Below are 144,179 nucleotides of genomic sequence, written 5' to 3'. Positions count from 1 at the left end.
CATAAGGGAACCTTCTGGGGAGACAGAAATGTTCTATATTTTGTCTGGGTTGGTGGTTGCAAGAGTGTATACATTTGTCAAAACTCATTCAATTGTGCATAGCTCAGTTAAAAACACATGAAAAAAAATGACAGGGCAAATCTCCTCCTTATTTCATTGCTATTTCCGAAAATTGCTTTTCTATGCTCTTATAATTATTCTTCCAGGTGAATTTTAGAATACCTATAAAAAATTAAAACTTTTTTCACTGGGATCTTGATAGGAATTTTGTTAAATGTAGTTATTAATTTGGGGTAGAACGGACATCCACAAAGACTTTCCATCCACAAAAAGGATACATCGCTTCACTTATTCAAGTCTTCTTTGGTAATTTTTTGCCATTTTGGTAAAAGTTTTTTTGGTCAGGTTTTGGTATCGGGGCTGCCTCAGGGGTTATGACTCCATATTCATTCCTAATTCTGCAGGCTTTTTCTTTGTAAAACTTGCCCACAAGTTTCATCATGTCAAGGAATGAGCCTCTTTTCCCCTTTATTAGGTATTGACACCATATGCAACCTGAAGTCTATTTTGAAAAAAACGAATCTATTGGAACAGTCTCTTTTTTTAACCATTTCACACTGTTTTAATTATTGTAGCTCTATGAAGTATTTTAGTATCTCTTACCAAGAGATTCTGGTAAATCCGTTGAGCATTCTAAAACTTCTCTTTTCTCCCTACCTTCTCTGCTCCCTCCGGGCATCTGGTGGAACGTCAGGAGATAATGACATCATTTCGGAAAGGTTTCTCTGTGTGCCGCTCAGTTGGTTGGCAGCTGTTTGCTGTGTAGGTATGAGGGCCTCCAGTCTGTCAGGCCTGAAACACATTTACCTTAATAAATGTCTTTACCACATGCTGAGGTATCCTGAAGAGGAGGCTGGGACTCTGGGACCAACGCAGCCAAGAACACTCTGTTCCATCTTCCATCTTAATAATGAAACGCTGACTGCCTGCTAATAGACGCACATTTATTTTAAATATATGAATAGGATGATTGTTTAAAGAGACCTCCAGCTGGTTAAATTTTGGTTCCTGCAATAAAACTCTCCTCCAGCACATTCTCTGGCTTTGGGCCCTGGAGGGCTGCAGGTTCTCTCGACTGCACTGCTGACTGTGGTCTCGAGTGTTCAGGTTTTCCGGTGGTGGTTTTCATGCTCTGAGGCAGGGCGTCAGGAGCTGCACTGGCCTCAAGATCCGAATGCTCCACTTTTAGAGCACTCTTGCCAGTTAGGAAAATTTTTATTCGGTAAAATATTTTCAATGAAACATTGGGCTATTTTCCTTTGCCATGATCAGGCAGTTCCTCTCTCCCCCTCTCCTTTGAATGCGTTGACTTCTTGATGCCCACCTGCCAGTGAAAGAAAGGCCTTCAAGAGCTCTAAGCCACCACCAGGTGTCACGGCAGGGCTTTCCCAGGCGTCCTCCAGCAGGCTCTCAGGTTCAGTTAGCAGGCATGGCCTGGCATCCAGGTTGGTCTGTCAAAGCCCCCAGACACTGGGCCTCTTCCCTTTGTCTTGGTCGTCCCTTTGAGGGCTTTTCCCCTTGGCTTCCAACATCCTCTCCTCCATACCAGGAGTCATCTGGGTCCTGTTAACATGAGGATGGACCAGAGAGAGTGCCTAGTGGTGGCATGGGGGCGATGCAGGGCAGCCAGGACTGTGCAACAGAGGAATCTGAATAAGGAGCAGGTAGGGCTGTGCCAGACACTGCTTCTAACATAGAAGGACGGAGGACCCAGGACGGGGAGGCAGGGTGCGGGAGAGTGTGAGAGCGTGGAAGCATCGCTGAGCAACCTGCTCTCTGGTGACCCGAGTTCAGAGGAAGGAGGGATGAATGGGACTAGGTTGGCTGTCTTCATGAGGTCTGGGACTTAACTAGGTGGAGTAGAGGGGCTCAGGCAGGAATGTGCAGGTGGTTCAGATGTGGCTGGAAAGGAAGGTTGGCAGAGAAAAGAAGAGGGAGATGAGGTTGAAGAACTGGCTTTAGTTCAAGTGAGAGGAGCCTTCCCTCCAGAGCCAAGGAGAGTGGACTTCACTACACAGACTCACTCCTGCTGAGTCCTGCTGGGTAACAAACACACTCAGAAATCTCAGTGGCTTAGAACAGCAGCCATCTAGTTCACATTCACAGGTTTGCAAGTTGGTTGCAGCAGCTCTACTTCAAGCTCTGGATTGTGTTTAGTTCTCCTCCATGTCTCTCATTCTGGGAGTGGCCACCTGGGGTATGTTCTTTCCATGATAAATAGCAGAAAGTGCAAGAGGGGTGGGTGGCAACACATATGCTCTTTGGAACTGACTTCTGCCCATATTCCAATGGTCAAAGCAAGTCACATGGCCAAACCCAACAGCCATAGAGCAGAGAATCACACTTTGCCTACTCTAGTTGGGGGCAACTCAGCATCTCCCTGCAAAGAGCATGGGTCAGAGACTGGAAACAAAGCTCTCGTTACTGCCACCACCAACCTACCTTCTTCAACAACTTTAGCTCCTGGTTCATGAGTGGCCATGTGGCATAATAAAAGGAGTGCCTAGGGAGGTCTGGGGTCCTGGATTCTAACTCCAGCTCAGCAAGTCATTTCGTCTTCAGGACCCTCCATTTCCCTTCTCCTCCGCATAAGATGGTTGTTTTGGTTGGTTCCCAAGATTTCCTCCAGCTCTAGCCATCATGAGTCTGCAATACTCAGATAGTTCCATCTGCCACAAGCCTGATGGCTTTGGATCAGATAGAGACCAGAGGCAGGAGACCTGTGAGATGAACGTGCAGGAATGCAGGCATGGAATGGAAAGAGAGGAGTGAGTTTGCAAAGTGTCAGGAGGAAGAATAAAGCTGGGTGTTAAGGAGATTCTAACTTTTTAAAAAAAATTTATTTATTTTATTTATTTATTTTTGGCTGCGTTGGGTCTTTGTTACTGTGCGCGGGCTTTCTCTAGTTGCGGTGAGCAGGGGCTACTCTTTGTCATGGTGCGCAGGCTTCTCACTGCGGTGTCTTCTCTTGTTGCAGAGCTCAGGCTTCAGTAGTTGTGGTGCACAGGCTTAGTTGCTCCTCGGCATGTGGGATCTTCCCGGACCAAGGATCAAACCCATGTCCCCTGCATCAGCAGGTGGATTCTTAACCACTGCACCACCAGGGAAGCCCTAAGATTCTTATACTTATCTTATTCTTATACTTATCCCCCTCTTACAGATGAGAAAAACAAGGCATGTACCCTAGTTCACTAGGCTGATGAGAATTAGAATGGGGATTCAAACCCAGACAGCCTTGGTCGAAATCATTTAATATTTCCATGAACAGTCCTTCTTCCAAAGAGGTTGCCACGGGAACTTAGGATAAATACTCAGGGGTCTGAATCAAGGGAAACTGGGACTATTTCGCAGGTGCCTGGAACAGGAAGTAACCATGAGACCAAAGGAAGAGAAAGAGATTGGGAGAAAACAGTTTTTAAAATTCAGAAAATAAAACAAAAGGGTGGAAAGCTTTAAAAACCCTTGAGGATTTCTCTGAAGTGTGGAACTATGGAGAGTTGAGAGAGCTGCTAATATCATTTCATTCCCACTTCAGCTCCTACCTGGCGAGGGACTCGCGTTTCCTGTGGGTTCCCGGGATGGTTTGTATTCTTTTCCTGACTCTTCTCTCACACGGACAGGCCCGTGTGTGGAGCCAGGTGTGGAGCCTGAGCACAGCTGGCTCTAATTTGAGGGGCCTTCTGCCATTTTAAGATGACCTCACCCCATTCCCTTGACTTTTCAATATGCAATTCACGACACTTTTCCAAAATTCGGGCAATGATTTATTGGTGTTTTTTCTTGCAGTGTGAGGTTTTTTGTTTGTTTAGGGGTTTGGTAACTGTTCTTGATAGGGGCATTGTAAACGTATCTACTAAAGGAGGGAATCAAAAATATCACTTTCTTATTTCTACCTTTCTGGCTGTACTTCAGTCTTGGCCGAAGAATTCCTCTCCACCCTCCTGCATCTCCCACATCTACCTTTGGAAGGCCAGTGTAGAATGAGGGGCCGATGGCTTACGTTGTTTTGGAGAGAGCATGCGAGGATTTGCCACTTGCCTCTGACACTTAATACCTATATGAATAGGAGAGTGTACTACACAGTCAATCCCAGGGGCAGCAGGGAACTGTTCTAAGGGGAATACCCACTCCCTCGGTCCTTTCTGAAAGAAGCAGTTCCTAGTAAGGGTGGCCGCGTGCTGTGCTACCCTGGCCACAGCTGATTGGCCAGGGTGGGCATCTGACCCATGAGTGCCGGGCATGAAAGGAGAGTGGAAATTCATTAAGCCAATCAGATTTCCTTTCAGAAATCTTAACTGGAGGACTTCTCTAGCGGCACAGGGCTTAAGAATCTGCCTGCCAATGCAGGGGACACAGGTTCAAGCCCTGGTCTGGGAAGATCCCACATGCTGCGGAGCAACTAAGCCCGTGAGCCACAACTACTGAAGCCCGCACGCCTAGAGCCTGTGCTCTGCAACAAGAGAAGCCACCGCAGTGAGAAGCCCGCGCACTGCAATGAAGGGTAGCCTTCACTTGCCACAACTAGAGAAAGCCCGCACGCAGAAACCAAGACCCAATGCAGCCAAAAATAAATAAATAAAAACCTTGAGGATATTTTAAAAAGAAAAAAAAAAGTGGGATTCTTTAAAAAAAAAAGAAAGAAAGAAAGAAAGAAATCTTAACTGGTAAAATAAGGAGCAAATCATGCAGTTAGCTGGTCGAGAGATGGGCCGGGGACCAGGCACTGGTGCGCAGCGAGGAAGCCTGGCCAGGAAGCCGCAGCTCCTCTTTCGAACAGACGACAGCATGCCTGGTGCTGGAGCTGCCTTAAATCCACAACAACTCATCTCCAAGTGGGGGTACACGGGGGCCCCGTGCTCGGACACTTCTCTGGCCCGTTGACAAGCCACTTTCGCCTGGGGTGGGGGAGGGGTGAAGGAGGCAGCCCGCTTGCCCGACGGGAGAAAGAAGAACGGGAAGGGTGATGCCTCTGGCAGTTCCTCGGTGCCTCTGAAATGTGGGCTAGGGCAGCCCTCTGTTTAGCTGAGAATATTATTGGGTTTGGGGTGCCCAGGGAGGCCCAGTACCCAGCGTGGCGGGAGTTAACTTGCGCAGCATAATGAGGTGGCCGAGTTTTAAGGAAGCAAATGGGGACCCCCAAAATAGAGTCAGGATAGGTTGGAGGTACCTCCTCAGGCGCTCGGGAGGCTGCAGGCTGTCAAGGGAGGAATACGGGGAAGTTCCTGGTGGCGGAACCTAGAGGATTTTTTTTTTTTTTTTTGCAATAAGTAGTTTCCATTTTATTTTTTCTCTTCATACTTAGCTTTATGGGCTAAGGTGTACGTCTCCTTTGTGTCTATAGCAGGTCCCCCAAAGTCATATAGACAGGGTAGCTTAATAAGTATTGCTGAAGACTGGACAGATTTTATTAAAGAAATCTATATTAACTACCCTGACAACATTTTTACATGTGGCTCCAGGTAATTTCAGTTGAAACCTAGAGGATTTTTAAAACTACAAAAATATTCACAGTGAAACAGTTTGTGCCACCGTGAGTTAAACCCCTTTCACCATCCAACACCTTCAGTAAAATAGTGCAAAATAGCCATTTAAAAGATGCCCCAGAAGACAGAGCACCTGAGAGTTTCTGGATCACTCAACGAACATCCACTGCCCAAAGCAGCTGGAGCAAGCCTCCTGCTCCTGGCACTCAAAGAGTCTGTGGCAGAACCTTGCCCACCGTGGGCTGCAAGGACCAGGGAAACAGTGTCTGCCGAGTGGCCAGCACAGTGCCTGCACACGCATCACACGGAAGTTATCCAGGACTAGTTCCAGAGTATCCCCTGGCGGAACACGCGACGATCACAAAAGCAAAGACGGGACTTCTTACTGGGATGAGCAACGGCCTTGCTGACCCAAGGGCTGAGAGGGCACGTGCATTTGTCAGGAGAAAATTAAATGGCCCTGAAGCATCTTCATCAGGTGCTAAATGCCTCAAAGTGACCACGGTGCCACCTGAAAGACTAACATGCTCTGGATTTTGCGTGGCCCAAGTTTCCCCAGCCCATGTCACACGACGGGAGTAACCCATATCCCCATGGGAATAACGCCCATCTACTCCCAAGGACCCTCCCCTTTGCAAAGTTCCCTTCAGGCATTCTCCAGCCAACCCCGGAGGTTACCACACATGAGCTCCTGGATAATTCCAGGTGGCTCCTGCAGGGTGTGTGACAGCCACCCCACCTGTACCAGGTAGGCCCTGACGTCTCCCCTCAGCAGGGCCCTTGATGCCCTGGATGCCTCAGAGGGCCAGAGCTGCATGAGTGTCCACTGCGCCGATGACACTCGTGGGGCTGTGAAACATCCTCAGAACGATGGTTCAGACGTGAGCGTTAAAGAATGTGTCCTTCTCCTCCTTGACCCCAAAATGACAGAATCCCCAATTGAAAAGGTGGTCAAGGCAGAGGATGGGAGCAAGCTTCAGCACTGCTAGCGAGTTTGGCCCAAAGAAAACAATCACAGACTCGTTCCCCTACAGGAGAAACGTACGCCTCCTTTACTCCTTCATCCAACACACGTGCTTCCAGAGCTCTGACATTTTTACACTGAACTTGGCACTTCCAATCCAGATTTTGTGACGGGTGCTCTCGGTGTCTTGTGACAATCAGTGTGCTGTCTGGGACACAAACTGTGACCTGTTCACCAATCGATGTCCCCTTCCTCCCAGGCATCGCTGGTTTTCACCGCCCAGGCTCCCTGCAGTCAGGTGCGGCCCTATGACTGAGTTCTGGTCTATGGGATGTGGGCAGAATTGACACGTGCTGCTCCCAGGCCTGGCCCACGGAAAGCCCCCGTGTGTGGTCCTCCACACTCCTCGCCCCTCAGTCAGCTCGATGTGGACAAGCACGGTGACCCTAGAAGCGACGTGCTGAAGAGAGCAGAATCTTGGGTCCAAGAACCAGTGCTTGGAAGAGAACCAGCATGCCAAGCACAACACCCACCTTGCACTTTCTAGAGGTTTGAGCCCGATGTATTTTGAGGTTTATTTGTTACAGCCACTAGCATTGTCTTAATTAAACCAGCTGGAAGATAAGAAAAGAGAAAAGGTCGTTCTGTTCTAAAACTTTGAAACTTAGATGTGTTTGTGGTAAACATCTGTTTCCTTTCCAAAATCTGCCCAAACTAACTTGATTTTGCAAAATACTGAAAATTAGTCTGTGGTACTAAGTGCATGGAGAGGAACAGAACGATTCGCTTCACCAGCTCAGCATACAAAAGGGAGTCACATCTCTCTGAATTTCTAATTACACGTCCGCAAGCTTCTATTAGCAGGAAGTTCAGTACTTCTACCTTGAGACCCCCCTAACAGATAACCGCACACCAGACAAGGACAGTCAGCTCCCATCTTTGCCACTGAGGCTGCCACCCAGTGTCACTGCTGAAAACTGGTAGCAAAGTCTGCAGGATGCTGTGGGCCACTGAAGTGATGCCGCTGCTGGTCCTGACCCAAGGGTACCCCTCTTTTGGTCTCCAAGGCGTCAGTTTCCTTAGGCCATCTTCACCAGCTTGGGATTCTCCCCAAACCTCCACACGAGCAGGGTGATGGACTTCCAGCCTCAGCCCACACTATGCCGGGAACCACACAGTCCTGTCAACCAGGCCGCCTTGGCCAGAGCACACTAGATGACCCTACAGGCCTCCCTAACTTCAAATCTCAGGGAGAAGGGGCTGGGGTCTCAGGAGGCCCTTGGTTTGCTTGTGCCAGAACTCTGCACACCAGGGAGACCAGCACCTCTTAAGCCTGTTCTCCACCGACCCCCACCTGGAAAATGAAAGCCCACCTTCTTTCCATCGTAAAACAAAGGGGCCACCCAGTGACTCTCTGCAGACCCAGGTCTACTCCAAGATGTCCTTCTGTCTCAGCTTGTTCCAAAAAGCAGCTGGGAGCTTTTTCTTCTCCATTAAAAAAATTGCTGCACATTACACTGAGCTGAGGGAATGGATGATGAACCCCTGGGAAGATATTTATTTCCATTTTGCTGCAAAAACAGGCAAGCAGACTGCTGAGAATCTGATCCCCTCATTTTGTTTGTAAAACATGTTTTGTATTAGTTCATTCCTTTTTCCAGAGTATATTAATTTGCATTTGGTCCTTTTTAGAATTTGGCTAATGACATTAATTTTTGTAAGGCTGACTGTAAGGGAACTTTCCCTGCATATAACCATAATGTTAAATCCTCTAAAGAACCAGCCCCAAAAGAACTTGTGAGCCCAGCATAGCCAATCTCCCCCTCTCTGTGCCCCAACTATACCCAGCCCAGGGTACCTGATCCCCAAATGCTCTGGCCTGGGAGCAGGCAAAGCCTGTTCTCCATCAGGGTGAAATTTTTTTAATTGTTACCGGAAACAAGCGAGACAGAGGGAAAGTAAGACGCAACAAGCAGTGTAAGGCTAGATGGGTTTATAAAGTACAGGCGTGAGCCCCATGCTAGGGTGCACTCACTGCTCACCGCAAGATTTGCACCTCCCTCTCCCTGGATACAGGGTCGGCTGGGTGCTTTCCTGATTTTGAGCACTCTCTACCCCACCCCAAGTACTTCCGGGGACTGGACGGGGCAAGAACTCCAGTCAGGAGTCCGTGTCCAGTGGGTGGCCAAGAGCTCAGCAGAACCCCCAGGCATGTGATGTGGGACCTGAGCCCCTTCCTCCATCCTGTCCCAGTTTGCCCCACTCGGCAGAAGTACCATTTCCTCCCACATGCCATTGATTAAGTTTATCAATTCTCTCTCTTCTTTCTCCATTTTGTTTAAATTTATTACTTCCTTTTTCTCCTTTCTCTTGGTTCCTAACTTAAAGGGAACAAAGTTCATCAGGTATAGACTTGATTTATTATTTCTCTTTTTTTTCCCTCCCTAATATAAGCACTGGGAACAATAAATCTCCTCTAAGTACTGCATTGGCAGCATCCCAGAAATCTAGAAATGTCACTTGCATGCTTTGGTTCTTTAAATATTCTGTGGCGCCCTAAATGTCTTCCCTAACGAAAGGCTTATTCAAGAAAGGATCTGCTCTGCCAAATGCAATAAGAAACAGCTGAAAAAGAGGTTCAGCTAGAGGAAGGAAAAGGAAGGAGATAGAATAGTCATTTGCTGATAATGTGAATTTATTCCTAAGATAATCAAACGAAAAATTCTTAGGATTGATAAGGGTTTAGTTAAAGTGAATGTATACAAAATAAACATTCAATTCCTTTCCTCTATACCAACAGTTAGAAAATAAAAGAGTGGGGGGAAGACACCTCCACGATAACAACTGTGTAAGTAAAATGCCCTCAAGGCGAGTTTAACAATAAATATGCAGAAACTATAGGAAAACTGAGAGTCATAAAAGAAGACAAGGAAATACAGAGACATGTCATGTTCCTAGGAAGACTCAACGTTGTAACGATGTCATTTCTTTTCAAATTGATGTACATATTTAAAGCAATGTTAATCAGAACCTCAGTGGAAGCACTTGGGAACCGTGCCCAAATGATTCTGAAGCTCATCTGGAAAACTAAAGAGACCAAGAGACATACCTTTCCCCACCTCTCCTGCTGGGCTGGGTGAGGCAGGCCTAGATGGCAGGGGTGGGAGGTGGGCAGGGGTTGGGGGGGCACAAGCCGGGACAGAGGACTGGCCACCACTTGAGACCTTGCCGTGCCTGAGCTTTCAAAGCTCAGAGGAGACTTGGGTGTTTCCCACTGAGAAACACGCCAGTTTATTTTAGTCGTTCCACAAATATTCACTGAGCTTCAGGCACGATTGTAGGAACCAGGGCTGGAGCTCTGAACAAGACAAAGCCCCTGCTCTGAGGAGCTTCAGGGTGTTCGGTGGGGAGGCGACAACAGACAATGAACTTGGGTTAGCACATCAAGGTGCTGTGAGGACTTCCAGCCAGAGGAGGGGAGTAGGCAGGGGAGCCACTTGTGGGAGAGGGGATGGCTGCTGTGGGGTCGTGCAGGGTGAGGGCATCTCCAGAACTGGACCCATGAGAAGAACGGGCAGCAGCCCGGTAGCGGAGGGGCTGGGCTGGACCCCAGATGCCATCCCCTCCTCCTGACTGCACTCTCTGTTTACAGAGGCCTTGCTGCCCTGGAAGGCGTGGCCATGCCCACTTACGGAGCCGCCTGACCTGCGGCAGCCAGGCAGTCTCTCTCTCCAGGAATTTGCAATCAGACGCACTGACTGAGCGGAGTCCTTGAGGAAAGGGGCACCGAGTGGTGGGAGTGGGGGGATGGGGGGCTGGAGTGAGGGTCAGAGGAGTGGGGAGCTGAAGGCAGGAGCTGGGGTTCAGGGGAAAAGCAGAAGCTTGACTGTCCCCAGGAGAGAGACAGACAAAGCCACAAACAGAGAGACAGAGAGGGACAGAGACAGAGAGATAGAGCAGGACAGAGACAGGGAGATAGAGAGGGACAGAGACAGACAGGGAGATAGAGAGGGACAGAGACAGACAGGGAGATGGAGAAGGACAGAGGCAGAAAGACAGAGAGATGGAGACAGAGACAGGGACAAGAGAGAGACAGAAACAGAGAGACTGAGAGATCACACATGACTTTCCAGGGGCCCTGACATTCAGCTCTGTGGGTCTCACAATAGATTCCATGAGAATCCATCTTTTAGGGGGACCAATTGACCAAACGTAGCTAGTACACTGATTTTCCAAGCACTGTTTTAGGTAATACGCTTTTTAAATAAATGTTTAATATTCTTCTTTAATATCTTACCAGAATTTTAAGAAATGTTCAAATTGTTGAAAACTAGGCCAATTTAGTCTTTTTGACTTCACTCTTTTTATTAAGATATTTCAAATTTATAACATTTCATATAAGAATTTTCAGTTTACACTGCTTTCTCTTGAATTCTTTTAAAAGTTATTTTCTGTTTTGCCAATATTTAGCACCTTTAGGATTCTTGGGCCAGTTTCTCTGAATGACAATTTGATGAATTTAGCAAATGTACGGATGTACCAGACCCATTGCTTCTCACTGTTTATAAAGCTGACAAGCAATTTGTAGCTCATGGAACAAAACAATTTGTACTTTATGTATTTCAAAAATATTTGAAAGCAGTTTTGATTTTGTCTTCAGATGGCATTTTAAGGAACGTTCGGTTTGCCTCTGCCTCAGAGCAACGGAGAGACACTAGAAAGGAGATCAGGGAGGCTGGGACAGAAGGAGGGGAGGAGAATCGTGAGCAATGGAGGAAGGGGCGATGGATATTAGGTGCACATGAAGGCTGTCAGGAGCAAGTGGGGGTTACAGCAGACACACGAGGAAAGCGGAGCCGCCTGCAGGAAGCGCCGGAGGAAGGGCGAGAGGTCTGTCCAGGCCCCCGCCGCCTTGCAACAAACCCCATATGAGTCTTTCTTCCTTGCAGCTGGAAAAACCAAAGCAGAGCACAAGCAAATGAAATATTTACCTAACCCCACGCACGTGTATAATTAGGTTGTTTCTGCTTTTTCTTTCTATTATAATAATGATACATTAGATATAATTGGGCATTGAGCTTTCACCATGTTTAGAATTATTTTCTTAGCATAGAATGCCTAGAAATTAGTGGGTCAGAAAGTTAAAACACCAAGGTTCATGCCAGAGGACTTCCCCGCTTGGGGAAAAGGGATTTTACCAGTTTACACCAGCAATGTCTGGCAGAGCCTGTTGGCCTGTACCCTCAACGCCCAGTGAGTAGTTGCTCCTTAAAATACCCTATGGTTCAGTGATCTACAGCTGCTAACGATGGGAGGGCAGCTGCGATTTTGCTCTTGAAACATATCAAGCCGTATGGCCAGCACCTAGTCTCTCCTGTCACGCACGTCACAGATTCTAAAGGAATGAAGGAGCTGTGTCTTCTGGCAGTGTTACTGCATTTGAGGCGTCTCCTTCAAATCCAGTCTTTAAACTCTAAACCTGGAGATGTGCATTCCCAAAACAAAGGCAGTGACTGTTGAAATCGCGTGCCGTTAATATTCACAAGAAGCAGGCTGACTCCTGTCGTGGAGGGAAAAGAAGTGGTGGGAGAAGCCCGTACAGCTTCAAAAGTGGAGAGTCTGGCAGGAACAACAAAATCTCATGCAGGTTTATTCTGAGAGTGAACAGAGTGGATGGAAGACCTTCAAGTCACCTGCCCTCAGTGTTCTCTCTCCTGCAGATAAAGGGGCTGGTGTTGGCCGAGTCGGGTCAAAAGGGTGGGCAGGGCTTCCCTGGTGGCGCAGTGGTTGAGAGTCCGCCTGCCGATGCAGGGGACACGGGTTTGTGCCCTGGTCAGGGAAGATCCCACATGCCGCGGAGCGGCTGGGCCCGTGAGCCATGGCCGCTGAGCCTGCACGTCCGGAGCCTGTGCTCCACAACGGGAGAGGCCACAACAGTGAGAGGCCCGCGTACGGCAAAAAAAAAAAAAAAAAAAAAAAAAAGGTGGGCAGCACGGGGGCCTCCACGTGGACCCTGATGTCTTAGTACAAGTGACTGTCCTCAGCAAATAATGACAAGTGCAGAAACCATGTTACGTCTTAATTTAAAAATCCACATTGGTTTCTGCTTCGAAATGCTCTCAGTTTAGTGATCTGATATGAAGATGCAAATTCTTTCAGAAAACAGTTTTTGTCTGAGAAAAGTATTAAAATGGTAGGTTTTTAATAGTTTCTAGGAGAACTGCTACCTCCATTGCCCCCTCTCAATGGAAGAAAACGCTCAAGGAACAGCTTTTGACTTCATACTGGTCCAAAGTGAGAAACCGCTGTCAACATCTGGGTGGAGATTCCCCACATCCTCCAGTTCCAAGCTGGTCCCTGTTGGAATCCTCGGGCTGGGGGACATGGGCTTTGTTCCTGGGTCTGGCCGGGCTGCCCGCACGCTGACAGTCAGCTGTTTGGAAATCCTTAGGCATCCCCCCGAGAGACTCTGTGTGACCAGAAGCCAAGATCTTGAGGAAGGGGCAACAAGTTCTCTTTGCTGGGCCCGGACCTGAGCCTCCAGATTCCACCAGGCCCCCAGACCACTGCAGAGGCTTCGCCCACCCAACACAGACTCCCCCTCCCAGAAGTTCTGTCACTCCTGGTCTCACCTGCCTTCTGAGTCCTGGAGGAAAAGCCAGGAACAGTAGGTGGGGAGACAAGAGCTTGGGGGCCAGGGGATCACATTCCCCTAGAGAAGCGCAACACCGGCAGCCAGAGCCAGGACTTTGTTGCTTGAACCTGGACAGCTCGGGGCAAGTCTTGCTCTCCAGCAGGAAGGGACGCATCATGCGTTCGTTCATTCATCAAGCGTCTACCGTGTGCCACATACTCCGCTAGGTGCTTCTACAATATGAGGGTAAATACAAATCTAATTTAAAAATTAGATCTAATTTACAAAGGGAAAGAGAACTTCCATCCTCTTTAGCATTCCCTTTAGAAAACGTGAAATTGGAATGCTTTCTCTGTCTCTGAGATGCATGTAAATCTTTTTAAAGGCCAAATGAGCCTGTTGCTAGTTTTGCAGTTGCAGGGGGTCTTGAAGCCATCCCTGAATATGAACATCAAGAAGGGTGGCCCCCTTCTATTGGTCTCTGTGGGAGTATTAGCCTAGGTGCTTGGCTCCAGATGTAACTTCCTGCTGGTTGAAAAGATCTGAGCTGTTTTATCTTTCCTTCAGCTAAAGACAGCTAACCTATGTAATAGGTTGTATCTGCTTGGCTGCATGAAATGGTGAGACTTCTTTCTGTCTTTGCAATCTCTTTGGTGGATGCCTGTAATGTGCATGCAGCCTGGTTCAATATTTATTCAATAGTAAAACTGTTTTCTTTCTCTTCTACCTTTGTGGAGTTTTTCTGGGTTGGCAGGTATCTTAGTCAATTTGGGCTGCAATAGCAAAATAACATAAATTTATTTCTCACAGTTCTGGAGGCTGGAAATCCAAGACCAGGGTACAGCATGGTCAGGTTCTGGTAAGAACCCTCTTCCAGGTTGCAGACTGCCAACTTCTCACTGCGTCCTCACATGGTGAAAGGGACAAGCTAGCTCTCTGCGGTCTCTTTCATAAGTACACTTATTCCAATCCTGAAGGCTCCACCTTTATGACATATTTACCTCCCAAAGGCCTCCTGTCCTATTACCATTACCTTGGGGGTTAGGTGTCAACATATGAATTTGCAGGGGGACACAAACATTCAGACCATAGCAGCAGGAGAGTTTATTTTTAATTACTTGCCCAACAATTGGGATGTAGCAGTGAACAAGGCAAAAATGGTCCATGCTTTTAGAAGGTTCCAATCTATTGGTTTGAGGCAAGATGCAGACAACCTTTAAACACTGAGTAAGTGAACATAGAGTTAAGTATGGGGACAACCCTGAACAATAAGAAGGTCCCTCTTCCCAGGGCCATCCAGGCCCTTTTTCCTGGGGGAGAAGGGCAGGGAGGCCTGTTACCAAGAGAGCTTCTCCTGGGTTATTAGCAGATCAGCACTGCAAGTGTTACCCAGAATACAGGTAGAATGAAGACAAAAAGACCAAAAGAAAACTTGATTGACTGTAAACTCTGCTGGCAGAAGGAATATACTGTGCTAAGATGCAAAGGAAGAAATCACAACAGGAAACATGAACAGATGTGATTATATAGGGATGCACAACTTCTGTAGATTTATCCAAGTATGGAAAATATTTACAGCAAGATTATATAAAGGGTTCATAAATGCTGATAAAAACACTAAGCCCGGGACTTCCCTGGTGGCACAGTGGTTAAGAATCCGCCTGCCAGTGCAGGGGACACGGGTTCGAGCCCTGGTCCGGGAAGATCCCACATGCCATGGAGCAACTAAACCCGCGCGCCACAGCTACTGAGCCTGCGCTCTAGAGCCTGCGAACCACAACTACCAAAGCCCGCCTAGAGCCCGTGCTCCGCAACAAGAGAAGCCACCGCAGTGAGAAGCCCTCGCACCGCAACAAAGAGTAGCCCCCGCTCGCCGCAACTAGACAAAGCCTGTGCGCAGCAACGAAGACCCAACACAGCCAAAAATAAATAAATAAATTTATTTTTAAAAAAAAACAACACTAAACCCTTAAAAATAAATGGGCAAGGGATAAAAACAGACCCTTCTCAAAAGAGAAAACACAGTATAGGAAATATATTCCACCCAGAAAATAAAAACATCTGCAACTTAATCCAGCAATGAGAGACTATTTCTCACCTCTTATCAAATAGAGCACCTGTGAAGGGCAGGTGCTGGAGGTAATACAGAGAGGAATGGAATCTAGTGAGTCTCTACGAGCCTATCATCCAGAGGGCGGTGAATAAGGGATCAGACAAGTGCCGTCTAGGAATTTAGGTAAGCGCCTTAAGAGGCCCCATGGTGGGGTACAGAAGGAGAGATGCCCTGGTGGAGGTTCAGCTTTGGGGAGAAGTTTTCAGGGAGGACTTGGCCTTGAAGGAAGGTGATTCATGGACAGGGAAGACTAGCAGAGGAGGAAGAGCCAGATGACAGGAATATATTCACTTGGGCTGAAGTGTTGTGAGAGATAAAGCTGGAGAGAGAGGGCCTGCCATACTGCAGGGCGTACATTCACTCTGGGGGTGGGGCCGAGTGTAAGGCGGGGTCAAGCTCACACCCTGGCCCCAGTTCCCAAAGAAACAACCCTTCCCTGTCCTGCAAAGGAACCTCCAGACCTCAGACAAGCCACAAGCCCACTGCCCAAAAGTAAGTCCTGCCCTGCCTAGGCCTCTACTTGGGGGCCTGAACACCAGACCCCAGGGGACAGGTGAAAAGAAGAATCATCGTTGTGGAAGCATATTATTTGTAAGGGAATTTAGCTACAAAGGGAGCACATTCTTTTTTTTTTTTTTTTTGCGGTGTGGCCTCTCCCGTTGCGGAGCACAGGCTCAGCGGCCATGGCTCACGGGCCCAGCCGCTCCGCGGCATGTGGGATCTTCCCGGACCGGGGCACGAACCCGTGTCCCCTGCATCGGCAGGTGGACTCTCAACCACTGCTCCATCAGGGAAGCCCAAAGGGAGCATATTCTTGGTGAAAGTTAGGCTGGTTTGTTTTGTAGCACTCTGACTCTCCTGTTTGCACTACAGGGCCACACATCTTCAAAGCTATGAAAGGAAAGCTTCGGTGCCAGATAACAGACTTTCAGGGTGCCATTTAGTGACAAAGATAATGAAGTTTTTCAATGACAGGGTTCAAGTGTAAGTGGGGTATTGTATGCCCATATAAATTATGGCTGAGGCCAGGTTAATTTTTTTCTAGGGTTACATATGGATGAGAAAAAGGGTGTTAGCATTTTTATGAGGTCACAGAATGTCAGGGAAGATGAATGTCTCTGGTGAACTATATCATGGATGGAATTTAATCTCCCAGATGCCTCTGAGAGGAAAGCTCTCTGAGAGGACAGCCACCCACTGTCTGCCATTCTTGTGTTAGAGAACTTGCTAAAAAACTTACCTTCCGATGTGGACGCCCATGGACTCACTCCTCATGGCAGAAAAGGACTGGTAATCACACTCCTGTCCCTTTGGGATGCTGGACCAAACAATGAGAAGTGCACATGCCTGTGACCATACTCACTGTCTTCGTGGGGTTAGAGTCACATTTCAGGTCCCATACCCAGAGGCCCTGCGATAGTGCTAGATTAGTCACAGATTAGTGTTTCACAGCATTCCTCGGGGCTTACAATAAGGCTTTTCCCAATTCCCCAATAATGTGGAAGACAGGGGGGAAAAGATTGTCCTCTAAGTGGTATCAAACAGAGCCTGGAAAGAATACCTAATCAGGACTCTGTCTGATCCGTCCCTGACCACCACCAACCTCAACAGAGAGAATGGCTAACATTTGTGTACAGATTTCTGTGCGAACATATGTTTTCTATTTTCTTGGGAATATACCTAAGAGTGGAATTGCTGGGTCAGATGAGAACTCTGTGTTGAACTTCTTGAGGATTGCCATATTGTTTTCCAAAGTGGCTGCACCAGCAGTGTATGAGTGTTCCGATATCTCCACATTCTCACCAACGCTTGTTATTATCTGTCTTTTTGATTATAGCCATTCTAGTGGGTGTGGCGTGGTACCTAATTGTGGTTTTCATTTGCATGTCCCCAATAAAAGATGTTGGGCATCCTTTCACGTGCTTATTGGCCATTTATATATCTTCTTGAAGAAATGTCTATTTGGATCCTTTGCCCATTTTTCGTGAGTGGTTTTTTCCTGACACAAAACACATGGTGTCTTTTCCAACTTTCCAACACCAGCTGGGTGTCCTACAATTTAATCCTATGCTGGCACTAACTACCTGGAGTGAGCATCAGATTCCACAGGTTTAAGAACTCAGTCCTCTAAGACTGGCCCACTTCAGACACCAGCCACAAGTATCAAGTCCCCAGGTCACCTATAATTCTGTCCAACTTGGCTACAAAGTTGGAGGCTCCCACCTGCCCCAGGTTCAATGGTTTGATAGAATGACTCATAGAACTCAGGAGAATGCCAATGGGTCCTGAGCACAGGGGCCTCTGTCCCTGTGGAGATGGGGGTGTGCCACCCTCCTAGCATGTGGATGTGTTCACCTAACTCAGCAGCTCTCCAAATGCCATCATTTAGGGATACTTATGGAGAACTGTGCCCATTGGTGATTAACTCAGTCTCCAGCCCTTCTCTCCTCCCTGAGGGTTCCGCGTGAAGCTGAAAGTTCCAAGTTTCTAATCAAGGCTTGGTCTTTCTGGGAACCAGCTCCCATCCTGAGCTGCGTAGAGGTGTGCCGAAAGTCACCTAATTAGTAACAAAAGATGTTCCTGTTACCCTTATCACTCGGGAAATTTCAAGGGTTTTAGGAGCTCTGTGCCAGAAATTGGATTGGATTATTTGCCTTTTTATTATTGAGTTGTAAGAGTTCTTATATAGTCCCTTATCAGGTATAAAATTTGCCCATTCAGTGGGTTGTCTTTTTCTTGTTGGTATCTTTTGAAGCACAAAAGCTTTTAATTTTGAAGAAGTCCAATTTACCCATCTTTTTTCTTGGTTTCTTATGCTTTTGGTGTCACATCTAAAAAGCCATTACCAAATAAAGGTGATGAAAATTTATCCCTATGGGTTTTTTGCCTAGAAATTTTATAGTTTTAGCTAATATTTAGGTCTGTGATTCATTTGGGGCTAATTTTGTATTTGGTGTGATGTGGGTATACAACTTTAATTCTTTTGCATGTGAGTTTCCAGTTGTCCCAGCACCATTTGTTAAAGACACTGATTTGTCTTGGCACCCTTGTGAAAAATCAATTTGACTGCAATGTAAGGTTTATTTATAGACTCTAAATTCTATTCCATTGATCTATATTTCTGTCCTTATGCCACTACCACACTTTCTTAATCACTGTTCTTTTTAATACATTTTGAAATTGGGAAGTCCTCCAACTTTCTTCTTTTTCAAGATTGTTTTGGTGTTCTTGAGTTTTCATATGAATTTTTAAGATCAGTTTGTCAACTCCTGCAAAGAAGCCAGCTGGGATTCTGACACGGATTACACTGAGGCTGCAGATCAACTTGCGGAGTATTGGCATTTTAATATTAAATCTTTTGATCCATGAACATAGAATGTCTTTCCATTTATTTGGAATTTTAAATTTTCTTTCAATAATATTTGAGAGTGTAAGTTTTACACTTCTGTTGTCAAAGTTATTCCTAAATTCCTAATAATTTGGTGTTATTGTAAATGAAATTGTTTTTTGTTTGTTTTAATTTAATTTTATTTATCTTTGGCTGTGTTGGGTCTTGGTTGCTGCGCACGGGCTTTCTCTAGCTGCGGCGAGCGGGGGCCACTGTTCGCTGCAGTGCGCGGGCTTCTGATTGCGGTGGCCTCTCCCGCTGTGGAGCACGGGCCCCAGGCTCGCAGGCTTCAGCAGCTGCAGCACCGCGGGCTCAGCAGCCATGGCTCGCGGACTCCAGAGCGAAGGCTCAGCAGTTGTGGTGCACAGGCCCAGTCGCTCCGCGGCACGTGGGATCTTCCCAGAACAGGGATTGAACCCGTGTCCCCTGCATTGGCAGGCGGACTCCCAACCACTGGGCCACCAGGGAAGCCCCCGAAACTGTTTTCTTAATTTCATTTTCATATTGTTCACTGCAAGTGTATAGAAATACAATTGATTTTTGTGTATTGATATTGTATCTTGCAGCCGTGCTGGATTTATTTATTAGTTCTAATGGTTTGCCATACTTTTTTTTTTTAACACTGTATGATAACAACAGGAGAAGTTAGGAAAGCTTCCTCAACCCACCTCATTCCAAAAGCTCCAAAGAACTAATTTCACATAAAAAACGAGGAATACAAAGTATCAATGTCAAATATCATCCAAAGTGTCTGTAAGGAAAAAAAAAAGAGAATAAGGAGCAGAATAACATCAATACAATGAGCGAAACTACACCAACTACACCAACTACACCAACTATACCCACTATACTACACCCACTATACCCACTATACCCACTATACCCACTACACCAACTCTACCCACTATACCCACTCTACCCACTATACCCACTATACCCACTATACCCACTACGGCAACTATACCCACTATACCCACTATACCCACTATACCCACTATACCCACTACACCAACTATACCCACTATACCCACTATACCCACTATACCCACTACACCAACTATACCCACTATACCCACTATACCCACTACACCCACTATACCCACTACACCCACTATACCCACTACACCAACTATACCCACTATACCCACTATACCCACTACACCAACTATACCCACTATACCCACTATACCCACTATACCCACTACACCAACTATACCCACTATACCCACTATACCCACTATACCCACTACACCAACTATACCCACTATACCCACTATACCCACTATACCCACTATACCCACTATACCCACTATACGCACTATACCCACTACACCCACTATACCCACTATACCCACTATACCCACTACACCCACTAAACCCACTATACCCACTATACCCACTATACCCACTATACCCACTACACCAACTATACCCACTATACCCACTATACCCACTATACCCACTATACCCACTACACCCACTATACCCACTATACCCACTACACCCACTATACCCACTATACCCACTATACCCACTACGCCCACTATACCACTATACCCACTATACCCACTACACCCACTATACCCACTATACCCACTATACCCACTATACCCACTACACCAACTATACCCACTATACCCACTATACCCACTATACCCACTATACCCACTATACCCACTATACGCACTATACCCACTACACCCACTATACCCACTATACCCACTACACCAACTATACCCACTATACCCACTATACCCACTATACCCACTATACCCACTACACCCACTATACCCACTATACCCACTATACCCACTATACCCACTACACCAACTATACCCACTATACCCACTATACCCACTATACCCACTACACCCACTATACCCACTATACCCACTATACCCACTATACCCACTATACCCACTACACCCACTATACCCACTATACCCACTATACCCACTATACCCACTACACCAACTATACCCACTATACCCACTATACCCACTACACCAACTATACCCACTATACCCACTATACCCACTATACCCACTATACCCACTACACCAACTACACCCACTATACCCACTATACCCACTATACCCACTATACCCACTACACCAACTATACCCACTATACCCACTATACCCACTATACCCACTACAACAACTATACCCACTATACCCACTATACCCACTATACCCACTATACCCACTACACCCACTATACCCACTATACCCACTATACCCACTATACCCACTATACCCACTACACCAACTATACCCACTATACCCACTATACCCACTATACCCACTATACCCACTACACCCACTATACCCACAATACCCACTATATCCACTATACCCACTACACCAACTATACCCACTATACCCACTACACCAACTATACCCACTATACCCACTATACCCACTATACCCACTACACGAACTATACCCACTATACCCACTATACCCACTATACCCACTATACCCACTACACCAACTATACCCACTATGCCCACTATACCCACTATACCCACTATCCCCACTACACCAACTATACCCACTATACCCACTATACCCACTATACCCACTATACCCACTACACCCACTATACCCACTATACCCACTATACCCACTATACCCACTACACCAACTATACCCACTACACCCACTATACCCACTATACCCACTATACCCACTACACCAACTATACCCACTATACCCACTATACCCACTATACCCACTATACCCACTACACCCACTATACCCACTATACCCACTATACCCACTATACCCACTATATCCACTACACCAACTATACCCACTATACCCACTATACCCACTACACCAACTATACCCACTATACCCACTATACCCACTACACCCACTACACCCACTATACCCACTATACCCACTATACCCACTATACCCACTACACCAACTATACCACTATACCCACAATACCCACTATACCCACTACACCAACTATACCCACTATACCCACTACACCCACTATACCCACTACACACACTATACCCACTATACCCACTATACCCACTACACCCACTACACCCACTATACCCACTATACCCACTACACCAACTATACCAACTATACCCACTATACCCACTATACCCACTACACCAACTATACCCACTATACCAACTATACCCACTATACCCACTATACCCACTATACCCACTATACCCACTATACCCACTACACCAACTATACCCACTATACCCACTATACCCACTACACCAACTATACCCACTATACCCACTATACCCACTATACCCACTATACCCACTACACCAACTATACCCACTATACCCACTACACCAACTATACCCACTATACCCACTATACCCACTATACCCACTACACCAACTATACCCACTATACCCACTATACCCACTATACCCACTATGCCCACTATACCCACTATACCCACTATACCCACTACACCCACTATACCCACTATGCCCACTATACCCACTATACCCACTACACCAACTATACCCACTATACCCACTATACCCACTATACCCACTATACCCACTACACCCACTATACCCACTATACCCACTATATCCACTATACCCACTACACCAACTATACCCACTATACCCACTACACCAACTATACCCACTATACCCACTATACCCACTATACCCACTATGCCCACTATACCCACTATGCCCACTATACCCACTACACCAACTATACCCACTATACCCACTACACCCACTATACCCACTATACCCACTATACCCACTACACCAACTATACCCACTACATCCACTATACCCACTATACCCACTATACCCACTACACCAACTATACCCACTATACCCACTATACCCACTATACCCACTATACCCACTACACCCACTATACCCACTATACCCACTACACCCACTATACCCACTATATCCACTACACCAACTATACCCACTATACCCACTATACCCACTACACCAACTATACCCACTATACCCACTATACCCACTACACCCACTACACCCACTATACCCACTATACCCACTATACCCACTATACCCACTACACCAACTATACCACTATACCCACTATACCCACTATACCCACTACACCAACTATACCCACTATACCCACTACACCCACTATACCCACTATACCCACTATACCCACTATACCCACTATACCCACTACACCCACTACACCCACTATACCCACTATACCCACTATACCCACTATACCCACTACACCAACTATACCCACTATACCCACTATACCCACTACACCAACTATACCCACTACACCCACTATACCCACTATATCCACTACACCCACTACACCCACTACATCCACTATACCCACTATACCCACTATACCCACTCAAGAAAAGAGACGTTATAAAATTTACAATTAGAAAAACTCAGAAGTGAGACGACAAACTTAGGACAAACTCAGAAATAAAGAATCAGAAGAAACCAAAGAGTGAATCAAACGATGCCTCATGAGAAATAGAATGTGAAAAGTAGAAAATATTTTAAATCCAAAAGAACACAGAAAGGGATTTAAGAGAAAATGATAAATATTGGAAATAGGCAGAGGAGTTCTGAAAATGAAATTCCTAGCAAGGAAACCAAACAAATACTAAAAACTAAAATTCTAGGAAACTTTCCTGATATTAAAGAAAAAAAAAAAGGAAAAAGGAAAAAAACCCATTTGATACCTACATTGTACTAGTCAGGATCCGTTTAGGAGAGAGAAACCACGGAGGAATTTGAATACGGAAAGTTTCACATGAAGAATTACTAACTATAACAGCAGACTGGAATAACGGGGGAATGGCTAGTAAGGAGTAAAAGGAACTCTAAAGAATACAAAATAGCAGATAAAGGCAGAAGCCTCTACACCTAGGTCTGAGACAGAGGAACCAAGAAGAGGTCCCTCATCCCAGGGCTGAGACTAAGACCTTGGGAGAGGACACAGCTGTGGCTCACTGAATGGTGAAGTCAGCTGAGGCTCTGAAGCCACCCAAGGGGATGCCAAGGGAAGCTCCCCAGGGGGAGGTGCTCTGTGCTGCTGATCACCAGGCACAGCTGGAGCTAAGAGCTGCATGCGCTGCATTAATCTGGTGCATGAGGCACGCTAGAGTGAAGAAGGGAAGCCCCTTCCTCCTCCATTGCTCCTAGAGCGCCCTCTACTGACAAAGTTTAACATTGGGCCAGCCCTCAAAAGGAAAAACAGGTACAGGGTCCACCTCCATGACTGCACAGAGTAAAGGATGGCTTTGGGAGCTGAGACACAATAGATTAATAACCTGCACATATTAATGTACATATCATGTATTAAAAGAGTACGTGATATACCAGAGAAAACTGACTCAGAATGAGCAACACCAAGACATATTTTAGTAAATATACTGGATATTAAAGGGGAAAAATCCTTTAAACATCGATGGGGAAAGGAACAAGTGACTTATGAGAGGACAAAATTAGATCATCATCAGACTTTTCAACAACAATGCTTGGTACCAGAGGAAAATGGTGTGACCCATCCAAGAGGGCAAAAGTGTGAGCCAAAGAAAACTGACTTTATATCCAGGAAAACTATCGAGTATAAAAGGTACAAACTGTTATCAGTGTACAAGAACTCAGGGAATATTGTTCCTATGAAATCTTCCTGAAGAATTTACCAGAAAACAAGCCTCAGACTGACAAAATTACTTGACACTTCAGCATAAGAACTAGTGGACAGCATTATATACATAATTACTTGGAGAACCAAAACTATATGAGGCTTAAAAGGAAGAGAATATAAATGTGGAATCTAAAAAAACAAAACAAATAGACAAAACAAAACAAAAACACACTGTTGGGCACAGAGAACAAACAGGTGGTTGCCAGAAGGGAGGCGGGTGGGGGGAAAAGAGACAACAGGGATTAAGTGGTACAAACCTCCAGTTAAACAATAAGTAAGTCACAGAGATGTCACATATAGCATAAGGAATATGGTCAATAATATTGTAATAACTTTATGGGGAAAGATGGTTACTAGACTTACCATGGTGATCATTTCATAACGTACGCAAATGTCAAATCATTATGTAGTACACCTGATCTAACATAATATTGTATATCAACTATATTTCAATAAAAAACATAAAATAAAATGGAAGAGAATATGGTATAAGAGGGCTATAAGCTCGACTGATGTAAATATAGAATAGCTATAAAAAAGGGGGTGAGGGGGCTTCCCTGGTGGCGCAGTGGTTGAGAGTCCGCTTGCCGATGCAGGGGACAGGGGTTCGTGCCCCAGTCCGGGAAGATCCCACATGCCGCGAAGCGGCTGGGCCCGTGAGCCATGGCCGCTAAGCCTGCACGTCTGGAGCCTGTGCTCCGCAACGGGAGAGGCCGCAACAGTGAGAGGCCCGTGTACAGCAAGAAAAAAAAAAAAAAAAAATGGGGGTGAGAACTTTAAAACTATCTTCGCTTATCATTCTGGTGGTGGCAGCATTAGTATTCCCTGTCGTGTGTGTAATGTTGCCTGAAACAAATGAATAATTGTGGGATATTTTAACTACCATCCCCTGTGTCCTAAAAATCAGGATTCTCAGTGTGGAAGAAAGGAGATGCAGCTGTAATTTTTTTAAAGATTAAATATAAAATCTATAGTCCTGAAATTTAATTGGAAATAACAGTATGACCTTACGAGGGATTTCATCCACCATTCTATCTATACCTATTAGCTCTGACCACTGAAACGACCTAGAAACCATGACCAAGCCAGTAGCAGTGAGCATCCCTGGAGTACACATTGTGGTCAGGAAATGCCATTTCCCACTAAAAGTCAGGGCTGTGTGGAAAATGACTGACTACTGGTCTGAGGAGAAAGCGTACAGAAGGAGCCTGGAACATCTTGACATAAAGGACAGCACACAAGCCATCCCAGGAAGGTTATGTGTAGACTAGGGTAGTCTCAAAAGAACACAGGAGCCCACCCACAGATGCTCCCACTGGTCAGAGACAGGCCAATTTGAGCTTTGAACATAGTAATAATTACAACAAACTACAACTCACCAAATTTAGTTAAATCCATGAGTTCACAATGATATTGAAAAACTGAACTGGTCACCTCCAGAGGATAATAAGGAGCCAGTCTATTATTTTGCAAACTGGCAAACATAGCGAAAGAGGAAAGCATTTATCCTGCCTCTCCTATGTGAGCTATACCATGGGGTAACCTCATGATAGGTGAAAGAAAGCATCTGTTTATAAAGAATTCCAGCAAGTAAATGAAAAAGAAATGATGGAATTAGAATATCATGATCATTTTGTAGCAGTGGCAGCTGTGGTTCTTTTCATTACCTTATGTAAAACACAGGAACAGTCTCATCAATGTTGCCATCATCTGTTTAACTCAGTATATTTCCTCAAAGCCTGTTTACTCATAAATTGTGTGGAGTGACAAAATTAATAGGCAATAAAATGTGAATCACAGCACAGTGAAAACAATGTATGTCACCATTTTGGACCCCCAGGGAAGTAATGGATCTAGGGGCTGAAACTCCAAGGCTAAGAACACCCAGAAAAAGAGGCAGTTGATGAAGGAACACATCACACTAGAGTCTCGTCCAAAGGATAGAAGCTGGGTCTGGTAGAGCCTCTAGATCCAGCTGACAATGGGCAGCAAACACAGCAGGCAGCAAGGCATGCTGAGAGGCCCCATGAGTGGGCAGCCTGCAAAATCCAGACTGTGGGAAACACTGCAGTCAAATGGCCTGGATTCCTCAACCAATAAAATGAAAGGAAAAGAAAGGGATGAAGGAAGAACCTGTGGATTAAAAGAGGTAAAATATGTGGGTTTTTTTAAGGGGGCAAGACTGAACCATAGTCTAGGGATGCACACTTGGATGAGGAAACTGTAAAGAAACAAAAGGAAGTGACTGCAGTAAAAGCCAGGTAGTGGTTACTCTGCAGTGGCAGAGAGGGGCTGGGACTGGGACAGGGAATGTGGAGGAGCTGCTGGGGGCAGGGGGGCTGCAACGTTCTACCTCTCGGATTACAAGAGCATTTGCGGTGTTTGCCTTATTATACTTCATTAAGCTCTACGTTTGTCTTGTAGAGTTTTCTGTATCTATTTCATTTCACAATAAAAAGATTTTTAAAACAAGGAGTGTTTAAGAATTGATGCGTATCTATTAAAATACATCGCATACCACAATGGTATGAACAGCATGCTTGGAGAAATGCTGACCTTTTCCATAAACCTGAGTATCTTGGGGTGCTAGAAGCCACCCTGCCCCAGGAGAGCCTCTCTCTGAAGACCTCTGTGTCCACTTGGAATGGATGGACTTCATGGCGGTGAGTAGGGAGGAGTACAGCAGGAAACTGTTGTCCGTACTGGACAGCAGGAGGGTACAAGGGGCAGCCAGTGGGCATGGTGTGATAGGGTCGGGGGGGTCCTATCGAAATATATCCCCAGCCCTACCAAACATATGCAGCTGAAACCCAGGATCCTGCTTCAACCATAGCATCTCCTCTGCCGCCCACTGGGCCCCTGCAGACCTACACCAGGCCAGTGGGAGTGACTAAAGATGCCATAACCAGGTTAACATCCTGAGGCGTGTGGAGATCTGCAGCAGAACGGTGTTTTAGAGACATAAACTGCTACTGTGGTAGAGACCTCCTATCCAGCAATCACTCCCCCTGATGCAAAAACTGCACACCCATCCCAGTAGTCATGTCTCTACTATATGGTCCTGTCCTCCTGGTCATAGCTGATTTGACCAGGGAGGGACTCAAGACTCCATGCCAAAGATGGAAGACGTCTGTGGTTTACTGTCCAGAATCTATTTCCCCTCTCTCTGGTAACATCACCTCAAATTCCTTTTCAGACACTTCCCCTGTCCCATGTGGTCAGGGTGGACACTTCCCATCTGAGATTAGATTAAACCAATAAATTATCCCAATCACGAAGTGTTCATGGAGGGGTTAGGAGTCCAGGCATGAGCCAACCAATGTATCTTATTCTCTTGGCCCTGCGATTGGTTGAGACATGGGCACTTGACCCAGGCTGGTCTAATCAGAATGAATCTTACAACTTCTGTAGGGAATGATGAGATCGCCCCACTCCCTCTCTTACTCTGGGGTGAGGATGAAAGGTCTGGAATCGCCCCTGCCACTGTTGGGATCTTGAGGGAGGGTGCCTGAGAAAAAAGCCAGAACTCAGAGGTGCGCAGAGCAGTGGCCGGTACAGAGCAAAGGAGTGAGCTCTCTGATGACATCCTGAACCGCTGGCATCCGTTCAGTCATTCCTCTGGATTTTATTACATGAACCAATATTCCTCCCCTTCCTTTTCTTTCTTTTTTTTTTTATTTGCGGTACACGGGCCTCTCACTGTTGTGGCCTCTCCCATTGTGGAGCACAGGCTCCGGACGCGCAGGCCCAGCGGCCATGGCTCAAGGGCCTAGCTGCTCCACGGCATGTGGGATCTTCCCGGACCGGGGCACGAACCCGTGTCCCCTGCATTGGCAGGCGGACTCTCAACCACTGCGCCACCAGGGAAGACCTCTTTTTTTTTTTTTAAATTGAGCCGGTTTGCATGAGGTTTTCTGCACCTTGTAATTGGATGTTAGGAATGTTGAGGCTTCAAGTAACATAAAACTCTACTAATGATGACTTAAGCAAACATGGGTACACCTTTGGCACAGAACACAAAGTCCAAAAGATGGTGATCCAGAGCCTCTCGTATAGCTCAACAATGTCATGCGTGCACGCACACGCATGAGCACGTGGAATCCGAACAAGGCCTGAATTATATCAAAGTCAATTTCCTGGTTAAAGTTATGTGAAATGTTATAATTGGGGGCAAGTGGGTGAAAGGTACACAGAGCCTCTCTACTATTTTTGAGACTACTTCTGAATCTACAATTATTTCAAAATTAAATGTTTTTTAAAATAAGATATGTAAGTGCATAGACAATTCTGCGAATGATTTCAGGGGCTTCGCATCTCTCTGAGGCTCACCTAGCTTCCTACAGTGAAAGGCTGGGGCAGCATTCACTGGCTCTCTCCTCTCTAAAACCTCACATTCCTGCATTACCACCCAGGCCCTGCCTATTAAGTTGCTTCAATTTCCCAATGAGACAGAGAACAAGACAGCTCAAAGAGAGAGGTTGGCATATGTGAAATTTATTCAGGTACCTTTCTGGCGGGTGGGGCGCACATTTGTATGCACACACACATCCCATACTCTGGCAACAACCTGGGTCTACCATCAGACAGAATTCATTTACCACTCTGGGACCTACAGTTTTATCCCTTCAAAGTCATCTTCTTGCCCCAAGCCCACCTACAGATTTTCAGACAAATAACTCAATTTGGAGAGGAAATTAACCACATTATCTGTTCTAAGTTCCCCTAGTCCATTGATGCCAAGGCCCCAGGGCCCAGGCTGTGTCTTTGTCCAAAATATACTGTTCAGGTTCAGGCTCCAGCACTATCCCCTTGGCACCCTGATGCACTGCTGCCCTCTGCTGATTGTTTCTAGGTAGTACTTAAAAATTCATATAAAAAAAGCAACGACCCCAGTGGAGAAATGAGTAAAGGACAAGAACAAGAAAGTCACAAAAGAATAAATGCAATGGTATAATCAGCATATGAAAAATAGCCTCACTGGTAATTAAAAAGATGTAAACTACAACATCAAGGAGATAATACTCCCCTCAGTCAGGTAGGTGTCTAATGGAAAAGAATGACAATGTCTATCTAGTGCTATCCAGGGCTGGGAACACATGGTTCGTCACAAGGCACACATAGAAGTGATCACCTCAGCAAGGCACCCTGGGCTCCACTGAGTCTCAGGGGTGGGAAGCGTTTATGCTCTTGGCACCTGTAACTCACTCGGGCTCTGGCACCCTGGCACCCTGTTGTGAAGCTCCGGCTTGCACAGTTTGGAGGGATGTATCTGAGCAAAGCTTTCTGGAGGAGTAGCTTGGTTCCCTGTAGCAATGGCCTTTAAAATCCAAACTACTCTGAATCTCAAACATTCCATTTCGAGGAATTTTTCCTAAAGCAGTTATCAGACAATTGAGTGAAGGAATTATAACCAGAAGAGCCAATCTTCATGCCTCCACGTTCTCAGGCAAGGTGCCCCCATTCTCCCAGAAGCCAATCAGGAAGCCATGTCAAAATTCACAACCAGGCATGTGGTTTCTTTAAGGCTGACCTCCGAGAGGCTGTCTTTGCTGCTTGAAACCCTTCCCCAACCTTCCCTCCACGCTCACAGGAATGGGGCCAGTTTTTAGTTATTTTTCTCTTATTTATTGCCCATCTCCCCACAGAACAAAAGCTCTATGAAGTCAGAGATGCAGTCGAGGAGTTCCAAGGGGTGATCAGCAGCAGGATAGTGACCTGAGGCCCCAGGAGCCAAATGAGCGCTGAGGAGCTACAGTGTTAAACTGACCCAGGTGGGTGAAGGACCACGCGCTCGCCTCCCAAACATGCTAGAGGAAGGTGACAACCTGCGAAAACAGAAGCGTGACTTCTGTGTTATGTGTGTGTAAACCCCTGCGTGAACAGGGATTTTTTTCACAGGGTTATTTATAATAAAAGACAATACTGGATGACCCTTTACAAATTGACATCCACAGGTGGAATTCAAAACAAGGGAGTAGCATTATTCTTATTGACAACTATTCCAGGTAGCCAGTGCTGAGTAACAAGCCACTCCCAAGCTTATAGCTTAGACAACAGCAGCATTTATTTTCCTCACCAATCTGCAGTCTGCAAGGGCTGGGCAGGGAGACCTCGTCTCTGCTCCATTTGGCCCTTGCCTTGAAGGCTGGATGCTGGAATCACCTGAAGGCTCACTCACTCCCAGGTGGCACCTGTACTCTGAAGACCCTTTGGGCATCTCTCTCCCTCCTTCTTTCTCTCCTCTGCTCCAGCCCTTGCCCCTCCAGGCGACGGTCCAGCAGGGTAGCTTCAGCAAAGCCAAGGGACCCCAAGGCATGCATCCCATGAAAGACAGAGCTGCATGGAAGCTGCGTCGCCTTTTCTAATCCAGCTTCAGATGTCATTCAGCATCACTTCTGCCACATCCTATTCAATAGAAGTGTGTCACTGAGACAGGCCCACATTCAAGGGTAAGGGAATTGGGCTCTCTCTTTTGTGGGAGGAGTGTCCAAAAATTTGTAGACATATTTTAAAACCACCACGCATGGAAAGACGTTCACAATACATTAAGAGAAAAAAGCAAATTACAGAACAGTGTGAACAGCCTGGCAGAGCTAGTAGCCCCTTTGCTGTCCAACCACACCTAGTCCCAGGACCTAAACCCGGCCACCTCAAGCCTCCCTGCCTCCCAGCCTCTGGAGGTGCGGCCATGCCTGAGCTTCAGGCTTAGTCTCGGAGTGGGATCTGGATATAAACCCAGCTCCATCATGTCGTTACTCAGAGCTGTTTCCTTAGGAGTAAAACCAGAGTTATAACAGAACCGACCTTAGAGGGTCCAGTGAGCTACCCTAAAAGCATTTAACCCAGCACCTGGCACATAACAAGTGCTCAAGTGCTGTGGCTCCACCTACACAAGCCTCGCCTGGTGGAGGCTACACAACTGGAGCCAAGCCCCTGGTGAACAGCTTGCGGCAATGACAGGATGCCGCGCCACTGCTGTAAGCCCCCAAACGGCGAAGTGCGACTCCCACTCCCCGGAGCTCTGGGTAAGCAAAGACGCCACCCTCCATCCACAGCAGGACCAGATTGTGCGTCCGCTAGTTCCCTCCCATAGGACAGGCATTGTTCTGCGTGCTGAGCACCCCGCCACGCAACGCAGACAGCAGAGGAGAGCACAGCCCCTGCCCTGGAAGAGTTCACACTCTGGCAGCGGGTGCAGATGACTGAACACAGGGCTATACTGTAGGCAACAGGCGGGGGCACAGAAAACGATGTGGGGCACCAAACGTGCAGAGGGAGGCACTATCCTCGGCAGCGAGAGGTTACAATAGGGCTTCATGGATGAGCATGTGCCAGGTGGACGAGGAGGAGGGGAGGCAGGAAACCCAGGCAGACGGTACAGAGGCACAGAGGTCATACGGGCAGATGGGCACCCAGGCAAACGGTACAGAGGCACAGAGGTCATACGGGCAGACGGCATGGCACTTTCTGAACAACCGTTCAGGGAGACTGGAGACTTGGGGTGAGGAGAAGAGGGACACGTGACACACAGCTCGAGGGATTTCTCAAGCTCTGACAAACTTGGACTTCATGGAGGGGAGGACGCTGGAGGGTGTGCAGCAAGGACTAACACTGAAAGAGGACTTGGGAGGCAGGGGGAGGCTGCACTGTCTGCAGGAGAGGCTGCCGCCATAGACAGGGAAGTACGGAGGGGCTGAGAGACGAGGGAGGCACAGGGGGGAGCGGGGGAAGGGAAAGGCAAGGAGGTGAGGGTGCAGGGCTTGGGGAGGAGGGAGGACCAGCCAGCACAGGGATAGAACACTGGGACGTGGCAGATTTGGGCTTGCAGAGCTATCAGCCTATTTCCTGGGGTCCACATTGTTGAAAGATCTCCATTCTAACCCGAAAGCATCAAGATAGAGGGTTCTGAAATGAAGTGTGCCAAGATCCTGACCACCAGTGGAACCCAAACATCTACAACAAAAATACGAACATCAGTTAACAACCACTAACACCTGTGCTCATGGCAAGTCTGGCTTTGCCTCCTGTAATCCTCACAATCCCCCTTAGAAGGGGTGTTACTATTGTGCTCCCTTTGCAGAAGAGGGAAGAGGCCAGAGCGGAAGGTCACACTGCCTGCTACAGGTCTCTTTCCCCTAACCATCAGGACACACTGCCTCTCACTGGCTCTGCTTCACCCAAGACTTCAGGTGTTCAAGAAACTTGTCAGGTGACTGAAGGGCGCTTTCCCTGCACCATCAGTCACCATTCAGATTCACAGCTCATTCTGAATGGCCAGCAGCACAGCATGACCACTGCTTTAGTGGGAACACCCTGGTGTATTTACCGAAATGACAATGTGGTCCCTGGACTTACTATACATAGTACTTTATCATGTTAAGGAAGCATCTTTTCCTTAGCTTCCTAAGAGATTTTATTAGGCTTGTATATCTAACTTTAGAGAATTCTTTTCATCTATATTCATAAACCAGATTAAGAGAAAAAAACCTATCTTTGTTAGATTTTGGTAATAAGGCTCAACTAGAAACTTTTTTTTGGCCGCATGAGGCAGCTTACAGGATCTTAGTTCCCTGACCAGGGATCAAACAAACCTGGGCCCTCGGCAGAGTCTTAGCCACTGGACCACCAGGGGATTCCCTAGAAACATTTTTTTTTTTTTGTGGTACGCGGGCCTCTCACTGCTGTGGCCTGTCCTGTTGCGGAGCACAGGCTCCGGACGCGCAGGCTCAGTGGCCATGGCTCACGGGCCCAGCCGCTCCGTGGCACGTGGGATCCCCCCGGACCGGGGCACAAACCCGCGTCCCCTGCATCGGCAGGCATACTCTCAACCACTGTGCCACCAGGGAAGCCCGAAACATTTTTTTTTAATTGAGTTTTCCATTCCTTCTTTTTTTACAAAAACCTGTTTAGCCTATGATGATGAAAGGAATCACTGAATCCTTTAATAACAAGAATTCACCCAGTAAACAACATGAACCCAGAGCCTTGTTAGATACATCCTCAGTAGCTTTTACATTTCATTTCTTGATTTTTAGCCAGTTCCAGTATTTTATTTCTTGAGTGAATTACAGTCACTCAATTTTCCAGAAAATTCTTTTTATCATTGAATTTCAGATAGATTGATAGTGGGTAACATCTTACAGTTTTAAAATCCTAACTGTTCCCTTTATTCATTTATTGTCTTTTATTAATTAGATTTTCCAGGTATATATCTTTTTCATTATTTAAAAAACCCCTTAGACTAACTTTTGATCTTGCCGGTTAATTTGTTTCTGCATTTATCTTCATCATTTCCTTCCATATACTTTCCTTAATCTTGTATTTTTTAGCTTTCTTTGGCTGCCTTCCTAGTATATAATGGGTATCCAAAGAGTATACTGAATGAATGAATGAATGTTCAAAGACGTGAAGTGGCAGAAAAATGGGAAAAGGATGGGTTCAAAAAATATAAAAATAGAATTGTCAGGATGTGGTGAATCAGACACAGGGTAGGGAGGAGTTAAGGATGAACCCCAAGTTCTGGCTCAGGTAACTGTTTTATGGACTGAATTATCTTCTCCCCAAACTCATATATGTTGAAGCTCTAACCCCAATGCGACTGTATCTGGGGCTAGGCCTTTAAAGAAGTAATTAAGGTTAAATGAAGTCATAAAGGTGGGGCCCTAATCCAATATGACTGATGTCCTTATAAGAGGAGGAAGAGACACCAGGGATGCACATGCTCAGAGAAAAGACCATGTGAGGACACAGTGAGAAGGTGGCATCTGCACTCAAGGAGAGAGGCCTCAGGAGACACCAAACCTGCCAACACCTTGATCCTGGACTTCCCAGCCTCCAGAACTGTGAGGGAATAAGCTTCTGTTGTTTAAGCCCCCTGGTCTGTGGTGTTTTGTTATGGAAGCCCTATAAAATAATACACTTGGTGAACTGTGGGCACCATTTGCTGACTATGTAAGCAGACCTGGGAGACAGCAAGTAGAAATGCCCAGTTGTCTGTTGACCATACGTGTTGGCAGAATGAGCCAGAGATAGAGATTTGGGTGTTATAAATGGAAGTGGAACACCATGGGATGTTTACACAGAAGTAAAATAAGACAGTCACAATGAAACTCCAGCAGACATCTCCACAGGACTCTAAAGGAAGAGACGCCCCTGAAGAAATTTTAGAATAGGCAGAAAAACACATGGAAAACCTAGAGAGATTATTGGGGCCGTGAAAACTAAGAGAAGAACACATAAAGAAGTGGACTCAACATTGCCAATTGTAACGTAAAGATCAAGCCAAATAAAGACCAAAAAGGTTAGCAAGTTGGAGATCTATGGTCTCCTTGACAAGAAAACCATCAGCAGATGGCTGGCAGTAGGAGTCATGTGGCAAAGGGTTCAGGTGTGGATGAGGGAGGAGGTAGAGACAGAAAGGGTAGACAACTCTCAGGAAGCTTGTTTGATAAGAAGAAAAAAAGTGGTGGCTGCAAAGGGACATCAGGCTCAGGGAGGGTCTCCTTAACGTGTAAAGTTCTCCATCACATACAGCCACTAGAGGAGAGGCCGAAGACACGAGTGAAAACCCTTGAGAGAAGAGGTGAGGCAGATCAATACCACACAGGTGGACAAACGACACTCCCATGGAAGGAGGGTTGCCGTTTCCACTGTGATAAGAACAAAAGTGTAAAGGGTGGATGTAGATGATTCTGTAGGTGGAAGACAGAAACTGACAGTTTCCCCACCTAGTGTGATTTTCACTCTGAAGTAGTAATAGTCATCTGCTTAGAGTGAGAGGTATGGAGTAATTGGTTTTAAAAAAACAGGGAGGGCTTCCCTGGTGGCGCAATGGTTAAGAATCCGCCTGCCAATGCAGGGGACACGGGTCTGGGAAGATCCCACATGCCGTGAAGCAACTAAGCCCGTGAGCCACAACTACTGAGCCTGTGCTCTAGAGCCCGCGAGCCACACCTGCTGAGCCCACGCGCCACAACTACTGAGCCCGCGTGCCTAGAGCCCGTGCTCCGCAACAAGAGAAGCCACCGCAATGAGAAGCCCGCACACCGCAACTAAGAGTAGCCCCCGCTCGCCGCAACTAGAGAAAGCCCGCATGCAGCAACGAAGACCCAACACAGCCAAAAATTAAATAAATTAATTAAAAAAAACAAAAGAACAGTGAAACTTAACAGCTATAGGGAATGAATGAGAGCTGACAAGGGGCATATGACGTGATGGCCCAACAGCTCTGAGGAGCCAGTTTAGAGACGAGTGTAGTGGCACCACCCTGCGGTTGTGTGATTTCTCCAGCGGTTGTATGAGGGTGTTGTATGAGGCCCCAATCTCTTTAGATCTTCCTGTGTTTCTCTGCCTGTTCTAAAATTTCTTCACGGGCATCACTTCCTTTAGAACCCAGCTGAAGGTATTTGCTAGGGTTCTGCTGTGACCTTCTTATTTTACTTCTATACATTCTCCATAGGTTATATGATTCACCCCCATGGTTCCAGCCCATTTCCTATGACTCAAAAGTTTGTAAAGGTAACTAACTGGATGAATCCATAGTAAGGTTTTGCTAGGAAAAAGCAATGTAAAGACAGGCACAAATGACCCCAAGAAGATCTGGGCTGCCTCCTATCTTGGCTCTCCCCATCACTGCATTGTGGGTTTCATCCTTAACCAAAGGACAACAGTTCTCATCCCTAATAGACCCAACATTCTTTTTTTATAATGAACACGCATTATACCCACTTTTATTGCCCTGAGGTCATTATAAATAACCTGCTTAACAGACATAGGTTTAAAAGATCCATTTAATGCCCTCAGGATAATGTAAAGGAAATGTAAAATGAAATTTATAATAAAAAATATATTTCAGGGCTTCCCTGGTGGCGCAGTGTTAAGAATCTGCCTGCCAATGCAGGGGACACGGGTTCGAGCCCTGGTCCGGGAAGATCCCACATGCCATAGAGCAGCTAAGCCCGTGAGCCACAGCTGCTGAGCCTGCGCTCTAGAGCCCATGAGCCACAACTACTGAGCCCACGTGCTACAACTACTGAAGCCTGCACGCCTAGAGCCTGTGCTCCACAACAAGAGAAGCCACTGCAATGAGAAGCCTGTACACTGCAACAAAGAGTAGCCCCCGCTCGCCCCAACTAGAGAACGCCTATGCGCAGCAACGAAGACCCAATGCAGCCAAAAATAAATTTTTTAAATATATACATATATTTCAATCTGTAAATCTCAAGCATAACTACAAGAAAAGAATTAATAAAGCAGTCAGATGTTCATGGCTGTATACAGATCCCCAGGAAGACAGGTACAATCAAGTACTGAGCAGGGTATGCTGTACTTGAAACTCAAACACAGGAGCACTGTGACATTCCATCAGGTCCAGTAAAAATCAGCCAATTGCTACATTAAAAAAACAAAAAGTGGGCTTCCCTGGTGGCACAGTGGTTGAGAGTCCGCCTGCCGATGCAGGGGACGCGGCTTCGTGCCCCGGTCCGGGAAGATCCCACATGCCACGGTGCGGCTGGGCCCGTGAGCCATGGCCGCTGAGCCTGCGCGTCCGGGGCCTGTGCTCCGCAGCGGGAGAGGCCACAGCAGTGAGAGGCCCGCGTACCGCAAAAAAAAAAAAAAAAAAAAAAAAAAAAAAAAAAAAAGTTTTGAAGTCTCAAGCTATGAGAATAATGACTTTTAAGTACAAAAACTGGAATGTGGTTTGGTTTCAGGCAACCCAGCACATGAAAGATAGAGCAAACAGCATATACGTAAAGTATCACAAGCTGTTTGTCATATTAGCTTCTTTGATAACTACCCTTTCCTGCCACTCTAAAGTTTGGGGATGGAAATCCGTGGCCAGTGGTGGTCATCTTGGATTTGGAACACAACAGCCTGTACCTGGGGGCTTTGACCACCTCCCTAATGTTACCCAAGAAGAACCATAAAGCCTCTCATCTGGAAAGAGAGTAAAGAAGGCCAAACAGGCCCTCAGGGAGCAGACAGCTTAGAGTAGCCAGAGCCAGGCGGTAAGCACTGCTACCAAGCAAACTGTTCATACTGCAGTGTCTCCCTCCTGACCTAAGATGCTTCCCTGTTGCTGAGGACACCTCTTCTGAACACTGTATTTTTATGTCAAACACCTATGCACATTTCAGACCCAAGCCCAGCTGTCACAGCATACTAGACGGGAAACTGCAGAGCTCGGAGGCCAGGCCTCCTACCAGAGTCCGACAGAGCAAAGAACATTCCAGCTGTTCCCACAATTCCTGGAGCCCCACTGCCACACTCTCTGCTTCCATATAAAGGGGCTGGGTGGGTTTGGGAAGCAGAGGCTGCGATGTGTTGGGTGTCAGTTAAGAGCAAGATGAGCCCTCAGAGGAATAAGCAGCTAGAAGGGTACCAAGGGTCAGTCTGGGGAGCAAACTCTAAATCAGAATGCAACACAGAGAAGATGGCAGGGCACATAAGTAAGGAGATCCAGGAGGCTTCGTTTTACCACTGAACACCAGGGTACTTCTCACATGTAAAGTGAGGATGACTGTAACAATACTTACCCTTACCAACCTCAGGAGATTGTTTGGTGGAAGGGATTCAATGACTTATTGTAGATGAAGACATTCTGTACAGCACTTTATGAATGTTGTTCTTATTACTGTCATTACTCTTTTTTAAGGAACAGCAGACCCATGGAGAAGGTGAACCTAGAGCTTCCTAGGGCCTGGGGCAGTCAAACAACTAGTGGTCACACATTTCATACCAGTGAGTCACGCTTCCTACCTAGTCCACTCCCCAGTGGGAAAGATAAGGATGGAAGACCACTTGCAAGAGTGAGAGTGACTGTTTTGTGTCTGGAAAGAATAGCTGGAAAAACCTATAAGGCTGGGAGGTGTTTTTGAGAAATACGTTTCCAAAATTTCCCCAAAATGTGTTCCACTAAATATTACCAAAAAAGGATTTGGTGGTGAAATCAGTGTTGGGAACAGGCTTCCTCCCCCAGGCCTTCTTTGAGACCTTAACAATGAATTTCCAGTGAGGATATGGGATGCAGGATGTGCCGAATTTATTTAACAACAGAACCCCTTTTCCACAGAGCATCTATCAAAGGGTTTCATGAAACATACTTTGGGAATTAAACCCTCCAGCTGGGCATAATGTTATATGGGGACATAAATCATAAAAAGGGAAACAAGAGTATTTTGTTAACATTTGATCAATGGTAGGCAGCTGTTGGACATTTTGGAAAAAGGAGAAATCCATTTTTTAACCATGGCACTGAAACAGTATCACATTTTCCCTGAACCACCCTAATTCTAGCCCCTCAAGATCTACCAGCTATGCAACCTCACATTCCACAGTCACATACATTAAATCTACTTTTATTTTGTTTTCTAAAATGTGCTTTTTCTCTCTTTAATATCAGTCCAGGACCTCCACCTCCCCTTAAAAAAAAAAAAAACACCACCACACGCACACATACACACACCCCACCCTCCAACCAGGTGAAACTCCCCGGCGATTAGTCTATAACAAATATTGACACGAGGGGGGAAAAAAGCATGTTGAAATGTATTAGAATCAGAACCTGTACAAAAAAAAAAAAAAAAAAAATTAAAATATAACCTGAAACTGTTCAAGTTCAGAAAGGCTAGTCAAGTCCTTTTCTCTTGCCAGGAGAATGCCATCATCAGAGGGCTCTGGGTCACCAGCCAGGGAGGGTGGGAAGAAAGAAACAGAAGCAGCAACAGATCCTTCACCAGATAGAGGGGCCTCAACACCACCATCCCCACCACGGATGCAGCCGGGAAGAATTAAAAGATCTCGGGAGAACAAGTGTTGGCAGACAGCCCCAGTGGGCAGCCGGGGCCTTGACACCAAAAACCAGTCTGAGTAGTCAGAGGCAGCAGGGAGCGAGGCCAGCGGAGAACACCAAGCCGGAAGAAACTTCCGCCACCCAGCAGACCCGCAGCGACCCCTACGGGTGCTCAAATTCCAGAGGTTAATCAGCCCGGTGCTCCCAACTAATGAGAGACTGGAGCTGGGCGTAAGAGGCTGAAAACCCACAGGTTTAGTAAACATAGCCCAGCATCACATCCCTCCATGGCCTGATCTGAGCTGCCAACAAGGGATAAGGCAGGAGAGGGAAAACAAAGCATTCTGATACCTGGCTAGAGCGCCTGCACCATGGTGGGCACTGTGGCACATGGGGCTGGAGAAGGAGTGCCTCCCGTCACTCAGAGAGGGGCCTCCTTCGCAGTCATCCCTGTGGGCCAGTTAAAGCTGCTTCCAGCTTATGACCAGCCTGACAAAATGACACGAAGCAAAAGAAAAACTGGGAGGGATACAAGCCCTTAGACAGAGACAAGAACCTCCTGGAGGGAAGCTGGGCAGTGTCTGGCCCTGTTGGGATGGCATCCGTGGAGCCCCTGAGTCTGAAGGGAGCAACTGGGGAAGAGGGAGTGGGAGAGGGAAGGGAGTTAACGGTTCTTCTGGAACAGTACCAATGTGGGGGGAGGCGCTGGTGAGGGGATGGGCAGGTCTGGAACTCATGGAAGGTAGAGAGGGGAGGAAATAGGCCCTTGGTGTCCCCTCCCCACCTGACCCAGGCCTGGTGAGTGCCAGCTGCCCCAGCCGGCCCTAGTGGCGGCTGGAGACCAGACCTTTCACTTTGGACATCTTCTTAGTGGGCTGCCTCTGCTCAGCATGGGGGGGACACTCTCGTTCAGCCAACTGTTGCTCCATCTCCTGAGCTGAGGAGGACGCAGTAGCTTTGAGTGTCTTCTTGATGTTGGTAACCTGGAGGGAGACACAGAATTGGTGTGGTCAGCTTGTAAGCGCCAGAAACTCACTGCAACTTGTTCTCACTATAAGGGGGGCCACTCAAAGGAAGAAGCCAGAATCCTCTGCAAGAAAATCTGAGATTATCTTCAGAAACTCAGATGAGGAGAAACAAGCAGGGGCTGCTCATGGAAGATACATGGAAATGAGTCAAGCAAAACAGTGGAACTAATGCTTTCTTGGTTGAAAATGGGGAATAAGCCAAGTGGTAGTGGACCATTTGGCAAAAAGGTACAACACAGCAAGTGAAAGAAAGCACTGGTTAAAATGGCCATAGAAAAAGAAAGGGTGACACAAGATGCTATACTCAGCTCATTACTGTTCACATATGAAACCACAGATATTTTCACCAGAACTTTGGGAATACAATTCCCGAATTCCCACGAGCCCTTCTTGAATAAGCAACTAGAGGAAAAACTTCAGCCAACTAAGTGACAAATGACAAAAAATGTAGTAAAAGAAAAATGCGACCACAGTACTGTTTTCAGCATTCCTTTCTTCGATTAACAGAGAGGCTCCGAAATATTTAAGCAACTCCTAAGCATATCCTATGCAGTATCTGTGTACTGCTCTAGGATGAGTGTTCTACCATTTTTTAATTAGTTCCCAGTTTGTTTTTCACTTATGTATGGTGCTCCTGTGAACAGCCCCCCATGTTTAACCTTTGCATACTTTTGTGAACACCTGTGGAGGACATATTCCTAGAATTGAGCTTTCCACATCAAAGGGTTTACACATTTTACTTTAGTAATGATTGCCATACTGCCTTCTGAAAAATGATTGTACCAACTTGTCCTTCTACCAATCGTGTACTCCTGTGCCCGTATTTATACACATTCCCCAACACCAATTCTAATGGATTGTTCATGCCTTTGCCCTTCAGCTAGCTGAGGTGTATTGGTGCAGAGTGAGGTGTATGTTTGTCGGTAAGAAAGTAAAGGCGGGGACTTCCCTGGTGGTGCAGTGGTTAAGAATCTGCCTGCCAGAGCTTCCCTGGTGGTGCAGTGGTTAAGAATCTGCCTGCCAGGGCTTCCCTGGTGGCGCAGTGGTTGAGAGTCTGCTTGCCGATGTAGGGGACACGGGTTCGTGCCCCGGTCCAGGAAGATCCCACATGCCGCGGAGTGGCTGGGCCCGTGAGCCATGGCCGCTGAGCCTGCGTGTCCGGAGCCTGTGCTCCGCAAGGGAAGAGGCCACAACAGTGAGAGGCCCACGTACTGCAAAAAATTTAAAAATTAAAAAATTTTTAAAATTTAAAAAAAATTTAAAAAATCTGCCTGCCAATGCAGGGGACACAGGTTTGAGCCCTGGTCCGGGAAGATCCCACATGACGCGGAGCAACTAAGCCCGTGCGCCACAACTACTGAGCCTACACTCTAGAGCCCGTGAGCCACAACTACTGAAGCCCGCGCGCCTAGAGCCCATGCTCCGCATCAAGAAGCCACCGCAATGAGAAGCCCGCGCACCGCAACAAAGAGTAGCCCCTGCTCACCTCAACTAGAGAAAGCCCGCATGCAGCAACGAAGACCCAACGCAGCCAAAAATAAACAAATAAAATTTTTAAATAAATAAATAAAAGATATTTGTTTTTGTTTCACTTCAGTGTATTCTGATGGCCTTGGGGGAAAGGTTAAGAAATGTGATTTCTCCGTTATCACCGCTTTATAAAATAACAAGGTTTGTCCAGTTTGATATGTTTTCTAAGCATTCATTCAAATGCCTATTTACCTCCTCAAGCAGCTTTTTCTTATAGAAACTATCTCCCAGTAAGCTATTATTTCAGGTGCTCAGTGACCCTGGTAAGCCAGAAAAAGAAATGAGACTTACCCCAAGGAAAAACCTGGTTTGTTCTGCACTTCTGACACGCCACTCAAGACCCTGTACCTTCCTTCCCTTCCACAACATGTGCCCTCCACTCGAGCCACGCTAGTCCCCGGCCTCACACCCGGAAGCAGTCATTTCTTCTGCCTTGTTGCCTTTCCTGCACCCTGTTATTCCAGCCTGGGCAAGCCTCCTCCTTCGCTAGCCACCTCTGACCCTACCTCTTCCACAAACCCGTCCTGACCACTAGCCTCCCCTCAACCTATATTGCCTGGCAGCGCCCTCTCACTCTCGGATGGCGGCATCCTGTGTGCTGTGTCTCCTCTGTGTTTCAGGAGTTCACATCTAGCTTCCAGTAAGACTACGTACTGACAAAGTTGAATCCTCCACAGTCAGGTAAACATGCCATAGGGAAAAAGAGGGCTTCTTGGGCAAGTGTCTCTTAGCCTAGGAAATGAGGCCCTTTATCTTAAACAAGGCCTCAGCCTGGATGGGGGGGATGACATGGCTCACAGGGGCCCTATTATGGATATGTCATGCTCAATCAGTTTGACTGTTAGCATTTTAAACACAGGGAACTCACAAAGTAGACTGCCGAGCCAATAACAGACTCTCATAGTTGAAGGGGAGTTAAGAGTCAACTAGCTTTTTGTAATAGCTGTGCAGGTCTACCTGCAGATAGCTCCTTCCGGGACCCAAGAGTGGCCACTCATGTAGGTCCACCAGTTAAGCCCATCTCAGCTTCAAGAAACAATCCTGAGAAGTCTAACTCCTCTTTCACAGAGCCGCCCTTTAAACGACGACTAGTATCCCGCAGACTTGCCTTCTTTGGCCTAAATGCCCCTGATCCTTCTAATTTTCTTCCTTGAGTAGTCTGGCTTGCAGGCCATCCCCATCCCATTACCCCAGATGACCTAGAGTTTGTCAAGCCCCTCAAATCATGGGCCTCAGGAGTTTTCAGGTGGGACTGCGCCTGCTAACAAAATCACAGCCTAGTTCTACTAGAGACTTTAAATATTCAGGCAAAAGGAGAAAGAAGAGAGTCTTAGGGTAGGAAAACCTCTTTGAGCTATGGGGCAGAGCAAAGGGAGACAACAGAAGTAGAGTGCACAGTGGGGAAAGGGTTACATAGAAAAGAAGAACGGGGAGATGGAGAGAAGCACTCCCGGAAGCACCGAGAAGCACACTCTTGGCGCACCACACAGCCAACAGGCTCAGGATCTGTCACTAACTTAACTCCTGGGGCATTTTCTACATAAAGAAAAACAGGGCTTACTTTGTCCAATTATGCTCTATTACCTACCTGACTGGAACACAGCCTATTTTGTGAATGCAGCAAGAACTACAGATTGACATTCCAGAGAACGTCAGACTTATAAGCACACTGAAATATAAAGAAAAATACACTCCAAAATCAAATGCAAACGAGGAGGTGCTTTGTGGAGGTGATCCTTACCTCCCCTCCAGGGTATCTGCTCAGAGGTAATGACACAGCTCATAACGTTATTGTTCTATCTCCTCCAGGTATGCTGGAATTGTAACTAATGATGCGCTATTTCTGTGAAAAACTAAAAGGAGAGAATATTCTTAGGCAGTTTGTGATAGGGCTGACTTCGTTAAGAGGGAAGACTCTTAAAGCTAATACTCAACAGAAGATAGCTGCTGTTATAAGATTTTGGGAGAAAAACATCAAGATTTCCCCTCTGGGAACAAGCAATCTAACTTAAGGACAAGTAAAGAAAAGATCAACTCAGTTGAGAAAATGACTATAAAAGTTAAGTCAAGGGCTTTCCTGGCGGCGCAGTGGTTGGGAGTCCGCCTGCCGATGCAGGGGACACGGGTTCGTGCCCCGGTCCGGGAAGATCCCACATGCCGCGGAGCGGCTGGGCCCGTGAGCCATGGCCGCTGAGCCTGCGCGTCCGGAGCCTGTGCTCCGCAATGGGAGAGGCCACAACAGTGAGAGGCCCGGGTACCGCAAAAAAAAAAAAAAAAAGTTAAGTCAAGAGTAACGGAAGCATAAATACAAGCAGAATAGGACAGAATTACAGCTGTGTTTGTGGTAGATCTGTTTTATTTTCAAGTCAACAAATACTTAGTGAGCACCTTCCATGTGCCTTCAGCTGGGGGACGGTCAGCATCCCTCACATAGTAGCCAGATCATGCATCTGTGAATGGAAAAACTGTCAAGGCTCTGGGCTTTGACCACGCTCCCACTCTTCTCATACCTGTCTGTTCTAGATTTCCTAGAAGATTATTAAATTAGTAAACTGTTTTAATGGGTAGTGGAGGTGACCTTGGAGGTTTCCTCAAATTTCTTTCTCAAACTTAATCAAATCCTTACTGCCACCTGGTGGCAGCATCAGGCTCTGCCAGCTGTGTTTTCCAGCAGTGGACGCTGAGAGCTAATCCATGTGTGCTGGCTCTCATTTAATAACCATAACCTAAGGAGCCCACACTGTTGTCTACGTATTGGTCGTGCCTCAACATTAGGCAGTGCCTTTTTTCATCAGATGCCATTTTTTCTGGAAATAAACTTGAGCCATTCAAAATTCTAAAACTAGTATCATTCAGCTTTGCAAATGACCACAGTCAAGCCCACCACCCGCCACACAATTAGCAACAGTCCGAGCACAATGGGGCAGCCAGTAGCAATCAGACTCCTCCTCCTGCGCCACCAACCAGGTTTAAGAGTGTTTCAGGCTATCCCAGGTCAGGTGGGCGTTTCGCCTCCAAATCTACTGTTTCCAGGGTCTGATGTACAGGGAAGAATCAGTGAATACTGTCCTACTTTGCTCAGACATCAATCCCAGGTCAGAGAAGAGACCAAAATATTCAAGAGGGGGATCACAGAGCTTATTAGAGAAGCTGCAGGCTTACTTTCCTAATTGCATCTGTCTTTGACTAATGCTAAATTAAATATAGTTCACACTTCTTTGGCTAGAAGTAGAGTTAAAAATTTACAGTGGATGGAACATTCACAGCATAGGTATGCATATATATACAGGGATGTGTGTGTCTGAAATAAATGCACTCTAGTTCATGAAAGCAGAGTTCAGCAGTCCACTGACACCTATAGGGTGTGCCTGAAATATAAACACTCATTTGAGCACCTATTATGTGCTCATTAGGCATGGGACAAGGAGCTGGGCTTACAAAGACCAGGTTTTATTTTCAAGGAGTACATACAACAGAGCAGGGGAAATCTTCAAATTTTACAAATCCCCCTTAGAAAGGCACAACTACTTATTTCTTATGTTCCTTAGCTGTAACTCTGGGTCCCATTCTGCTACACTCTAGGATACCTGACTTCTAAAATTCATTAAATACCATTAATGCTTCAAGCTCCATCACGCTAGAAAAGGACTTTCAGTGCTAAAATTCTGGTCTTCAGGGCTCCAAACAAATTGGGAGATGGCTCCACAGGTGTCCAGGCTATAGGCAGACAAACGCCCACTAACTCAAGGGCTGGAGCCTGCGTCTCTCCCAGAGGCTAAAAATGTCCTGAACAACCAGGCATCTAACACCACAATCACACACTTTTATCTTCACCTGCATTTCATCCACCAAATCGTTTCCCTTTTTTCCTTTTTCAAGATGAAACATATCATGCATTTTAAATGGTTATAACATACACATACAGATTAGAGAAGAATACAATGAACACTGTGTACCCACCACACAACCTAAGAGGCAGAGCAGCACCGGGGCCTTGAAGCCCCATGTGCCCCAGCCCAGCCGCACCCCGCCCTCTGCCCCGCCTGGTAACCACCATCCCTCCATCCATCTTTAAGACCCATCCCCAAACTCGTTTCTTTTGCTCTACAGCTGCAAAGTGCGTGTAAACTGAGGAATTACAACATTCCGCTCTCCGAGCCCGCTCACGCTCTGGTGACCAGGAATCAGAAACGAGACGGACAGCACCAAGAGGAGGGCCTGGGTCACACTCGCCTCTAGCCCAGCACCTCACCCAGTGCCCACGAGCGAGTGAGTGCTGTTTCATCTACGCCAAGATCACAAGACAAGGGACAAACAGGGATACCCTGGAGTGGGGACAGGCGTTCTCTTCCTCACCTCGGCCTCTACCTGCTGCTGAGTTCGGCTGTGGTTTTCCTTGTACTGGTTGGCTCTCAGAACTTGCTGCTCGATGCCCAGCAGGACTGCCTCGCAGCCATCGCACCTATATAAGAGATAACCAGCCCTGAGCCCCAGAAAAGCCTGGTAGTTGTCCTGCAGCCTCCCAAATCTCCCTCCCCGATTCCTTAGAGACTTCCTGTAACACTCCGTCTGCCAGGGCTCTTGCCCCTTCACTCCTTCCAAAAGACAGGTGTTTCTGAATACATAACATAGGGCATATGGAAACAAACATGGAGGATGTGGGGTGGTTTCTTAGAATACAGCTTTAATTTCCAACCTTTGTATCCCATGGGAAAGCTTCACGGACTGTGCAATTAAAGGGATTAGGAGGGACTTCACAGATGGCACTGATTAATCAGTTTTCTCAATAGAAAAATTTATTTTCTAAAAGCATCCTATTTTGAACATTGCCCTTTTTCTCAGAAGTGTGTTACTTCCCAACTGCCACCCCCTCCTCATTACATCATTTTCCCCACGTTTTATTTTGAAAATTTAAATACGTTAAAAAAAAGTTGAAGGTATAGTACAATAAATAGCCACATACCCTCCACTTTAGAGTCAACAGTTGGGAACATTCCACGTATTTGTGGTGCCGCTCTACATGCCAATTTTGTTTCAAATCTAACTCCAATGCATAAAAACAAGCTGTAGGAATTCGTACTAGTAAACATCCTGGAATGGGGGCTAGAACAGGCCCTCTGGATGCAAACACGTTGAAGCCAGACTATGGAGGTGAAAGACGGTGTCAGTCATCTCAAAAACGGAAAAAGACAGCCAACTTTAGCGGGACTGGAAACCTAGGTTTTGTATGCCAGACCATTTTCATGTTAGGGGTGTTTTCTAAGTTTATTTCCCATTTAGTCTGACTTCACTGTTTTAAAATCTTTTGAAAGTTACTGCTTGTGTCAGATGTTGTAAAGGGAAGGGGTCTGGAGTCACACTTGGGACAGAACCTGGGGTAAAGGGTGGGCAAGTACATGCCTGGGGATCCAACAGTAGCTGAAGTGAGGGAAACTTAGGGGGCTGTGGACCCTCAGAGAGTCAAAGCTGGGCTGTACATCCCTGGATACACACCCCTAGAGGCTAAGCCAGAGAGTCAGTCTGTTTAAAGACAAAATGAACCCCAGCCCTCTGCACAAAGTCTGCCTACTCTGCTTCATGGCCTCCGACGTGCCATGTGCCGCCTGGGAACACACTCTCCTCACCTCCAATTATACTCTCACCCTGGCCCTCCTTCACAACTCAGCCTTGAATCACACCATGACAAATCCATGTAGAACGTGCAACAGCTCTTGCGAACATCAAATTCCATTAAAATGGAGTACATGCAAATGTTCCACTTCCTTTTATATACCAGAGTATGGTTATCAAATATTCAGTATATGAGTCTGTGTTCCAACTTAGAATAACCCATTCCTTGTCTTTAATATCCTTCACAATGTTTTACAAACACTAGCCCAATGTTACTGATGCCGAACTTGGTTCTCTTATCCAAAGAATCTTACCAACACTAATTCCCAAGCTTGGTCAAACACTGAGGGTGAGTCTGCAAAGCACAGGATCAGTGTCACACAGCGAGGCTTCAGAGGCTCCACCTGCCAACTCTGGGCATTTTACAGCCTGCTACTAAACAGCCCCCAACTGCACAGGACAAGAACTATTTTACAACCATGGCACTAGGAAGCCTGAAGTGATTCCTACTGCCACACAGCTGTAGTCACAAATGCAGCCCCACTCCCTAGCTTGCTGTCCCAAGGCCCCAGCTCCCAGGCAGCCCCAGCTGATACCTGGAGACCACATTTCCCCAAACAGAGGCATAGAGGGCATGCTAGGTATCCCCTCCCTAAAGAGGGGGGCACCTCCTTCTTTGAGCCTCACCATTCATGCAAGGTCTTGACAATATTATTGATATCTTTCTTTCGGATGTCACGGCCAATGCAGAAATCCACTTCTAGCAGCTGGTTTCGCTGATCCAGCTTGCCCTGGATGATATCAGTGTAGACAGCCTCGATGATGAGGTCTTCCAGTTCCCGGAGATTCCGCATCTCCAGGTCCTTCAGCAGCACGGAGTAGGGGATACACTATAGATAAGGTACATGTGATGTTTACAAAAACCATTGGTAAACATTAAAGAAAATTCAGGTTATTACTCAGATAGCCAACATATGCCTCAGGGCTTTGGGAAATGCAGTCTAGTGGTAATTATTAACATCTATGGCAACAAGAGATGGATAAATGAGCTGTGAGACCCGTGGGATCCAAACAAGACCCACAGCATCTAGGAATGCGTTCTCCTCCATCCCCTGCCTCCTGGACTTTGCTCAGCTTCCAGCTTTCATGCTCTGAAGCACACTCTTAGAGATCCCAAAGACTCTTTCTAGAGGAAAAAGGGATATCCTCAGTATGTGGCACTCTGCTGCCTTTTGGAAGCTGGCAGAATTTGTATAAGACGCCAGATCATCCAAAAATACTCCAAAGAATCTCAGACACTGGACACACAAACTGGCTGCTTGCCCAGCAGAGCACAATTAAAAATCTTACAGTCTAATGCACCCACCTACAGGTGGCCAGTGGATACTGCAAGCTCAGAGGTCATCCTGAAGTTTACATGTTTTCTTGGTTTCTGACAACCAATGTCAATTCCCCAACAGTAGTCTTGTAATGGACTGTACCGACATTCTGCATGACTCCAAGACAACTGGATATCTAAATACCAGTTTTCTGTAAATCCTATGACACATCACTATTAGTTTGAAAATTAACACAGCAATCAAATCTGCAGAAACAGGAGGAAGATGTATGAGGAGAAGAGGGCAAACATACCTGGGGGTTTTTCTATGACTAAAGGTCTGAAATCCAGGGTTGGTACAGGGGCTTAGAATGACAGGTTGGACAAAGGATTAATCTCCAATTATACAAGCAGCTCATGCAGCTCAAGAGCAAAAAAACAAACAACCCAATCCAAAAATGGGCAGAAGACCTAAATAGACATTTCTCCAAAGAAGATATACAGACTGCCAACAAACACATGAAAGGATGCTCAACATCACTAATCGTTAGAGAAATGCAAATCAAAGCTACAATGAGGTATCACCTCACACCAGTCAGAATGGCCATCATCAAAGAATCTACAAACAATAAATGCTGGAGAGGGTGTGGAGAAAAGGGAACACTCTTGCGCTGTTGGCGGGAATGTAAATTGATACAGCCACTGTGGAGAACAGTATGGAGGTTCCTTAAAAAACTAAAAATAGAACTACCATACGACCCAGCAATCCCACTACTGGGCATATACCCTGAGAAAACCATAATTCAAAAAGAGTCATGTACCACAATGTTCACTGCAGCTCTATTTACAATAGCTAGGACATGGAAGCAACCTAAGTGTCCAGCGACATGAGTGGATAAAGAAAACGTGGCACATATATACAATGGAATATTATTCAGCCATAAAAAAGAAATGAAATTGAGTTATCTGTAGTGAGGTGGATGGACCTAGAGACTGTCATACAGAGTGAAGTAAGTAAGAAAGAGAAAAACAAATACCATATGCTAACACATATGTATGGAATCTAAACAAAAAAAAAAAAAAGGTTCTGAAGAACCTAGGGGCAGGACAGGAATAAAGATGCAGAGGTAGAGAATGGACTTGAGGACACGGGGAGGGGGAAGGGTAAGCTGGGACGAAGTGAGGAAGTGGCATGGAAATATACACACTACCAAATGTAAAACAGATAGCTAGTGGGAAGCAGCCGCATAGCAAGATCAGCTCGGTGCTTTGTGACCACCTAGAGGCATGGGATACGGAGGGTGGGAGGGAGACGCAAGAGGGAGGAGATATGGGGATATAAGTATACGTATAGCTGATTCACTTTGTTGTACAGCAGAAACTAACACACCATTGTAAAGCAATTATACTCCAATAAAGATGTTAAAAAAAAAAAGAATGACAGGTTGCAGAAACGAGGGAAAAAGTCGCTCCTACTCTTTGCTACACTTGAGAAGTTCATGATCAGGACAAAAAAAAATTCAGGTCCTCATTTCCTAACAAAATAGGCCTCCCACCTGAAGTGCCCAGCTGAGAATCAGAAATTTGTGATTAGGCCAGATAAAATAATTTTAGCACGTGAAACAGCAATCCAAGAACAAATATACATCTCTCCAGCTCAATCACAGAGGGGAAATGCAAAAAGCAAACTTTTTCAAAGGCACAGCCCCACAAAAATTTATAGACATTTAGGCTGGGATTGGGCAGAGAGCCAAAAATCAACTAAAAATTAATCAAACCTGGATCTTCTTTGTTAATGGCTATAAGCAGCTGGTTGCACATCTTCTTCTAAAAAGAAGAACTCAGAGATATAGTGGAGTGGTATCTTACAGAAGGTTAGGGTCAGAAGTTAGCACAGAAGGCAAAAATTCCAATTAGTATAATTAACCTTGAAAATCCCCAGAGGAAGGCAGCATATTAAAAAATCTAAAAAAAAAAAAAAAAAAAACTATCTCTCAGTAAGTTCAACATAGCAAGTTTTTCCTCCAGCACAGGAACAGTTCACTGTGCACTGAGCAACAGCTGAAGCAGTTAACTTGCCTTGAGATGCCTTGCTGTTTGAAAAATCTGTATCTTGAAACAGCAGTCTCCTTTAAGCATGGCAAAATGCTCACAGCACGTGGGGTACCACGGCATGCCAGAACCGAGACCTGCTGATTCACAATCACTCCTGGGCATACTTTTCCTAAATGGAATGGTGAGTAATTATCTACACTATTTTAACTGTTATCTTTTTCTCTTTTGTCCTTTGCCAGGCAAATTTTATGCATTTATGATGCAACTCAACTGTGTGTAGCTGGGAGTTCCCACACTGATGCCAATGTGACACCTGCCTCGAGGTAAGGAGGAAGACAGGAAAGGGTTTGGATCGTACCTTCATCCTTGACGCCAAGCTCACGATGGTAAGGTGTTTCAGCTTGTTCTGCTGAGCTGTGCTCAGTTCTGGCAGGCTCTCCTTGTTGGCTGCTCAGTCCCACCCACCACAAAAATCAAGACACAAAATAAAATTAGGATTTCTTCAGGGAATAAGCACACCAACTCCCCACATCAAACCTGCTATTGAATCACTGTCATGACTCTGCACTTATTCACTAGGCAAATGTTCCATAAGCACCTCCCATCTTCTCTGAAATACCATGTGCTACCAAAGAAGACAAAACTGAATCTCTACACACAAGAAGCTTAGTCTCCTAAGAAGCCGGGCATGAGTGCACAAAACGGCATGACAATTCTCTTACTGGAGTACTATTTTCAACATGTCTTCACTGAGCGTCTGTTATGTGCAATGCACTGTCTTAAGTGATGCAAGGGGAACAGACGGGGCTTGTCAGGGCTGCTACACTCCGCAACTCCAGGAGCACCAACTACCACCCAGAGTTGTGCAACTCAATGGCCCTGGACTTGTCCTCAGTCTTACCATCCAATGTTTCAACAGCTAAAAATGCAAGAGAACTACCAGAAGAAAGGTACAAACTACCAGAAGAGAACAAGAGGGTGAGGAGGTGGGGGAGAGACAGAAAGGGAGACAGAGGGGGAGAGAAAAAAGAGAGAGTGCAAGTGAGTGCAGTCACACTGGGGAACTGGGGAGGTACAGGAGACAAAAAGAAAGAAAGGTGGACTATGAGATGATCCTTGAAGGACAGGCAAAACTTTAGCAATAACAATAATAGCAACAGCAATGGCACCAGCCAAGGCAACGTATATGGCAAGCTTTACTTAGTGTAAGTGCACACGCAGATCCGTTCATATACACACACATCCAGTTAGTCCTCACAACAGCCCCACAAGACAGATTCCAAATGTCTTCAATTCCTTATCCATAATGCTGGATTCCAAAAAGGTGAATCCACACTGCTTTTTCTCCCTTGAGCACGGTGCTGAAATTCATTTGGTGGCAAATCATGACCTAAATTGAGTTAGGCTTTTTATCCCACTTGTTGTGAATATTCATTTGTTTTGCTGCAAAACTGTGAATGTGTTTGACTACCGGTGCTGCCCACATCTCTCGAGGGTGTTACATAAAAAAGTATATGCATCATATTACCTTTTTAAAGTCCCCAAAATTCTAAATTATGAAACATCTAGCCCAAGAAGTGCAGATTAGGGATTGTGGACCTTTTTATTACTCCCATTTTACAGATAAGGAGACTGAGGTACAGAAGACCATTTAATTTACCAAAGAACACACAACTATTGAAGTGGACACAGAATATAATGCAAGAATCCTGGTTCTAGAGTCTGTAAAATGCTGCTCTTTAGTGAGGATGGAAACAAAGGCTACACACACTGGAACAAAGTGAAGGTCAGAAAAAGCTAGCAAATGGCAAACTGTCCAGTCTGGCAGCAGCACCAAGTAAGTAGAAGTGACCATGGAGAAAGAAAATGAGAAAAAAGGGGAAGTCGAGGACATAGTAGAGAAGACCCTGAGTCATACCACTAAAAAAACCTGCCAGGCCTATGTCATTATCACTAAAATAAACTAGGGAAGCCAGACAAAAATGGCTTGGGTGGAAGGTAAGTTAGTGTCTGGACATTCATGCACCTCATTCCTGATATTTGAGATTCTAATTTATCAATACAATGACTCAAATGATTTACAAAAGAGAATGGGGTAAGTAGATTATGGAGTATTCGATTATGGAATATTAAAAATGACTACAAAGACTTAAAACATGGATAAATGCCTATGAAATAAGTGAATAAAGCAAGATATAAAATGGTATACATAATCTACTTACACCTACATATCAGAAAGCACAAGCACAAGGAAGAAAAGTCCAGCACCGTAATGCTAACAGTAGTTTAATGGGAGTACAAGTGACTTCTTTCCCTGTTTTCCAAACTTTCTTCAATATGATGATAGTATTTAGATAATATTTACAACGCTTAAATACTTTACAAAGTATTCTGACATTTCACAACACTCCAAGTGTTCTACAAACACCAGTCCTCAAGAATCTCATCTGGAAAATAAACAAGGGCTATATTTATGGATGAGCATAAACATAGTCCCCATTTACCCACTGGGAAATAAAAGGTGGGAACGAAAGTCCTCATGGGAGGTCACTTACAGAGCACAGTAAAATGAGAAACAGCCAGGTTAGGAAGATACCACCCCACGTTTTATATCCCAGACCTCAGTGACCCTCATGAAGGCAACATATCCAGACAGAGCAACAAAATTAAGAAAAGTCTTTGGAGGATCTTAACCAACTCACCTATGTAATCTGGGTATGTTCCATAGGCAAACAGATTCAGCAACTGCAAATAAGCAGCATTACCTCCTTCTGCAAGCTGAGGAGGAAAAACAAAAGCAGTTCACAGACCGAGCTACCAATCACTGCAGTGTTCAAGAAGAGGGCAGGTGATCACATGCCACAGTTCTGACTGTTTTATTGCTTGGTCCCTGAGGTCCCTCCCAACTCTTTGAGTCTTAGGGAAAAAATAAATAAGGCCCCAAGTTTAATTTTTCTCTCTCAGGAATACATGCTTTATACCGCACAGAGCATGCCCAGGAGCTACTTCTGTCACACAGACGCACACACACACAAAGCAGTAAGCACTGGGAGCAGTTCAGGTTTGCTCAGGATTCCCCTGCCATCAAAACAGACTGGAGGGACTTCCCTGGTGGCGCAGTGGTTAAGAATCTGCCTGTCAATGCAGGGGACACGGGTTCAACTCCTGGTCCGGGAAGATCCCACATGCGGCGGAGCACTAAGCCCGTGCGCCACAACTACTGAGCCCACGCTCTAGAACCCATGCACAACAACTACTGAGCCCGCGCGCCTAGAGCCTGTGCTCCACAACAAGAGAAGCCACTGCAATGAGAAGCCCGCGCACTGCAACGAACAGTAGCCCTCGCTCTCCACAACTAGGGAAAGCCCGTGCACAGCAACAAAGACCCAACACAACCAAAAATAAATCAAATAAATAAGTTAAAAAAAAAACAGACTGGAGCAGTCTTGTCAATATACCAGCTTGGCGGGTACAGCACAAGCCACTATCAATCCAAACTGAAAAAAGTGTAGGGTTGGCTCCAAGCTTCAGGACTACATGTGGACTGTGAATGCTGGAGATTAGCACAGCATAAGGCGTGACAGAACAGCCCAGCTGCGACAGGAAACCAGGATACCAGCCCCAAATAAAAGTTTTCATTAGAATTACTTATTCCTCGCTAATGCTAATGGCAAAGAGCTATCTGTAGAAGAAAAACGAAAGAGATACTGTTCTGCCAGGAACTGCTCTACTCTGCTCTGCTGCCAGTTACCGTAACTGGGTGTTTCCCTTACTCACAAATAATGTACCTGTTACTCTTCCAATTTACCAAACTCAATAAAGTCTAAACAGGAACCAAGTGGTATTCTGTGGACACCAACAACACCACTTGATTTTAACCATCTTTTAAAAAAAGCTTCCAAAAACTACATCTGTAATTTCTGACCACTGAAAGGCAGCTAGCTTATTCCCAGCTCACATATGGAAAAAAACAAACTATGGGAAGATAAGGGTGATTTGCTAAGCACTCCAACGAGAACTCTAGCATCTGAATACCCCAGTCTACTGTCTCAGGTTACCGAGAATCTCCTGAGGCCCTGAATCATAAGTGGAAGAGACCATCAAATCTAGCCCCCACTTTTCAGACAGACAATTACAAAACTAGCCATAAAAGACTATTTTCTCTAAAGCAGACACTCCAAAATTTCTCCCACTGGCCTAAGTCAACAAGGTCTTTCTGGCTTTAATTTTCATCCATCTCCTCTTACCCAAACTTCCATATGAAACAACCACCTGGCATATTCATTCAGGCTTTTCACAAGCTTGAAGAAACACACTACCCTTTGGTCATCTCTTCTTTTGAAAAATGATGAGCTACCAAGCCATGAAAGAGCAGGGAGGAAATTTAAATGCAATATTACTAAGTGAAAGAAGCCAATCTGAAAAGGCTCCATATGTATGATTCCAACTACACAACATTCTGGAAGAAGTAAAAAGATCAGTGGCCAGGGATTAGAGGGGAGGAAGGGATGAAGAGGCAGAACAGAGGACTTTTAGGGCAGTCAAATACTCTGTATGATACTGTAATGGGATATGTCATTATACATTTGTCTAAACCCATAGACTATAAAACACCAAATGTGATCCCTAATGTAAACTATGGTCTTTGGGTGATAATGACGTGCCAGGGTAGTTCCATACTGGTGGCAGGCTGTTCATGTATGAGAGCACAAGGTATATTAGAACTCTCTGTACCTTCCTCTCAACTTTGCTGTGAATCTAAAACTGCTCTAAAGAAATAAAGCCTATAAAACAACCCCTCAGTTTTCTTAAATTTCCCTCACAGGATTCCTTTTCTATCTCTGGTAATTAAATTTTTACTGAAAGTCTACTGTGTGTCAGGCTACATAATAAGCTCTAAGGAAAACAATGGTGAGCACAATAGATCTTACCCTCACGGAGCTTACAATCTAGCAAGACAGGCTGACATTAAACAAAAATTTACAATTAAAAAATAAAACTAGGGGCTTCCCTGGTGGCGCAGTGGTTGAGAGTCCACCTGCTGATGCAGGGGACGCGGGTTCGTGCCCCGGTCCGGGAGGATCCCACATGCCGCGGAGCAGCTGGGCCCGTGAGCCATGGCCACTGAGCCTGCATGTCCGGAGCCTGTGCTCCGCAACGGGAGAGGCCACAACAGTGAGAGGCCCGCGTACTGCAAAAAAAATAAATAAATAAATAAAACTAGGTCTTCCTGTTTCCAGCTATTGCAGGGAGAGGAAATGATGCCACTCCACACATCTGCAATGGATGATCATGGGGAACTGCTCAAGTTTACTAACCAAGAGGAATAAGCAGATGTACAGCAGCAAGTCCAGTAACGTGAAGACCCATACTCCTTCTGATACAACGGGCTGATTCACAGCAGGGCTACAGGCATGGAGCCGGCAGCCAATGGCAAAGGTGTCCTAGAAGAGAAGAACTGGCCAGCAAAAGCCAGCCACCCCATATGTGTGGACCACCATCAACAAGAATGCCTGGGCGACACTCAGTAGCATCGTGCACATGATCCGCAAGAACAAGTACTGCCCAGATCTGCACATGGTGGCCGTCAGCAGAGCAGGCACCACCCTGGGCAGCCAGGAAGAAGCTGTGATGGTGAAGAGGAAGCCAACCCACCCTACCAAGAGCTCCTGAGCACATCCTCCAAAGTAAAAAGATGTCACCAGACTTTTCAATCAATCAATATAAAAGTATCAATCAATAAATATAAAAATATCCAAAATGGGAAGTAGAGGTTGAAAAAGTATAGGTTGCTTTACATGTCTGTTCCACCTGGTTACTCTTCACCAGATCTTCTCATTTTTAAGGCACAACAACCAAAAGTGATACCCAAGGTTTTAATAACAACATCAAACAAGCAAACAAAGCAAAAAGGACTACTTCCCAGCTTTTCATGTCATTTTTTTTTTTTTTTTTTGGCCAACGTTGGGGGAAGATGTGGAATCTTTTTTTATTTTTTTTATTTTTGGCTGTGTTGGGTCTTCATTTCTGTGCGAGGGCTTTCTCTAGTTGCGGCGAGCGGGGGCCACTCTTCATCGCGGTGCACGGGCCTCTCACTATCGCTGCCTCTCTTGTTGCAGAGCACAGGCTCCAGACGTGCAGGCTCAGTAGTTGCAGCTCACGGGTCTAGTTGCTCCGCGGCATGTGGGATCTTCCCAGACCAGAGCTCGAACCCATGTTCCCTGCGTTGGCAGGCAGATCCTCAACCACTGCACCACCAGGGAAGCCCTGTCATATCTTTTTTACACACCTTCTTCAGCACAACACTGCCCTTTTCACAGGAACAATATATTCTTTTTTTTTAAATAAATGTATTTATTTTTGGCTGTTTTGGGTCTTAGTTGCTGCGCACAGGCTTTCTCTAGTTGTGGCGAGCAGGGGCTACTCTTCATTGCAGTGCACAGGCTTCTCGTTGAGGTGGCTTCTCTTGTTGCAGAGCACGGACTCTAGGCTTGCCGGCTTCAGTAACTGTGGCACGCGGGCTCAGTAGTTGTGGCTCGTGGGCTCTAGAGCGCAGGCTCAGTAGTTGTGGCGCACGGGCTTAGTTGCTCTGTGACATGTGGGATCTTCCTGGACCAGGGCTCGAACCCATGTCCCCTGCACTGGCAGACGGATTCTTAACCACTGCACCTCCAGGGAAGCCCAACAATATATTCTTTATTCATGCCCATCTCATGTTCGATAAAAATTTTCTGCTATGTATGTACCTGACCAATTTTCAATGTCTATATTTGCACTGGAGGTTTTTTGTCCCTAAGAATGACTGAAACTACCCCTGTTAAACATCAGTCCATGCTTATACTCTACTTTTCTAATTCATCAGGTTCAGTTGGATTTTTTCCCCTATCTTTCGAATTACTAGCAACCCAATCAAAATTTGCCCCAAATTCAGATGAAAATATTGACCAGAAGGAGCCCAGGACATTATCCTTGCTCTCTTCCCCTACCTCACCAATTCCTCAAAAGGATATCTCATGGGTCCACAATGCTTCAGCATGGAAATTCCTTGGAAACCTGGAGAATCACAGGAAGGTTGAGAACAAAGAAGATAGAAAAATTGTTTAGAAACTGCTCTTACCTCCTGCACATTGGCCAGCTCCAGCAGTTCTCCAAAGACATATACTCCAGGAGCCTCCAAAACTTGGCTTATGAGAGCAGTGAGGGCTGAGCCACTGGTACCTTTGGCTAGTAAGATAAACTGTTCCAGGAGGTTACTTGAGGGTTTCTGTTCGCCTGCCATTCTCTGGTCTTGAGATCTGTCCAAAGAAAAGTATTTCATTCTTCCTTCTCCTTTGCAAAGTCTATGCCTATTTAATGCTGGATCAGACATCAGAATACTTTAATTTTACAGTAGTCAAAAAGGAAAAAACAGCTCCTCAGTCCAGATCTCACTTTGTGAGATGGGTAGCGTTTAACTGGGAGTTAAAGGGATTTTGTCCTTATTCTGAGGTTTGAAATACATTTAGTAAAAGCCACTTCATTCCATCTGGCCCTTTGCCAAAGGCAGCACCGTCTAAGCCCTTAAACCTAACCAGGACCTAAAGAAACACAGGAGTATCTCAGTAGGTGTCTTATATCTACCTCATTTTTAGACTCTGGTTAAGAAGCAGAGAATCTTGCCAAAACACAGAGGCAGCAAATGTAAGCAAAAGCAATCAGTTACAGCTTCGGTGTGTCATTAGAATCCCACCTATAGCCAGATGCAGATAAGGAAAGACAAAAAGCAGACAAGAAAGATGGCCCATTTATCAAATAAGTCATTGATCAGATAGAAAAAGGGGGAAATCATCTTGAAAGATAAGCAGCAACATATTCAAACTAACAAAATACACACATACATGCTGTGTAAGTCCATGAGGAAAATCCCTTTATTTGGCCTCCTACTGATATGTGACATTTTACCAAACACGACTTCAGAATTTGTACAAAATCTCAAGAAAACAATAAAAAGATTTGAGAAAACAATGAAGATATACTATTGCCACCCTGAAGACATTAGGACAGGAGGGTTCCCTCAACTGTATAATCTACTTACTACAAGCTGGGTGTGTGAACACACACACTGCGTATCTATTCTACAGGAGCTCTCCATGAGAAAAGATTACTCCTCCAAAAATGATAATATACTGGGCAGTGTGACAAAATGAAGAAGTATAGTACAGTGAAAAAGACAATAAATCAAAAGAGGTTAGCTTCGTGAGAAACTAAGTTTTCCTCTGGAGGCAGGCACCAAGAGTGGCAGCCCTTTCACAGTACTACAAAAGCAAGTATGTCGCTTCATCCAGGATTACCTAAGGAGGTCTTGTCGGAAGCAGCAAAAATGAAGTGCTAGGGAATAAAGGTTGCTGAGGGAAGGGGAAACTGAGGGGAGAGGGTAGGAAGGAGATGTCGGGGGAAAGTGATGGTTAGGAGAGGAAAAACAAAAACCTCGCTTCCAAGTGGACACGTGCGAAGACATTGAATGACAGGGCGTGGAGATGGAGAAGGGGTAGAAAAACGGACAGAACTTCGGTCCCTCAAAAAAAAACCTCGGCCTAAGGAGCAAAGCCCGCGGGGGCAAAGAGATGAGGAGGCGCCGATAATCGCTTTCTTCTAGAGTGGGAGAGCCCGAGGAGGCGGCTAGGAACTCAGGGCAGATGAATTCCCGTCCTAGGGGGAGGCGCTATTTTGATGGACGGCAGAGGGGCAAAGGAGCAGCCTTTACGGGTGGGGAAGCGAGAGCAACCGCGGTGCGGATGCTGAGAGTCGCGGACTGGGGTGGACTTCAGGGTGGGTGGCGTGTTCCAAGCAGAGCCGCGGGTGCAGGGTGATGAGCCGCGGGTCGCGCTCCCCGGAGCGGGGGCGGGGCGGCGTGGCTGAGGACTTTTCCCACGGCTGGCGCTAAGCCTGACGGCCCAGACGAACCTGGCACGCCGGGCCCCACCCTCTCGCCGGCCCCTACCTGTCCTCGCCGCCTCTCCGTCCTCTCGGTCGCTGGCTTGGCCTCCCGGCGCCTGCCCGCAGGTTGTCAAGCGTCCATGATCGGCCCGGCGTCCGACGCTTTTCTGCCTCCGCCGACCCGTTGCCCTTGCGGCTCCCCCCGGAAGCCTCCCGCCGCTGCACTCGAGTTCCGCCCACACTAGGTTCCCCCGCCGCGTTTGCAACCTCAGATCTCCAGGGCGGCCCCGGCCGGGGAAAGTGGGTCCCGAGCTGGGCTATAGCCCAGGACAGGGTGGGGGCCCTGAGAAGAGGAATATAGCCTAGGCAGTACTTGGCCCCCCCCAACCATCGCCATCACCATCCTGGGCCCTAAATCCATCCTCTTTGGCCGAGCTTTACCCTCAGAAGTTCCGTAGGGCGACTGTGGCTACCCTCGGGGTACAGAGACATACTAAGCCTAATAACTACCGTTTACTGAGCGTTTTTCCATGTGCCAGGTGCTGTACATTGTCTCACTGAATTTTCATAATAACTCTAGGCCTGTCATATTATTCCCATTTTTCAGGTGACATAACTAAGCCTAAAAATCCAAAAGCCAGGGACTTCCCTGGTGGCGCAGTGGTTAAGAATCTACCTGCCCATGCAGGGGACACAGGTTCAAACCCTGGTCCGGAAAGGTCCCACAGATCATGGAGTAACTAAGCCCGTGAGCCACAACTACTGAGACTGCATGCCACAACTACTGAAGGCTGTGCACCAACAGCCTGTGCTCCACAACAAGAAAAGGCACCACAATGAGAAGCCCGCGCACCGCAAAGAATAGCCCCTGCTCGCCGCAACTAGAGAAAGCCCTCGCGCAGCAACATAGACCCAACACAGCCATTAATTAATTATTTATTTATTTAAAAAATCCAAAAGCCGGTAAGTATGAAAGTCTGCTTTGAGGGCTTCCCTGGTGGCGCGGTGGTTAAGAATCCGCCTGCCAATTCAGGGCACACGGGTTCGAGCCCCGGTCTGGAAAGAGCCCACATGCCGCAGAGCAACTAATCCCATGTGCCACAACTACTGAGCCTGTGCTCTAGAGCCTGCCAGCCACCACGGCTGAGCCCACGTGCCACAACTACTGAAGCCCGCACACCTAGAGCCGGTGCTCCGCAACAAAAGAAGCCACCGCAATGAGAAGCCCGCGCACCACAACGAAGAGCAGCCCCTGCTCGCCGCAGCTAGAGAAAATCCACGCGCAGCAACCAAGACCCAACTCAGCCAAAAATAATTTTTAAAAAAAAAGCCTGCTTTGAAACCCAGGCTATCTGAAGCCAAAGACCATGCTCTTCATCTTTATTCAGAAAATATTTTAAAATAAGCAGAAGATGGGTTGAGCCAACAATGGTTCTGTGACCAAAATGACATTCGTGGCGTTGCATTTGGTACTTACCAACTCCCCTGGAAGATGGATAAGAATGCCATGTAACTGAACACTTAGGCTGGTTCCTTTAAAGTATACACCACAGACTTTCAGGTCTTGAAGATGAGGAAAAAACCCTATTTACCTTTCGTGCATTCGAGTGCAGAAATTAGACAGATACAAAGGAGCCGAGCACCAACGCATTCATTTATTTTAAAATTTTCTTTAGCACATATTATGTTCTAGAAGTTTATATGAAGACAAGACAAGGTTCTTGCCCTCAAAAAGCTTCAATGTGTTAAGTGCTATGAGAGAGAGATGACAATACTTCGGAAGCACGGAAGAGAATGCGTTGGGGAAAAGAAAGTGGGCATCTTATGGGCAAAAAGGGGAAGAAAAGAGGGCAGTGACCGTAGTCACAGAGGCCTGCACTGTGCAGCATACACTAATGCAGAGAAGAAACCCACAGTGACTGGAACCCAGGGTTCAAGGGTAAGAAATGAGGGCTACAGAGCTGGAGTCAGGTCATCAAGGTTCTTGGAAACCACATGCACAGCCCTATACTCAGTAAAAATCTAAATACAGCAAAGTTCCTACCTGGGAGAGCTCAAGGTTCCTGGGAGAGACAGGTCCATCTGGCTAGGACAGATGATGCCACAAGGAGCCCCAGGGGTACAGATAAGGCTCTCCTGGCTGAGTCCTGGAGAGAGGTGATTTAAGGAAGGCTTCTGGAGGAAATGAGGCTTGAGTTGAGCCTGGAAGAAAGAGCAAACTCTCTTAGAGTTTGTTTGTTTGTTTTACCTTAAGGGCACTGGGGAGCTATTTAGGGTTTTTAAACTGTGGAGGGATCTGGATAATTGCCATTTTGGACACTAGCTGCTATAGGAATGTATTGGATGTGGACAGAACTGGAGGCTGGGAAACCCTTGAGGTGACTGATGTATTCCAGTTAAGAGATTGTGAGATCTTGAACAAAGGTAGCTGCAGCTGGGCATGAAATAGAAGGGACATTGTTGGAGACATTTAGATACCTCAGAACCTATCAGACCTGGTGACCAGTTGAATGCAGGGATAGAAAAGGAAGATACCCCCCAGGATTCTGGCTGGGGAGGCCAGAGCTGTCAGGAGGTGGTGTTAGAGGACAGGGCTGCAGAGGAGAAGGAGCAAAGTCGGTGGTGGAAGGAGAACAACTAAGTTCTGTTTAAGTTCATAAATATTCCAGCTGTGCCTCTCCAGCCTCCAGAATAATGTCCAGACTCCAAGGCTGCAGTTAAGGCCCTTCTCAGTATGCCTCCCTCCTACCTATCCAGCTTTGTCTCGCCCCACCTCATTGGAGCCCAAACTCCATGCCTTCCCGGCCTAACAGGACTCACATCTTCCCTCTCTGACACCAGGGCCTATGCTCAAACTTGCTCTCTCTTCCTCTTCGCAGTGCTCTTCCCTCATATTTCTCTGTTCAAATTCCACCAACCATGTAGGCAAAGATTTAAACAATGCAAAAAGCACTAATCATAAAAAGGAAGCACTGAACTACGGCACTTGACTAAAATGAAGAACTTCTCTTCTCAGAAGACACCAGTACAAGACTAAGAGGCAAGCCACAGACTTGGAGAAGATATCTACAAAGCATGTATCGGACAAGGAACTCCATATCCAGACTATATAAAGGACAACAAATCAATAAGAATTAGCCCAATTAAGAAAGTGGGCAAAAGACCTGAACAGGCACTTCACAAAAGAGGACATCAAGTAGCCAACAAGCATATGACAAGGGCTCAACACCAAAGACAATGTAAATGAAAATGATAGGGGCTTCCCTGGTGGCGCAGTGGTTGAGAGTCTGCCTGCCGATGCAGGGGACGCGGGTTCGTGCCCCGGTCCGGGAAGATCCCACATGCCGCGGAGCGGCTGGCCCCTTGAGCCATGGCCACTGGGCCTGCACGTCCGGAGCCTGTGCTCTGCAACGTGATAGGCCACAACAGCGAGAGGCCCACATACCGCAAAAAAAAAAAAAAGAAAGAAAATGATAACGAGATACCACATTTAGCCAAAATGGCTAATATTTTAAAAACTGACACCACCCTCTATTGCCAAGGGTAAGAGTCAACTAGAACTCTCTTATGTTGCTGGTGAAGGTGAAAATTGGTACAAACATTTTGGAAAACTGGCAATATCTACTATTGCTGACCGTATGCCGTCCACACAAGCCAGCAACTCCTCTCCTAGAAATAAATGCATGAGTCCACAAAAAGAAACATTTAAGAATGTTCACTGCAGCTTCGTTAATAAAAGCCAGAAACTGGTCAATGAAAACCAAAATGCCCATGAACACTAGAGAAGGTAAATGGTGCTACATACATACAATGGAATACTACTTAGCAATTAAAAAAAAAAAAAGCTACTGCTACATACAACATGTAGCACAAAATATTGATGAAGGAAAAAGGCCAGACTCATATTGTACTTACTGTATGATTACATTTAAATGAAAGTCAAGAATAGCAAAAATGATCTATGGTAATAGAAGTCAGAAGAGTGGTTATCAGGATGGAAGGATGCAGCACTAACTGGGAAGGGGCACCCTGGGAAGGGTGCTGGAAATGTTCAATATCTGGATTTGGGGGTTGGTGACAGGTGTATACATGTGCCAAAACTGTGCTCTTGCTGTATGTGTTACACTTCATTAACAAAAAAAATTTACAGATAAAACTTTTTAATACAGAAAAAAATCCTACCCATGCCACTTCCTCCATCAAGTTTTGCCAGCTGAAATATATCTTTCCATGGGGGCCTCTGTAGCATTCTAATGTCCTTTCTTTTGTGCCATTCATCACAGTTCATCTTGAATTTCAGTGGAGTCTCTATTTTTTCCCTAACTAGATGGTTATCTTGCTTGTGGCAGTGACCATGCCTTTCACCTTCTACCAACAGAGAGTCTGGCAAATAACAAAAGCTGAAAAAGGTGTTTGTTGAATTACATGGAAGGAAAACTTGGGTGGGTGCCCAGATAGGCGAAAGGGGTACAGGAAGAGGAAGGAAGGCCTAGGAAAAGAGATAGCAGATCTCCAAGGAAACCTTAAGCTACAATTTTACCTAGTTTCTGAAATCGTATTAAATGTCACCTTGAGTAAAAAAGAACAAATCAAAATACCAAGTCTTACCTAGACTGTGGATAAACAAACATTGCACTCCTTCACTTGCAGGAAAGCCACCAAATAAATGTTTACCTAATGTCGACTGAAGAAAAATGCACAACCTAAAAGTTGTGAGTTATGTTTTATTTGGGGACCTTACTGAGGACTATAGCCCAGGAGACAGCCTCTCAGATAGCTCTGAGGAACTGCTCCGAAGAGGTAACAGAGGAACCAGGATACAAAGGAGTTTTTGCTGAAAAGAAAATACGTAATTGAACACCAAAAGATTACTGCTAATCAACAAAAAACAGACATCTCAAATAAATGATTTTAGTGCTTTTCTATGTATGGGAAGATGCAAGTGTCTGAGCTCATTGAAATTATTCCTTAGATATGCATCTTATTATCTGGGGCAAGTATCCTGTTTTTCTCCATCCTGAATTCCCCTCTGGGCCCATCTTCAAGGGTGGCTTCAGTGGCTGATGGCTTGATGGTGGCCAAAATTTGTTGTTGTTTACTGGAATGGCAGGCAACATTGTTTACTGAAAATGGCAGACAACACCTCTGGGTGTTTCAACCGTGATGGGAAGACTTCACCAAGGAGAGTAAGATCGCATAGCCATGCTGCTAAAAATATCATCACCCTAGTGTAGTGGAAACAGCCCAGACTGCAGGAGACTTAGAGCCGAATTCTAACTCTGCCCCAACTTGCTGTGATCCCTCAACAATCTCTTTGCCTCTCTGGGCCTCAGTTTCTTCATATATAAAAATAACAGGGGTTGGATTAGCAAATTCTCTGAAGTCTAACTGTACTGATATTCTGAGTATACAATCGATATCTCTCTCAGTCCAACGCAGGAGCACACCAGAAACCCCTGCAAAACACCTAAATGGCGCCCCAGGCCAACGAACAAGTACGACTTGAAGGAGTCATTTGTTATATTATCTTTCATAATTTAATCAGTGTTTGTGTTTGTTGTTTCGTCCTTACCATGATTTGCAGGAGATTTCTGAGTTCCATGCAAATAGAAGTTACCTCTCTGTGGGCTGTCATCTTTTGAGGCTGAAGAGGATCTTCCCGCCTGGTTTCAAGTCTAGGGATTCAGAAACCACGAAACCTACAAGCAGGTTTATGAACTTGCGCGCATTGCGCGGCACACTGGAATCTAAGTTACAGAGGAATTGAGTGCAGGGAATGCTGGGTTTTGTAGTCCCTGGGCTTTCTGTTGCGTGTTGGGATCTGTGGTCCCCCGGGCTCTCCCCTGGAATTCTGGGAAGTGTAGTCTCCGCCACATCGCACAGGGCAACCTGCCGTTATCTCAAAGCCCTACTGTGCCCAGCGGCAGGAGCGGGCTCGAAGCGAGCGTCTGCATATCTGAAGCCAACCCTCCGCAGGGTCAAACTCTAGGCAACAACACCAAATGAAAATTTTGTCCTACGGGACTTCCCGGGGAGGGCCCTTCCCATTGACGCTCTCCGTCCCGCTGCGAAGCCGCTGAATGTTTCTATTGGTTGATCAAGATGCCAATCGCCGAGGCGGGCTTTCCATTGGCTTCAGAGCGGGCGCTCCGAGGCTAGAGGGAAGGAGAAGGGATCAGGAGCGGGAGCTGAGGGAAAAGAGGTCGGTCCGGGTCTGGACGCTGTCGCTGCTCGCCCGAGGTCTGCAGGCCGGGCTGCGGCTCAGTCCTCGGCTCCTGGGCACAGTCTACGGAGGCTCCGCCGGGCCAGCGTGGGAGAGCCGCAGGCGGCGGCCGCCGCATCATGTCAACCAAGGACGAGCGGGCCAGGGAGATCCTGAGGGGCTTCAAACTGTATCCTCCCGGGAGCGGGGCTGGGCCGGGAGGACTTGGGAGGCGGCCGCTCACTGAGGAGACCGGCCGGGGGCGGGCCGCACCAGGTGGGCACCCGAGGAGAGGGCGGCGGGAAGAGAAAAAAGGAACGCCGTCCCAGGCCGCCGGCGGGACCGGGCGCGGGAGGCAGGGATAGGGGCGTCCGGAGGGAGGGAGGGCGGGTTGATGGGGGCCCCGTGGGGAGAGGCGGAGGAGCCGCGGAATTGGGCCGAGAGAGGGGCCGGGCGTCGGAGACAGGTGTCGGGAGGCGCGCTTGGGTCCGAGAAGAGAGGCCGGGAAGGGGCTGCGGCCCGCAGGGGAGGGCCGAGGGGGCGCGGTGGGCTGGCCTCGAAGCCTAGCTGCCTCTTTGGCGGGAAGCCCACCAGGGCAGCAGGGAAAAGTGACTTGGAGCGAGTGACCTTGTGTGGGACAAATGCAGGCGCTGGTGCTGAACTCTCTCGGGTTCTCCCCTCCTACCCCCCCCACCCCGGTCTTGTTTCCACAACTTCTCTTGCTCACTTGTGGCTCTTTCCAGGGTTGGAGCGGAGGAAGGTGGGGAGTGAGAAGTCCGAGGTGGACCTCATCTTAACTCTGTCTTGGCCCTTGGAGGCACTGGACGGTCGCTGCTTCTCCCTCAGCTCCTCAGTTTTCTTTCCAGCGGAATGAGAACCCTAAATTTGCGCGTGCGAAGCCTTGGGGAGTTATGGTTTTGCACTGGGACTCCTGGCAAAGGTGTCTGCTCCCTCGATTTTGTGTGGTTAACGCGTAGACATGGTGGAGCTGTCCAGCAATTATTTGATGACGTTGGGGACACGGTAGCATTTAGCAGCATATCAAAATCGTTGCCTCAGGCCTGTGGTGGTGCCGCGGGTGCAACCTTCTCCCCTTCCGTAGTGAAGCTTTGTGTTTTAATGGAATGTTAATCTGTGACCATATGATGCAGATGAAAAAACCCAATCTCGTTCATTCCAGTCTTACATTTTCCTGCTGACCTTAATCTCTTCTTACATCCTATGGCTACAATATGGAACACTCTTAAATTCTTCTCTCAGTGACGATGTAGGGTTCCTCTCCTGGAGGTTTCGTCAAGCACCGTTCTCTGAGCTGCCAGTGTGTTTCCACAGTGTCCATTTCACCCCTGCAAATTTTAATTGCTTTGTCATAATCAGAAACCAAGTTGGTAGTAAGTTTTAGAACACAACAGCAAAAAAGTTACAGGAAGTTTTGGATGTACAAATGAAACTTTTCAAATGGAAGCTGACCTGCTGTGCTTTTTTTTTTTAAGGGAAGGCCCTTAAAAAAGGCCTTTACATACTGCCATTCATGATGAACTTTCAGTACTTTTATGCAGTGATGTTTAGTAACAGCCTCTTTTATAGCTCCATGTACCTTCCCGTGTTTCTCTTCATAATAGTGCCTATAAGTAGATAGGCATGGCTGAAGTATTAGAAAAGCTATGACATGGATTTTATTTTTCCCTTAAGTAATTTATATTATTACTTAACGTTTATGCTGTAAACAGTAAACTGGAGACTGGAGAATTGAGAGATTTCACAAGCCATGTTTTTGTCTGGAGTTAACATTGTTGCTGAAAGTAAGAGTCTTTTTAATGGCTTTTGAACACCCCAAAAAGGGAAAGTTTGAGCTTCTCACCTTCAGTCTTGTCTCTTGAACCTTGTTCAAGAGAAACTTTGGCTCTTGAGAAAGAGGCTAAGGGACAAATATGGAAAAGAATAGAAAGCAGAATCTGTGTCGTTTAGTGCATCAAGAAACAGGTTTTCAGAGAAAATTTGACCTGGGCTGATTAAATCACAAGGGAAGCAGCCACCAAAACACAGTTAGCATGGGAGCAAAGGAATGCTCATCCTCTGGTGGCCTTTATTGGCATCTGAGAATTAAGAGAGAAAAGGAAAGGAGTTCTAGGATTTGTTACTACCTTCAGGAGAAAATAAAATTAACAGTAAGAAACTGCCTGACTATTGTCCACCTTTTATTGCATAAATTGTTTTTCTGAACTTTCACAGCATCTGTTTCTGAAGAGTTTTTACTACGAAAAGAAATCGCCATTTTACTCTTCTGCCAACAATGTTGATAATCCTCGCTTGCCACATTGACTGTGTTGGGCTTTTTTATTTTTGTCAGTTTGAACAACAGATGACATCTTGTTTTAATTTATATTTCCCTGATGCCTAGATCCCTGGAGAGGTCATATAGGACAGTGGTTCGGTGCTATACTGGCCTGTAGAGCTACACTCTCAGCATTGGAATTCTAGCCCTGCACTCCTGGTTGTGTGTCCCTGAGCAGCTTCTTTAACTGCTGCCGCAATTTCCTCCACTGTAAAAAGGGATAAAAATAATACCTTATCTCCTAGGGTTGTTGGGAGGATTAAATGAGTTGATATTGAAAGCACGTAGCCAAGCTCCTGATGCCTAGTAAGCATTATGTATTAGCTATTATGGTTGTCGTTGTTAGTAGAGAAGTCACGGAATCTTCTGTTTGGCCATTTCTTTTTCTTCGTGAATTGCTTGTTGATATTGAATTGTTTATTTTTCTTACTGCTTTGTAGGTGTTCTTTCTTGTAGTATCAATCCTTTGCCTATATTGTACGTTGCACATCTTTTCTCTCAATGTATTGCTTGTCTGTTTTTTGTTGAACAGAAGTTTTAAATTATCACTTCAAATTAATCATTATTATTCATGTGGCTTCTGAATTTTGTGTCTCGTTTAAGAAGACCTTCCTTATCTTCAGGTTAATTAAATAGCCTATGTTTTTTTCTCTTTGTAATGTTTAGCTCTTTAATCCATCTGAAATGTATTTACACAGATGGTATGTGGTAGAAATCTAACTTCCTTTGCTATTTGGATAGCCAGTTGCCCACTACTGTTTACTAAGTAGTTAGGCCATCCTTTCCCCTCTGTTCTGAAAGCTATCTTTGGTGTCAAATACTCAGTCTTCATAAGACATGGGTTTATTTTTGGAATATTTCTGTTTCATCGGTCTGTTTATCTCTTCCCATTCCTTTCCTGTATACATTAGTTCAATTATTATAGTTTTATAGTATGATTTAGTACAGTTTACAATAGGATTGATATGTCATGAACAGAGTTATGTGTTTGAAGTCATATCATAAGTTCCTTGTAAATATTCATGCCCTTTTTATACAAATAGAAGCTTGCCCATGTGCCCATAATAGATACTCAGTAAGTATGAATAACATACTTCATAAATCAGGGATAGTCTTTGTGTCTGAGAGAATTCAACATAAACTTTTGTATTTGTAATAAGTCTTTTCAAAAATAAAATATTTAAAAAAAATTTTTTTTTTTTTGGCCACATGGGCTTGTGGGATCTCAGTTCCCTGACCAGGGATCAAACCTGTGCCCCCTGCAGTGGAAGCTCGGAGCCCTAACCACTGGACCGCCAGGGAATTCCCAAGATTTCTTTTCCACATCATCTCCACCCCACTGCTTTTAGCTCATACACATTAAGAGTCTTACATTTATTTCTTGTTTGTTAAAAACATAACATTTTGTAGTTATAAACTAAAGTTGTGAATGAAATATTACTTGAGGAACAAATATGATTCTCCTGCAAAGTTTTGAATTTGAGTATTTTAAGTAGCTGATATGGAGATTTTGTTTGTAAATCCTGTGTTCCCCATTTCATTCATTCAACAGAGGTCTTTCGGGAGACTTCTGAACAGGCACTGTGCACTTAAAGGACATAAAAATGAATGAGTCACAAACTCTTATTTCCAGAAGTCTAACCATCTTTGTGTCTGTTTAGAAGAGATATCTTCAAAAGCAATGCATTTTTTAAAATAGTATTGAATTTTTCTTTTACAAACTCCAGCTACCTAGAAATGACCTTTGTTAATATTTCAATATAGCCTTCTGATGAACCTAATGTTTAATGTGTTTCCTTTTATTAAAATGGAATCATAAGTATTATTTTGAAACTTTTAAACTTAATAAATTTACCACGTTCATAATTTTCGAAGATAGTTGCTTTCAGTTGCTTTCAGTGACATAGATTTGTCACTGAAAGTCTTATACTAGTTTTCTAGTATAGGCTGTAATGCCCTGTTCAGCCTGTTCAAATTACTTTTTCCTCAACATAAATCCATAATTTTATTAAATTAATACCAAGAAACTGACACATTGCCATAAGAAAGGATTATGCTTTTATGATTTCGTTATTTTTGATCCATCTGGAATTTGCTTGGGTATAAGGTATGAAGCAGATTTAATTTTTTTAAAGATTAGCTAATTGTCTCCATTTCTTTCTTTACTTATACTCCAGATATTAATATAATATCCAGAATATAATTGACTGCCTGCAAATCAATAAGATAAATATTTAACTCAAAATGGGCAAAGGATATGAACAAATAGTTCACAGAAGAAAGGTGCAAATGACCAATGAATAAATTCAGAGATGTTCAACCCTATTAAAACAACAGACTATCCCTTTTTTCCCAATTAACTGACAAAAATTTAAAACACTGATAATATTCAGTGTTGGCAACTATTGCGGAAAAGGGATGCTTCATTTGCTCTGTGTGTTTGTGTGTGTGAGTGAGAGAGAGAGAGAGAGAGAGAGAGAGAGAGACCTTTATGGAAAGTAATTGATATCTATCAAAAGTTTACGTGTAAGTGCAGTAAAGCAGAGAGCTGTCATCAGTAGACTCTAGGTTCAGACTTTATTACCCCCACCACTGTGACCCGAGGCGGAGCACTCAAACTCTGAACCTCACTATCCATTTCATTTCTTTAGAGGGTTGATATGAGGATTAAATGAGACTGCATATAAAATGCTTAGTACAGTGCCTCGCATACAGTAATAAATGTTAACTGCTGTATTATTTTTTATTAATACTTAATATTATTAATGATAATAATAGCGTTAATATTTCTGTAAAACCACTTATTTTTCTGAGGTATAACCGATGACTTCATGCTATTATTCGCTTTCTAACTGAGCAACTGTAATATCTGTTTTGCCTCTGAAGAAATTAATCAATTGAGAAGCATTGTTGTGTACATAGTGTTTAGCTTGTTTTCTAGCAACTAATCACATTCCAATTTATGGCAGGTGAGCAAAAAAAGAACCAGTTTGGCTCAGAAGGTTTCTGAAAGCACCTTTCACTTGTGTTCTTGTATTTCCTTTCCATAGTTTGCTCCTGGATCTCCCACATTCTCTTTCTCACAGCACCTTGATCTTTAACTTTACCTCCAGTCAAAAATAGTTGGCTTTACATCTTCTATTCACTTAGATTTCCTTGTTAAGAGTAGTAGACTGTTGAACTTTTCTTGAATGTCAGTATTGCCTAAGAGGTGCCTTGGCCAAGTGTTAAAAATGAGTCTGGGGTTTATAATTCCTAAAATATAGTTTTTATCTTATCAACCCAAATTTTGGGAAAGCAACCAAAACATACCACCCATACAGCCAATAAATACACAGATTGTCTAGTAATAGACTTCATGTAGATTGTGATCAGTAGTTTGTTCTCCAGAATCCTCCTGCATGGGCTCCGAGAAGTTGTTATCGTTATCCTGAATGGATTAAATGACTATAACGTCCTATTGATTTTGTTATTTAGGATTTTTAAACAGGAATTGCTGCTTTCGCATTTGGGGGAGGAATTTGGAATATAATTAGATACTTATAGTCTTCTTCAGACCTTCTAAATTTCTTTCCAGGATTGTGTTTCTAGTGAAATATTAACCTCTGGAGAAATGAAACAGAATATGGTAAGACTCTCATGGAAAATTCTGGTTGTATCATCACTATATTTGATAAAGGACTGTCAATAGGGCTGAGGTTTGCCGGCTCTAGGTCCTTATTAGGCTTGACCTCACTTTTGCCTCACAGGCTTCACTTGTGAGCGCTCTGCATCCACAAATCCCCATGTTAGAGGAGGCCTTGACTTCTTAAAGTATGGACCTGTCCCTATTCCTGAGCTTTAGCATCATAGGAAGATATTGTAAAGGCAAGGCCATCTTTCTAGTAATCTGACTGTTCCAACCATTGCTTGAATGCTTAAAACTCAAATTATCAAGATTTTAGGAGCAACATTCTTCTTTTGCTTTTGATCTGCTGATAATTTTGAAGCTGAGAGGAAAAACAAATATATTTTCTTATAGTCCAATATCCATAAAGATCTCAGTGGATTGGACTAAATAAGCACGCTGTTTATAGAGGAATTTGCTTAGGCTGCTGTGGGGGGGGAGGGGTACAGCAAAGTGGAACTGGTCCAGAGGAGAGGCACTTGAAACATGTCAGTATAATAACTGGAGAACTGAGGAGGATTAACCTGAAGATGAGTTGGGCAAAGGATATGAGTGTTCTAAAGTTTAAAAAACTGTTCTAGGGGCTTCCCTGGTGGCACAGCGATCAAGAATCCGCTTGCCAATGCAGGGGACACGGGTTAGAGCCCTGGTCCAGGAAGATCCCATATGTCACGGAGCAACTAAGCCTGTGCGCTACAACTACTGAAGCCTGTGCTCTGCAACAAGAGAAGACACCGCAATGAGAAGCCTGCTCACCGCAACAAAGAGTAGCCCCCACTCGCCTCAACTAGAGAAAGCCCGCGCGCAGCAGTGAAGACCCAATGCAGCCAAAAAAAAAAAAAAAATCTGTTCTAAAGAAGAAAAAGTAAATGTGTTCTGTGTGGCACTCAGAGGATACAAGGTTAGAAGTTACAGGGGACAGAGTTTAGCCCAGTTTTAATAATTAGAGTTACCTGAAGAAAAAAGTTGTTTCAGAAAATATTTTAAGCACCAGATGGATGCCTGTCCATCAGGAGTATTGCAGAAGGAAATTATGTATGCATCAGATAAGGCATTAGAGTAGATAAACTCCAGAAGGACTCAAATCCTTTCAACACTGCTATTCTTTGATTTGGTGACAACCTTTCTTAGTTAACAAGGACTCTTTTCAGCAATATTTCTATTAAGGTATGTACTACACCTAAAATAGGCAAAACATTTTTTTGTGTGATTTGATATAATTAAAACATGATATTGTTTCCTTTTTGTTTTTCAGACAACTCTTTTTAGATTAATACTACTCAGTATTAATGATGTATTTTGTTTAGTGCATTGCGGATCCACTGATTTCAAAGTTAGGGAGAGCAATTTTTGCCTCTGAATTTGGATAAAGTCTAGAGAACTAAACATAAATAGCTCTAATATAAATAACGCTTTAAATATAGCCACAAGAAGAAAGGGGATAGCCTAATAATATTTGACATTCTTGTAGTCTTTTTCAGTTTTTCAAAGCACTTTCACATATTATTACATTATTACAACTCTACACATTATTATCCATACTTTATAAATGGGGGAAATAAGGATTGACAAGGTTGTCACTCAGATAAAGTGAGAACCTTAATTTAAACCTTGGTTTGTCTTTCTACAAACTACTGTTTTCTATAGTATACCGTGATTCCTCTCTGGAGAATTTATTTTTGTTACCGTATTATCGATTTTGAGTTTAAAATTTTTCCTCAGTGTTTAAGTCACAGATTTATTTTTCACTTGAAAATTATTCTCTTCCATAGTGATCACATCCCCTGTATTCTTCTTTGTTTTTCCTCACCTCTCAGATACAGAGGGCAGGATTTAGCTTGGGATAAGGAAGAATTTTCTAACAATTAGCGTTAGCTGAAAAAAAGACATTTTCCAGAAACTATTGAAGCAGCATGTATTTTTCTGCTAGGGCTGCCACAACAAAATACCAAAATACAACAGACATTTATTTCTCAACAGTTCTGGAGGCTAGGAAGTCCAAAATCAAGGTACTGACTGATTTGATTCCTGGCTTACAGATGTCCACCTTCTCCCTGTGTCCTCACATGGTAGAGAGTGGATGGGCAAATTGTAGGAGTCATAACTATTATACCATGTGTGGCACCGCTACCTGTCTGACTGTTCTACTTGGAAAGGGTGGTTCATAGATCACTGCAGGGAAAAGAAAAAAAATTTTTAAGGGACTAAATGTGAGAATCAAGCCTGATCACTTACTTTCATGGAACAAGAAGTAAGAGATTTAAAAGCCTTTGCTTTTGAGCCACCTTCTGTGAGAAGGATAAAGGCAGAGGCCTTACTGCTGCCACTTATCTGGTGGTTCATTCAGACATGTGTTAACAGGGTCTATAAGTGCCAGGTAATTTGCTAATCCCAAGAGATACGAAATGATAAGCCAGTTTCTATATCCTAAGAACTTTTATGAGGGAGGGAGGGAGAGACAGAGACAGAGATGATAACAATCAAAATATATTGTGATAAGTGCCTAGTAGTATGAAGTACTGTGGAACCTCAGAAGTAATGTGGGACCTGCTGCTGAAGGTGTTCTGGAAGACTTCAGAATTGTCATTTGAATCGCATCTTGGATAATGAGTAGCTGTTGAGCAGTTTAATTTTAAAGATACTGGGGAGGACTTCCCTGGTGGCGCAGTGGTTAAGAATCCCCTGCCAACGCAGGGGACACGGGTTCGATCCCTGGTCCAAGAAGATCCCACATGCTGCGGAGCAACTAAGCCCGTGCACCACAACTACTGAGCCTGTGCTCTAGAGCCCGCGAGCCACAACTACTGAGCCCGTGTGCCACAACTACTGAAGCCTGCATGCCTAGAGCCCACGCTCCGCAACAAGAGAAGCTACCTCAATGAGAAGCCCGTGCACCGCAACGAAGAGTAGCCCCCACTCACCACAACTAGAGAAAGCCGGCACACAGCAACAAAGACCCAACACAGCCAAACATAAATACATACATACATACATACATAAGTAAAAATAAAGATACTGGGGAGTAAGAGAGAAAGGAAGGTGATGGCATGAAAAATGAGGGAAGAGAGGATTTCAGAGGGGAGTTGGGGTCAAGAATGAGGAAGAATGAGGATCAAAAACAAGTCCTTGAAATTGCTGGAAATTTCATTCACTCATTGAATATTTGAGACTACTGAAAGTCCCATAATACCTTGTAGGTCACTGGTGATCTTTTTGAGAATAGCAGATTTTGAGAATAGTAGCTATTTGGGGAAACAAATTAACTATCATTTGCCAAGATTAAAAAATGGATACTAGATGAGGAAATAAATTCAGCAAGAATAGATTACTCTTCCAAGAAATCTGGTGACTTGAGAAAGCAGATATTAGGGGAGTAGGTAGAGAGATTTTACTAAAGAATGGAAGTCACTTATTTAAGCTTATCCAGCTTTGTGCAAGTTTCTTAACACCTGTAAAACAAAGATGCTTGCTCTGTCTGCCTTACAGAGGTGTTATGAAATTTGAGTGGAATAATATATGCCAACTAACTTTAAAAACTATAGCTCTATAGATGTATTATGCTTACTATAACATTGTTAAAATTATTTAGTTATCTTTGTTTTGAAGTTCAGGGTTGCTTTCTATTTTGCAAATTTGTAGGTTTCAGGTTTCGGGGTGTTGATAAAGCCAGAGTCTTAGTGATCCTTTTTTTTACTCCAGATTAGACATCTGAAGCCTTTTTCACAATTCTGGGAAGTAATTATGGCTGTTGGAGTGATAGCAAAATAAGCCCCCTAGGGCTTCGCTGGTGGCACAGTGGTTGAGAATCCGCCTGTTGATGCGGGGGACACGGGTTTGTGCCCCGGTCCAGGAGGATCCCACATGCCGCAGAGCGGCTGGGCCCGTGAGCCATGGCCGCTGGGCCTGCACGTCCGGAGCCTGTGCTCCACAACGGGAGAGGCCACAACAGTGAGAGGTCCGCGTACCGCAAAAAAAAAAAAAAAAAAAAAAAAAAGCCCCCTACATGACACGTATGTCCCATTTGAAAGCCAAAATCATCTTTGGCTTTGCTTTTTTTTTTTTTTTTTTTTTAAAGATGGTTGTAATTTGAGGAAGTTGATTTCTCAGTACTGTAACATTTTTAAAGCTAGGTAAAATTCAGGATCTCCGAATGTGGATTTCGATAGGATTTAAGGTAATATCCCCATTCCTCTGAATAATGTATAAGAAACAGTTGCTGACCCTTTTGGGAATGCACCTCAGGAAAGTGCCTTCTGTTATCGCTCCTTCGATCAGGTGGTTCTGGGAAGCAAATAAAAATGCAAAGGGAGTCTCTATGAATCTCTTTGGTTATGTCTATTCTGGTTTGTTTCTGAGCAGTTTCAGGCACATAACTGTACATATATCAGTAGAATAATAGACCTACTAGAAAAAGAAAGGTTTGTTTCACTGTTTGACTTTGCTAGTGAGAGGACTGTGTTATGTTTCAAATAGCGATCTTTTTCTCATTACTAACTTTCTTGCCTCCACTGGTTCCCAGAGCAGTTTGAATTTTGATTGTATGCTTTCCAAGCATAGTACCTCTGCCAGGGCCAGAGTATCATTTCACAGGCATATCACCACTGATTACAGTGCTGCATATTATGTTTCAAGGATACTGAAACCAGGTTTCTCAGGGATCCGTTTATATTTTCTCACCTTGTCCCCATAAATAGGAAAAGTACCACAGGGAAAAATCACTGGTAACTTATTGGTCAAAGAAAGATGTTTAACTGCCCATCAATTAGAACTGGTTCTTAAAATATACTAAAAAATAGGATGCTCTGTATAACCAATGCTAGTGCAGGAGGAGCCTAAGAGGAGGGCTTTGATATTTAAGAATTAATGAAAGTGGGAGTAGGAGAAGGAAGTGAGTTCAGAGAGTGAACAAAGAAGAGAGAGTTTGAGAGGGGAGAGATCATAAAGGCAGAGTGTTAAAGGACAGAGAACAAGAACAAAAAGAAAAAAACACAACCAAAAACTAGGTAAGCAGAGCCAAGGCAGGCATTCCTGTGATGAAAATGTTCGGGATACCACTAAACAGAAACTCCCTTTGTTTACTGCTGGTCATTGCAGCTGCTTCCACCCCAGAGGAATGAGAGGGGGAAGTTTTTCTTCATGCCTGTGACCTTGGTATTGGAGCTTTGCCTCCTATTACTCAGGTCTGCCATAGTAGACATTAGCATATGTCATTTGTGCTTAGTCAGCCATTCTGCCTGAAAATTCTAGCCACCTTGAAACTCCTCAGACTACAGGTAATGAGCCACATGCCCATGTATAATTTACAGGTACTCTGCCAAGTCGTGAATACAACTTCAGAATGGGCTTTTAAACTCGAACGTGTTTTTACCTGCAATTTAGCTTCCTGACTTAACTGTTCTCCTTAAGGAGAATGGGGGTTTTTTGGTTTGTTGCTTTTTGGTTTTCGCTGAGCTCCATCTCTAGTCTGGCCTTTCCATAGCCTGCTGACCCTGAATGAGCAGCTCTCCTTGTTTGGCTTCTAGACACTCTTCAGTGAGCCTTGATTTCTGGTTGCTCATCCTGAATGAGAATTCTAATCAACCCCTCTGACTCGCTTTCTGATGCTCAGTGTGGTTCAACACATATTTGAGAGGCAATTACGTGCTGAGCACTGAGAAGAGAAGGATAAATAATATAGTGCCAATGGAATTTGACTTGCAGACTTATACGCATGGTACGTTCTGATAAGTACTGTGACGCAAGTATAAACAAGTGTACAGGTGCACTGAGGAGGAACCAAAACTTTGCCTCAGGGTGTACCAGGGAACGTAATCAGAGAGGTTGACAATAGCACTGGGTCCTTAAGGAGAGTACTGGAGGGTGGGATGCCCATTCTGGTGGGAGCGGAGCAGCGGTCTGCTAAATACTCAAGCAAAAGAAGATATTGTCTTTGGGAAGTAGAGCAATTCAGGATGGCTGGAGGATAGGCTGTGCCTAGGAGCTAGGGTGGGAGGTGACTGGAGAATGCAAAGGATGGCAGAGACTAGACTTGGTGTCTTCCTCCCTCCAGTAAGCCTTGAGTTACCCTCTTAACTTCTTCACTCCAGACTTATAGCAGTTCATTATACCTGCTACCCTCCTGGTTGCCTGTTGATTTCCTGTTCTTCATTAAATTGTCCTTTCTACTTGACCTACCTTCCTATCTCACCCTTCTCCATTGTTCTTTTAACCTATTATTAACTTACAACCTTTTTTAAAAATCAGTATTCCCAAACCTATTTACAAAGCCTGAACTTATATGTTCCTCAGAAATGTGTGTGTCTGAGGATGGAAGGATTTTTTTTTTTTTTTTTGGACAGTCATATAGGATTAACCGTGCCCATGTCAAGCAAGAGCAGAGGTCTTTCTGTCCTCTAGAACAGAAGTTTAATGCTTCTTAAACTATTACTGGTAGCAAACCAGGTTTTTACTTCTAATTCTTTACAGACTGATATTTTTATAAAATAACTAAAATGAATTATTAGAAAAATGACATAGAAAATAAAAGTCAAAAATTTTATTATTAGAATCAACATTCAAATTACTCTGCTAAATTGCTATTAAAATTTTTAAATACTTGTCACATATATGCACTACCAAATGTAAAATAGATAGCTAGTGGGAAGCAGCCTCATAGCACAGGGAGATCAGCTCAGTGCCTTGTGACCACCTAGAGGGGTGGGAGGGAAACGCAAGAAGGAGGGGTTATGGGGATATATGTATACGTATAGCTGACTCTGTTATACAGCAGAAACTGACACACCATTGTAAAGCAATTATACTCCAATAAAGATGTTAAAAAAATAAAATTTAATTTAAAATAAATAAATTAATACTTGTTGCAAACTGGTAACCAATGCCTTCACAAACCAGCACCAGTCTGTGGACCATATTTTGAGTAACACATCTGTAGAATCCCCAGTACAACGTGTGCCTGATACACAGTAGAATTCAGTGCATGTTTGGGGAATAAATATGTGGATGAGATGGTTAGCGTGATTATAGTATAGGAGGGGAAAAATGATAGTGGCAGCTCTCTTTGGAGAGTTGAAGGGAAATGATTTAGTGAGAAAGTAAAGAGTACTCTAGTAATGTTACCCTCCATGTAAAATAAACTTTTTGTCATCACTCTCAGAGCATTGTTCCTTTGGCTCTCTAGTGAGGCAAATATGTACTAGTAAATCACCTTTGTGAATTTATGAGAAATATTAGTTTTCATCTTGCCAAAAAATATAAAAGTTACTCTGAATGTTTGCAGCAAAAATGTCAACCTGCTTATCTGAACTAGGTTTTAGGAGCAATTCTACAGTTGGCAAGGATTGATTTCAAATACTAACCCCTGCTCTTTAAATGAAAGTATTTCTCTGTGTTATAATGTGGACCATACTGCCAGATGCTTTCCCTGCCTGAGATTTTCTCATTTCCTTTTGCATGTTCTCAGAAGATTAGCTGAATAGGATAAGAAGTCTTTATATCAAAAACTTTGTAATAAACAAGACTTCTATGTCCATTAAGGTAATTTCAGATTGCTTATAACACTGCAAATTTTCAGTACTTAAAAGCAAATTGTAAGGTCTTGAATCTCTTTCAAATAAGGAATTCATGGCATCATTCAGGGAATAGAAAAGCAAGAGGTGTACTTTTTAGTATTTGAACACATAGCTGCATTTCAAGGAGATCATTAATTTGAAATATTTAATTAATTGAATGCAACTTATAACAGGGAAGTTTTATTATCATAAACAGAGTTTTGTTTCCATTGTGGATCAGTAAAGTCAGCCCTCCATATTTGTGGGTTCCACATCCTGGGGTTCAACTGCATATCAAAAATATTCAGGAAAAAAAATTCCAGAAAGTTCCAAAAAGCAAAACTTGAACTTGCCATGCCAGTAACTATTTACATAGCATTTACATTGTATTATAAATATTCTAGAGATGATTTAAAGTATGCGGGAGGACGTGCATAGGTTGTATGCAAATACTATGCCATTTTATGAATAAGGGTCTTGAGCATCCACAGATTATAGTATGACAGGGGTCCTAGAACCAACCCCCCACAGATACTGAGGGACAACTGTACAGCATCAGTAACTCAATACATAGTCCTTATTCTCTACTAACCATATCCCAAGAGAACATTGTTAGGAGGGGCAAAAGGACAATTTCTGTGGAATATTTGGGGATCTGCCTGCCTTTCTCATCCTCTCATCAGTTTCCTCAGCTCTTCTAGCACTGGAGGCCTGTCCTCACAGCACCTTGCAGCTGCCTGAAGCCACTTCTTTCCAAGAGTACGTAGTGTGGACAGGCCTCTGCCTGAATGCGAGCTATGTTTACCAGCTGTGAGTTCCTGAGAAAGGTGTTTAACTTCTGAGAGCAGTAGTGTTTCATGTGAGTGTCATTATTAAGTGAGATAAGATTGAAAAATAGAAAAGAGAGGGGCTCTTAGGACAGTGCTTAGCATGTGCATTGAATGTGGGTACTCAGATATTAGTTCTTTTACCCTGTCTCCTCTTTCTTTGAAAGACCAGCTTTAAGCGATTAATGTAGCCAGATGCCAGATAAGGCTGGAAATATTATTCACCTTTTCCCTGGCCTTGTGTCTGCAGTTATCAAGTTGAACAAGACTGCTAGGAAGCTAGCTCTGAGAAAGGCAAGAGTTAGGACTTTCTTTATCTGTCTGCACTGGTAGTGAATCATAGATTAAGAATTATTTGACCTTTACAGCATTGTTAGGCTACTATAATCAGTGGGGTTTCCCTTAGCCTTTGGAGATTTTATAGAAACTCAGAAGAGAGACAAGAACCTCAGTCTGAAACTGATTTACCCCAATCCTGACTGGACTGGATTGTCCAGCAATACCCCTTATCATTTGAATGTAGAAGAGACCAACCCCTCAACTAGTACTAGATCTGTTATCTGGACATTCTTGTGCCTTTATTGATTTTATATAGTTAGAGTGGTTCAGTAATTTCTGGAAAGCTTGCCTAAGCTAAAAAAAAATTGTGTCTCTAGGCACAGAGCCTATCCTCTGTAAATATGTCATCTATCCATCAAGGATATGTAAAGGATCAAGAATCAGGGACCCCCAAAAGTAAATGAGTTCTGACCTGTGGAATACACTAACAGCATTATCTGAGCTGGCGTTCCACACCAGAAGGCATCCTGTATTCTGCAGTGTTTGAAGTGCCTTTCTAGCCTCGTGTCCTGGAAGAACTGCTTGTCCTGTACCACAAGCTTAGGGATCATGACTTACTCTTCTTCTGTCCCCCAGTCTTGAGTGTAGTTTCTCCCTGGTACAGACTGGGCATGCAGGAGGCCTGTTTATGTCATATAAATGTTAAGAGAATGGTTGTTGAAATCAGGTACTCAAAAACCAACTTTATGACTTATTGGCTTTGTGACCTTTAAGCATGGTACTTGCCATCCCTAAACCACAGATACCCCATCCATACAAGGGCTATAATAATAATACCTATTTCATAGGGTTGTGAGGATTAATTTAGATGTGGATAAAGACTTAGCCAGTATCTGGCACTCAAGACATGTTAACTATCACCATTATACAGTAAATAAGTGCTGAATATAGGGATCAGTGGGACTATTATGGTTGTGCGTGATTCTGCCAAAGATTCTTACATCCAAGAGATGTGTAACATGAATCATCTGGCATCAGAATTCTTGCATTTCTTGGTAAAGTCTTCCCCTTTAGTTTCTTCTGTTTATTTAAACAGAGGTTTTCTCAGATATGGCCCATTTGATAATGTCTGATAAAGTGTACCAGCTGATTCATATAATGCCCCAGATAATTTTATATGGAAGTTTTCCTATTTTATTGGTTTTAGAAATTATTTTGAAGGAATAACAGTCTGATGGTGACTTATGAATACTTTTATATTAAATACTTTGTCATTCTAAAAAATATGCTAAACATTTCTAATTTCCATGGGAAAGCCCTCAGGAAAAAAAAAATCCCTCCGCCGCCTTTTTGTTACATCTCTAGTGAAGTTTAGAAATTCGAAGAAGAGTATTGCCAAGAAGCTGCAAAGAGACCCCATGTTTGAGCTTCCCACGTTCTTTCTGCACACAAAGAGAAGCATTTGGGCAAATAGTCCACTGTTTGTTGTTGGTTCCTAAAGCACTGCCAGGGGAGACTTATGCTCCTGGGGTCTCTTATGTCCCAGGAGGGAGATGATGGAGGATGATTATTAATCTACACCAACTTCAGTTTATTAGCTGTACTGGTTCCCAAACATGGTTTTTTTTTTTTTTTTTTTTTTTTTTTTGCGGTACGCGGGCCTCTCACTGTTGTGGCCCTTCCCGCTGCAGAGCACAGGCTCCCGACGCGCAGGTTCAGCGGCCGTGGCTCACGGGCCCAGCTGCTCCGCGGCATGTGGGATCTTCCCGGACCGGGGCACGAACCCGTGTCCCCTGCATCGGCAGGTGGACTCTCAACCACTGCGCCACCAGGGAGGCCCCCAAACATGTTTTTGACAATGAAATATTATGCAGGTTCTCTTGTGGTGTATCTCTATCCATTTCCAGCACGGCAGCCAAAGATTTTTTCCATAACAATTTTTTACACATTTGATTTTTTTTTCTCATACTGCCCACCTCTCTTGTCTTCTAAGCTTGCTTGCCCTTCTTTGTGCACACAAACTATATAAGCTCCAACGACTGTTTTCCCCTGAAAAATATAGTTATTCCAAACTTTCTTTCAGTCCCCTAAAATCTTATTTCCTAGAAACATCTTTTTCTCCTCATATCAATTCTTTGTTCATCCGCTGTAGATTACCCCTCCCTGTCTGGTGGCATAGAATATGGGCTTCAGTGGCTATAATTTTTTCTTTCCATTCTTTAAAAGAGTTTTCTTTCCCAGAACCCTACAGTTACTGAGAGTATGGTCCCTGAGCCAGTGCAGATTCTCAGGTCCTATCCTGAACCAGAATCTATATTTTGACAGATCCGCACATGATTTGTATGCACATGAAAGTTGAAGAAAGCACTGCTGTAAATCATGTTTTGCTCAGAAGGGGGAAAGCTGGCAAGTAGTGGTTCTCAACCCTGGCTGTTCAGTGGAATCACCTGGGGAACTTTGAAAAATACTGATACCTAGGTACCATCTTCAAAGATGCTAGTTTAATTGGTCTGGGGGGTGGTCCAGAAATTGGGAATTTTAAACATTCCCCAGGCAATTCTAATATGCAGCCAAGGTTAAGCACCACTCTAGTGCATGAATCTTAAAATTTGCCCTAGTTTCCTAGAATAGCATTATATGTAAATCAGTGCAAAACTAATGACTAAGTAAAAGACTATGTTTTTTACATTTACATTTATTGGGAGGACATATATATACACATAGAAAAAATTGGAAATATAAACACTAAAATATTAAATGGTAATCTCTGGTTTATAGGATTACAGCTATTGTTTTTTTGTCCTCTATTTTCCAGACTTTCTATAATAACCATGAATTCTTTTGGTAAAAAATCCTCATATGTGTATATATACTTTTTAACAAATGTGATCACATTATATATATTTTGTAAACCTCCTCATTTTAAAAAAATGTTTATCCTTTTTCACACATCAGTATATTACAAATATTTTCTCATACCATTAAATATCATTTACATAGGCTTTTATATTGTTTAAAGTGAATCTTGACCCAGGATGACTGGATTTTTACTTAAAAGGTATGTTTATATACTGACTAGAGTCTTTTGAGAGACTGACTGTTTAACTCTTGGAAACCTTTAGTTCTTGGAAGCTTTCCTTGTCCACAGAAAGGAAGATGTTTAAATGGAGATGTCAGAACTGCAGTGAGGTCAGATCAGACCTTCCCAGAGGCTTTTGCAACTGTCATCAATTGAGTACCAGCATTTTTCTGAGCACTTAAACCTAACACATAGAACTTGACTTTACCATCCCAGAAGATGCTGTACCCTAGGGCATCCTTAATGATGTTTGTCTCGCAACCTATGTGTCCTATTGGAGGGCATTATATTTCTGAACTTCCTCTTCAAATCGTTTTTGGTTTAGTTGGAATTGTGCTTCAAGACAACTAATATCTATTACAGTTTGAGTTTCCTCTGCATTAATGTGTACATTTTGATATGAAGAGCTGGAATATCCTTTGAGCAACATCTTGAAAACATCAGTGGTGTATAGTTGGCCAGGCTATGTTGTAATTAAAGAAAGTCAAGTACCTCTTTTTTCCTGAACTTGGGAATAAATACCAGTCCTCCAGCTTCAAAAAAAAATGATCTGCCTTTTCCTCTTGGCTGTTCTATTCCTGACCCAGTCCAGTTGCATTGTATGGGAAAGGAATAATTTTGCTAGTGGTCTCTTTACAATCAGAAGAAAGGAGATACATTCTACAGTTGGGGAACCTTTTAAAAGATGCACAGTAGCTGACTCTGCAGGGGAAGAGTTCTGCTTGTCATCTTTTTTACTTCATTTAACCTTTTCTCTACCAGAATCTATATATAAAAGGTTCAGAAATATACAGTTTTTAATTTCAGAGAAATAGGCTTAATGTTTTATTCACAGATTTGTAGTTCTGACTAACACAGCTTTTAAACTTAGCAGTTCTTCTGAGGAGAAAGATTCCACAACACTTCACAACCTAAAGACTTCAGGAGCTGTACCTACTGACTAAGGTCATGAGGGGATGTGTGTTCCTTTGAGTAGTGTTTGATCTGAGTTTGTGCCTAACCTGAGACAGTAGTGCTATCGACCTTGGCTATCTTGCCTGGTTATGCAAATCAGGAAGAGAGGCGACACCTGGGTATGGCACAGTATTGAAAGATGATACAAGTTAGTGAGTGGATATTCAGCTTTGGAGGCATGTTTTAGACACTGATACTTATCTTATCTCACAAGACCTGATCACAAGCAAGCCAAAGACGATACTTTGTACAAGCCTCCATTATAGATAGTACTTCTCACATTGCATTGTAATTATTCTTTTACCTGGTGGTTTTCCCTACCTGGAGGAGAACTCCAGAGAGCATGTACAGAGTCATGTCTTATTAATCATAGTATATCCTAGCCCTGAGCCTAACACTCATAAGTGTTCAGTAAATGTTAGGCAAATGAAATGTCCGGTCAGCCATGTTATAATCCAAAACCCTTTGGTCATTCAAATGTGGATTAACATTTTTTTTTTTTTTTTTTTAACCAATTGTAAGTTGATCATTACTTCACACCAGTAACTGTTTAACAACTGTATAGTAGATGACTATTCTGGACATTCTGGAGGGAAAATAAAGAGGAAATAATTAGGAAAACTTCTATCTAAAATTACATCAAAATTTGGGGATTCAGTTTTTAGACCACATTTATTTATGTTCAGAGTGGCATTGTGTTTTGGAGGATGTGCATATACTGCACTACGTGTCATTATAGTACCTTAACTCTTAAATAAGATATGAAAACACAAATTAAGAAAAGAATATTTCCCTGGCCACTGATGTTAGTATATAAGGTAAATTAAATAGATGAGACACATGTTTGATGTTTGGATGCCTAGCAAAATTATTGCACAAAAGCATTATTTTGACTTCTTAGCTATTAGTCAGAAACACTGTAGTAGTCAGCTTAGAATTTGTTCATCCTGAGTAATTGTTTTTTTTGGTCATGCCATGAGGCTTATAGGATCTTGGTTCCCCAACCAGGGTTGAACCTGGGGCCAAGGCAGTGAAAGCACTGAGTCCTAACCACTGGACCGCCAGGGAACTCCCCGAGTAATTGTTTTTTTATTTTTTAAAAATGAAATATATGATTGAGATTAGTGTAGAATAAATATATGTTATACTACATATTAAACTATGTTTCAATATGTACCAAATTGCTATTTTAAATTAGTTCTTAACACTATATATAAGAGAAAATTCAACAAGAAAAAAAGTGTATTTACTAAAGGAATATTACTAAAGGAATATTCTATACAAAAGAGCAATTCCTTTTATTTTATTTATTTTTTTTTTTTTGCGGTACGCTGGCCTTTCACTGTTGTGGCCTCTCCTGTTGCAGAGCACAGGCTCCGGACGCGCAGACTCAGCGGCCATGGCTCACAGGCCCAGCCGCTCCACAGCATGTGGAATCTTCCCGGACCGGGGCACAAACCCGTGTCCCCTGCATCGGCAGGTGGACTCTCAACCACTGCACCACTAGGGAATCCCAGAGCAATTTCTTTATAAACTTAGAAGGTGGCTTAGTAGAGCAAGACCTGGGTTCTAATCTGTCTATACTTCTCACTAGCTGTGAGGCTTTAAGTGCCTGTTAATGTCTCTGAGGCTGTTTCTTCATCTTTAAAATGGGTGTGATACCTGCTTCAAGAGGGTCAGCTGAGATAATAGGTATAAAAGTGATTTATGAACTTTAAGTACTACACAAATGAATGATGGATTTCATTGATGGCCTTAGTAGATTTGATAGCCTAATTCTATATTTTTTTATTATTAAAGTAATGGTTCAGAAAACATTAGGGTGGAAGGTGGATTTGGCATGAGAAATTACTACTAAGCTTTTCCTGTATCTAAAGAGTTCATATGCAAACCATCCCTTTTTTGTCATTTATAAAATAAAACTTCAAAAAAAAAGTAGAACAGGTTGTGTTAGACTCTCCCACTCATGTTTTTTAAATTTTTTTCTAAATTTATTGAGATAGAATTGATATATAATATGTTTTGGTTTTTTTATTGAAGTATAGTTGATTTACAAAGTTGTGTTAGTTTCAGGTGTACAGCAAAGTTATATATATATATATTCTTTTTCAGATTCTTTTCTATTATAGGTTATTACAAGATGTTGAATATAGTTCCCTGTGCTATACAATAGGTCCTTGTTGTTTATCTCTTTTGTATATAGTAGTGTGTATATGTTAATCCCAAACTCCCAATTTATCCCTCCCGCCATGTGTTTTTTTGTTTTTCAGAATAGATCCAGACCAAGAATATTTTAACTTTCTGCTGGATCCTTTCTAGTCCTACAGATTCCTTTTCCACATACTTACCAAGTGTCTCCCTGATTCTTTTCTGGATTTTTGCTTTTTGAAACATTTTATGATCCTTTCATTAATTTTGAAGGCTTTTTCTGATATCTCTATAGTTCTTTTTAAAGTACGTATTTAATAGCTTTATTAAGATACAATTCACGCATTTAAAATGTACAATTCAGTGGTTTTTACTGTATTCACAGTGTTGTGCAGCCATCAACACAATCACTTTTGGAACATTTCATCACCCTGAAAGAAACCCCTGTACCCATTAGCAGGCATCCCCCGTTTCCTCTACCCTCCCACCCCAGCTCTAGGAAACCATTAGTCTACCTTCTGTCTCTATAGATTTGACTATTCTGGATATTTCATGTAAATGGGACCAAAGAATATTTAGTCTTTTGTGACTAGCTTCTTTCACTTAAGATATTGTTTTCAAGGTTCATCCATGTTGTAGCATGTATCAGTACTTAATTCCATTTTAATTCCAAATAGTAGTCCATTGTGTGGATATACCACATTTTGTTTATCCATTCATCAGTTGATGAACATTTGGGTTGTCTTCACTTTTTTTGGTTATTATGAGTAATGCTGCTATGAACATTCATGTACAAGTTGTGTGAACATATGTTTTCATTTCTCTTAGGCATATACCTAGGAGTGGAATAGCTGGGCCGTATGGTAACTCTGTTTAACCTTCTGAGAAACTGCCAGACTCTTCCAAAGTGGCTGCACCATTTTACATTTCCAACAGCGGTATATGAGGGTTCCAATTTCTCTACATCATCATCCACGCTATGTCTTCCTGAGAATACTTATCCTAGAGGGTATAAAGTAGTATCTCGTTGTGGTTTTAATATGCATTTCCCTGATGACTAATGATGTTGAACATCTTTTCATGTGTTTTTGGCTATTTATATATTTTCTTTTTTTTTTTTAATTTCTTTTTTTAATAATTTTTTTTTTTTGTTACTCATTTATTTTTGGCTGTGTTGGATCTTCGTTGCTGCGCGCGGGCTTTCTCTGGTTGCAGCGCACGGGGGCTACTCTTCATTGCGGTGTGCGGGCTTCTCATTGCGGTGGCTTCTCTTGTTGTGGAGCACAGGCTCTAGGCGTGCAGGCTTCAGTAGTTGTGGCTCGCAGGCTCTAGAGCACAGGCTCAGTAGTTGTGGCACACGGGCTTAGTTGCTCCATGGCATGTGGAATCTTCCCGGACCAGGGATTGAACCCGTGTCCCCTGCATTGTCAGGCGGATTCTCAACCACTGCACCACCAGGGAAGCCCCTTGTTTTTTTTAATTTAATTTTATTTATTTTTTTATACAGCAGGTTCATGTTAGTTATCTATTTTATACATATTAGTGTATATATGTCAATCGCAACCTCCCAATTCATCCCACCACCCCCACCCCGCCACTTTCCCCCCGTGGTGTCCATACGTTTGTTCTCTACATCTGTGTCTCTATTTCTGCCCTGCAAACCAGTTCATCTGCACCATTTTTCTAGGTTCCACATATATGTGTTAATATACGATATTTGTTTTTCTCCTTCTGACTTACTTTACTCTGTACGACAGTCTCTAGAGCCATCCACGTCTCTACAAATGACCCAATTTTGTTCCCTTTTATGGCTGAGTAATATTCCATTGTACATATGTACCACATCTTCTTTATCCATTTGTCTGTCGATAGGCATTTAGGTTGCTTCTATGACCTGGCTATTGTAAATAGTGCTGCAGTGAACATTTGGGGTGCATGTGTCTTTTTGAATTATGGTTTTCTCTGGGTATATGCCCAGTAGTGGGATTGCTGGGTCATATGGTAGTTCCATTTGTAGTTTTTTTAAGGAACCTCCATACTGTTCTCCATAGTGGCTGTATCAATTTACATTCCCACCAACAGTGCAAGAGGGTTCCCTTTTCTCCATATTTGTATATTTTCTTTGGAGAAATGTCTGTTCTGATTCTTGTCCATTTTTTAATTGGGTTATTTGTCTTATTATTGAGTTGTAAGAGTTCTTTATAAATTCTGGATACAATTCCCTTATCAGATTTATGATTTGCAAATATTTTCTCCCATTCTTTGGGTTGTTTTTCCATTGTTTTTTTTTTTAATACTTATTAATTATTTATTTGTTTTTATTTTTGGCTGCAATGGATCTTAGTTGCGGCACACGGGATCTTTGTTGAGGCACACGGGATCTTTGTTGAGGCATGCAGGATCTTTCCTTGCGGCATGTGGGCTCTTCGTTGGGGCCCGTGGGCTCCTCTCTAATTGTGGCGCATGGGTTCCAGAGCGCATGGGCTCTGTAGTTTGCAGCATGCAGGCTCTCTAGTTGAGACGCACGAGCTCAGTAGTTGTGGCACACGGGCTTAGTTGCCCTGCAGCACGTGGGATCTTAGTTCCCTGACAAGGGATCAAACCCACGTCCCCTGCATTGGAAGGTGGATTCTTTACCACTGGACCACCAGGGAAGTCCCTTGTTTTTGCATTTTCTTAATGGTTTCCTTTGAAGCATAAGAGTTTTTAACTTTGATGAAGTTCAGTTTATTTTTTCTTTTGTCACTTGTGTTTTTCTAGTCTGTCATATCTAAGAAGGCTTTAACTAGCCCAAGGTCACAAAGAGTTACTGCTATATTTTTTCTAAGAGTTTTATAATTTTAACTCTTACATTTGGACCTATGATCCACTTTGAGTTAATTTTTATGTATGGTGTGAGAGTTGGGAGTCCAACTTTATTTTTTTTTTTGCATGTAGATAGCCCATTATCCCAGCACCATCTGTTGAAAAGACTATTCTTTCTCCCATTGAATTGTCTTGGCACCCTTGTTGAAAATCATTTGACCATAAATGTGAGGTTTATTTATGGACTCTCAGTTCTAGTCCATTGATATATATGTCTGTCCTTATGCCAGTACCACACCATCTTGATTACTGTAGCTTTGTAGCAAGTTTTGAAATCAGGAGGTGTGATTTGTCCAACTTTGTTTTCTTTCTCAAGATTGTTTGGCTACTCTGAGTCCCTTGATGTCCATATGAATTTTAGAATCAGTCTTTTGATTTCTGAAAAAAAAGCCAGCTGGGATTTTGATAGTGATCAAGTTGAATTTGGGAAATATTGCCATCTTAACGATATTTGAACAGTCCTCATAATTCTTTTGACCTACAGGAGAGAATAACAAAAAGCATTGTAGAGAAAAAAATTCTTTGCCCTCCTTCCACAAGCAAAGAGCCTCTGAGCAGAATTTGACAAGTGGATGAATGAAGGGCGAAACCTCAGAACCCCTGTTGGTCGTCCATCCATCCCAGTCTCCCAATTCAGGGAGTTAACATACACTGAGCCTTAGCTCAGTAAATGTTAACTCTCCGAGACATGAGAAGTCTGCTTTTTGTTGTTGTTGTTTTGTTGTATGGCTGTTGGTTTCTTTTCTGGTTGTTCTAGAGGAGTTCTTTAACCTTTATTAGCCAAAACAGTTTTATCTTTAGTTAGGGAGATAAAATTTGCAGGTTTCACTCAGAGGAAATGCTTTTTCGCAGTCTGGAAACTATAGGCTCCTAAAGAGGCCTAATGTGTAATGATTCCACTGGAAATCAGTTTGTAAACATAATTTTAGTATCAGTTAATATAATGGTTCATTTTTGTCTTTCTTCAATTCTTACCAAAAAAGAAAAAAGAAATTCTAATTGCATGTACTGGCACTGTCATCAGAGTGAAGAATAAATTAATAGTGAGATCTGTCCTTCCCTTGCCCTTTAGGGTTTTGTCTTTCTGACTCTTATGACTCACACTCTTTTAAACGTTACCTTTGGGAAAAGTTGGCCTCTTCTGTACTCAGAAGGCTTGGCTCTTTCTATTAAGAGCCTCTATTTTTTTCTCCTCAGAAAGGGTGCTTTTTGCTGATGGAAACCTGGGTTTTGTTCTTGATGCCTTATGGCATGATTTCTGACTCTGGAAATGATCTCTTCTTGTAACAAAACATGGGGCTGCTAGTATGCTTTCTTTCTGAAAGTCAAAGGGTCATGGTGGTCCCTAGAGGAAAGCCCAGGCTCTGGCTGTTTGGAGAGTGATGCTGAAGCCGGATCTAGTGACAGGGCTCAGTTCTCCCTGGGAGAAATCTCCAGGTGAGGGAAGACCAGACCTGACTCATTAGGACTGCCCAACCATCATTCATGAAAATCCTAGGCAATTTTCAATCTTAAAAATAGACCAAAGAATCACCTGCATCTTCCTTCTACTCTTTACTAGCTGTTTAATATTAGGTAAGGGTTTTTTGTTTTTTGTGTTTTTTTTGCGGTACTTGGGCCTCTCACTGTTGCGGCCTCTCCCGTTGCGGAGCACAGGCTCCAGACGCTCAGGCTCAGCGGTCATGGCTCACAGGCCTAGCCGCTCCGCGGCATGTGGGATCTTCCCAGACCAGGGCACAAACCCATGTCCCCTGCATTGGCAGGCAGATTCTTAACCACTGCGCCACCAGGGAAGCCCTAGGTAAGGTTTTTAATATCTCCAAACTTAGTTTTCCCATCCAGAAAGTGAAGTGATAGAGCGGTACCTAACTCATGTGGTTTTGTGTTTGTAAAGCACCTAACACAGGGTTTGGCACATTGAGTGTTAAGAAGTATAAAAAGTTTAAATATAAGAGAGAAAACAGCAGTGCTCACAAGCTATTACCAGCTAGTAAGAAAAACTTTACACTCAGAGAAAAGAGGGTGTTTGGACAATAATAATGAATACTAATCTAGTGAGTTTCCAGGCACTACTACTGATCTACTCTGTTCCAGGCACTGTATTAGTTTTACGTACATCAGTTCTTACTGAATCTTCACAAAAGTCGTAAAAGTATTTATTACATTTTGGAGTTGAGGCAAACTAAGCCTTAAGAAACTAAGCCCAAGGTCACAAAACCATTAAATGACAGAGCCATGATTATAACCAGGGCTGTGAGTTTCCACGCCTGTGCTTTAACCACATTGTATACTGATGAGGGAATGAAACTGAACGTGAAAGGTTGCTAGACTATGGAGAAGTAAAAAGGAAAGGGTGTTTGAGTGTGAAATCAGCTTAGGTAAAGCACGAAAAAGGTTTGGGGGGTGGTGTCACATATAGGGACAGGTCTGTGATTGAACCACTTTGGCTGGAGCAGATGTTTTTGAAGTGAACCGGAGACACCTCAGGGTGGCGGATGCGTGTGTGTGTCTATACTTGATCCAGTGACAGTAGAAAGCACTAAAAGGTTTTTGAGCAGGGAGGAGACATGATCCAAGTGATACTTTAGAAACAACAGTCTGGCAGTAGTATGCAGATTGGATAGGGGGGAAAAAATATGAAACTGCATTTTAATGGAAGAAAATAGCAGGACTTGGTGACTGACTGGAAAGGAAGGTCAAAAAGGTCAATGCCCAAAGAAACAAAGCCCTTGGGCAATTTTGGCACCAAAATAATTTTGTAAAGTCAGAAACCTTGAGAATAGGCTATAAATGACTCAGTGACTCCATAAACTTCCTGTACCCTCCCAAAATGCGGGCTCCTCCAGGCAGCAGTCCTTTCTGGTAGTCTCATCCCCTTGCCTTACACTCCACCCAGTCCTCCCCAACACCACCCTGTCAGAAAACCCTTTTCCATCCTAAAAACAGTCTCTTCCCTCCAGGAGCTCTCCCTGGAGCCCCCCCCCCACGTCCTGCCTGCTTGCCTCTCTGAAACCTGATCCTCCCCCAGGGAGGCACCTCCCTTGGAAACCCTGGGGAGACAGCTCTTTATCCCTCACCTTCTCTGAGGGCCAGGCTCAGGGGGCCCGTTTGACAGGTGAAAACTTGCATTTCCCCCATGTTTTGCCTAGTGATCTTTTGAGCCATTTTGTCTTTTTCTTACATAAGTGCTCCTTGTATAGTAAAGACCTTGTCCCTTTGCTTGTCATATTATAATTTTCTAGTTTTTCATTTGACTTAACTTTGTTTATGATGATTTTGAGGTAGCAGGTGTTCTATGGTTTTACTTTCTAAGATACTTTTTAAATTAAATTAACTCAAGTAATAAATATATTCTTCTTGTAAAAACTTAAAACAGTTTGAATAAACTAGTCTGCTTTAATCTCTGTCCCCAACCCTAGTACTCTCCCTCTCTGGCTGAAACCACTCGGGTCTTGAACTATTGTTTTTCAAATTGTACACTCTTTACTCCTTTTATGATTTTTTTTCTTTTGCATGTCTGTTTAGAGGGCTTTTTCATCCTTAGGTCACATAAATATTCACCTATATTTTCTTTATATCTAATTCCTGAGGCCAGTTGTAGTGTGTTATAGTAAAGAATGTGAGATAATTAGTCATTTTTCTTCAGTGATTTGGAATATAGCGTATAGTATAGAAGTTTTAATATACGCTGGGGTCACGGCTATGTTTTCTAGTATATCGGTCTGCTTATTTTTATGCTAGTTCCATAACTAATTATTGTAGCTTGAAGTATTCGTTAGTGTACTTCCCACTGCTACCACCACCTACATGTTCTACATGCTTTTTCATCCTTGAGGTTTTTGAGGGGCCTCCGTGTTGCATCCTCCTTTGCCATACCGTTACCAACTCTTTTCCCCTCCTCTCGAAAATAAAATTCTTTTTTTCTCTTAAATTTTTTTATAAGGTACCATTACTTTTCTAGTTACCTGGGTCCAAAACCACCACCAGCTGTTTAACTCAGCAGCTGGTTAACTGGTTAACTCTTCTGCATCTTTCCCCCACCCCGAAACCTATAATTCTCAGCATGAGAGATAAACCACAAAGGAGGACAAGAAATCTCCTCCTTGTGACCCTTTCTACAGTTTCTCTTTAACTTCATTTGGAAATAAGGCCTCTGTTTGCCTTGTTTCCCTATTGAAATCTTTGTTATATTACTGAATATCATTTACTTTGTTATCACTAAGGAAAAAAACTAAGTGATAAAGTTTAAACATAAGTAAAACAACAATGGGATATTGAAGGCCATAAAGAAAAGCACAGCCTTAGAGTCTTAAATGCTGTCTTAGAAACTAGTAGTGTGGATGTACATATGGGTGTCTGTTTTTTTATCTTTTAACTTCGTTTTGAAATAATTTTAGCTCACAAGAAGTTGTGAAAATAGATCAGTGAGTTTCCTTGTACCCTTCACCCAGTGACCCTCAATGATAACAGCTTACATAGCCACAGTATATTATCAAAACCAGAAAATGGGCATTGGTACAGTACCATCAACTGTAGTTTTCCCTGGGTAACATACGTTCTAGGATTACCCTGAGAGTCCATTTGGTGAATAACCATGCAAGACAGTTGTGGAACCAGCTGCTTTTCAGCTATCGTATTTACAGTCAGACTCAGCAATGTGTATTAGAAGAAGTGAGAAGTGGAGCAAAGAAACATAGAGGGTAAAAAGGAAGCTAGTGGACCTTCTTGTCAAAGCCAGCTCTACAGAATTTCCTTATTTTCCTTCCTCTGACAGACATTTCCATGTTCCCCAAGTGGCCAACCAAAAGTTTCATGGAATAGGAGATTGCTCGTCCTGTTTGGTATGTTCTGTCCCCAGTTTTACCCTGTTTCCAGGAGAGGAGCCAGTAGTCAAGTTAGGCAGGGGAGGGAATCCATAATCTCTGCTGTTGTTTCAAGTGAAAAGCAAACCCTGTAGCCTCCCCTGTGGCTTCTGTCTGAGACAAAAGAAAATAATGTGACAGGAGCAAATTGACAGCAGCCTCCTCTGCCAGCAAATGCTAATATAGCAGAGAATTTCAGGTTCTCTTGGTTGTATAAAGTTAGTGCTGCCCTGGAAGTTGTTTCCCATGTAGATAATTTGGTCTTGGCCCTTGCCTGAGGCCATATTGAAAGTGTATGCTAATTATAAGGTGTCATTGATGTGACAGTGATGCACTCCAGGTTCTTTGGCTTAAAAACACAAAAAAATCTAACTTTATGAAGACATCAAAGGAATTCTTTTTTTAAGAGAGAGGTCTTGTGTGGTAGGGAAAGATATATTACAGTGGTGTGACAAATTAAGTTCTAGCTTTTAGGTGGTTCAGATCTGAAATATGATTGTATCTAAGTGGGGTATAATCTTCAGAAGTTATCCAATATGACTGACATTCTTTCCTATCACAGTGAAGACTTACCATAGATGTGCCCTGCCTGAAGAAATCACAGTAAACAGAAATTCACTTATAACTCTCAAATTAGGGCTTTAAACATTAATATTACAGAAAATTTACTCCATTTACAAGGTAACTTATTTGGTACCTTTAAAACAGTAAATTCCTGCAGAGCGTTTTAAACCACTTAATTTTTTTTCATTAAAAAAAATACCCTTCGTTTTCACACAACTGTTTTAAATTGCTAACATTAAATTCAGCTGTATGAAAAAGCAGGCTCACTCTCTCTGTTTTTCTTTCTCTTTTTCTCTCTCCCTCTCCCCCTCCCCCTTCTCTCTCTCTCTCTTCTCTCTTTCTCTCTCTCTCTTCTCTTTCTCTCTTCTCTCTCTCCCTCCCTCTCCCTCCCTCTCCCTCCCTCTCCCTCCCTCTCCCTCTCTCTCCCTCCCTCTCCCTCCCTCTCCCTCTCTCTCCCTCTCTCCCTCTCTCCCCATCCCTCTCCACCTCTCCTCTCTCTCTCTCCCTCTCTTCTCTCTCTCCTCTCTCCCTCTTCTCTCTCTCTCTCTTCTCTCTACCTTTCAATCTCTCTCTCCTCTTATATTAAGGAATCTCACAGGATCTTAGATGTGGTACCTTTTTCTAGTTAAATGTGTGCATTCAAATGACCAGCAAACAGATACTTATCTTTACAAACTATCCAATCTCTAAAAATAGTATGAAAATATAAAGGAGACTGTGCTATTTATTTATAATAATAATTGCCCATTTAAAAATGATTCCTGGGCTTCCCTGGTGGCGCAGTGGTTGAGAGTCCGCCTGCCGATGCAGGGGACACAGGTTCGTGCCCCGGTCCGGGAGGATCCCACATGCCGCGGAGCCTGCGCGTCCGGAGCCTGTGCGCCACAACGGGAGAGGCCACAGCAGTGAGAGGCCCGTGTACCTCAAAAAAAAAAAAAAAAAAAAGAGAAAAATGATTCCTTATTGTAAAGCAATTATACTCCAATAAAGATGTAAAAAAAAAAATTATTCCTTTGTACTCGGTCACATTTCAGGCTAATAGAGCTAATGGTCTTTGTTGTTTTCTCTGGCATAGTTTAGGAATGTGCCCCTGTTTTGACTTTGGTAGCATCTTTAAGTCGATTACATTTTCCAAAGTTTATAATTCTAAATTGTTACTACAATGGCAGGAAAAGATTATTTCTAGAATTTGATTATTTTTTAAGGAAGACTGAAAACGATAACCAAGTTCTAAATAAATAAGAACAGTACAGTAGGGACCCTCCTGGCCGTCCAGTGGTTAAAACTCCGCACTTCCACTGCAGGGAGTGGTAACTAAGATCCCGCATGCCACAAGGCACGGCAAAAACAAACAAATAAAAAAACCCCAACTGTACAGTAACTCTAAGATACCTGTTAATAAGTGCCATGAAAAAGAGATAAAGTGTACTTTACAAAGTAGAATAAAAATAAAATGCTAATTAAGAAATTAGTCCCTTTTTTGCCTTAATTCAAGCATAATCCTAAACTAAAAATTCTTCCTAAGAAAGTGTACCCTATAAAAAACTAATATTGACTACCATTATGTAGAGTACCCTAGACCTAATAATTTGTAAGCGATTTCTTCATTGTTCATCCTTCTTAGCCCTATTACCCCCCCTCCAAAATAAAATTTTTGCTAATTACTTTTGGCACACTGGAAAGGTACTGATTGATGTGACACAAAAGCCAGGAACTCACAGCCAAAGATTTCCCTGTTTTTGCTATAAACTCAATGAGTGGGAACACTTCTGCCCTCAAGAAACCAATAATCAAATTAGGGAAACAGTAACTAGTACACAAAACACCTGCTAAAAGCCTATGAGAGTTCAGAATAAAGGGAAGTGTAATGGGGAGCAAGTACTAGAAAATCAGACAGAGGAAGACAAAAGTAGGCATTGAGGAGGGCCGTTTGGCAAGTAGAAGCTCATTTTTAACTCTTGATTCGTTCGGAGATGTCTGGTTATAGTGTCTGTTTTAGCCAGGAGGTACAAACATGTGGCCTGGTAATTCTGCCCCTCTGTTTAAAGAAACCGCACACACTGCCTTTAGTGAAGTGAAACTAGTGACACCAGAGTTGACATGGCAGAAGCTGCTGCAAAGATTAATCTGATCAAATCCAACAGATCCTACTGGAATTCTCTCCTTCTGCAGAAGTGATTATATATTAGAGTAGTGAGGAACCCAGGTCCAAATCATCACTAAAGAGAAAAGCCTCCAAAGAAAGAAAGAAATTCAAATGACCTAGGGCATGAAAAATTAGGCCTGTCCTTTGGTTAATAATTAGGAAGTGATTATTACCAAAGTTATTTGTGCTTTTATTTTTAAGTAATATACAGATTAAAATTTTTTCAAACAGTATAAAAGGTTATATAGTGAAAACTAAAACTTCCTTGCAGTTTAAAAGCTGGACTGTTTTTTTTTTAAATCAAGTGGAAGAATAAATTATATATGAAATAGGGAGCCTCTACAGGCTTTAAGTGGGAGGAATAAAGCAATGACAGAGGAAGTGAAGATTTCTGGCAGTTTGCAGGTTTGGTCAGAGAAGGAAGAGAATTCCTATAAAGCCTTCTGTATTTTTCATCATATTAGACCTTTCCCACTCCTAGATTATAAAAAAGATTCCCACATTTCCCTCTGTATTTTTCCCCTTCCTTCCTCCCTTTATTCCTTCCTTCCTTCCTTTTTTAACTTTGATCTATCTGAAATACATTTTAATGGAAGGAGTGAATTAGAGATTTAATTTTTCTGTATGGCCACCCTTTTGTCCTAACACTATTCACTAGTCCATCTTTTTTGCCGCTGATTTTAAATGTCTCTATTAATATATACTAAATTCCGTATGATTTTTTCTATTCTCTTCCATTGGTCAATTTTCTGTTCTCTTCCATTGACCTGCCTACTCACGTTCAGCTCTACACACTATTTTAATTCCTATAGCTTTATAAGTTTTAATATCTGGAAGGATGTATTTCTTGTTACCTTTTTCTTGTTACTCTTCAGGATTTTCCTGATGATTCTCATATTGTCCATATGAATTTTAAAATCAGTTTACCTGGTTTTTTAAAAATCCTATAGTTACACTTATTTGGATTGCATTAAATTTACAGATTAATCTTTATGACATTAATTTTTCCATCCAAAATTAGGGTCTTTCCATTTATTTAATATTTCTTTTGTGCCCCTCAGTTGCATTTAGAGGTTTTTTTTTTTCTTGCAGAGCTTACAACTTTCTTGATATGTTTCTTCCTAAGTATTTAACTTTTTTGTTCCTTTTGCTTGTGAGATTTTTCATTCTATTATATTTTCTGCTATTTGTTAGTATAGTATTAATTTGGGGCCAAGCATCCTTATTTGTTTATTATTTACAGTAGGTTTTCTTTTGATTCTTTTGGGTTTTCCAGATATATAATCATATCACTTGCAAATAATGATAATTTTATTTTCTCTTTTCCAATTTTTATATTTCATATTATTTTCTCTTATAATTGTATTGTCTAGTACCTCCAGAATAAAGTAAATAATAGTGGTGCTAGAAGGTATCTCTGTCCTACTTCTGACTTCAAATGGAATGCTTCTGGTGTTTCCCCATGGCTTACTTTATACTAGCATCTTTATTTCTCCTTACTCAACACTTCTTGACCCATTCTCTTCCTTGAAAACAAAATATTTCTTTTCATCCATTGTTAAAAATGTATATTCCTCTTCCATAGCCTAATAGTCACCCTCAACTCTGCATCATCCAAAGACTGCAAACTCAGGATATAGGAGAATGAGCAAACTAAGGGAGACCTGAACTACTAATGGTTGAAAGAATTAAAAGCTGTATTTTACCTGTGAATCACTTCATGAGCAGTCAGCTTCACCTAGAATAGGAGCCAGTGACTGAAACCAGAATTGCCATTGGCTTGAGCAGTTTGGTGTTTCTAGAAGTGCTGAAGACTTAAGAGTTTTTCTGGGTCTTTTTACAAATAAGTTGTTTTTCATTTCATTAAGAAAAAAACATGGTAATTTTTAAAGTTGTAATAAAAACAAGGGTGAATTTTAATCTTTGGAGGAAAGGGTAAGAAGGAGCACGAAGACTAAGACAGTTGTTTTATCGTTGCTTTATTCCCTTTCATGGGGAGGCAGCGGGAACAGTGGAAGAGGCTTAAGCTTCAGAGTCTGACCATCTTTCCAAATCCTGGGCTGCTGCCTCTCAACTGTGTAATGTTGGTCAGGGTACTGAACAGCTCTGCTTTGTTGCCTTTCTCTTAGTCCCATCACATGATGAGAAGCTGCCATTTTTGGGAACAAGTTTTGCTCTACAACATTTACGGCATTATATGAAAAGGACAAAGGGTGTTTCCTTCTCTCGATGGAAGTAAAGACTGGTCACACTTGATGTATTTTAGAGAGATTTTCTTGAGGTGATATGGGTGCCTTTGCTCTGCAATTGGTACATCTGGGGCAATTATAGCCAGCTTCTGCCAATGATAATTATTGTGTCTTTGTTACTCCCATTTTCCTCCGTCATGGTTACCTCCACAGGGGTCCTCTAAGCTAAAGAAAGGTTTCTTCCCACCTCCTTTTATCAGCTTGTCTGGTGTGGCCTTGTGGTGATCATAACACTTGATTAGGTCCCCAAAAGGCCACTCAACTCTCTTGATCTTTCTGGTTCCTCTCCTGAGAGACTTCAAACAAGCGCCCAAGCTGACCAGAGAGCATAGAGTTGCATGGGGCATAGTATATTCACTGTGCCTAGATGAGAATGGGGTACAGGAAGGGATAGGAAGGGCTGTGAAGCAGAAAGGGAGACTAGAGAGATGTTTGTGCCACAATGTAAAGAATTTTAAATGCCAAGCTAAGAAGTTAGGAAGTTTTCTCTGAAGTGAAAGTCTTTTGAAGGTTTATGAAGAGGAAGTAATGATATGATCCAGCTCGTACTTTAGGAATGTAACTCTAGTCACAGTGTATTAGATTGTAAAGGCTAGACAAGTGGAACTTCAATTTTATTGCACATAGAATTGCTTATTTATTTATTTATTTATTTTTGGCTGCATTGGGTCTTCCTTGCTGCGCGCAGGCTTTCTCTAGTTGCGGTGAACAGGGGCTACTCTTAGTTGCGGTGCACAGGCTTCTCATTGAAGTGGCTTGTCTTTGTTGGGGAGCACAGTCTCTAGGCACCCAGGCTTCAGTAGTTGTAGCACGTGGGCTCAGTAGTTGTGGCTCGCGGGCTCTAGAGCGCAGGCTCAGCAGTTGTGGTGAACAGGCTTAGTTGCTCTGCGGCATGTGGGATCTTCCTGGACCAGGGCTCGAACCTGTGTCCCCTGTATTGGCAGGCGGATTCTTAACCAGTGTGCCACCAGGGAAGTCCAGAATTGCTTTTTAAAATGAGCATCCCCTGGGACTTCCCTGAAGAACAAAAAAACCCCAAAGTTAGCAGAAGGAAAGAAATCATAAAAATCAGATCAGAAATAAATGAAAAAGAAATGAAGGAAACAATAGCAAAGATCAATAAAACTAAAAGCTGGTTCTTTGAGAAGATAAACAAAATTGATAAACCATTAGCCAGACTCATCAAGAAAAAAAGGGAGAAGACTCAGATCAATAGAATTAGAAATGAAAAAGGAGAAGTAACAACTGACACTGCAGAAATACAAAAGATCATGAGAGATTACTACAGGCAACTCTATGCCAATAAAATGGACAACCTGGAAGAAATGGACAAATTCTTAGAAATGCACAACCTGCCAAGACTGAATCAGGAAGAAATAGAAAATATGAACAGACCCATCACAAGCACTAAAATTGAAACTGTGATTAAAAATCTTCCAACAAACAAAAGCCCAGGACCAGATGGCTTCACAGGCAAATTCTATCAAACATTTAGAGAAGAGCTAACACCTATCCTTCTCAAACTCTTCCAAAATATAGCAGAGGGAGGAACACTCCCAAACTCGTTCTACGAGGCCACCATCACCCTGATACCAAAACCAGACAAGGATGTCACAAAGAAAGAAAACTACAGGCCAATATCACTGATGAATATAGATGCAAAAATCCTCAACAAAATACTAGCAAACAGAATCCAACAGCACATTAAACGGATCATACACCATGATCAAGTGGGGTTTATTCCAGGAATGCAAGGATTCTTCAATATACGCAAATCAATCAACGTGATACACCATATTAACAAATTGAAGGAGAAAAACCATATGATCATCTCAATAGATGCAGAGAAAGCTTTCGACAAAATTCAACACCCATTTATGATAAAAACCCTGCAGAAAGTAGGCATAGAGGGAACTTTCCTCAACATAATAAAGGCCATATATGACAAACCCACAGCCAACATCGTCCTCAATGGTGAAAAACTGAAAGCATTTCCACTAAGATCAGGAACAAGACAAGGCTGCCCACTCTCACCACTCTTATTCAACATAGTTTTGGAAGTTTTAGCCACAGCAGTCAGAGAAGAAAAGGAAATAAAAGGAATCCAAATCGGAAAAGAAGAAGTAAAGCTGCCACTGTTTGCAGATGACATGATACTATACATAGAGAATCCTAAAGATGCTATCAGAAAACTACTAGAGCTAATCAATGAATTTGGTAAAGTAGCAGGATACAAAATTAATGCACAGAACTCTCTGGCATTCCTATACACTAATGATGAAAAATCTGAAAGTGAAATCAAGAAAATGCTCCCATTTACGATTGCAACAAAAAGAATAAAATATCTAGGAATAAACCTATCTAAGGAGACAAAAGACCTGTATGCAGAAAATTATAAGACACTGATGAAAGAAATTAAAGATGATACAGGTAGGTGGAGAGATATACCATGTTCTTGGATTGGAAGAATCAACATTGTGAAAATGACTCTACTACCCAAAACAATCTACAGATTCAATGCAATCCCCATCAAACTACCACTGGCATTTTTCACAGAACTAGAACAAAAAATTTCACAATTTGTATGGTAACACAAAAGACCCCAAATAGCCAAAGCAATCTTGAGAATGAAAAACGGAGCTCTAGGAATCAGGCTCCCTGACTTCAGACTATACTACAAAGCTACAGTAATCAAGACAGTATGGTACTGGCACAAAAACAGAAAGATAGATCAATGGAACAGGATAGAAAGCCCAGAGATAAACCCACGCACGTATGGTCACCTTATCTTTGATAAAGGAGGCAGGAATGTACAGTGGAGAAAGGACAGCCTCTTCAATAAGTGGTGCTGGGAAAACTGGACAGGTACATGTAAAAATATGAGATTAGATCACTCCCTAACACCATACACAAAAATAAGCTCAAAATGGATTAAAGACCTAAATGTAAGGCCAGAAACTATCAAACTCTTAGAGGAAAACATAGGCAGAACACTCTATGACATAAATCACAGCAAGATCCTTTTTGACCCACCTCCTAGAGAAATGGAAATAAAGACAAAAATAAACAAATGGGACCTAATGAAACTTCAAAGCTTTTGCACAGCAAAGGAAACCATAAACAAGACCAAACGACAACCCTCAGAATGGGAGAAAATATTTGCAAATGAAGCAACTGACAAAGGATTAATCTCCAAAATTTATAAGCAGCTCATGCAGCTCAATAACAAAAAAGCAAACAACCCAATCCAAAAATGGGCAGAAGACCTAAATAGACATTTCTCCAAAGAAGATATGCAGACTGCCAACAAACACATGAAAGAATGCCCACCATCATTAATCATTAGAGAAATGCAAATCAAAACTACAATGAGATATCATCTCACACCAGTCAGAATGGCCATCATCAAAAAATCTAGAAACAGTAAATGCTGGAGAGGGTGTGGAGAAAAGGGAACCCTCTTGCACTGTTGGTGGGAATGTAAATTGATACAGCCACTGTGGAGAACAGTATGGAGGTTCCTTAAAAAACTACAAATAGAACTACCATATGACTCAGCAATCCCACTACTGGGCATATACCCTGAGGAACCATAATTCAAAAAGAGTCATGTACCAGAATGTTCGTTGCAGCTCTGTTTACAATAGCTAGGAGATGGAAACAACCTAGGTGTCCATCATCGGATGAATGGATAAAGAAAACGTGGCACATATATACAATGGAATATTACTCAGCCATAAAAAGAAACGAAATTGAGCTCTTTGTAATGAGGTGGATAGACCTAGAGTCTGTCATACAGAGTGAAGTAAGTCATAAAGAGAAAGATAAATACCGTATGCTAACACATATATACGGAATTTAAGAAAAAAATCATGTCATGAAGAACCTAGGGGTAAGACAGGAATAAAGACACAGACCTACTAGAGAATGGACTTGAGGGTATGGGGAGGGCGGAGGGTAAGCTGTGACAAAGTGAGAGAGAGGCATGGACATATATACACTACCAAACGTAAGGTAGATAGCTAGTGGGAAGCAGCCGCATAGCACAGGGAGATCAGCTCGGTGCTTTGTGACCGCCTAGAGGGGTGGGATAGGGAGGGTGGGAGGGAGACGCAAGAGGGAAGAGATATGGGAACATATGTATATGTATAACTGATTCACTTTGATATAAAACAGAAACTAACACACCATTGTAAAGCAATTATACTCCAATAAAGATGTAAAAAAAAAAAAACTACCTAACTCTTAGTTAATACATATCAGTGTAAAATGTGAGTGAAGTAGAAAACCAGAAGGAATTAAAGTTAGGTTTTATTTGAAACGCTAAAACTAAGGGAGCCATCCCTGCCTTTATTTTTTCCAGGTTAAGCTACTCAAACCCCTAAATACAATTTCTGCTCTCTGTATATCTAATATTTAGTATAAATGTATTTACAAGTATAGAGTAGAATTAGGTCTTACCTGTTCTCTTAAACAGATGAAGATGGGAAAAGAAATGCTGATTAATATATGAGCAACAAAAAGCACTGCAACAGATATTCTGGGAATTATAAGGTTTTGAGTGAGTAAAACCAAAGGCAAACATTAACTAGGGCTTCCCTGGTGGCGCAGTGGTTGAGAGTCCACCTGCCGATGTAGGGGACGCGGGTTCGTGCCCCGGTCCGGGAAGATCCCACATGCCACGGAGCGGCTGAGCCCGTGAGCCATTGGCCGCTGATCCTGCGCGTCCGGAGCCTGTGCTCTGCAACGGGAGAGGCCACAACAGTGAGAGGCCCGCGTACCGCAAAAAAAAACAAAAAACCATTAACTAATACCACTAACTTTTAATTTTTCCCTATTGAATATTATACAGCGTTTAAGATAATGTGCTTTTATTAGAGAATTTGAAATAGCTCAGAAGAACTTCCTTTTTTTTTTTTTGCTTTTTCCAATCCTGAATAATTATGATATAACAATGTCCTACATTTGTATCATGTTTAACAATTTATAAACCATTTTTGTAGGCATTTCATATAATCCTGCAATAACCTTAAGGCTTTGGTATTATCGGTAGTTGACAAACAAAAACTCAGGCAGGATAAATGACTTATCTAAGATCACACAGCTATTATGTGGTAGAATTGAACCCTAATCCAGGTGTTCTGCTCCAAACTAATTTTGTTTTCTTCTCTGTCAGCTTTTCCTTGTGACTATATACTAATATACATTGTGGTCTCTATCTTCCCCCCCACAGTCCAAATGAATCCCTGAGACTTATAGGTGAACGCCTTAAATAAATATTTTTAAATAGATCACTTAGTGTTGAAACATTTTCATGTTGCAGATAAAAATTTAGGTATCAGAGCACAGTCATTTGATAATAAAACCAACTGGACTGATATAAATAAATAATTGGATTTAAAAATAAATGGGAGAAAAGACCAATCTCCACTGCATAATTCCAAATAATTTATATAGTTAGTCTTACCATGGGGAGGTGGAGTATAACTCCCACACCATAATTTAGGCTGTGTACAGCAGCTACCTTCTAAGAGTAAAATATGGAAAGAAGGGAAAAAGACTGTTTACAATGGAGAAGACTGACAAGCACTGCCTCAGCCAAGCGATTGAGGTCAACGTCATGTTGATAGTATGTGCCCTTGACACGATGTGATGAAAATGGCACTTTACATCAGTGATCTTCCTCCCCAAAACCCACAATCATGAGAAAAAACATCAGACAAACCCCAACTGAGAGACTCTCAGGAAATACCTGACAAGTGCTCCTCAACAAGGTCATCAAAAACAAGGGAAATCTGAGAAATTCTCACAGCCAAGAAGAGCTTCAGGAGACATGACAACTAAATGTAATGTGGGATCCTAGGACAGAAAAAGGACATTACATTAAAACCAAGGAAATCTGAACAAACTGTAGACTTTAATTAATGATAATGTATCAGTGTCGGTTCATCAGTTGTGACAAACGTAAATGTTTATAATAAGGGAAACTGGTGTGGGCTACATGAGAACTCTACTATTTTACAGCTTTTCTGCAAATCTAAGACTATTCTAAAATTAAAAGTTTATTTAGGGACTTCCCTGGTGGCGCAGTGGTTAAGAATCTGCCTGCCAATGCAGGGGACACGGGTTCAATCCCTGGTCCGGGAACATCCCACATGACACGGAGCAGCTAAGCCCGTATGCCACAACTACTGAGCCTGCGCTCTAGAGCCTGCGAGCCACAACTACTGAGCCCGCGTGCCTAGAGCCCGTGCTCTGCAACAAGAGAAGCCACCACAGTGAGAAGCCCGCGCACCGCAACGAAGGGTAGCCCCTGCTCTCCACAACTAGAGAAAGCCCACGTGCAACAACAGACCCAATGCAGCCATAAATAAATAAATAAAGTTTATTTTTTTAAAAAAGACTAGAATAGAATAATACTTGGTAAACCAATTCCCTTCTTGGTGAATTGCTGTGAATCAAAATGTTATATATCTTCCATCCTTAGATTGGTGTCAGAATGGGAGTTAATATCACTAGAGAATTATCTCAATATCATTGCAGATTATCCAGCTTGAGTATGAATTATCTTGAAGGAAATGAGTAAAGTTCTTTGGTTTTAAGTAAAGAAAACCCACAACATTATCAGAATAATGCCCAAATATAAGGTGACCCTGAGTATAAGGCAATTTCTTATCTTTCCAATGAAAACATATTTTTACATACATATTTAAGATCATAATTTTAATAAAATAATATATGAATTTAGAAATATTATTTCCCTCCACTTGTCCCTTTTTATGAAACAGTGTTGCCTAAATTTTTTTACATGCAACTTTGATGTCAATATTTGGCACCTAGTAGGTTGTCAGTAAGCATTTATTGAATGAATGATAGCTTGAGATCATTGAGATATATGGAGAGCCCTGGATCACTCTGAGGAGCCATTGAAGGTTTTTGACCAGGAAGCTAATACACAAAGGCGGAGTGGTATTTAGCCTTTTCTCAGGGGAAGTGGAGATATCACAAATCTGCTTAAGGGAGGCCAAGGTGTGGCCAGGTGTTGGCCTAGGGGCACAGACAGAGCCCTGATTTAGGAGTCAGGCAGATTTGGATTTAGAAACTGCTGGAACCTGAGTGGTCCCAAGAGTCTCTCTGAGGAGGTGCCACTGAAGCCAGGACCTGAGGGTGTAAAGAGTAAGGGCAGAAGCTCTTGGACGGGCATCACCCAGGCAGAAGAGACTACTGTCTCGGAGACAGAGGAAGGAGCCCACTGTGACCAGAGGATAGTGACTGGGGACCTTGGAAACCATGGAAAGGACTCCATTTTTTTTTTAAGTGGAAAGGAAAAAATGGGATTGACATCTAATTTGCAGTCCTAAAAAACCACTTCCTTCTGTGAGGAGAATGGGTTGGAGGAGGAGTCAAGAATGGAAGCAAGGAGGCCAGATTGGAGATGATAATTAATAATAATAATAATAGTTAACACACTGCTTACTAAATGCCCAGGGACTGTTCTAAGCACTTTACATGAACCAACTCATTTAAGTGTGCTTCCCAGTTAGCACCCTCTTTCATTCTCGAAAGTACCACACATTTTTTTGAAGTCTAGTTGCTGTACAATATTATATAAGTTACAGGCATACAGTAAATATAGTGATTCACAATTTTTAAAGGTTATACTCCATTTATAGTTATTATAAAATATTGGCTATATTCACCATGTTGTTCAATATATCCTTGTAGCTTATTTTATACCTAACAGCTTGTACCTCTTACCCCCCCCACCCCTATATTCCCCCTCCCTATTCCCTCTCCCCACTGGTAACCACAGTTTGTATGATAAATTCCAGGAAACTATGAATCAGCCAATTAACATTTTCAGAGGGGCTGATAGTTGGAGTGTTCAGTCTCCTCTACCCATCATTTTCAAATCATCCTATGAAAGCCACTAACCAAGACGACTCTACAGTACAATATGAAGGTAGGAAAAGCTGTGGAATCTCATCTCTAAACTTCCTGAGGCCCTTCCTTTTTGTTCCCTTCTGTCTTAACCCTGTCTCTTGGTTCTGAGTTTATGTGGGCATTTCTATTTGTCTCTTTTTCTCAGTGTCTTTTTTTTTTTTCCTTTAACTCTCTCCCTTGAGTCTCTTTCCCTGTTTGTGTGTGTTCTGTGTTTCTTTCCTCTTTACCCTCTTTGCCTTCCCCATTCCCTCTCTCTATTCTCTTCCCTTCCCCTAATCTCATTCATTCTTTCTTCCTCCCTCAACTGGCCGGTGAGGTACTGGCATGTACAGTGAATGTGTTCTGCTTGATATATAAAAATTGATATTGACAATTTCCGTTTAAAACTCATTAAGGCTCCCAAGAGCCAGTGTACTCCTTCCAGAATGCTTCTATAGATGATTGTTACAAAGTATTTTAAATCTTTTTATCCCAGTTCCTGCATTCACATCTCTGGAGGAAATTTACCTAGTACCCCACTCATCTAACTGGTTTCTTCCAATCCCCACACCTTCCCTTCTTACTCCACCACCACCTCCCGACTGCCTTCTCTACCTCAGGTCTGTCCCCAGCTCCTGCTCTGGACTGCACCTAAATCATACCAGACCACATGTTGAGCCAAGTGTCTCTCATCCTTCCATAATGTTTGTCTTGGGTTCTTTCCTTTGTTACCTTTCTGAGGCTTGATACTTTACAAACTATTGCTTTTGCTCTGAAGCTTATTTTTAAGCTGCTCTTGCTTTTACGTATGAGTGCTTCCTTTGCCTGCCTAGTTCCGAATAGCGGCTACCAGGGACAGCTCTCTTCCAAGCAGAGGCTCCCTTAGTAACGAGCATTCCTTTGTGCTCATCCTGCATATAAATCACCAGGGAGCTTTTGAATGAGAAAAGACCTGGCTGACCCAGAAGGTGGTATTTATAAATAGTCCTCCAGCCCCCCCTCTTTAAAGCTTGTCCACCTAATCCTCTCCTCTCTCAAGATTGGAAGTGACTTGACCTTTGAGTCTTAAAACTCAGGCTCTTTTTCTTTTAAAAATCTGGTTGGCAAAAAGCTGTTAAAACAAAAATGTTCTCGGCAGGATGATGATCAGTCATGAGAGCTTGCCTTTCATTTCTGACATTTTCAGCCAAATATGCTTCCTCTTCTGTGGACCAATTTTTCACATTGTTATTATTTTAAGACACTTACCTCAATAATTTTTATTTCTTTTTACTGATAGGCTATCATGGATTTGTATTTTTATGATTTAGAAAGCTGTTCCCAAATGACTGCATCTGTATCATGAACTAAGAGCCTTCCTTTTCACTCCTAAAATCACAGAACTTGGAGGGGCTCTAAGTAGCCTCAATCCCAGCATCACTGGATAGAGCTCTGTTATATTTCCCTAATGTTGTATTATTTACTGAAGCTAAAATCTCATAGGTTTTTGTTAGGATTATGAAATGAAGCACATGATATAGACACTAATAGATAGTGTCTATTTACCTAGTACCCCACTCATCTAACTGTTTTTTTCCAATCCCCATGCCTTCCCTTCTCACTCCACCACCACCTGCCAACTGCCTTCTCTACCTGAGGTCTGTCCCCAGCTCCTGCACTGGACTGCACCTAAATCATATCAGACCACATATCTGATTAGGGTACATGCAGGAACTGCCTAATTGTTGAATTGGCCAAAGATTTTTTTTTTTACTATATTTCCCAAAAAGATAATTAAGTCCTTAATCTGATTATTTATAAAGAGAAGAGATGCTTATATTAGACAAACCATGTGTTTTTAGCAGCCTCTCTCCCTTGTTATAAAATGGAGGAAACTTAAATTCACTATCCACTATCAGAGAGAATACTCTAATTTAAGGCTGTTTTCTTTTCATCCCCTAACAGATGGAAGAGTAAGTCCTGGTCCCAGGCTTTTCTTTGCTGACTTGGGCCAGGGGTAGTAATTCTTTTTCTAGAAGCTACTAGGTCTGATCCATCTGTTGCTTTGTGGGGAGAACCCCTTCCCCAAGTCTTTTCTTGCAGTAGTTTTGCTGGAATGTCCTACTTGCATGTGAGCCTGGAACTTTAGAAGTAATTTTAGTTCTGTTATTTAATTTAAGAAAGTTTGGTGTCCAGTGTGGCTGTATTTGTACATAAGAGACTATCTGTAGAAAAAGAATAAAAAACGTGTACGCAGCAGGTTGAATAAGTACTGTGTCTTCTGAAAACCTTGGGCTTAAGTGTCTAAGGCAGTTCTGTTTAGATCAGCGCTCAGCGTGGACTTGCTAGAGCGTAGTATCTGTTGTTTTATTTCTCCAGTTGGGGAAGCTGTCTCTTAATATATGGAGACTCCAGAATGGGTAAGAATATGTGTAAAAAAAAAAAAAGAATATGTGTAGTAATTAGAATTGTAAGACGTGGCCTAAGCAAGTATGGATACTTTTGACTTGCTTTTGGATTTAGTTGTTAAAAAAAAGTGGAGTGTGGAAATATGAAACAGAGGAGAGAAAACCACGTAGGTACAGCAGCGCAGCAGTATTCAGCAATACAGTGAGCATACAAGGAGGGTTTATTAGGATTATACACACGGAGAGGAGAGTAGCACAACGAACACAACTTCAAAGCAATGGTGGGTTCATGTCGGGGGACAGTGCACAAGCAGACCAAGGGCATAGGAAGTTTAGGGTACCCATCACATTCAAGGCACACTACTAGATAACCCTTGGTTCTCTTTTATGACTTTTTTTTATATAGCAGCAAAACTTAGAAAGAATCTCTCCAGAGGGTTAAATGTAGTACCATTAAGTACGTAATGATGCTAATTAACTGTGTTGTTCAGGGTTCTTCACTGCAAGCTACCAAACAGTGGGAAAGGCCCTCAAAGGCTCTCTGGTGCTTTCAGAACTGACTGCAGTTGGAGGAACAGGGGAAACACTGCAGAAAAGGTGGGGTTGGCACTACCTACTGCCCCACCCTGAAGAAATGCTGACTTTTCCTCAAATCCTTGTGTGACTAAAGCTTCAGGGTCTCAGGTGTCCAAGCCTAGGTCACGTGCTTGCCCCCAGCTGCACCATGACCAGGAGAGAAGGATCTGGATCTTCTAGTTGCTGTAGTGCAAAGCAGTCACTGCCTCCCATGGGGGAAAGGAGGCTGCAGGGTGCTGGTTGGGAAGACGGTTTGGTTGCTAGACAGCAAAAAAAAAAAAAAAATAAGGCATGTAAACTGTATCTGTCTGAAGCTCAGTGTCTTCACAGATATTAACCATCTTTCTCAGGCTCAGCCAGCATGCATGGAGAATATTAATTTCATTTTCCTTTAATGATTTGTTCATTGTTTTTAAAAACAAAGACAAAATAACTTGGGACTATCTTTTTAAATTCAGTCTTTATCAAAGTTGTATGTGTACATCATTTAGAGTCATAGTTCTACCCAGTTTCTAATGAAGAACAGCATTCCATGTGCTCCCATTCCTATTTTCTACTCCCCAGAGAAAACTATTTTCAATTCTTTCTAGCTGATTTATTTGGTATTAATCTTGATATTTCTAAACAGCACACTGTGGTTATGTCTTAATGTTTCCGTTTTGGGCATTATTTATCAACTTCCCACGATGGAAATGAGTTTTGTTCTTTCTCAACACTTTATGCTTAATCACACATGCACTCTCTTCTCCTTCCCCCATCCTCCCAGGATAATTGTATTGGATCCATAGCCTGTGTTTTTATTATCATTACATCGACACTGTTTGCAATGAAGCCATGTAGTATAATGTGACTACTACTTTCTCCCAGTACCACCTTTGATTTTTCCCTGATGTTAATAATTGTCTTGGTTTTTTAATTCATTTGCTTCAATTTTCTATACTTCTCACTGCTGTGACCCCCAAATCTCCCCTAACTGAATAAATCCTCTTTCCATATAAACACATTAGATATTCTATGAATCTCATCTTTTTTTTTTAATTTCATCTTTTAATTTTTTGGGTTTTTTTGGCTGCACTGGGTCTTCGTTGCTGCGCGCGGGCTTTCTCTAGTTGCGGCGGGTGGGGGCTACTCTTCGTTGCAGTGCGCGGCTTCTCATTGCAGTGGCTTCTCTTGTTGCGGAGCACGAGCTCTAGGCGTGCAGGCTTCAGTAGTTGCAGCAACGCGGGCTCAGTAGTTGTGGCTTGCGGGCTCTAGAGTGCAGGCTCAGTAGTTGTGGCGCACAGGCTTAGTTGCTTCGTGGCATGTGTATCTTCCCGGACCAGAGCTCGAACCCATGTCCCCTGCATTGGCAGGCGGATTCTTAACCACTGTGCCACCCGGGAAGTCCAAATTTCATCTTCTTAAAAAGAAATCTCTTCCTAAGTGTTCTGACTTGCTCCTATCTGGACCCTGGACCAGTCACCCTCCAAGCCTGCTAAGGAGCTATTGTCTTGGGGTCTCCTTCAACATCACTCTAAGGACCCCTTTACCTGTCTCCTGTTTTAGATCCCTTGCTTCCTCAATTCAGTGTCATCCTCTTCCTTGGTCTTCCCTGCCATTTTGAAGGAGCATGTTACCATTCGTTTCCTTTTTTTTTTTTTTTTTTAATTATTTATTTATTTTTGGCTGCGTTGGGTCTTCGTTGCTGCTTGCGGTCTTTCTCTAGTTGCAGAGAGCAGGGGCTACTCTTTGTTGTGGTATGCAGGCTTGTCATTGCGGTGGCTTCTCTTGTTGCGGAGCATGGTCTCTAGTTGCGTGGGCTCTAGTAGTTGTGGCCCACGGGCTTAGTTACTCTGCAGCATGTGGGATCTTCCTGGACCAGGAATCGAACCTGTGTCCCCTGCATTGGCAGGCAGATTCTTAACCACTGTACCATCAGGGAAGCCCACCATTCGTTTCTTGCGAAAGTAAAGGTTTTTTTAGTTTTAGGAATCATTTCCTTGAGAATTTTAAAGGCACTGCTCCATTTTTTTCTGTCCTCCAGAGTCCCTGTTGAAAAGTCTCATTCATTCTGATTTTGACCCTTTGCGTAACAACTTATTTTCCCTCTGGAAGCTTCTCTTTAACCTTGATGTTCTGCAGTTCACAATGATGTGAGTTGGGCCCTCGCTGGACCTTTTCTTGAATTCATTTGTTTGATGACTTCCTCTCCTTGGTGTTTTCTGTTCTTTCTCAAATTCCTGCTAGTTAGATGTTGAACCTCTTGTAGTGATGTCCAGTTTTTGCATCTTTACTCTCCTGTTTTTTATCCTTGTAGTCTTTTTCTTTTTCTTTCTGAAATAATCTCTCAACTTTGTCTTCCAACCCTTGTGTGGAGTTGTTTGGTTCTGCTATCAAAATGTATATTTTCCTAGAGTTTTTTTTGTCCTCTGAACATACTTTTTTTATTTAATTGGTATTGTTGTTGCATTTATTGTATGATGAGCAATACAGAAACAAGAAAATATAAATATGTAAGTTAGAAGGCATTTTCTGACTGAAAGAGATTATCAGTTGACCAGTCTCAAAAGTTGTAACCTTGAGCCAAAGAAAAATCACCTAAAATACACAAAATTCAATGGTATACAATTTTTAGTACAGTATTTATAAAGATTATGTTTTTTTTAAGATTTTTTTTTTTTTTTTTTTTTTTGGCTGCTTCAGGTCTTAGTTGCAGCACACGGGATCTTCGTTGAGGCATGTGGGATATTTTGTTGCAGTGCACGGGCTTCTCTCTAGTTGTGGTGCATGGGCTCCAGGGCGCGTGGGCTCTGTAGTTGTGGCGCGTGGGTTCCAGGGCACGTGGGCTCTGTAGTTTGTGACACTCGGGCTGTGTAGTTGAGGTGCATGTGCTCAGTAGTTGTGGTGCACTGGCTTAGTTGCCCCGCAGCATGTGGGATGTTAGTTCCCTGACCAGGGATCGAACCCATGTCCCCTGCACTGTAAGGTGGATTCTTTACCACTGGACCAGCAGGGAAGTCCCTGTAAGGATTATGTTTTGCTGGTTGTTTTTGTGTTTGTTTTTAATGCTCATTTTTAAAAGTTTATATCTTCCTCTGTAGTCTTTTTTTTCCTCTAAGTTGCTTTTCTTCCTCTTTGTTTTGGTCTGTCTTTCATAGTAAATGCTTTCTTGAGTTTCTAGTGATCCTTGGTTATCTTCTCATATTTAAGAGCAGGCCACTAAAAAGCTACTTGAGAGGTCTGAACTTGTGAGTAAAGCTTATGGACTGTGATCTTCACTGTAGGGCAATCTGCCTGAGTCATTTACTGGAATTTCTCTCATATCTGTTTCTTTAGGTCTTTTATCTTGGCTGGTCATATTCTGTTGGAAAATTTTAAATTTTGCACTGTTCATTTTCTACCTCTTTCTTGCAATTTCTAGATGTGTACAGTCTGAGTTCTCATGTTGTAGACAAAAATATCTCCCCTGGGTCTCTGCTTTTTCTTTTAAATGCCTTTTGTACTCTCCTAAACATTCTTTTTTTTTTTTTTTTAAATAAATATTTATTTGGTTGTGCCAGGTCTTAGCTGCGGCAAGCAGGATCTTCATTGCCGCATGCGGCATCTTTAGTTGCGGCATGTGGGATCTAGTTCCCTGACCAGGGATCAAACCCGGGCCCCTTGCATTGGGAACATGAAGTCTTAACCATTGAACCACCAGGGAAGTCCCTCTCCTACACATTCTTATTGGCTTTCTTGGCACTTAGCAGTTAGGCCCACTTGCTAAAAAATAAACAAGAGTTGATAGGAGCAAATCTGAAACACCTAGAGTACAAAGTAGGAGTCACTTCAGTGCCTTGTTTTTCCTTAATATATTGATCAGAAATTGGATGAACCTTCGGGATGCTGAGACAGGGAAGATACTCTGGCAAGGAACAGAAGACCTGTCAGTCCCTGGAGTGGAGCATGAAGGTACTTTCCACCCTTTGTCTGCACAGGGCTGATGACGCAGAGCAGGCCTAGGCATCAGGGAACTGAGTTAATGGAGACCCACCAGGGGACGGGCCTCTGCAGGCATAGCACGTCAGTCCACGTGGTGCTGAGATGTCTAGTTTCTTTCTTATGTTTCTTTCTCCTACTTCCCAAAACCCACCTCGTGCTGAAATTTTAGCATTAGAACATACCCAAAGATACAAAGATTTCAACTGTTTTCTGAAAGAAACTTTGTGTTTTTATCTCCCTGAAATAAAAGAAAAACCAAGGGAACAGAATAGAAAGAAGGTTCCCATTCAGCCCCTTTCCTGATAAGAGGAGCTGGGTAAGGCCTTTAGATGCACTAAATCTATTGTTCCTTGAAGATCTTTCAGTCAAATGCACTGGACCAGTTTGCGACCTCTGCCTTTAATTAAAGTGTAATTCTGTTACCAAGGCATTTTATGAAATTTAACATAGATAATATACGCTCTAAATCATCTCTAAGAAGCTCCCAGAAATGCTTTCAATATTTCTTTTTCTTTACCAGCCCGTGTTCCCAAGAAAATCCTCAAGTGCAAGGCAGTGTCTCGAGAATTGAACTTCTCTTCAGCAGAGCAAATGGAAAAATTCCGCCTGGAACAAAAAGTTTACTTCAAAGGGCAATGCCTAGAAGGTATTCTGCTGCCAACATGCCTGAAATCTGGGCTTAGGGACAAAATCTGGACAGGGACAGAAGTCAAGACCCAGTGAACTAAAGCACTGCTTTGATAACATTTATTTTGCAACTCAGTTTGTGATAGGGTTCCTACACCCTGGCAGACTGCGGAGCCCTGGTGAAAAGAAGCAAAAACAAAGCTGGCAACTACAAGGGGCTCTGAGCCCAACAAAAGGGTTACTGACCCTGGAGGGCCTGAGGGTGGTGCCTGCTTTGTCTCTGGCGTGGCATTATAACATGGTCACAAGGAAGCTGCTGGTTAGGGCCTGGTACAGTGCTCTCCATACCGTCTTGTACAGATTTGACTGGCAAGGCCACTCTGCATTGAGTTTTTACCGTGAAGTCTACGAGTGTACATATGTGTCTTAGAGCTGAAATTCCAAGTGAAAAGGCCTGTTCTGTACTTCCATACTTCCTGGATGTATATAATTTACATCCAGCCTACTGCTAAGAAAATATTGCTGGCCCTAGTGCTTTAGATCCCAGAGCATAGGGAGCAGGCCTCTAGTGTGGTTCAGGGGACACAGCCTGAAGGGGGCTTCCATGTCCTTTCTTATGCCTCTGGCCTGGGAAGTTTCTGATGGCTTCAGTGGTGCTTCCTGGGGTAGGAAGAGGCTTGCCCTAAAGGATGGGGACATGGAGCCCTGAGACTCTGCCCAGGGTGCCAGCTCACCTGCTTTTCCTTCTTCCTTCAGAATGGTTCTTCGAGTTTGGCTTTGTGATCCCTAACTCCACAAACACCTGGCAGTCCCTGATAGAGGCAGCGCCCGAGTCCCAGATGATGCCAGCCAGCGTGCTAACGTGAGTGAGCGGGCCGCAGGAACTGTGGAGGTGTCTAGAAGCAGGAATTCCAGGCACGTGGGACTCGTGGTCCCGTTCAACAGGCAGGCAATCTAGGTTGTGAACAAGGGTAAAAGAGTATCCAGTGGTATCCGAAGTTACAGCTTACTGACTTTTGTCATGTGAAAAAGACAGTGTGATAGAATGGAAAGAATTAGAAACTTCAGATTAAACGTTTAGACTAAATTCCTGATTAATCATGACTAGCTGTGTAATCTTGGACAATGTACTTTACCTCTCTGGGCCTTATTCTCCTCCTCTCTAAATGTAGAATTAATAATTATCTCTTACAGAGGTATAGTGCGGATAAAATGAGATGATATGGAAGGAAACTGGCATATAATATATATTAAGTCTATGCTAATTGGCTCCCTTTCCTTACTATCAGACTTCTGCTACTCTGTACTTCGTTTGAATGGGCTTCAGTGGAATCTGGCAAACTCCTAATTCTGTTTTAGAGGATAATATTTGGTTATAGTTTTTCAGAGACTAGCTTACAATTTTAATAGATATGCTTCCAGCTCAAAGAATAATTAGTTTGTCCTTTGTCCCCAAAAGTCAGTCAATAACTGCCTACCTACCATTTTTCTCTTGGGAAAAGATTTTAGTCTTTTAAAAGTTTTAGCAATATTGCCTAGTAACAAATTATTCACACAGATAATTGTGCAATATTGGATCATCTCTTTAAACAGGTCCTTAATGAAAGCCACATTGAATTTGTAAATAGAGGTTATTTATTTTATAAGTCTAGAATAGATTTTTAATTTGTATAGTAGTACGTATTTTTATATTCCATCAACCAGTCAGATCTTGAGTTCCTTATTTACCTATTTTATAATTAATTACTAGCAAGAAGATATCTGTTGGATATTAATTACCCTGGGAAAGTACAGTGTCATATGTAGAAGGGCATTTTTTAGATTTTATTAACCATTATTTGACTTATTCTTGTCCAGGCCTGATTTCTTTCAGGTATTAACACCACTAAGTCTGTGATAACATATTTAGTTTATTTAAGTTATGTCTTACTTTTTAGAACTCCAGAGTAGTACCACTGTTGCCTTTAACTTAGTACAAGAGTAGTTTGATTTGGAAACACTGAGATAACCACCAAGAAAAATGAAATTGCACACTGTATACAATACAGGTGTATTGTTTGGGGTTCTTAAGCCATAAGCCATAGAAACTGACTCTGGCTTACAGGACAGCGTTGAAAGGGTAGGGCCGAGACCTGAGAACTCGAAAGATGCAGGTGGCAGGAACTGTGGATGGTTTCCTCAAGGAGCAGCTGTGGGAAGGATCTTGCTCAGGGGAGAGAGTCTGATTGGCCCAAATTACATCCTGTGCCCACCCCTTTGCCAGGTGAGGGGGGAGCCACTTGGTTGACCCATGGACTGGAGATAGGGTGGTTCCCCAAGAGAAGAACAGAGTGCTGTTACTCAAAGTGAGGAGAATAGATGCAGGACAGGCCAACCCACAGCTGTCCACCAGAGTAAGTTTTATAGGAAAAGATACATCCGCAGGTTTCCATGTGAATCAGAAAGTCAGTCGTATTTATAGGCACCGCTGTGTGCAAAGCACTCTAAGGGCCTTAGGTATACTGTGGATTAACACATGCTCCCTCTTATGATTTCTGAACTTGAAGAAGACCTACCTAGTCACATAAGTTAAATGTCATGTTAGACATCTAACCCCATATGGACACAGATTTTAACATCCCCAAGCCAAGGTTATAGGTGAGTGCATGTCCACAGGCCCAGCAGACCCAGATTGAAACCACTTTGTGGAAATGAGATCTGTTGTCTAACACGCTCATTCTTTCGCCCTCTCTTCTTACTTATAGGGGAAATGTTATCATAGAGACAAAGTTTTTTGACGACGATCTTCTTGTAAGCACATCCAGAGTGAGACTTTTCTACGTTTGAGAGAAGAATATGTGTGCATTTCAAGAATTCATTTTTTTAGGGGGAAGGAGGAAACTGTTTACTTTTTTCCTCTATACGTTTGATTTTTGACACTTCCACCCCTAATTCCCTCTACGGCAAAACCCACCTGCGGCCACCAGGGGACCAGCTCTGTGTAGGTAACCAGATGGCTTTTTTCTCTCAAGCCACCATCTTCAACTACCAGATTGAACTCCCAATCCCGGACCAGGGCAGAGGGCATGCCTCAACTCCTTCTTGGAGTAGACACGGGGACAAACACATACCACAAGCTGTTCCCGTCACCCTCCCTGCCTCCTTCTTAGGCCCTGCAGGCAACACATCTTCCTTTGGCCCCTGGTTTTGGAAAAGTTCAAGTTCCTGACCCACGTTTAGTTTTTTCCTACCATTTCTATTTCATACATTCTCATACATTTAACTTGTAAAATAGACTGTGATATTATTGTTACATAGTGAATTAAAACATATGAATTAAAATATTCCTATGTCTTTAGCATGGCATTGCTTTCATCTCTCCTTTTTTTGGAATGTGAACCTGGCTCCATGATGGGAAGAAAGACATTTAACAGACCAGACAGTAGGATCACAGCTATATTTTACTCCAGAGATCAACTGATAGATCTTGTGGTTCCTGAGTGCTTCAGTTGCTGCTTTCCAAGAAGGTACAACATACCTGAACAAGACCCATGACCTTGACATTTGTCTTTTAGATGTGATATTTCGTGGTTCTCTTCCACAACATACATGCACCCTCTGCTTGTTTGTACTGTTTTTAACTTTTTCCCTTCTTTTATAATGTGCATTTGTTCAAGAAGTTTCCAGAAAGGTTAGAAGTTCTAAGTTGGTAGAGTAAGGACTCTTATTCCTAAATGAGAAACTAGAAGTTACAAAATGAAGAAAAGATCTCCCTAAACTCAACTGGAGAACAGTGGGAAGGCATCCAGGATGGGGTGGGATGCTGAGAGGCCTTAAAACCAGTGGTCAGAGGAAGCCCATGTGACAGAGAAGTAGTTATATCTGCAGTGCTTCCAAGTCTGACAATAGAGAGAAAACTAAAAAGGGCTCTCTTTCAGGAACTTACCTCTGAGCTACCAGTAGCCTTCACTGTCCTTTATAAAATACCAACAATTAAAAGTTTTCTGGTTCCTCCTGTAGTAAGGTCTGAGGCCAGAGGAGGGAAAATACACCGAGAGATGGGCTCTCCTTGGTGTAGCCCCTGCTCCTAGATTCCTGCTCTCCTTCCATCTGTTACCGCAAAGGGCCTGTTTGCATATGTGGGTGGGGAGGAGAAGCAGTACATTTTTAGTATACTATCGCCATCTTTCAGTGATGACTCCATTCTTCACATTAGATCTGTTATCTTCAAAAGCTAATTTTTAAATACTAAAGGTTGGATAAAAAAAAAAACAACAAGGTAAAAGTGAATCAAGCTTTTCTTTTGCTTTCCAAAACTGCCGTGTCTTTTCTCAGAGTGAACCTGTCTCCTTCCCTTTTCCTGGACTATGTCTTCTCCCCAGAGTCCCATCAGGGAAGGCTGTCAGGGGCTTGGACACATGCTGATGGAGAAAGGACTTCCCAGGGAAGGCTTCTCCACCCGCTTAGACCTCCTTCACTGCCCTTCTCCACTCACTCACCCAGCCAACAGTCAGGGACACACTTCTTTGCTAGCCGCTCTGAGAAAAACAAAAAGAGTCGTAGTCCAGTCGTTCTTAGAAGCTTGCCATCTCTCCAGGTACATGTGCTCAGGCAAAATTGCTCATTTTACCATGAAACAAGCAAGACAAAAGAAGCGTGTGCCTCAGGCACAATACTGATCAAGGGGTTCCAAGCGTGGGTGGGATTTGAACTGATGGGAAGGATCGCTGAATGCTATAGTGGGAGGAGAAGGGAAGTGGTACAGGCCAGGGAAGAAGTCAGGCAAAAGGAGAGGGAGGACACGGGAGCTGCAGGGACCAGGGCCCTAGGTAGGTTAAGGTCAGCCCTTGTAGGGTGGGTGCTGGTCCAAATGCCTGAAAATATGGAGGGTTTGTGGATATATTAAAGGCCACAAAATGTTATTGGAAGGAGAAGCATACAGATCAGGCCTGGCACAGTGACAGCCACTGGTTCTCAGACATCTATGGCACCTGCCCACACCCAGAGATTCTGACTCAGTATGTGTGGGTCCCAGAAATCTGCCTATGGAAGCACCCCAAGTGATTCTGCTACAGGTGTTCTGTGGACCGTATTTTGCAACACTGGTAGAGGCATTTAGTGAATATTAGAGACATACCTGTGTACACTGGTGGCCATAAGATAAACTGAGATCTCCAAGCATGCTTAAGGAACAAAGGGTGGTCCCAGTTCTGCCCTGTGCCAGTGAGGGGAAGCTTTCCGTTGCTCAGGGCAATCAAGAGGAACTTCAGAGAGAGGACAGAAGAATCCCAGGCAGCATGGCCTTGGAGAAAGACTTGAGAGAACTTAGAGGATCTGTCAAACATAGATTTCTATTTAGAGAGTTTTGGTTAAGGTTTCCTGTGTGATGTGAGTAAACAGTCTCATCCATCTTCCCATCTGTTCTACTGGCCAGTGTGCTGAGTGACTTCTGTGATGGAGCACATGGGGAAGCACTGAGTCTGGCCCTGGTTGGGCATGAGGGGGTGGAGGAATCACAGTCTACCGAAGAGGATCTAGCCACATTCAGGCCACACTTACAGGCCTGTTATGTTTATCAGTAAGATGTCGTGTGAGGCACAGGCCTGCCTTTCCTGAGCTTTGTCCCTAGTTGAGCAATTATAAGTGCCTGCCATAAGAGAAGGACAAGGTGGGCATTTAAAGGAAGAGGAGATTACATGCAGTTCAGAAAAATCAGGAAAGCCCTCTCTTCTCTGGATCCTTCAGCTCTCAGCCTACAAAATATGTTCAAGTTGCCCCCCAAAAAATAAGCTTTTATAAAGAAGGCTTCCCTTCAGTCCCGCAGGGCCTTCAGCTCCCGCTCCCTCCTTTTCTCTCTCTACGGATTCAAACCTCTCGGAATTGTCTCCACTCACTCTCTGCACCCCCTACCTCTCATTGACTCCTCAACCCACGGCTTTCTGGCTCTGGCCTGGGGCTTCCTCTCCTTCGAGGCATCAGTGAACTCCACTGAGCCACTGCCCCCGTCCAGTCCTTCTTGCTTTATCTGCTGGGACTCTGGGAGCCCCTTTGCTGAGTGTCTGTTCCTTGCCCCTTTGCAGGCTCTTCATTTTCCTCCAGCTGCCTTGTCCCTAAAATGTTTGTTGGTGGATTTGGGATTTTTTTTTTTTAGCTATTATATATTGAGAAAATGCTTGTGCAAATTCTTCTTCTTTCTTTTTTTGGCCGCACCTCGCAGCATGCAGGATCTTAGTTCCCCAACCAGGGATCAAAGCCATGCCCCCTACAGTGGTAGCTCGGAGTCCCAACCACTGGACCACCAGGGAATTCCCACTTGTGCAAATTCCTTAAGCATTATACATTCACTGCATGCATATTTATTGAACACTTTTTATGTACCAGACACTTGTTGGACAAGATGAGTGAAGTCCCTACCATTAGATTCTAATGAGAGGAGACAGAAAGCAGATAATTTCAGATAGTAGTCAGTGCTCTGAAGAAAACAGGACAGTGCAAGGGCAGCATGTCTGAAATGAGGAGGTGAAGAAACAGAAAGAAGTCAGCATTCAGCTTTTGACCCCAAAACAGGATTGACGAGTCCCCAGCAAGTCAACAGTCTGGAAAGCCAGGATTTACTCAAAGGAAAAGATTTTTTAAATCCCTTAACCTATCATCAACAAAGTAAGAACCAGATGTGCCACACTTGATACTACAAAGGACTCAGGGTATGACAGGGAAGGCCCTGCCTTGTGGGAGGAGTGACAGCCTCCCCTTCCACCCTGCGAAGGATGGAGAGGAGGAAGCAGGGCAAAGAGGCCCAGTGCTGATGTCCTCGCTTTCCTCCACCCATCAGGCCTGGGTGGAAAGGCTGGATAGAAACATCTGCCCAGGTGTGGGGGAAAGATGAGAACTTCCTAGAGGTTAGTGGGGAGGGTTGGCTGCCCAGCAATCCAGTAGACGGAGGCCTATTCACTTAGCTTCATTACCATCTCCCCTATAGTGTCCTCCATCCCTACCACCCCAGCCGCAGTTCCTATATCCATCTGGGGCGAGTCTAGCTGATGGCATGGCCTCCCCTTGTGATTTATCCTTCACATCACAACCAGAGAGCCCCAGGATGTGCATCTGCTCACCAATTCCTGGGTACTGTCGAGTTTATTTTTAGAATTTCTTGCTAGTGACCTGGTAATTGTTTTGCAGCATTCAAAATGCACTGTTAAAATGGTCCTCAAAGTGAAAACATTAAATGGCTTAGCAGTTCTTTTTGGTGCTTTTGTTTGGTCTGAAACTGAGCAGCTTCAACTATAGCTTTGAATAAACTGAGGGATGCGATGCAGTGACTGAGAAGCAGAAATCTGGTAAATATACTTGGTTCCCAAACCATATACACCGAGGCACCCCGGGCATTGCAGCAAGTTCACAGGGCTGTCGTAGGATCGTTTAGTTTTTTAAGGACATGCAGTGATACGGGACATCTGTCATACGCTGCTCAAAATCAACGTGAACAGGAAATGAGGGGAGTGGTGTCCAATCTGATTCCAGGTTTGAGAAGCTGTGCAGTGCCCAACAGGCACACACACTCCATTAGTAAGTCACTGTGATGATAAATGAAATAAAAATATTTTTTTCTCTCAATCTATGTGGCTTTTCTTTTTCCAAAATAATACAACAGCTACTAAGTTAGGACATAAATATTTAATAAGTTGTTTGGACCTAACTACTTAAGTAGAATTGTTAGTTATTTGTTTTGACCTAGTTGCACCATGAAAAAAATTGCTGAGACACAAAGATTACTGTAAACAGAGAGCGTTCGGGGATCTCTGATAAAGCCCTTAGTTTAAAATTATGCCTTTCAGAGGATTAGAAACACATGCAGGGACTTCCCTGGTTTCCTAGTGGTTTTCTGTGCTCCCAACCTCGGGGGCCTGGGTTCAATCCCTGGTCAGGGAACTAGATCCCGCATGTGGCAATGAAGATCACACATGCCGCAACTAAGACCCAGCACATCCAAATGAATTAAATAAATAAAATTTTTTTTAAAAAAAGAAAAGAAACCACACGCACACAAACATCACTGGCAGCAGTAGCATCAAATGCATATTGACCACCCAGCTCTGAACTCTGAGACAGCCTTTGGTTCCATGGAATGCTTTTTTTTTTTTTTTAATTTATTTATTTTGGCTACTCGGTGTGGCATGCGGGATCTTAGTTCCCAACCGGGGATTGAACCCAGGCCCCCTGCATTGGGAGCGCAGAATCTTAACCACTGGACCACCAGGGAAGTCCCCCATGGAATGTTTTTATTTTTTTTTTAATTATTTTATTTTATTTATTTTTGGCTGTGTCAGGTCTTCGTTGCTGCACACAGGCTTTCTCTAGTTGCGGCGAGCAGAGGCTACTCTTCATTGTGATGCGCGTGCTTCTCACTGTGGTGGTTTCTCTTGTTGTGGAGCTCGGGCTCTAGGCACACAGGCTTCAGTTGTTGTGGTGCATGGGCTTAGTTGCTCCGCGGTATGTGGGATCTTCCTGGACCGGAGATCAAACCCGTGTCCCCTTCATTGGCAGACAGATTCTTAACCACTGCGCCACCAGGGAAGTCCCCCACCATGGAAGTTCCCCACCATGGAATGCTTTTAAATTGTTGCACTTATTGAAAGAAATGTATTCAAAGTTAAAAAAAAAAAAAAAGAAGGCATTTACTCAAATTTCTTAGAATGACTTCATAAGTGACTTGGTTTATTCAAATCATCCCCCAAATAACTCCTCTCAATTACAAGAGGATAAGCAACATTCTTGTCACTTGACTGTTTCATATATATTATAATGATTACTTTTGTGTTGGGCTAAAGTGTGTATTTTGAGCTATACAGTACGCTCTCTAAATGGTGCACAGGACACCCCTGTATAATCAAGCCGTACATGATTGGTCTACCTACTTACAGAACTGGAATTTCATTTCACTGTTTTGTGTTATTACAGAAGCTGATAATAGTCATTGGGTTTCTTTCATGGTACATTGTTGGTCATACGTATTGGTTACTTGGGGCCCAACCCTTGGCCAGAATTGTAATCCACATTATCTCTTCTGGCAGATTGTCTACTGATTATTACTCTTTTAACTGGCTTGTATTCAGCAACGATCTATAATGCATCTGGTAGAATTAGGCTAAGGTTTTTCTTGGAGGGTTCACATTTACTTAAAAGTAGACGTTTTATGATATTGAAATGATTTTATGACCATAGTGATCCTCAAGCATTTCCAGGCTCAAATGATATCATTATGGCACAGAATTCTGGGAGCTCAGTTGTGGATCTGGTGGCGTTTTGAAGGAGGCACACAGTCATTTGCAGAGGAAAACCTTGCCTCTGTCCACAAACACCTCCTCTGCCTCCCAGGCAGTCAAGTAGCCCCTGGGAGTGCCCGCTGAAAAATGTCATTGCATAACAAGAGACTACCATTCAAAAGTCAAGGGACTTCCCTGGTGGCTCAGTGGTTAAGAATCCTCCTGCCAACGCAGGGGACATGGATTCGATCCCTGGTCCAGGAAGATCCCACATGCCGCAGAGCAACTAAGCCCGTGCGCCACAACTACTGAGTCTGCGCTCTAGAGCCCACGAGCCACAACTGCTAAAGCCCACGTGCCACAACTACTGAAGCCCGCTCACTCTAAGGCCCGTGCTCTGCAACAAGAGAAGCCACTGCATGGGCTTCCCTGGTGGCGCAGTGGTTGAGAGTCTGCCTGCCGATGCAGGGGACACGGGTTCGTGCCCTGGTCCGGGAAGATCCCACATGCCGCGGAGTGGCTGGGCCCGTGAGCCATGGCCGCTGAATCTGCGCGTCCGGAGCCTGTGCTCCACAACGGGCGAGGCCACAACAGTGAGAGGCCCGCGTACCGCAAAGAAAAAAAAAAAAATGGATTCAGACCACACACTGTCTCCAAGGAAAGGAATGAGCTCCTGGGGAGACATGCTCACCGCGAGGTTGACTAGTAGAGCAGCTCACCAGGGACAATGTTGACAGAGGGGTCAGAATTGTAGAAACCACTGTCACTTCCTCCTGCGACTGGAACCCACCCTTCCTCAGCCCCTTCAAGGCTAGGTGACTGCCCAGCATCGCTATCCAGCAGGTCACGGCCCCGGGCTCCAGTGGAAACCACAAGAGTCAGACTTGGGACATTGGAGGGAAACTGGCAAAAAGGACCCAGAGAATAACTATGTGAGAAGGGGTAGAAGTTTTCATAGGATACAGAATGGCATTGAAGCTGAATTTCTATGTCAGAAAAGTACGTACATATTTTGTGAATCTTGATATATAGGGTCAAATGCTTTCTAGAAAGGTTTGTATCAGTTTCCACCCTTTGCTGTCCCTCAACCTACTGATACCAGCCACCTCCTGGGCTGTGTTGACAAAGGGCACTGCCATGAGCACAGGGCCTCCAACCACCTGACCACCTGCAGCTGAGGGAGCCTGCGTGAGGCTCATGCAGGCCTCTAAGAGCCAGGCTGTGGAACCGCTTCCCAAGAATCCTTTCCCAAAGTCTGCTTAGTTCAGCAAATATTCCCTGAGCCCTGGTGATGGTCCTTGTGCAAGATCAGCTTTTTCTAGACATGACTGTCCTTCAATATGTTAATAGGCTTTCTGTGAAAAAATTCCAGGTCAAAAAAACTTGGGATGAGCTGCATGCTAAACCTTATTCTTGGCAACTCCTTGGTATATTAAAAACCCAGTGAGTTCCGTGGAAAGAAGACCCTTTTTAGCACTGTTTAGCCCAGCACTTTTCCAAACAGGGGATCTCACCTCTCAGGCACAACTTGGGGCAGAGAGACAGTTGGGAGGCACCAGGCTGCTTAAAGATGACGGGTCTCACCTCTTATCCAGGAGCCTCCCAGAGCAATTGAGTTAGTTAAATGAGACTGTTCGGCTATGAGGGGAACACTGGAAGTTCAATGAGTCCCTGGGAGATCAGAGGACCAGAGAGTACTGGGGTTAGAGATGAGGGAAGGGGGCATTCCAGGCTGATGATGCAAGAGGGGCAGCTCAGATGACCCTGGGCCCTCCCTTCCCCCCTGGCTGGGAATGAGTGGAGCAGTACTCTGCAGTCCTGCTGAGAGATGGACAGCTAGCATCAATAGCCTCTTCTGAGGCTGATTCACCTCCCTCTGTTCCCTCTCAACCTGGAAACCACACCAGAGAAGCGATCCCCCACACATATGTGCTCCTCCCTCTTCAAGCTGTCTTTGTTCATGGAGGCCTGTTTGGCCTTGGAGACTGGAACCTGGAGCCCTGTATTCTCCTGTTTCCTAGTATGACTCAGAGACCACAGAAAACCCACCCTGAACCAGCCCAAGCTGGGAAGAAATTTACTGACTTGTATAATTAAAAAGTCCAGAGATTGTTCTAGCTTCAGGCATTGCTGGACTCGGGCTCAAGCGATGTCATCAGAACTTAGGGTTCCTCTTCCTCTTGGCCCAATTCTGCTCCTATGTGTGTGGGCTGCAGCCTCAGCTTCTTACTCAGCTGCCTAAGTTCAAGGCTCAGGCCCGAGTTTTTTCCCTTCCCAGCAACTCAATCAAAGATCTCAGGGCTCACTCTGATTGGATCAACTTGGGTCGTGTGCCAGCTCTGAGCCAATCAGTAGGCATTGGGGGGTGGGAAGGCTTCAGGTACTGTTTGGCCAGGACTGAGTCACATCCTGCCTGTGGGGCATGATTATGATTGGGGGAGAGGAAATTCTCCAGGAGGCAAACTGGACAGTTTCAGGAAATTATTGCCAAGAGAAGGGTGAAGGCTGCTGGTGGCAAAAACAACAGATGTCCTGAGTACCTTCTGGAATTCTCACCAGCATCTGCTTCCTGCAAGGGATCTGCTCCCTGCCGAGAGCCTCACAGCTGGGCCCCAGCATGGGTGCCTGTGAAATGAGCTTGTCTCAAATGACCACCTGGCACTTCTTGTTGCCACGGGCAGCAGGCTTGATGGAGAGCTCATGAGGGCATACACCCTTCCAAGCTGGGTTCTTGGCTATGCCCAGGACTTCATGGAATCCACACCAGCCACTGGCTGCTAGGCCCTCTCCATAAATAATGCACACATCATTCACCCAGTATATAAGGTCAATGTCCCAGGCAGCCTTAGAATGTTTCAGCCGCATTTCGTAATTTGAGCTTTCATCATCTCTCTGAGCTCAGATCAGACCCAGGCTGAGGTCTCTGGAGAGGAGGTACCTGAGGACAGCCCTGCCCTTGCTTTCAAAGGCTTGAGGTTGGGAGGGACAAGCAGCTACACTGCAGAACTGGACTGCCCCAAGTAAAGCTGTTACCGGGCTTTTCATCCTCCTGAAGCAGCTCCCACCAGGAGGGAACCACAGGGTGGCCAGGGGCCTGAGGCAGGGCAGGGCTGGCCTGCATCCGGGACACAGGAAGCCACAGCGGAGGCTGGACATCAGGGCCCTGGTAGGACTGGATCTAGGAGGGCTTTGGGCCCCTGGGCCAGCAGTGGAGCTGTGGAGAGGTGACCCCAGATGCTGACACTCAGGTCTGGGGCAGACTGGCAGGCAGCTCAGAGTTCCAGGGAGTGCAGCTGGGAAGCCCCGACCCCCATCCCCAATTCCAAGCAGCTGAAGGCCCTAAGGCTGCACTCAGGGCAGCAGCCACTGTGAGCCGTCCTACCATGGGGCCCAGAGACAGCCAAGAGCCGGGCCTGCCCAAGGCGGGTGTTCTGCACACGAAGCCTTTGAACAGAACTAAACAAGAGGGAGCCCAGGGGTCCAGAACCCAGGGAAGGTCCATGGCTCCACAGGAGCCAACCCTGGCCTCAGCTCTGGCTCTGTCTGGGGAGGCCTGGGGTCTCCCCTCCAGGAAAAGAAGGACCAGACCCCTGAGACGGGCCATCAGCGGCCCAGAGGGAAGGCTTCGGAAATGAGCACCGACTTTCATGTCTGACTGAGGTGCCAGCAACAGAGAGGGAGGAAGAGCATGTTGCTGGGGGCTGGGAGTTGCTGTGGCTGCCTTTCCTAGGTCCAGGGGCCACTGAAGGGCTCTTTCCTGGACTGAGCAGAACGCAGGGGAGCCGCATGCAGTTCCCTGTGCCCACCAGAGGGCGCCTGTTCCTCACAAATCTTCCAACTTGGGCTCCTTGGGCGCCCTGTCTTTGCCCTTGGAGGGGACGTTAGGAGTAGGATCAAGGTGACCCTGGGCCCTGAGGGTCCCAGGTAGTGATAAATTGTGTACTAAGCTCCGGACTAGAGAAAAGTGGGTTCTGCTGAAGGCAACAAGGGCTGTTCCAGACCAAACCTTTGGAGGTATGAGGCAGTGCAGATGGGAAAGGGGAGCTTTCCCGGGAGCTCAGCGCAGACGTGAGACCCTCAGAAAGGCAGCTCTGGGCCATGGCACATGCCTCGTGCTATTATTCCCTTCCTGCAGAGGAGGAGATAGAGGCCCAACAGAGTTCAGTTACTTGCTCCATACGAACATGGCTGCATGTCTGTGTCTGGACAGGGCTAACTAAGCTTCTGTCCTCCTTTCTCGGGGGGTTGGGGGTTATAGTTCCAAACTGGGTTACACCTGATCCCAGCTCCATATGTCATCTGTTATGTGGTCTTCCTAGACCCCTTCCCCTGCCTTGGAGACCGCCTCTAGGACCCCTCTAGGGCCTGGGGAACATCCTCAGGACGAGCCGCCCTGGGCAGCAGGACACGGAACATCTGGTCTTGCCTCGAGGGGCCAGCAGCCCAGCCTGGCAGGGCACGTGGGATGGGCACACAGGGTCAGAGGGTCCCTGGTCCCAAAGCCTTGGTCAGGCCTTGACTCAGCAGTTAGGGGATAGCTCAAGGGGACACGTGCAGCCTGGGGCCTCCACACTGCATCCTCACTCCACACTCCACAGGCTCCAGCCCCTGTGAAGGGCGAGGCCCTCCCAGAACACGGGTGCCTGGCAGAAACCACAAGTGGGGAGAGATGAAGTGTGGAATGCCATCCCACCACCGGGAGGTGTCCTGCTCTGGCTTTCCTGCTCCTCTCCGGGTCTCTGGAGCCTAGAACAGTGCCTGGCACAGACAGAGCATTTGGCAAATAAGTGAGTGGGGGGATGAATGAAGAAATGAATGGAATGGACAGAATACTTACCATGTGCAGGAAAACTTGGTGAGTAAGAAGTGGCCCCTGACCTCAGTGGCGGACAGCCAAAAAGCACACAAACAGGTAAATATACAAGCTCACATTGCTTGTATGAGAATCGCTGTGCGGCCAAGGGAGAACTGGGGACTAGGGAAGGCCTCTCTGGGGAAATAACGTTAGTACTGAGGCCTAACGCGGACCAAGTAGTGAGAAGTCTGGGAGCAGGCATTCCTGGGGCGGAAAGAGCAAGTGCAAAGGCCCTGAGGGAGGACCAAGCTTGCCACGGGCACAAGGAGGCTGAGGTGGCTGGTGCGTAAGGGAGGCCGGGCAGAGGGAGAGGTGGCCCTGGCGTCGGAGCTGTCACTTACTGGGAGGGACTGTGCCCAGTTTGGTGGGCTCCCTGGTGTGACTAGGCTTGTCTCTCCTGGCTATGCCCTCGCCCTGGCCCACTGTGTTCACACCTCAGCCTTGGTTACTCTGGCCTGCCCAGGCCTCTCTCCTGCCCTCCAGACCTGTGCACACAACAGCCTCAAACACAGTGAGGCCACCACGTGGCACCAGACCTTCAGTTCCTGCCCCTTTCAGGTGTGCCAGAGGGCTCAGGCCTGAGCCTGGGATCCTTGGTGGGAACTGCGTCCAACGTCCAATTATGTCATCCCTGAGTCTAGATGCTTTACCCCACGATGATCCGGTTCTCTCCCTCCCAGCACCTTCCCTTAATCCAGTCCCCCCCCCAACACTACCTCCGCAGATGTCACTTTAGTGCTTCCCAGGGAGTTTTCCTATTTAAAATCTCCATGCTTCCCCAAATCCTACCTCCGTACCTGGCTCAGATTGCCTGTCCCTGCCTCTGCCTTTTGCCCATGTGCCCTCTGTGGCCTCCTGAATCAGGGCTGCCCACGCACTGCTCCTCCCCCACAAAAAACAAGCCCCACACGCATCTCTTTTTCATCCTCCTGACCCTTCCAGTCTCAGCGTCAATGCCACCTCCCCCGGGAAGCCCTCCCTGCTTTGTCAGTTCCTCTTGTCCTTGTGCTGAGAGCACCCGTAGCAATAGCCCATCTTAAGGAGTTGTAAATTGATACCTGGTTATTAACATTTGCTCCCCCCCATTCACACACCCTCACCAACTTGTCTTGAAGACAGATGACTCCTTAATGCAAGTGGTGGGGGCCTGAGAGGGAGGGAGGGAGGGAGGGAGAAGGGTGTAGATGAAATACCCCACAATGTCTCCTTCCATCAGGAGGCGCTGGGGTCCCAAGGCTATGCAAGGAACGCCATGTGGCCAGTGTCAGAGGGCAGGGGTGAGGAGGGAAAGTGTGCAGCTTCTGGGTCCCTACCCCATCCTCTGCCCAGTCAGCCCCCCTGCAGGACAGACTCGGGTACTCCAGGCTGAGGAAAGTGCATTCAGGAGGGCCAAGAGGCAGCCAGTGTCATCCAGCCGGCAGAGGTGGGTCCTGCAGCCTCTCCACCTTAAATCAAATTCCAGGCTCCCCCAACCCTGCGGTTTCAACCCTCCCTGACCCCTGGAGAAGGCATACCACACACCATGGGTGCTTGCAGGGAGCTTCAGCCCATGAAGCTCATCTGTGGACCCCAGAAGTTTCTTAGAGTGCTCTGAACAGTCACCTCTCTCCCTGAGGGCCTGAGTTTGAGGTCACACTTCCTCGTTTGCTCTGACTCACTGCTTACCTGTCTATCAAAACAGCTCACCTACCACCCCTGTGTTTAAGAGGTAGGGTGCTGCCCCCTGCCCGCCCCACCCCACCAGACACCAAGGTATTTGTTTCTCCTGGAGGCCAGAGTTTGGAAAACGAGGGCAAGGCTGCATTATTGCCCTGGAACTATATCCTAAGGGACCAGAAGGTACCACATGTCACCACCAGGGGGAGCCATTCTGTGGCCAGGAAAATCCAGTAAGGCCTTTGAGGTGAAGGACCAGCTACCAGCTGCCCACACTGGGAGGTGGCATCTCTGGGATCTTTGGCCCTGGGCTCACACACACCCCACCCCACCCCCTGATTCCACAGAGGGCAGCCCCACTCGTAGCCCGTTCCCCCAGAGTGCCTGGAGATGTATACACCTCCTGCCAGGGCAACCGGGTTAACATGGCAGCACCCAATGACAGGGTCCTGAGAAGAGGCTCCCAGTACAAATCAGTAGGAGGGGACTAACCTGGTAAGTGGCTCCCCTTCCAGCCCAAAGCCCCAGCAGTCCCACCACATCCCACCAGCCAACTGCAGCTCAGTCTTAGACTAGCATGGCCACCCACCAGACCCTGCTGCCCAAGGGGCACATCTCCCCGCCCCCCCGACTGGTGTCTTCAAATCCACTGTCCCCAGGAAGGACAGCTGGGCCAGAGCTCAAGATCCTCCCCTCTTCTCCTTGCCCCCGAAACCAAAAGAAGAAAAACAGAAACCAGAAGAAACCAAAACAGAAAAACCAGGCTTGAGACAGCTTTGTTAGAACAACTCAGCAAAATAAAATTCCGGTTTATTGTTGGACAACATTGTTTCACACATACATCAAACAGGCCAAAAAAAATAAACAGCAACTTCATAGACAAAAAAAGGAAAAAAAAGAAACCTTTTATCTTTGGCCTTTTTAACCATCTCATACAAACCAACTACTTATAGTACAGCTAAGTACATACACAAAAAAAGTTACTGGAATGCTCGGAATAAGATTGTTTTTTTGTTGTTGTTTTTGCTTTTTTTACAAGGTTTTTTTTCTCCTTTGAGATTATAATGAACATGGTCACACCACAAGTAAAGTCAGAAGTAGGACAGAGAACGCTCCGAAGGCTGGTTTGGTCATCCGAGATCATTAAAAATGGCTGACCCCCTAACAATATGTACAAAAATATAAAATGTAAATAAAAAATACAAACAAATTTTCCTTTTTAAAGTACTTTAAGAAAAAAAGCAGGGCCTTGGAAGTTTTGGTTCTTTTTCCCTCCCCTGTTGCAAATTCGCGTTGTGGTTTTGGTTGGGTGGTGGAGAGCGCGTGTCATCTGCGGTGGCACTGCCCGCAGTGGGCGGGCGGGCAGGCGGGACTCTCTACTCGAAGGTGACCACGTTTAGATTCTGAGACGGGAAGTGGAGGGTGAATAGGTCACGGTGGCCTTTTAAGTTTAACTTTTCCTTTTTTGCTGTCTAGTCATCCTCATCGGTCTTCTGCTTCTTGGTGTCAACATCGTCATCCTGGGAAGGGAAAGATGGTCAAGGTCCCTTTTCAACCCACCGGGCCCACCCACCAACTGCCTCAGCTTCTGCTGGCAGAGCCAAAACAGGCACAAGCAGCCCCAGAGGCCTCCGGGAGGCTGGGCCCATGTTCCTTCCTGTTCCTGCTCAAGATGAGAAGGGAACCACTCGGGACCACCCACCACACCAACTACAACTACTCAAGTCCCATCAGCCCCTCCAGTTTTAGTGCCTCAGATCCCAACCCTCTCACCGCGTCAAGCCGGACCAGACCCACCTCGTCATCTTCAGCTGCCCGCTTGCCTGTAGCGGCCTCAGCCTCCTCATCTTCATCTCCATCCTCTTCCTCACCTGGAGAGAATAAAGCCCAGGTAAAGCACTCTGCCTTCCTTAGCCAAGCAGGGAGGGTCTTGGTGTTCCCCCACGCAGTGGCAGCCAGAAACGGGGAGGGGGCAGCAAGACTACAGCTCCTTGGGCAAGCTCCCAGTAACAGTCTTGGCAGGATGGAGTGCCCCTGATCCGTCTCTGCCGCCTGACAAACTGGGCCGTCAGGGTGCCCACACTGCCCATCGCAGATATCTTGTCTCCAGAGAAATGAAGGCGCAAGCAAAAGCCAGAGAAGCCGACCAGCCGATCAGCGTGCGGGCGGCACGCTCCAGCGGGAGTGTGACCGTGGTGTTTGGGGCACAGCTCCACACCACTAACCTAAAGCAAGGAAAAAGATGCCAGCTCTGCGGGTGCAAGCCCCGTCGTAGGTGGTCCACTCGATCTGCCCCCCTGCGGGGAGCCCCCAATCCCTCCCCACTTGCTAGAGAACAGAGAAAGGTACCCCCCCAAAAGAGACGAAGCTACTCACCATCACCTTCCTCCTCCTCCTCCTCTTCCTCCCCACCTTCCTCCTCTTCTTCGTCTACCTCATTGTCGGCCTCCTGCTCCCCATTTTCCTCGTTCTCCTCGACAGAAAACAGACCAGCTCACAGATGAGGACAGAACATCACTCTGCCCCATCCCTTCTTCCAGACCCTGCCCAATGCTTCTACAGACCAGACCCCCTAAGACACGCCCCGTGAAGCTCCACCAAGAGATCCTGACACGTAGCTGGCCAAGGCCTCAGCCCCCCCACCCCCGGATTAAGCCCAAAGTCTAAGTAAGGAATCTTAGCCAGGAGCTGCTACGGGGTCATGTCCAAGGTAGACACTCACAGCATTTCCGTTAGCAGGTGCCTCTCTCCCATTCTCCGCCTCCTCCACAACTTCCTTCTTCTCTTTTAAGTCCTTCAAAACGGAAAAGGAAGCCAGTCAGTCTTTTGGGCAACCCAGGGCTGCCAAAGGAGCCCAGGTCTTCAAGTACGAAGGATGCGGTGCTGATCTGGATGGCCAAAGCTAAAAACTGAATGTTACAGGTGGACGGAGCACAGGATACCGAGTGTCTATGGTCAGGATTTCGTCCTACTTCTCAACCCTTAAAAACAAACACACTTTTAAAAAAGGGGCCCACCACGGCTGTTCCCCCTGCGGCTTTACTCATGCTCCTTAGGAAAGGAGCCATGTGGCACCACAGCCCGAAACCTGTCTGGCCGGGCGGACGAGCCTGGGAACACTTCACTCACACTCATCACGTACTTGTTTCCAACCAGAGGGAGCTCCGCCTCTCACAAATCCTTCTTGGAAGACACCAGGTATGTGCCGTAAATAAATAAGGCAATGGGGGGGGGAGGGCCCTGACACTGCGGGAGGACTCCCGTGGGTGGACTAGCCTGGGAAGGGGATGGGAGGGAGCTAACCGGCAAAACCGGGGCAGCAGCCTCACCAGCCAGAAGCCCCGCAGCCGAGCTCGAGCTCCAAGCCCTCGGCAGCGCAGGACCTGGCAAGCGCACGGGTTTTTTTTTTTTTTATCTGAAGGAACCGGAATCCCACCAATCCCTCCATACCCAACAGCTGTCCCAGGAGGTGGCAGACCGATGCCTGGAAATGGGCGCGGTCTCAGGGGACGCTCTCCTCCTGAGCCCGAGAGAGGCCTTTGGGCACTCAGAGGCGCGCCGCCCGCAGCACCCTATTTCCGTCCCTGCCTCTCTCGCCCGTCCGCGGGTCAGCTCTGTGTCCGTCGGACCGCGCCTCGCAAGGCGGCCACGGCCCGGGTTCCAAAGGGCAGCGCCGCCGCGGACACTCCGAAACCCCTTAACTTTTTCAGTGCGGCAGACTCCGCCGCCATCACAGACGTCGAACGGCGCGCGAGCGGAAGGCGCTCAGCCGCCGTCCTGCGAACAGCCCCCGGGCACCTGCCGGCCCCGTCCTCCAGCTTCTCCCCGTGCAGTCCACAGCGGACCCCGGCGCCGCCCGCTCCCGCCCCCTGGTGGCCGGAGCCCCGGGGAGCTGTGGGGGCGGGGAGGTCGCGGCGCGCAGGCGCGCACCCCCGCCCGGCGGGCTTTGCGCGCGGGCCTCTGCACGCACCGCGCGCGCGGAGCACGTGGCCCGGAGCCGCCGAGTGCGCCCCTGACCCCGGAGACCCGGCGCCCGCGGGCGGCACTGGCACCGCCGAGCGCGCACCAGTTGGTCTCCTGTCTTTCCCGGCCTCTGGACGCCCCCGCCGCCTCCCCGCGCAGACCTAGATGCGCGGTATCTAAGTCTCTGCATTTGGCAGGCAAAGTCCCGCGGGAGGCTGCCCCGAAGTCCGCGGGGCCTTTTCAGTCTCACAGCCCGAGGCCGTCGGAGACGCACTCCACAGGGCTGTATTGCTCTTAAGGGGAAATCACCTTAGAGGAAAACGAAAGCCCGCGTTGGGTAGGGCTGACCCTCCCCTCCGAACTAGTTCCTCGGCTGGGCCCAGTGAGGGCCGGAGGGAGCCCCTGTGGAGATCCGGGTCCCAATCTCCGCTCCTTCGGGGGAGTCGCTCCTGGGAAAGAACCAGAGGTGACGCCAGGGGTACAGGGGTTAAGGAGACGCCAAGGTGACTCGCGCCCGTCCCTGCAGGGGCACGACAGTGGCGCGGACAAGGGCCGAAGGATAAAAAAGCGATCCCTCCTGAAAGTACCGTGGTCCCGCCGAGGGCGGAGACACTCCCCGGGGCAGGCAGCGGGACCGATGCGGCGCGCAGGAGCGGAGCTGCGCCAAACGCGCAGGGCCTCAAAACCGAGGGCAGTGAACCCGCAGCACCGGGCCCCAACAGCCTCTGGTGCCCGGTTCGACTCCGCAACAAGCCAGTCGCGGCCGCAGCTTTTGTTCGCCCGCGTAGCCTCCGGAGCAGCCGCAAATACGGTGCCCCCGGGCAGCCGCGGGGGGCGCCCATCATCGCCCCGGCGCGCCGCTCCTTCACTTTCCGTTTCCTCCCCTCCGGCGCGTGGGCTCGCCTCCTCCTCAGTCAAGCCCGGTATTGCTGGAGAATTATTGAAGCTGGGCGGCTGCTCCCGGCACACTGCCCCCAACCCCGGACGCCCACCCCCACCTCCCCGAGGGCACCCAGGGCGGAGAAGACCTTCACACCTCCGCGGAGACAACCGACGTCGCGGCCCGCCGGCCCGCCGCCCCACTCCGCCTTATCAGAGCTTAGTCCAGATAAGCCTCCTCGGACCCACTACAAGGCGCGAAACGCGGCGGTTCGGCGCCGAACAAAGAGCAGCGCCACCGGCGGGCGCTCGCCGCGGAGCCGCCACTTCCCGCAGCCGGTCTGCGCCCGCACACGCGCCCCCCCCAGCACTTCCGATTCCAAACGCGCCGGAGTTTCAAAGTTATTTCCGTGCGCCCCGCGGGCCGACGACCCCCAGCCCGGCCCCTATCCTCCCGCCGCCACTCAGACGAGTCACAAACAAGTTTCGAGAGCCGTGGAGCAGCCTCCCCTCGAGCCTCTCAGCCTCCGCGCCAGCCCCTCCGGGTCCCTGAGGGGCCCCGGCCCACTCCCCGACGGGCATCACGTTTGCCCGCGGTGCTTCCCGCCCCCTCCCCCGCAAGCACAAAGAGTGGGCTGCCTGGGGGCCTAGGCTGGGGCGGGCGGGCTCCCCGCAGAAGGGAGCAACAGCGGGCTCGGGGTACCCAGGTGCCGCGCGCCAAACACCGCTCCGGTGGTGGCGGCGCGCTAACCCCAAAGGGGCGGGCGGCGTCTAACCTCACCTTGGTGGTGATTTCGGAGCTGGTGTCCACGGCCGCGTCTGACATGATGGGGCACGCCGGTGATCCGATGCACGGATTGAAAAGAAAGCGGGAATTCGACGACTCTGGCGATAAAGCTGCCGGAGTCCGCGGCGGCGGAGGAGGCGCGCGGCGGAGGTGGCTGCGGCGAGCGCGGAGCCGGACACAGGAACAATGCAAAGATGGCTTTTCAGAGCAGCCAGTGGAGAACTCACGCGGCGCCAGAACCTTTAATATAGATTAGTGGGCGGCGCTCGGCCTCCCTTGCCCGAATGCTATTGGCTTGCAGCAGGGAGCGGGCGCTCACTCATTGGCTCGATTCCGAACAATGGGCAAGCGTGCTTAAAGCGGCAGTGCCCTCGTGCGTCCCGCGCTGCGCAGTCGCCGACCGTACTGTCATTCAAGGCCCGAGTTTGCTGGGTCTCAACGGCACCAACGCCGTGGGGGAGGGGCGCGCGCTCGCGCTCGGGGCACGCGCTCCCGCCGCTGTTTTGCTTGGGGCTGCTGACGCAGAAAGCCAAAGCGCGGCAAAGCTGCGCGCCCAGCCCCCGGTCCTCACCCCTCCCCGCGCTTGCTCGGAAGAAGGGGGGGAGGAAAGAGGAGGAGGCTGCCGGCCCACACGACGGCTGCCAGCGAGGGGGAGGGGAAGGCCGGGTGCTGGGCTGTGCTCGCCCCGGGCGGTGCCCTGCACATTACCCGTATGCCCACCCCCCGCGCCTTGGCACATCCCACCACGAGCTGTCCCAGCGCAAGTCGGCGGAAGCCCCACGACGAGCAATGAGGGCGTGAGGCTAAGACCCGCGTACTTCGGGCGCCCCGTCTTCTACCAAGTCCACCTCCTCTGCCCAGCTCCCGGCGCCCGGAGTCTGGGGAGGTGACCCCGTCGTCCACTCCCAGCCCCGGCGTCTGCCGCCTAAGCCAGCCTACGAGTGGGTTCCGTGCCAAGCACGCACACTCGGGGATTCGTGCATCGAGGGGACTCGAGAGCCTGTGTAGGCTCTGCCCTCGAACAGGACAGCCCGCGGGCGTCGCACCACACAACGGTCCCCGCACTTTAGGTTTCTGGTTTGCGCCTGCCCCGAGCGGTCACTGCCGTCGCGACAGCTACTGGGATCCTTCCAGGGCCCGGCCTTCGAGTCTATCGTTCTCCCACACCGCTTAAGACTCTGCCAAGGGCACATGAACTTATTCTTTGCGGGGTTATTCGAGGGAAAATAATCGTCCCTTAGACTAGTTGATCTAGTCCTTGGGGGCTCCATGAAGTTTGGGGCGCCATTTAGGGAACACGCGGAGCCCGAAGAAGGGAACCATTAAGACGCCACACTCAAGATGGCGTTGGACTCGGCAAGCCTGGCGTGACGTGGCGACCCAACCCACTCGGACTATCTGAAAACCGTCGGCGACACTCTCCTTATCACCGTCGCATTTGGCTGTCGAACTAAGAAACCAGCTGTGTGGGAGGAAAGATTAGAATAAGTGGAAAGACGGTCCAGGAAAATACCTGTGCCACACACAAGATGGCGACAGATAGGGTTCATCCCCGTGTTGCCAGAAGGGGGCGCCCGACACGGAAGGCGGGACTCGGGAGAAGCGAGTGCACACTGGCTGAGAGTGGCGGGCGAACACAAAGTTGACGCTTTGCGTCTTGCCATTGGCAGGTTCCGCTGTCTGTCTCTTGGGGCCGCCGATTTGGGAATGGAGAAAACCCGGAGTCTGGGATTATGGAAGAGGGACGGATGCCAAGTCCTGCAGTGCGTGAAGTCGGGGGCGAGAGGAGAGGCTGAGTGGGTCGCCCTTCTTGGCTTTCTTAGCTCAGGGGCCAACTGGCCCCATTCCCACCGCGAGACCCCGTTAACTGAGCTCACCCCGCACTCTCCCGGCTGCCTCCCCAGGCCCCGGACTCGGCTGCCCAGCCGCGAGCAGGCGCGTAGGGCCACCAGGATCTGGGTCCCCTCCCACTCCCCCTGTCCCTCGCGCCTCAGGCCCGCATCCCCTTTACATCTGCCAGTCTGGCCGCTGGCCTGTGGGGGCTTTCCCAAGCGAATTGTCCTTCAGGGAGGGAGAAGCCCGGGCTCCCTGTCCTTTGGCGGGGAGAAACGTGGGGCAGGTGCTGGTCAGGGCAGGGGCACGGCGCCACCTCCCGCTGCCTGGCGGTCGCCATCCCGTCCCGGTTACGCAGCGGCGGAGGGGGCGCCCTCCGGGTCCCCGCCCTGCCCCAGGGCGCCCCAATGGCTGGAGGTGGGATTGTCCCCAGGGCGGGCGCGCGCCAATCCAAGGGACTCGCAATGGTGAGGACCACGAGTCCAAACCTTTTGTTCGGTCCACTCCCGCCCGCCATCAGTTGCCTTCATTGCGACGCGGACCTGAGGCCGCCCTTCGCCCCAGAGGAGGAAGGCTCTCCTTGGCTGCTGCAGCCGCGACCCTTCCTTTGTGTCACATTATCCGAGACGTGGAGGGATTGTGCGGTATCATAAATGGGGTAAAAGAGCGCCTTTTACCTGCGGCGCAACCATTAAACTCTGGTTACCCTGGAGGAGATTGTTTGGTCCACAAAACCCAGATGCATTGAGAGCTTGTTCTGTGCCGCATTTAAGCGATTGAGCCTTCTTCCCTGTCTGGATAGTGGCATCGGGCAGTCTTCTCTGTGTCCACGGCTGAAGACTGGACGTGACTCTTCTGGGTTCTGGCCATTATGGGGGGCCAGGGGTGGGGGTGGATCCAACTGGATGAATGTGAATTTCCCTCGAAAAACTGCTTTGCCTGGCCCTGTGCCTATGCAGCTGACTTTGCTAGAAGTGGGTAAGGAAGGCTCATGTCCACCTGGTTCTGGAACCAGCATTTACCTTCACTGAGCACTGACTGCCTGGTGTGTACATGGCAGTAAGCCTTTGGCTCATGCTTCAAGCATTTTCATTTATTCTCCACACCTTCCAAAGTAGGTAGGACAATTATAGGGTTGAATTATATGAAATTGATGTTTCTTATAGGTCAAAACCAGTTGAAAATCGGCAAATTTATAGGTTCAGCCTCTAATATTATATCACTCTCCTTTTAACAAGTCAAGAAAGCCGACCAAGAGGGTACTTCCCTGGCAGTCTAGTGGTTAACACTCTGCACTTCCACTGCAGGGGGCACGGGTTCAATCCCTGGTCAGAGAACTAAGATGCCTCATGCCAGGCGACTGGCCAAAAAAAAAAAAAAAAAAAAAGGAAAGCAGACCAAGGGACCTGGAGTAACCAAGTGAATCAGTGACTAAGTTGAGGCTAAAAGCCTAGAATGGAGGAATCTGCGTTGTTAGATGAGCGATGGATCAGAAGTGGCCTTGGAGGACTTCCCTGGTGGCGCAGTGGTTAAGAATCCACCTGCCAATGCAGGGGACACAGGTTCGATCCCTGGTCCGGGAAGATCCCACATGCCGCGGAGCAACTAAGCCCATGCGCCACAAGTACTGAGCCTGCGCTCTAGAGCCCACAAACCGTAACTACTGAGTCTGTGTGCCACAACTACTGAAGCCCGCGCGCCTCAAGCGTACTCCGCAACAAGAGAAGCCACTGCTTTGAGAATCCTGCGCACCGCAACGAAGAGTAGCCCCCCCGCCCCCCGCTCGCAACTAGAGAAAGCCCACGCACAGCAATGAAGACCCAACGCAGCCAAAAAAAAAAAAAAGTGTACTTGGACCTCCATCTTGCCATAGAAGTGTGGTATTTGACAGCTCATAAGTGAAGGAGTTATTTAGGCTAATGAAGAGCCTCATTCCTCCAGCGACTCGCAACCCCTCCCCTCCTTTGCTGTTTCTGAACGGGGTGTTCTTCCTATCCCCTATCACTTTCACTTACTGGATGCATCTCTGCCCTTTGCTGCTTCTGTAGCCTTTCAAACTCCCCCCCACCCAAAGACAAACTGGTATGCCCTGGTAGCCCACATTTCCTGTCCCTGGTCTGTTTACAGCCTGAAGTGCACTGGGCTTAGGTTAGAGCAGCTCTAAGCCAGGGGACCCAAATGGCCTCCAGGCAAGTTTTGTTTTTAGGGAATTTGCATTAGGGACACCTCTGGATTGGTTGCCTACACACTCTCAGTTGGACAACAGGCCTCTCTCTGCAGGCCTGAGGCACACATTTATTTCACTTGCCTGACCCTGTAGGCACATATGTTTGCAATTCTTGCTCCTAAGCCATTTCCAACATATTCCTAATTGTTCATCTCACAATTTTGATTCCCAAGAGACCAGAAAGAATATAAATGCTGTTAAAGCTGCCTGGGTTCAAATCCCAGCCCTGCCACATGCTAGCTGTGTGAATTTGGGAGAGTTACCTCCTCACCTCTAAAAAATGAAGGTGACAAAAATAGTACCTACCTTCCACAGTCATGGTGGGAACTGAACAAGTTAATATTCAGAAAGTGCTTAAAATAGGGTTTGGCACATCCAGGAAAACTGTCAGTGTTCTCAGGATTCCATCTTCCAGCTGCCATCTGTACCTAAGTGGGCTGGTTTCACAGTTTTGGCAGGACTCTGGACAAAGGAACAATGTCTTCAGAAAATTCTTCCCATACTCAGTGGGAAATGAGGGCACCAGCCTAGCTGAGTTTCTGGAAGCCTATGATTCGGTGCCCAACATGTTGGCAGCCCCTCTGGCCTCAGAGGAATGACAGAGTCTGAGAGGCACCCTGAATGGAACAGGCCTCGAAAATATCCCGCCTTTAGAAACCCAGGACTTTCAGGCTGTGGTTTCCTTGCCCAGGCATCAGGGCCTGGGGAGCTTCCAGGGGCCTTTCAACTCTCCTGCCCTGCTGAGCCCAGATGGGATTGTGTAAGAGCACCCCCCACATGCCTGCTCTCTTGTGCAGCACGCCTGGGCCTGCCCGTTCTCCTGGGGAGCTCGGCCAGAAGGCCCTGGTACCCACACAGGTCTGGCCACCCAAAGGCTCCTTCCTGGCAGGGAGAGGGTGGAACATCTCTTGAAGTTCAGGGCCTGCTCCCAAACTGATGGCAAACTGGAGTCCTGGTTGGAGGCGTGCTAAGGACGCAGGGGGAGGTGTGTGTGCTCTGTACAGTGCCACTGCCGCCCCCTGAGCACACTCATGCCATGGTGTCTCCAGGAATCTTCTGCTGGCCTGTGCCATTTCCCAGTCCCTCTTCCCTGCATCTATCGAGCGTGTGTGGGCCTATCTGCAGAGCTCTAGTGGGTGTTTTGCTTAAGCTCTGGGTACCGTTTGTGAGTGCGTGGGCCCAGCATCACGGTGGCAGGTGAAGGTGCCAGCTGGGGGAGCACGTGTGTGGGCGCACGCCCTGTAGCCCTGCCTGGGATTGCCTGCGAGAGCAGTGCGCCTGAAGAGAGGTTAAACACGTACGAGGAGGCAACCCTGTGCGGCAACACTCAGTGTGACCACGAGGAGGCATTTTACGAGGCGTCTCCACACCTGTCCCTTCCTGCCACCCAGCCCTGCATGGAAACCCAGCAAGACAGGAGCCAAGAGCGGGCCCCAGCTGAGGGTCTAGGTGCTCTAGGCCAGGCCAGAAATCCCAGTCCAGTTAAGCTTGAAGTTGGGAGAGGCAGGCTCTTTGACATCTTGAACCTTCCTCTTTCCTCTTCTCTGTTAAACTCAAATGGGGGGCTTCCCTGGTGGCGCAGTGGTTAAGAATCCACCTGCCTGTGCAGGCGACACGGGTTCAAGCCCTCGTTCGGGAAGATCCCACCTGCCACAGAGCAACTAAGGCCGTGCGCCACAACTACTGAGCCTGCGCTCTAGAGCCCAAGAGTCACAACTACCGAGCCCACGTGCCACAACTACTGAAGCCTGCGTGCCTCGAGCCCATGCTCCGCAACAAGAAACCACCGCAATGAGAAGCCCGCGCATGACAACGAAAAGTAGCCCCCGCTCGCCACAACTAGAGAAAGCCTGCGTGCAGCAGCGAAGACCCAACGCAGCCAAAAAAAAAAAAAATTAAAATTAAAAACAAAAAAGTCAAATGGGTCTTTTCCACCTTTCCTTCACCCCTGGCGGAGGAGCCCCCCAGTCTTGTTTGGGAGGAGAAGGTATGAGGGATGGAGGACCCACCGCCAGCCAGGAGTTGCTCACTGTCTTACACCAAAGCGGGGTACAGACAGGGTGACCAGCTCTCCGGGAGGCAGAACTCTCAGTGCTACAACTAGGAAACTCCTGGATGCACCACCGGACACACTGATTACCCTGGTCGGGTCCTTATTCACACACTGGTAAGTATGGCATTTCTCAAGAAACCTATGACGCACCGTCAGGAAGAAGGGTCCTGTAGCCCTCAATCCCAAAACAGCTTCCCGCTTGGATTCTGCTTCTCTACCGTGGAGAAGCCAGGGTGGCGCTGGGAGCGTTTGGTTTGCACATGGTAGAGCAGAAGGACTGAGGGGGCTTAGGGAAGACCACAGAGCAAGCTGGTGACGCTGGGACCAGGACTTCCCACACCCTCCCAGGATGGCTTGCAGATGCCACGTGCAGTGATGGTCGCGAGCATAGGAATCTGTTGGTTTCCAGGTCCAGGTGGGAGCAAGGGTCTCTAGAACTGGGGGAGGAGATTTCAGTCTCCTTTAAAATAATGTTCTCTCCTCCAAGAGGTTTTCTGAGAATTTCACAGGGGACAAAAAGTGAGGCTCGGGCTTCCCTGGTGGCGCAGTGGTTGAGAGTCCGCCTGCCGATACAGGGGACACGGGTTCGTGCCCCGGTCCAGGAAGATCCCACACACCGCGGAGCGGCTGGGCCCGTGAGCCATGGCCGCTGAGCCTGCGCGTCCGGAGCCTGTGCTCCGCAACGGGAGAGGCCACAACAGTGAGAGGCCCGCGTACTGCAAAAAAAAAAAAAAAAAAGTGAGGCTCTCACTTGGACAATTCTATAGGAAAATCTCAAAACAGGACGAACCATTACCCCAGAACTCAAACCTCCCCAGGGAAGGGAAAGAAAGTTGGCAGCACCTTTTCTAGGGAAGTGCAAGCCCCACGTGCATTTAAAGCCTGGGAGGAAAGCCAGAGCTCACGCACCTGAACTGAGAGCTCCCCAGGCCTCCTGAGCTGCAGTGTGTTCTCAACACGCTGCATCGTGGCCAGGCCTGGAACTGTACCGTTTACTGGCTCTTAGCAGCTTTCTCCAGGGCAGGCCACTCTCTCTCGCCACTTAGGTGCTTGAAGAATGTTGCCTCAGAAGCATAGGCCAGACATCTCTGCATCCACCTGGCTGCTGGCAAGGCCTCCGTTTTCCCACTCACTAAGTGGAGGGTAGAATATGATGCAGGTCCCAGGGAGACAACAGCATGGCTGTTGGTCCCCACCCCGTCCTGGCTTGTTCACAGGGCCACAGTGCTCTGAGGTGCAAAGTCCTTGGCCAACACATGGTTTTGAGACCCCCTGAAGTATTTATCACCTTGGTAGTAATCAGTCTCCTCTTGGGCCATATGTGATAGGTTGGAGGCTTCCTCAATTAAGATTTTTGGGATGATAAAATGTATTCCAGAATGTTCTTCAGAAGCCACCAGTACTATTAAACAAGGAGCATTCCATGATGGAAGTAAAATGTGCTCTGAATACCTGTAGAAACAGATAAAAGGGAAATTAGAAATTAATGATTAATGTTAATAAGTGAGCCTGCATGAAATGAAACAGCTCTAAAGCCGAGCAGGACAAGCCTTAAGAAAAGCTTAGCTGAGAGCCCCAGCTTCTGATTACGTAAAGCTTTCAGCTTCGTGGAAGGCCGTCACCTGGCAGTGGTGGGGACTCTCCATGATTCCTCTCCTCAGTCCTACCTCTCTTCCTCACGGGGCTACCAGTAGGCGTGGGGCGCACCAGGGGCTGCAGGATCCATTCCTAGGCTTGATGGACACTCGTTCTAAGCAAGCCCCTTTACCCTCCCCACCTTGTTCCCATCATCTGGGCTGAAACGAGAGGGGATTTCTGGGCGTATTGTGTAAGCATTCCCCTCCCTGCAGGCTGGGGGTGACAGGGGCAGGTCTGGTTGTGTCCTCGCTCGGCATGGCCCTGTGCATTAT

General features: G+C 45.3%; 3 protein-coding genes across 6 annotated transcripts; 1 reads left to right on the top strand and 2 right to left on the bottom strand.

Moving 5' to 3' along the window:
• Window positions 1-39,498: 39,498 nt before the first annotated feature.
• On the bottom strand, window positions 39,499-65,212 carry COPS7B (COP9 signalosome subunit 7B; the record flags this gene model as incomplete). Of its 3 annotated transcripts, none has more annotated exons than XM_082841263.1 (6): window positions 39,499-40,103; window positions 46,035-46,140; window positions 47,976-48,178; window positions 51,020-51,108; window positions 53,364-53,439; window positions 65,150-65,212. In XM_082841263.1, 6 exons carry the CDS (start codon window positions 65,210-65,212, stop codon window positions 39,945-39,947), a joined length of 696 nt encoding a protein of 231 aa, XP_082697389.1. In that variant the 3' UTR covers window positions 39,499-39,944. The 3 variants fall into 3 exon arrangements, with proteins under 3 accessions (XP_082697389.1, XP_082697388.1, XP_082697387.1); XM_082841262.1 differs by lacking the exon at window positions 65,150-65,212 and adding an exon at window positions 57,779-57,955 and having other exon boundaries at window positions 45,979-46,140; XM_082841261.1 differs by lacking the exon at window positions 65,150-65,212 and adding an exon at window positions 57,779-57,955.
• Window positions 65,213-65,750: 538 nt separating this feature from the next.
• PDE6D (phosphodiesterase 6D) lies at window positions 65,751-118,048 on the top strand. The gene is made up of 5 exons (XM_082841735.1): window positions 65,751-65,969; window positions 114,029-114,117; window positions 114,668-114,793; window positions 115,531-115,636; window positions 117,519-118,048. The coding sequence occupies exons 1-5, from the start codon at window positions 65,920-65,922 to the stop codon at window positions 117,598-117,600; spliced, it is 453 nt and encodes a 150-aa protein (XP_082697861.1). The 5' UTR covers window positions 65,751-65,919; the 3' UTR covers window positions 117,601-118,048.
• Window positions 118,049-131,302: 13,254 nt separating this feature from the next.
• PTMA (prothymosin alpha) lies at window positions 131,303-136,369 on the bottom strand. 2 transcript variants are annotated; one of them, XM_082841564.1, is made up of 5 exons: window positions 136,151-136,369; window positions 133,250-133,321; window positions 132,904-133,000; window positions 132,325-132,398; window positions 131,303-132,047 (listed from the first exon to the last, which is right to left on the bottom strand). In XM_082841564.1, the coding sequence occupies exons 1-5, from the start codon at window positions 136,193-136,195 to the stop codon at window positions 132,000-132,002; spliced, it is 336 nt and encodes a 111-aa protein (XP_082697690.1). In that variant the 5' UTR covers window positions 136,196-136,369; the 3' UTR covers window positions 131,303-131,999. The 2 variants fall into 2 exon arrangements, with proteins under 2 accessions (XP_082697690.1, XP_082697691.1); XM_082841565.1 differs by having other exon boundaries at window positions 132,904-132,997.
• Between the last annotated feature and the right edge of the window lie 7,810 nt (window positions 136,370-144,179).

Source organism: Leucopleurus acutus (assembly GCF_964270905.1).
Source record: "Leucopleurus acutus genome assembly, chromosome: 6".
Lineage (NCBI taxonomy): Eukaryota > Metazoa > Chordata > Mammalia > Artiodactyla > Delphinidae > Leucopleurus > Leucopleurus acutus.
Note: the sequence above shows the minus strand (reverse complement) of the source record. Positions and strands in the feature narration are given on the sequence as shown.

Bases quoted from the DNA above. Each gene is read 5' to 3' on its own strand.
- PTMA (XM_082841564.1), bottom strand. From the start codon at position 136,195: ATGTCAGACGCGGCCGTGGACACCAGCTCCGAAATCACCACCAAG. The intron at 133,322-136,150 runs GTGAGGTTAGAC...TCCGTTTTGAAG, and splicing joins GCTCCGAAATCACCACCAAG to GACTTAAAAGAGAAGAAGGA. The intron at 132,399-132,903 runs GTGAGTAGCTTC...TATTCTCTCCAG, and splicing joins GGAGGAGGAGGAAGGTGATG to GTGAGGAAGAGGATGGAGAT.
- PDE6D (XM_082841735.1), top strand. From the start codon at position 65,920: ATGTCAACCAAGGACGAGCGGGCCAGGGAGATCCTGAGGGGCTTCAAA. The intron at 114,118-114,667 runs GTACTTTCCACC...TTTCTTTACCAG, and splicing joins CCCTGGAGTGGAGCATGAAG to CCCGTGTTCCCAAGAAAATC. The intron at 114,794-115,530 runs GTATTCTGCTGC...TTCTTCCTTCAG, and splicing joins CAAAGGGCAATGCCTAGAAG to AATGGTTCTTCGAGTTTGGC.